Source organism: Urocitellus parryii, chromosome 6, assembly GCF_045843805.1.
Source record: "Urocitellus parryii isolate mUroPar1 chromosome 6, mUroPar1.hap1, whole genome shotgun sequence".
NCBI classification, from domain to species: Eukaryota; Metazoa; Chordata; class Mammalia; order Rodentia; family Sciuridae; genus Urocitellus; species Urocitellus parryii.
The window spans coordinates 186,169,445-186,304,516 of NC_135536.1; the positions used below are offsets into that span (position 1 = coordinate 186,169,445).

General features: G+C 46.4%; 2 protein-coding genes across 2 annotated transcripts; one reads left to right on the plus strand and one right to left on the minus strand.

Moving 5' to 3' along the window:
- Nucleotides 1-7,438: 7,438 nt before the first annotated feature.
- On the plus strand, nt 7,439-59,352 carry Apcdd1l (APC down-regulated 1 like). The gene is made up of 6 exons (XM_026412245.2): nt 7,439-7,553; nt 7,666-7,815; nt 40,309-40,776; nt 50,655-50,793; nt 53,204-53,756; nt 58,606-59,352. Exons 1-6 carry the CDS (start codon nt 7,439-7,441, stop codon nt 59,350-59,352), a joined length of 2,172 nt encoding a protein of 723 aa, XP_026268030.2.
- A 12,577-nt stretch (nt 59,353-71,929) lies between these two features.
- On the minus strand, nt 71,930-117,995 carry Vapb (VAMP associated protein B and C). Its single transcript, XM_026412235.2, has 6 exons — nt 117,784-117,995; nt 95,928-96,080; nt 82,452-82,555; nt 79,054-79,134; nt 77,105-77,281; nt 71,930-74,618 (listed from the first exon to the last, which is right to left on the minus strand). Exons 1-6 carry the CDS (start codon nt 117,839-117,841, stop codon nt 74,460-74,462), a joined length of 732 nt encoding a protein of 243 aa, XP_026268020.1. The 5' UTR covers nt 117,842-117,995; the 3' UTR covers nt 71,930-74,459.
- Nucleotides 117,996-135,072: the final 17,077 nt, after the last annotated feature.

A 135,072-nucleotide genomic window follows, 5' to 3' on the forward strand; every position in this document is an offset into this window, starting at 1 on the left:
AAATGAAAGTGAAAACAGAATGGATGCCTTGTACAGATAAATATGAGTGGCTTAAATAGAAGCCCCGAGTCCCCTGTGGCAACTGCACAGTTCCCAAGAGTTTTGGACACAGGCTCCTTTCAGCAGGCTTCCACAAGAGACCCGTGCCAGCCCCAGAGGCAGCAAGTCGCAGGCACATCAAGTTCATGTCTGTCACCTGGAAGCCCAGTGGGACAACTCCCAAGTGGGGCTGGGCGGAGGCAGGTGCCTTGTCAGCCCCTCTCTTCGAGGGCACTTTGCCCCTCACTACTGTGCCAGGTTGCACCTGCCTGGCCTTGAAGGATGGGGCCATTCTGCAGCGCAGGCTGAGCTGAATATCACAGGTTGCTGTGCTGACCTGCTTAAAGAAGGATAAACCCAGATAAGCACATAAATAACACCCTACTGCCGTTTATCATAGAAACATGTCCAGAGGGCGAGTGCATTAAGGAGCCTAAACACAGGTTCTCTTGTTATCTCATTAAGTCCATTAAATATGTAGGAAAGAAAATGCTTTCACGTCTTGGGCCCAGTTTAAACTGTCAGGGAAAAGATTAGAGTTAATTAATGCTGTGAACTCCGAAAGTAACTGCCCGCCAGACTCCCAGTGGAACCCAGTTCACACCTGTCACAGCTGTGAGTTCGGAAAACCTAAGTGGACACTGATATGCTCCCTTCCCACCCCGCGTCCCTGGCACTGTGACCCTGGGTGCCCAATCTGTAGCTCACAAATCTGGATCAAGAATAAACCCCCACCTTGGAGACAGAAGCCGGTGGACTCCACACAGAAACTGTGCGAAGGTCTCTTGCTGGTGTGCCGGAAATTGCTAGGGGTTCCAGGCCACAAAGCGAGACTGCTAAGTTGCTTCTGGCAAGTTGGAGAGAACTTATCAATTATTCATGCAACTGGATAAACAGGGATTTTATCTTGTAGCATGAATCAAGAGATAAAAATTCCATTTCAAGAGGAGGGGTGGAGACTAAGCCCCGCATGTTAATTGTAAACCGAAAAAGAAGAAGGAAGGGGGCTAAAAAATAAGCAAGTTCTGCTTGGGCTGTGCTGTGAGCACTTCAGAGATGTCCCTGTCCCCCAATCCTGCTTCTCCCCTTCCCTGAGGCCCCCAAACCAGGCAGCCAGCCCGCGGGGAAGCAGTCCTCTCCTCACCATGGATTCTGCCAAGCTTCCCCTCCACACGCACAACCCTGCATTGACTGGGAGCTCTGGGCATCACCACTCCCATGCTGGGGGCAAGGGATGTCCTGGAGAACCCCCAAACCCAGCACCTGTAGCTATGTCTATTTAAGATCCTTTTGCTGCCCCCAGACTGAAATTAAAAGCAGAAAAAATGTTTACAAATAGCTACCTAACAAGGCTCACAACAAAACAAGCCAAATCCCACCCACGAAATATTTTGAAAAAAAAATATATATGACTTTTTTTTTTTTATCTTTCTGGGACCCCGCCTCACTCATGGCCTTGCACCTAATAGTTCCTTAAAGGTGGAAACCAACCAAAAGGTGAAATTGGGGGACTGGTGTTTTTTTAGGTATTTTTTTTAGGTATTTCATCATAGATTGGGATATATATATATAAAAATTGTAGGATATATGTGTGTGTGTGTGTATATATATATATATATATATATATATATATATATATAATCATACACAAAAATGCAGAAGAGAATACACATCTAAGTGTAGGCAGGGTTGTCCCCAGGTGACAGGAGCATGTGTGACTCTGATTTCTCTTTTTACTTTGTTTTTCTCAAATAATATGTTAGGAGCTCTGTTCATGTTATAATGGAAAAGGAATGATAAACTTTGCACTATCAAGATTCTGTATCAGGAGCATGTACTGGTTTTTACATGGAAGACCAGTAATAAACTTCACAATCGATAGTCTAAGGCCATGCAGATGAACTGTTCTTTCTTCCCCCTCCTCTAGCAAAGCAGGGGATCCATCCCAACAGGCTTGTCCTTTCTTGGCACCAGCTAATGGACAGGTAGAGGTGGACCCCACCTGAAGCAGCTCTTTTACAAACATGAGCAGGTGTGAGAAGCTGGGTTGGGTCATATCCTCAGTGGTCTAGGCAGAGTGGTGTGAAGGAGAAGCCAAGAGGAATCATGACACCCAGCCCCATCTTGGCACTCTTCAACCCCTGCCTGTGCCTCAGTTTCCCAGCGTCAGAAGTGGGGATTAGACTCTCTTTTTGCTTCTCTTACTTTTGGACTTCAGACACAGAAAGCTGCACTAATTGATGACCTTGGTCTATGTTAGGACCCTCGTTGGTCTCATTTTCTTATAAATGTTTCTCTTCATCCTTCCTTTGCCTGTTTCTTTCTGCCCCCTCTGAAAAGACATCCACTCAAATATGTCTGATGCGTGGCCTCAGACACACACACAGGCATGCACACGCGTGGATGCATGCCTGTGTGCAGTTGTGATTGAGCTCTTCCTCTAGTTGCTCCTTCACGAGATGCTGCACTTTCTAGATCTCTCCACATTGTTGTGTGTCTCCTCTGTTGCTCTGATAGCTGGGGATCTCTCCTTGCAATCCTCACGTGACAGACACTTGACAGGCCTCCCATCCCACCCATCCAGAGAGCACTATGATGACACACATGGTGCTGGAGCTGCTGAGACCGGCCAGGGCAAGGGTTCAGGATGGGCCTCTCCTCCCACGATACACCCACAGAGCCATTTGGAGACAGGGACCTGATTACCTCTCAGGGCCTCCCAGCTCCTGCTGCCTGTAGTGCAGAGCCCCAGCAGGGAGTCTCAGCACATGGGAGATACACCATTCATCCACCCTCCCACCAACACATCCATCCACCCACCCACAGTCCACTGAAACCATAGGCGGTGTCCGCTCCCTTTCCAAGGACCTACAACCACCAGCACCACCCTAAGAGCTCTCCCTGCATCCCTTACCAGATTCTCCCCCAAACCCTCAGAGGATCCTCACTTTTAGGCTCAGAGAGGGTGTCCACAGTCACGCACCTCTGCAGTGATGCCTCTTGAACTCTGTGAAATGCCCTGTCCTGCTCCAGGCAGGCAGTGCTCCTCAACCTGGCACCAAGAGAAGCTTTTCTCAGCTGAATTTCCTTGCTTCTCGAGTAAAATGAACTGAGCCGCTGCATTCTTCCTTCAACTGTCTGCAAGTCCTGTTCTATCGGAAAAGCTCCAGACTCTCTGTCACCCATGAGCAGCGGGAACCAGCTGGGGGTCATGTGAACCAGACTACAGACACCCAGCCCCCACTGCGCATCAGGTGACCCCACAACTAACCAGCTCTGAGTAGACACAGGGACAACACAGGGCCAGGGCATTAGTTTGAGGGCTGGGCTGACAGCAAACCCAAAAGTTAAAGAGAAATAGCACCAGACCCCCAGGCAGACCATACTGGTGACATGAGAATAAGTGTTTGCTCTTTGCCCAGCAAACTTTAAGTACCAACCCACCGTGTTGTCCTGTGGCTACTTATATGAGGCCTCCTCTGTGGATAAGTGCCCTGAGTCCTCCACAACTTAGGGGTTGGCAATTCAAGGACAAACTAATGAATTTCTGAGTGGATGAATTATTACTAATAATTAATGAATGTGAGGACAAAATCACCAAACCATTCAACTTGGGAAACCCCCAGAGAAATAATTATGATAACTACAATGCTAGACAACATCCACCCAATCTCCAACCCTTCTATCCATTCATCCATCCATTCATCCATCCATCTACTCATCCACCCATCTATCCACCCATCCATCTACCCATTCATCCACCCACCCACCCATCCTCCTATCCATCCAACAATCCATCCATCCACCCATTCATCCACCCTCCCACCAACCCATCCATCCATCCACCCACCCATGCACCCATCCATCCATTCATCCACCCACCTACCCACCCATCCATCGACCCATCCACCCATCCATCTACCCATCCAACAATCCATCCATCCACCCATCCAACCATCTGTCCATCCACCCATCCACCCACCTACCCATCCATCCACCCATCCACTCATCCATCTACCTATTCACCCATCCACCTACCCATCCAACCATCCATTCATCCATCCATCTACCCCACCTATCCATCTATCCATCCACCCACACATACATGATCCATCCATTCATCCATTTACCCATTTACCTACCCATCTACCTATTCACCACCCATCCATCTATCATACTCATTCAGCCATCCACCCTAAAATTTACTGTACATTCAAAATGTGTTCTTAAGTCCTCCAATGCCATCTCCTCACAACACATAATAGCCAGATGAAGCAAGGCAGAGGCTGGTGAGAGGACTGATGGAAGAAGTTCCCAGGTAGCCCAAGAGGTTTCCACAGCCTACTCCAGGGGCAGCAGGACAAGAAACCACTCAGGACCCAGGCAGTTTATAGTCAGGCTGAGAAGCCAGACTTCCAAGCCCAGACAAGTTCTCATCCAGGCTCCATGGAGCACCAGCTCTGTGACTTCTGACTTCTCTCTAGAGTTTCAGGGTCTGAGAACACTGGATCCTGCTCCAGCCTGGTCCTCACTTTGTCCAGAGCCACCTGAGAGGCTGGCCTGGGTGTGTGTGGTTGTTGGATAACCAGGCTGGCACCCCTGTTTCTTTGATAAACAGCCCTGATAACAAGCAGAAGAAACAGCCTGTTTCTTAGCAGGATTCCCGGGGTGATCTTATCTTTCCACTGTACTTTTAAAGGGACAAGGAACAGAGGAGAAGGAGAAAGGGCCTGTCCTCCATGCTTTCCCATCCACCTACACTGGACTTTGGTTTAGGTGGTTTGTGGGGAGAGATAGGGGAACATGGAGCAGGAAGGCTGGCCTCCTCTCTCCCACTCCTGGACATCTGGCTCATGGTCACTCTCTCAAGCCCCTATATCTGACCCCAGTAAGAAAACCCTGTGTCCACCCCAAGCCCCAGGCAGCTCTGATCACCTGGGGAGGCTCCCTGCAGTTACCAGCCCAGAAAGGCCAGGTCTGGAGGTCAAATTGTGAAAATGCCCTTGGCTGTGACTTATGGCCAGCACTGTCAGGACTCCTCCCAGAAATGGCCTTAGAGTTGCTGCCACTTCAAATCCTCTTGAGTGATTATTCTGTATCTGAGAAAGAGGTCAGGAACTGAGTGCATGCCCCTGTAACAAAATGCAAAGTCTGGACAACATAGCTCTCCCTCCCTCCCTCCCTTCTTCCTTCCTTCTTTTTCCCACTTTCTTTCTTTGTTAAAAGATATGTTCGAAGCCAATAAATGAGTCTCAGCTTTAGTTCCTTCTTCCTCACTCATCTGATCTCCCATAACTCAAGGAGAGCCCGTTCAGACACTATTGGTCCACTTTCTCTGCTTTGTTTGTTTGGAGCTCAGCCTGCTACCTCGGTAGAGGTAGGTACCAGTGACCCACCTGCCCTGTGCTTCTGGGGCCTCACCTGTGAAGGGCAGAATGCCTTTGAAGCCCTCCTCACCATGGTGAGACAGAGTGCTCTGTGGAGAGACACAGCACAGGGATCACAAGCAGGAGCCCTCCTGCCCTTCAGCTGTGGGGCATCAGGACAGTGGTACAGGTTCTAGCAACTCATTTACCCATTTTGTAAAATGGGACTAATAATATCAATGCTTGCCTTTCTCATTGGGTGACTTGGATGAAAAAGACTCAGCCCCAGCCCACACCATAGTCTCAAGAGTCATTGGAAATTCCTTTCTTACAAATAACCAATACTCTGTTAACACACACACGCACACACACACACACACACACACACACCATATTTTATGGAGAAGTTCCTATTTGAAATCACAGTGCAGTAAGTTCTGCAAGTACGGACAGATGACACCCCCACCCCTACTACACCGCATCAAAGTGACTCTCCACTCCCTAGGACAGATCATTAATACTTGAATCCTCGACTGTGCCGGAAACTTGGAAATGCCACATTTGGAAGCCCAGAGAGGGCAGTTTTCAGCAGTCATGGCCAGAATTACATGTAGTGTTTATACTATCTGTAATTACAAATTTTGCAAATTTAAAGACACATAATTTTCACAGTCATAATTATGCAATTATAAATAATCACCCTATACAACTCTCCTCTGGCCCATAAAAGTTATCTCTTTCTTATTTGGATTTAATGTGAGGCATGTGGCCATTGTCTGACGGAAGGTTCTCACCAGTTCTAGTTTCAGCAGGCCACCTTGAGCCTCATGCCACTTTTGGTAATCCACAGAAATAGGGGGAATTGTCACTTTTGAGAAGGAAACCGGTCACTTTCCTCACATTTCCAACTATATAAAATCACACTGTGGTCCCACTCTGTGGTGTTTGCTGTTGCCTCTGGATAGCAGGAAAGCAAGGGTGGCCAGGAGGCCTGGACAGGGTCCTGGGGTGGATGGCGAAGGGCTCTATGACTCCCAGAGTATCGCTCAAGTTTCTGGTAAAAAGTCAAGGGGAGCTAATGTCCTAGCCTCTTCTGGGATGATCAGCCCACAAAAGTGGCACAGATTAATTCGTGCAACCCCAGGGCACAGATTCCCCCACCCTGCCCCAGGGGAACACTCTCTTCTGCGTCTCCCTATTCTCTTTTGCCCCCCCCTTCCTCATTCTTCCATCCTTGATCCATTTCACTCCCTCCTCCTTTTCTGACTCACTTCTTCCTTCCCCATTTCTCTCCTTTTCTTCCTTTCTCTCTCTCCCAGTTCACAGCTGCACCAGAAGCTGGTCCTTGGGATCCACAGGTCTCCCCGCCCCCCCCCCACCAAAATTCTACTTCAGCAGAAGACCTCCAGGCCTAGAGGAGCAATCCAGCTCCCCCCACCCCATTCATAAAACCAACAAAGGCCAAAGTCTTCTTCCCAGGTGCCCTCACACCTATCTTTCAGGCTTGCCTGCAGAATAGGATGCCACCAAGGATGTCCAATGCGAGGGTGCTGGTAGGAGGAGCCAGTTTGTCTGTCCTCACGTGCCTTACCTCTGCCTTCCACCCTAAACAGACTCACTCAGAGGAGGATTGTGAGGAAGCAAGAGGAGGATTGGTGGGAAGACGCCTGCCCTTGTCGTTTCCACACTGCCTAGATGCTCTGCGGAGCTGAGGACCGCTAATTACAGAGTGGCTGTTGGATTCTGGGCACCGGGCTTGGCCACTTTCACTGCGTTCCTCTGCTTGCTGGGTTCCAAGTTGACACAACTTTTCCGAGAGTGTCTGGAAACCTACACAAAAACTTCAGGAGTCCTAGGACCCAGCGGGACTTTAGAGGAGCTTTCCCGACCCCCCACGCCCTTCCCCTTCCAGGGAATTGCTGGCTAGGGGTGCACTTTGGCTCTAGGAGCGCACCACTCTTGCTTGGAGGAGTCAAGGGTTTGGGGAGGCCTCCTTGCCCACTGCAAAGACTTTGGCAGAGGCAAGGGCCAGCATGGGGAGCGGGGTCTGCCGGGGGTCTGAATGGCAGGAGGAGCTGCTCCAGAAGGCTGTGAGCGCTGCGCGGGTGAGCGCGCAACGCTGGGGGCTGTCTCCACCTCTTCTGGCAAGTTGGACCTATGAGTGCGCAGCTCCACTTAGAACTCTCCGCAGCCCGGGAGGGTGAGTGCATGTGAGAGCCGACAGGGGCAGGAGCGCAGGACCTTTGCAACTTTGTCTCAGGACTCAGCCTGGACGCCGGGGTCCGCTGCCGCCAGAGAACCCTGCGCCCTCGCCCCCTCTCAGTGCAAGCGCCTCCAGGACTTCCTGAGAGCCCCGACGGGATGCCTGCAGCCATGCTCCCCTACGCTTGTATGCTGGTGCTTTTGGGAGGTAGGTGCCACTCGGCCCCCCTCACTCTGTCTCACCGCCTGAGAAGGGAAGGGAGGGAGAGAGCTCACAGTCTGACATTCCCTGAGGTCGTAGGGACTGCTGTACCCCGCCTGGCCAGTGCTGCTGTGCTCTACGCGCCCCTCTGCAGCAGGAGGAATTGTCACTCTGTGTCTTTGGGGACTGGCCTCCATAGGTCAAGAGCAGTTCCTTGTGTAGGGCCCCAGGGGTGCAGTCCTCCAACAAGTTGCAGGAGTATCCCAGGTCCACGGAGACACCCCCCCACACCCAGCCGGGGACTCACCCCCAGGTCTCTCAGAGGAGTGCTGCTGGAATGGATCGCTGAACCGTGAACCTCGTGGTGCTCAGCTTGGGAGAAGTTTAGCGGAGGGTGGAGTGTAACTGGGCCCAAGTTGGTGCCCATCAGGCCTGGCAGAAAAGTCAAGGACCCCCTGAAAAACTTAGTAGAAAAGACAGTGGCCTCCTGATGGCTCTTCATGGGGTGGGGACTCTGTAAATGCCACCTGAGTGTGGCATGTCATTATGGGGGCCCAGTCACTTTTGGCAAAAATGATAACAATAGCAGTTGTTGAAGTGTGGCTCAGCCCAGGGCTCATTCCGAGCATCCTCACATGATGAAGAACTAAGAATTTTGGCCCTGGAGTCAAACCCCCTGGCTTGGAAACCCAGATCAGCTTTATTTCAACCTGTGTGCGTGGCCATCAGCTCTGTCTGTGTGGCCATCAGCGCTGGCCGCTGGCCGCCAGCCCTGTCCACCTCAACTGCCTCCTTTTCAGATCGGCTCAGCAGACTCGCTGCCTTTGGGGATCACTGCAAGGATTGCAAGAGGGTGTGCAAGAGAAGCCCTCAGCTTGCTGCCTGGCACCCCTGGGACCAATCAAGTGTCCCGTGAATGGCAGCCAGTTCCATGGCCATGAAGTGCTGCCCACACCCGTGGGCACTCAACTCCACCCACAGGTGGGGAACAAAGCCCACCTCTGGCACAGGTGCTCTTTGAGCCCAGACTTTTCTTATAGCCCTGGTTTCTTCACAAGATGTTTTGAGAAGATACAGAGGTTCCGTAAGGAAGGTCAAGGGAAGGGTGTGCTCAGTTTGAAGAGTTGCAGATGCACCCCTCAAAAGGCACATTGGTCAAGGGCTGCCTTCCCCACTCAGCTGGAAGTGAGAGGTCACACAGCTATCCTTGGCTACAAAGTGCCTATTTTTGGCAAAAATAGGCCTGAGACAACCCCGTTGACTTACTAGAAAGTCAGGACCAGAAGGGTATCCAGGGATAGCCAAGAAGAGTCCATGCTGGGTGTTGAGATGCGCGGACAAGGATACCTTGTGTCCGTATCCACTCCTGCAGCACCCAGCCCCCAGCTCTCCCATGCTGGGGAACAGGGCAGTCCTGATTGGTAGGACATATTACCTCGGGAGCTGACATTCTCAGTCACAGTGCAGGGTTGTTGTCTTTGGCAGGCCCGAGTCTCTCGACATGCCAATAAAGTCACTGGAAGTTTACATCAAGGCTCTTGGGGAGTCCTGCTGCTTCATTCCTTGGTGACTTTTTGCTATAACAGGTCAGACAGATTCCGGAGGAGAGCAGCCAAGAGGGCTCGGTCACCAGCAGGAGCCCTAGGAACCATTTTCCAAGGGATACTTTTGTCAGATGTCCTTTTTGCCACTGGCCGCATCACAAGATGGCAAGATCCTCTTGCTTTCCTAAAAGGAAACAGCCCAGCTAATCCCTCAGCCACTTGCATCATTTGGTACCTGAGCTGAGGCATGTGAACTTGGTGTCCAGGTTCTAGAAGCTTGGAGTAGAATGGCACCCAGAGTGCCCTGCCAAGGACATTCAGGTTGAGCACGCATGCACATGCACACACACACCCTCGCCAGGGCGTCTGGACCTCAGCATGACTGAGTGACATTTGGAACCAGAGTCTTTGTTGGGGGCGCGGAGCTGTCCAGCCCATGGTGGGCTGTTTAGCAGTATCTCTGACCTCTCCCTGCCAGCTGCCAGTGGCATCCCCTTTCAGTCGTGATATCCAAAAAAAGTCCCCAGACATTGCCAGGTATCTCCTGGGGGCAAAATTGTCCCCTGCCAAGAGCCACTGGTCTGGTGTGGTATGGAGAGATTGACCCCAGTTGGTAGCTTTTCACATAAATCTTTGTCCAAATCATCAGGTTGGGTGGACTTTGTTATTTTTGCTTTGAACAATCAGGAAATCAAGGGCACAGCGGGGCCCCAGGAAAAACAACACAGCCTAGGTGGTTTCTAATGGGGACGTTGATTTTTCCCATTTGTTCTCCCTCCATCTGTACTTGACAATGTCCTCGGGTTCGGGACAGGAGGGAGACTGCGGAACACCCAGTTACCCGCTGCAGCGAACCTGCCTCCAACCCAGGATGCCAGATGTATCAGGCCAGCTCTCCAGCTGCCAGCTTTGGTTCCCTCCTCAGTAATTTCTGGCTTTTAAAAAATCTCCTTATTCAACAATTTATGCTTGAGGGGGAAAAAGAGAAACCAAAGGTTTTTTTTTTTTTTTTTTTTCTCACTTGTATTTTTTTTTTCAGATTTTGGTCCTGTTTTCATCTCTAGCCATATATTTTTTGTGATTGCAAGTTATCATTTGGAGACAGATTAACTAGGACAAAATCACAGGCTGTACAGTAATAAATTAGTTGTTGATGCGGAGCTTCAAAACCAAGAATAAAAATGGGGAAGAAAATTAAGTAAAAACACACTTGTCTGAAAATTAAATATGAATAGAGATGGGTAATCATATTAATTATTTAAAACAAAATTATCAATGGAAACTTCATCTTGCCGCTTGGCAAGTCGCAAGCAAATCATCCCGGGCAGCTGTTTCACTTATCTTCTAACCAAGGCTGTAATCTCTAAATTCAAAATAACCAGCTCAAGGCAAATATAGCAGCTTCCTTGATTTCAAAACCATCTGGATGGCAAACCAGTTAGAAGCTACACATGAAGAAATATTTTTGCAACATATTGAGAGTCAACTGTGCTCATGAGAGCTGCAAGCCAGAAAGAATCCCTGTTACAATTTTTAAGATAGGGAGGTTCACTGTCAAGGTCAATATGGAGATCAGGAGCCTGTTGCAAAGGAAAGAGAGGCTGCAAAACTGAGTGAAGTTGGGGCATCTGAGCTGAGCAAGGAGGCTCTTGGGGAGGACGAAATCTGAAGGTGGTGCAGGGGCAGTTATGAGTTGTAGCTGGGGGTTTGGTGCTATTGTTCCTTAAGTGAGAATGACTTTTGTGCAAAGCCAAATCCTGTCGCCACATGGATTATCAGATTGTTTCCAAAAGACCTTGATGTGGAAAAACTGACACCTAGGAAGTTAGATCCGTGGCAGAAAGAAGAAAGGGACAGGCCATGTGGGAAGCCTTGTCCCAAAGGATGTCAGGCCCGCTGGAGTGGGGACCGGCAGGCCAGGGGCACTGAGGTGACTGGTAGGAGCAGACCGTCCTCAGTCTTCTGCCCGTGCACTTGGAAGTCAGCTGGCTGGGCTGAAACTAGCACACTTTGTGTGCTGCAGAGAGCTTGAGAACACTGTTTTTGGAAATACACTAGATCCCACCCTTGCTTCATGACGTTCCTACCTGTCACCTGTACCCACTGAGCCTCCCTGGGTCTGTGTCTCCATCAGTGAATTGGGAATGGTGACAGCTGTGGCCTTGGGGAGCTGAAAGGGTTAAGTAGGATTGATGCGTGGTTAGGTATTTAACACCAAGGACTTGCTAGTCCCGTGCTGTTACCATAGCACTGTCCCTGCTCAGAGCTCCCCAGACCCAGAGAAGGAGGAGGCAGGGCGCTGCTGCCTTGGCTGGAGCTAGAGATGTCACCTCATGTTCATTCCTGGTGGCAAGTGCCATGTTTTCTTCCCTCTCTGAGGTCCTATGTGCCCACAGGAGCCTCCTTGGTTACTCTGATAGTACTAACAACAGCCACAAAATTCCCTATTGTTCCCATGTAGGGCGCCCTGAAGCTCTGTGGGGCCAGGCCCAGGCCTTTCTCTGTCACCAATGTTCTTATGTGAAACGTGAATACAGACGGCGGGCAGGTGGGGGGAAGAGGAACGGTCTGGCAGAGCTGTGTTCAGAGTCTCAACTTGGGGGACATGTATCGGGCTCTTTCTGCATGTGCCATTGCTGGTGTGCAATGGTGAAGGTGGAGGGACAGTCAGATGGCTCCCTGCCCCCAGGGAAACCAAAGTCAAACAGGCATTTAATCCTCAAAGGTGGAAGTAATTACAAGAGTGAAGAGCTGCGTACAGAATAGGTCCAGGGGCATCAGGGAGGTGGAAGAAGGCCCCTAAAAAGGTGATAGACAGGTCAATTGGACCTTGTGAACAGAAGGAGCCGTTAACCAGGGCTGGAGGAACCTCCAGGTAGGAGCGCAGAGGCCTGATGCTCAGGACAGCAGGAATATGTTCAAGGAGAGAAGGCTGCTGGGCTGCGAGGGGCGGAGGCCAGGAGGTGGACCATGTCAGAGGTCAGCAGAGCCAGGTCCTGGAGGGTCGTGGGGTCCGGGTGGCCTACAAAGGCAGGAATTGCTTATATCCCACCAGCCCTCACCGTTAGCACTCTTTAAGAATCTCGCAGTGGCCACGTTTGGTAGTTGTGATTTGCACTCATGTCATTAGGAAACAGGAAAAGTCTGTGTTTTATGGCCCTTGGATTGCTTTGCCAGTGAACTGCCTGGTCATAGGTTTTGCCCAGCTTTATACTGGACTCTGAACAGAATCTTTGTTCTTATTGATCTGTAAGTGCTCTTTGTATACAGGAAAGCAGCTGTTGCCTGTACATGCGCAGCTCTCCCCAGCTCGTTGCTTGTTCACCCAAGTCCCCAGAATAGAACTGCTATTCCTCTTCTCATGCATGGTCACACCCTTGACATGTCTGCAGCCACATGTGGGCCATTAGCAGACGTGCACTTTCCCCAGAGGGGAGAGCAGGTGGCCAATACTCCTGCCATAATGCCTACTTTCAAGTATGTATATGAGTATGAGCTGTGTGTGTGTGTGTGTGTGTGTGTGTGTATGAGAGAGAGAGAGAGAGAGAGAGAGAGAGAGAGAGAGAGCGCGAGCACACTATACACCTCCCTGTGGTGGACGCTGTGGCAGGGAAGGGAAATGAGCCCATGCACCCAGGTCATCCAGCCACAAGCCCAGGGGCTAAGATTTGTGGGCCATTGAGTTTCATGCCTCAATTGCCCCCATCCAGGGAAAGTTCAACTCAAGTTCACACAAGGATCCCTCTCTGCATGAACATGATTTTTAAAGGGAAGTCCAGGCACCAGAAGCCGCATGCTCTCTGGCATCTGAATTCAGGGCTTCCCCAGCACACCTTACTGGAAAGACTGCAGTGGGGACACTGTAGACGTGCTGGCATGAACAGTTTTGTAAATCCCCAGTTAAATGCTAACCTGAGAGTGTTGAAGAGAGAAGGCCCTTATTTTCCACCTACAGAGGCTGCAGAAACACGGGGCCCTGGAATTCAGCTGCCCAGTTCCAGTTCCAGCTGCCCACTAACTTGCCTGCAACTTAGTCCTCTGTGCCTCAGTTTCCTCATTTGCAAAGCCACATCTCTCCATGCTTGCAGAGGCGAGCATTCACCTTGCCAGGCACAGAGCAAGTGCTCAGTAGATGCCACCCACGTCATTCTTTAGGGCAACAGAACACTGCCTTATGGGTGACAGTGTTGGGGCCAAGCTATGCCGCTGCTTCACCGTAGCTGCAAGGCACTCTGGGACATGAGGAGCTTGGCGGAGAAGCAAGGGTCAGAAATGGTGGCTGGACTGGCCACAGCATGATGGAGGTGCAGAATAAAAAAGGAGATCATGAGCCCAAGTTCCTGCTTCCAAAGGCACAGGGGACTCGGGTTGCCTTTGCCTGAGGTGCAGCCAAAGGGTCCTCTCTGGTGGATGGGGTGAACTAAGAGTTTCTGGGAAGTGGAGGTTGGAGAAGTCATGTGATCATTCAGTAGTTGATAGGTCAATGGAACAGAGTCAAGCAACACCCAGGTGCCCAGGAGGCAAGGAAGACCAGGAAACCAAAACCTGAACACCCAACAAGAGACCCCAGCTTCAACAAATTTTGAGGGAATTATGCACATGTAAATATATCTATGACATGTTAACTCAAGAAACAGAGTGTAGTATATTTTCATTTGGGGGTTGTCCTTATTTTTTAAGTACATAAAGAAAGCAAAAAAAAATGAGTGGTTCTCTCTGGGAGGTGGAATTGTGGGTGATTTCTCTCTGCATCTTAATGTTTTTCTCCTGTATTTCCCATAGGGTCAGTTCCATGTGGGATTGGGGATCCCAAGGAAAGAGGCTGGGTTTGCAGTCTCCCAGGTTTCAACCTTTAATTAGCTAAAACTCAGCTAGAGAGGCTGATTAAGATATGACAGGGGCTGGAGTTACAGAGGTAAAACCTAGCCTGGCTGCAATTCTTGGTATCAGAAGAGGGATCACCCATACTGCTAGGGGTCCTGGGCTGGAGGAATGCTCTTAGGCAGGCTGTATTCCTGAGGGTTGATCTGGGAACACTCAGACATCCGGATGTTTAGATAGGGTCCTATGTCCTCCCTACTATGTTGAGAATGGATTGCAAGTAACCTATCCTCAGTCTGGTGGACAGGACTTCACAACAGGGAAATGGAGTTCCTGTAGGGTGATTGAGGCCAAACTATAGCTATGGGTACTGCTGTGAGCATCCACTAGGTACTGTTCTGAATGATTCCTGAAGGAGCATTGCATTCTTTCTTTACACTGTCTTGTCACTTAGGTGCTGTTATTATCAACACTTGAACCTGAGGAATTGGATGCTACTGGACTAGGGTGCTTCAGGGGTAGAAATCCTGGGATTCTGAGGTCTGGTGGGATCTTGGTTGCTTAGGAATCATATGGGATTCTAGCTAAACCTGGAACTCGCTGCTTCCTGATTATCGGTCCTGAGATGCTAATAATCTCTCTGTATGGTCAGCCCATGGGCACCCATTGCCCACTACAGAGATGAACCAGTGAGAGTGGGGTCCTTCACCAAACCAGGAGACACACCATACTTGTTAGTTCCATGGACAATGGAGCCTTTGCCTGCCCCATCCCTCCCCCACCGCAAACCATGGACTGCTTCACACAAAATTGCAGTGAACAAGTTAGTGATGGTTGTGCCTACCCAGCCTGCAGGGCCCTTTATTTAGCTACAGAACCCATCCCTCAGGGATGCCAATCCTGGGGATCTTGCCAGTCAGGGGGCATCACCTCCACCAAGCAGGTAAATCTGTAGCTGTGCCCACAGGAGGATCACTCCAGGACCCTGACTTTTAAAAACAATGAGCAGACACTAAATGCATTTACACCTACAAGAGGCCCTGGAAAAAGCAGAGTAGGTGTCTCCAGCTGGATTCCCAGAGCATCCTTTGGTCCACTGGGTACCCATGCTCTTCTGAGGAATCCTTTTTAGCCTTCAGGGGTCACGGGTGACATTCTGTTGCTTACATCCAAAGCATCTAATCAGTATGCTTCCAATGCCCATTTGAGGCCCATGCTGTCTGAGTAATTAGCTTAACAGTGGACATGCCATACGCCTTCATCATCCACCACCCCCAGAGCTTGGGGTACAGTTAAAAAAAAAAAAGCTGAATTGCCCTCCCTGAGTTTCAGTATTAAATTATACAGGGTGGGGGAGGGGCAAGCACTTTCCCAAAAGTATGGGCAAATACAGAGAACAGGACATGGGTGTGTTTAGATTGGAATTAGCAATGACCACAGTGAAACAAAATTACTTGTTCTTTGAAATGTACAATTAGAGTTGTCTTAACATGTGTTTTTGGTGGTTGGGTGTGGTTTCTAGATAGTTTGAAATTGAAGTCTACTGTTTGGCCCATCAGCTTTAACCAAATTCTGATGGGCTCCTATTTCCTTTACAGCAACCCACAGTTACTGAAATTAAAACCGACTTGCTGGTGAATGAGAGGGTCTGGGCTTTTACACGAGTAGCATTCCAATTTATTATTTCTCCCACACTCTTATAATACCTTTGCGTTTTTATCTGCTTCTTGCAGAGAATTGACTCTGCAGCAGCAAAATCAATCTCAGAGAAGCTAAGAACCTGCCCGAGTGAGTGACGGATGGAACCTTCTAGTAAACCCCATCTCAGGCTTCCAAGGACTGAAGGAGTCCCATTCATAATGGAGCCTCCGGGGTGGTTGGGGGCAGCCTGATTTTCAGAAAAGTCAGAGTCCCTGGTTCCATGTAAAGCCAAGTCCATTCCCACCAGGACTTTCATTATTGCTGCTGACAGGGGCCCAGGGAAGAGAGGTCAGGTCTGTAATCTCCTGAGTCCAATAGGGGATTCAACCAGGACATGTATCACTTGGAGCAGTGCTAAGCATGTGCAAAAAAGACTTTCATTAGTAAGTGGCTGAAACGGATTCCTAGTAACATGGGTCATTTGCTTAGAAATTTCTTATCTTTTTTTAATATTTATTTTTTAGTTGTAGTTGCACACAATACCTTTATTTTATTTATTTATTTTTATCTGGTGCTGAGGATCAAACCCAGGGCCTTGCAGGTGCTAGGCAAGCACTCTACCGCTGAGCCTCAACCCCAGCCCAGAAATTTCTTATCTTTTATTTTATCTCCCAAGCACAAAGGCAAGCTTTTTTTTTTTTTTTTTTTTATCTTTGGGATGGCTTAAATGAATGAGCACATGTTTGCTCCATAGATTTCTATAGCTTCAGCCTGATGGTGTGAATGCTTTCTGCTCAGGTGCTCAGCTCTTCAGCAAGCATTTAGTGGGTGCTGCCCACCTGCCAGGTGCCGCTGTACACCCCAGGGACAAAAAGGACATGATGTGGCCCTGGGAGGCTCCTCCTCAGGAGCCACGATGAGGCCCAGCCCTAAGAGATGGAAAGGAGCCAACCCGAAGGTACCAACTGACAGCAAGTCAGGCAGGACTAAGGGCTCTGTGAGGCGAGCGGCAGGTTTTCAGTGCAAGGTCCTCCAGCTGCAAGGTGGAGAAGTGTCACTGGGAGGCAGTGACAGGGACTTGGTCGTGTTTAGAGGGATGGAGAGAAGGAGGCATTATCTCTAGGGGAACATGGATATGGAGTCAGGATGGTCAGGACTTGTGGGTGGTTTGGATGTGGAGGTTGATGCTTCCCGTAGCTGACATTACAAAGTGCCACCAACTGGTGGCCTTAGTACAACAGGAGTTCTGGAGGCCAGAGGCTAAGGCCTCTTTCCTTGGCTAGGCTTCTCACTGTCTCCTCGCGTGGCCAGTCCTCTGTGTGCATACATCATCCGTCTCTCTGTATGTCCAAATTTTGTCTTCTAACAAGGACATCAGTCCAACTGGAACACAAAGCCTCCCTGAGGCCTCATTTTAATTGCTTTCCCCACTTTTTTATGGGTGCTTTGTAGTTGTACGTGCTGATGGGATTTGTTGCTGCATACTCATACATACACACAATCAAACAATATAATTAGGCCAATATCACTCCCCAGCCATCATCGACCCCCCACCCTGTGGTTCTTTTCCTCTGCTGATCTCCCTTGAATTTTCATGAGATCCCCTACCTTTCTTTTCCTTTTTCTTTTCTGGCTTCCACATACGAGGGAAAACATAAAACCCTTTTCACCTTCTAAGTGTGACTTATCTCACTTAACATAACGGTCTCTAGTTCTATCCATTTTCTTGCAAATGACATAATTAATTTTTCCTTATGGCTGAATAAAATTCCATTGTGTATATATACCACATTTTCTCTATCCATTCATCCATTGATGATTTCGTAGTTGGGCTATTGTGAATTGTGCTGCTAACCATGGGCTTTCATGGATCACTGTAACAAGATGACTTTAATTCTTCAGCTTAAATACTGAGGAGTGGTACAGCTGGTCACATGGTGGTTCCATGCCTAGTCTTTTGAGGAGCCTCCATACTGATCTCCATAGTGCTCGTACTAACTTACAGTCCAACCTACAGTGTGAAAGTGTTCCTTCTTCTCCGCATCCTCCCCAGCATGTATTATTGTTTATATTCTCGATGGCTGCCATTCTGGCTGGAGTGAGATGAAATCTCAGGGTAGTTTTGATTTGCAGTCCCCTGATTGCTAATGATTTTTCATATATGTGTTGGTCACTTGTATGTCTTCTTTTGAGAAGTGTCTGTTTAATTCACTTGCCCATTTAGTAATTGGGCTATTTGGTTTTTTTGTTTTTGGTTTGTTTTTGTTTTTGTTTTTGGTACAAAGGTTTTGAGTTCTTTATACATTAGATATTAATCCTCTGTCAGAAGAGTAACTAGCAAAGATTTTCTCCCATTCTCTAGGTTCTCTCTTCACATTTCTGATTGCATCCTCGGCTGTGCAGAAGCTTTTTAATTTGATGCCACCCATTTGTTAATTCCTGGCGTGATTTCCTGAGCTTTAAGGGTCCTATTGAGAAAGCTGTTGCCTATTCCTGAAAGCGGGGTGTGTTGACCCTAAATTCTCTTCTAGGAGTTGCATGGTTTCTGGTCTAATGCCTGGGTCTTCGATTCATTTTGAGTTGGTTTTTGCACGGAGTGAGAGATACAACTCTAGTTTCATTCTTCTGCATGTGGATAATCAGTTTTCCCAGAACAATTTGTTAAAAAGTCTGTCTTTTCTCCAGTGTATGTTTTTGGCTCCTTTGTCAAAGATCAGATGACTGCAGACGTGTGGGTCTGTCTGTGTGTCCTATTCTGCACCGTTGGCCGATGTGTCTCTTTTTATGCTAGTTACTATGCAGTTTTTGTTACTGCAGCGCCATAGTCTACTTTGAAGTCAGGTATTGTGATGCCTCCAGCGTTGCTTTTTTGGCTTGAAATTGCATTGGTCATTCTGGGTCTTTTATCCTTCCAAATGCATTTTAGGACTCTTCTATGTCTGTGAAGAATGTCATTAATATTTTGATGTCAATGACATTGAATCTGTATAATGCTTTCGATAGCATGGTCATTTGGATAATATGAATCCTGCCTATTCATGAACATGGCAGGTCTTTCCATCCTCTGAGGTCTTCTTCAATTTCTTTCTCCAGTGTTCTATATCTTTTATTGTAGATGTCTTTTACCTCCTTGATTAAATTTACTCCTAGTTTTTGGTTTGTTTGTTGTTGTTTGTTTGTTTGTTTGAGGCTATGGTGAATGGAATTTTTTCCTGATTTGTTTCTCAGTAGTTTTGTTGTTGGTATATAGAAAAGCTATTGGCTTTTGTATGTTGATTTTGTAACTTCCTACTTTGCCAGATTTGTTTATTAGCTCTAGAAGTCTTTTGGGGGAGTTCCTTTCATTTCTAGGTACAGGATCATATCATCTGCAATCAGAGATCATTTGACTTCTTTCTTTCCTATTTTTCATCCCATTTATTTCCTTCTCTTATGTCATTGCTGTGGCTAGAATTTCTAGCAATATGTTAAACAGGAATGGTGAGAATGGACATCCTGTCTTGTCCCAGATTTCAATGGAAATGCTTTTAGCATTTCCCCATTTACTATGAAGTTTGTTTTGGGTTTTTTTCATATATAACCTTTATGATGTTGAGGTAGATTCCTTCTATCCCTAGTTTTAGGTTTGTTTTGTTTTGTTTTGTTGTTGTTTTTATCATGAATTCATGCTGAATTTTGTCCAAGGCCTTCTCTGCATCTATTGAGATGTCTAAGTGATTTTTGTCCTTATTTCTATGTATGTGATGAATTACATTTATTGATTTGTGCACATTAAAACATCCTTGCCTCTCTGGAATAAAACCAACTTGACTGTGGTATATAATCTTCTTAACATGTTGTTGTATATAATTTGCTGTTATTTTATTAAGTATATTTGCATCTAAGATCATTAGGAATATTGTTCTATTGCATTCTTTTCTCGATGTGTCCTTTTGGTATAAGTGTGATATTGGCATCATAGAATGAATTTGGAAGTATTCTGTCCCTTTCTATTTTATGAAATAATTTGAGGAGTATTGACATTAGTTCAGCATTAAAAGCTTAGTAAAATTCAGCTGAGAATCCATCTGATCCTATATCTTGGTTGGAAGGCTTTGTATTACTACTTCTATCTCATTGCTAGTTATTGATCTGTTTAGGTTTTCTATCTCATATATAACCAGTTTGGGTAGATTATATTTGTTTAGAAATGTATCCATTTCTTCTAGGTTTTCCAATTTGTTAGGAGATAAAATTTCAAAATAGTCCCCAATGATTCACTGGATTTCTGTGATGTCTGTAGTGATTTCTCCTTTTTCATCTCTAATTTTATTAATTTTTTGTCTCTTTTTCTTTTGGATAGTTTAGCTAAGGGCTTATCAACCTTGTCTATCTTTTCAAAGAAAATCAATTCTTTCATTGATCCTTTATATTTTTTTATTCTTAGTTTTATTAATCTTGGCTCAGATCTTAATTATTTTTCTCCTTCTACTAGTTTTGGAATTGGTTTTTCTTTTTAAGAGCCTTAAGATGCATCATTAGGATTTTTTATTTGGGATCTTTCTGATTTTCTTACATAGGCACTCGTAGCTATAAAGTTTCCTCTTAGAATTGCCTTCATAGTGTCCCAGAGGTTCTAATATGTTGTATCACTATTCTCATTTGAATCTAAGAGTTTTTTAATTTCTTCCTTGATTTCTTCTATCACCTTATTTATCACTTGAAAGTGTATTGTTCAATCTCCATGTATTTATATAGTTTCTGTAGGGTTTTTTCAGGTTGATTTCTAATTTCTTACCATTATGATCTGATAAGATTCAAGGAATCATATCAAATTGATTTGTAGTTGAAAGAGTTGCTTTGTGTCCTAAAATATTCTTTATTTTAGAGAAAGTTCCACAAGCCACTGAGAAGAAAGTGTATCCAACTATTGTTGAATGAAATATTCTACAGATGTCTATTAAGTCCATTTGATTTATAATATCATTCAGGTCCAAAGAGTCTTTACTGAGTTTATGTCTGGTTGATCTATCCAATAATGAGAGAGGTGTGTTGAAATCACCCAGTATTATTGTACTAAGGTCTATGTAAGGGTTCGATTTTGAGTAGTGTCTCTTTTATATAATTAGTTGTACCCATTTTTGAGGGCATAAATATTCATTATTGTCATGTCTTCTTGTTGGATTGTTCCCTTTACAGTATGAATTGACCTTCTTTGTCTCTTCTGATTAATTTTGGCTTGAAATCTGTTTTGTCAGATATGAGAGTAGGCACTTATAGGTTCCATTCATCTTGTATATTAATTTCCATCATTTACTTTCAGCCTGTGACCATCTTTGCCTGTGAGTCTCTTGCAAATATCATCTATTTGCATCAACATATAGTTGCAAGTAACATATAATTTTTTAATCCATTCTTCCAGCCTGTCTTTTAATTGGAGAGTTGAGACCATTTACATTCAATGTGATTACAGAGAGATGTTTATTCATTCATGCCATTTTGATTTATTTATAATATTTAATTTGGTCCTATTTCACATTGGCTTAGGAATTCTTCAAATGAACTCTTGGTTTGTTTTTTTGATTTCTTCCATGTGGAGTATTTTGTTAAATAATTTTGTAATGCTGATGTAGTTGTCATAAAATCTTTTAGTTTCTGCTTATCTTGGAAGGTTTTTATTTCTTCTTTGATTTTGGATGATAACTTTGCTGAATGTAGCAGTCTTGATTGACAGTTATTTTCTTTCAGGGCTTGGAACACATCATCCCAAGCCGTTTTGCCTTTTAGAGTTTGTGCTGAGAAATTGGAAGTGATTTTGATAGGCTTGCCTCTAAATGTGACCTGATGCTTTTCCCTTGAGGATTTTAGAATTCCATCCTTGTTCTGTATGTTAGGCATCTTAATTATAATGTGTCATGAAGAAGTTCTTTTTTGATCTTGTCTATTCGGGGCTCTGAATGTATCCTGTGTCTGGAGGTCCATCTCATTCTCAAGGTTTGGACATTTTTCTGTTATTATTTCCTTGAAGAGGTTATCAATTCCCTTAGCCTGCATCTCACAACCCTCCTCAATTCCAGTGATTCTTAAATTTAGTCTCTTAATGTTACCCCAGAGTTCTTGTATATTCTGATCTTGATTAGTTATTTTCTCTTCTTTAAGAGGCCTGAATGTTCAAGACTGGCCACTTTACCTTCCAGCTCTGAGATGCTGTCTTCAGCATGGTCTACTCTATTAGAGAGACTTTCAACTGAACATTTTATTTGACTTATTGTGTCTTGCATTTTCAAGATTTGCTTGTTTCCTTTTCAATGTTTCTATCTCCTTATTGAATTTCTCATTAATATTCTGTGCTGACTTCCCTAACTGAATGTCAGTTGTTTTTCTATGTTCTCTTGGAATTCATTGATTGTTCTTATAATGATTTTTTGAATTTTTTATCTGTCATTTCATTCAGTTCAGTATCTTTGGGGTCAGTTGCTGGTGAATTATGAACCTTGGGAGGTTTCATGCTAACTTTTCTTTTCACTTTTCTTGTATTTCTGTGTTGGGTTTTATCCATCTGTTTGGATAAACAGATTTCTCTTCTGCTCTTATGTGTGGGCCTTTGGAGGGCACAGTCTTCACTTGCCAAAGTGTCTAGAGTGATTTAAATTGAGACCCCACCATAGGTATGGTACCCACAAATTTTGTGTTAATTCTCTGTTTTTTGCTGTAGCAGTGGATGTCTGTTGCCTCAGCCCGGCTGGCTGGGCAAAATAACAGGGGGGGGTGGGGGGCGGTGATGAATAACTTGTGTACATTGATACAGCTGGAGTGGGAGCCATTTATTGTAGGACCCGAGCGGTATTTATACATTCCACACAGCTTATCTTAATTAACATAAACTGGATACAGCAGTCAACCAATCAGGAATCTCCACACTTAATGGCTCACTGGTGTTACTTCACAAACCACTCCCTCTGGCATTTTGCCAGGCGCCATCCAGACTTGTTTACAGACTCTAACAGTCTGTAGGTGGGATGTGGGGGCCCATCTCTGTTTCTACTTGAGGCCTGGTTGTTAGTTTGGGTTTTTGTCTCTTCTTTGTATTAAAGTATAACTGAAGATTGAGTGTCATTTATTTGTGGGTGAGGTGCACCGTCATTTGGTTGGGTTTGGTTCAACAATAGAGCCTCAACCCTGTGAATTAGTAGTGTCCCTGTAGGTATGCAGCACCTCACAGAATAGGGCAAAACAAACAGTAGTAACAACTGATGCAAACAAATACATAACATTAAAATAAATACTCAGTTCCTGCTATGACTTCTACAACATTAATTACCATGAAAAACAGGAATGGTGGAGCCAACAATTATCAACAATAGAAACAGTAATCATGAACTAGATCTGGCTTTAAAGCAAACAGCAGGTGTCAACTGTGTCATCCATAGCAGTGACGATTTCATCAGCATTAATGGTGAGGGCAGAAATTATATAAGCCAATTCTAAAAGATAGTAAAATACAGTTGATTAATGAAAAGAATGTGGTAGACAAGTAAAAAAGAGTTTACAGTTTCAAAATGTGAACAGAGAGAATGTAGAAGAGATTTAGCAGGTGATGGTTATAAAGAAGAAAGAGAAAAATAGGAGAAACAAAGTAAAGGGAGTGAAAAAGGGAGACTAATAGAATTTGGTTGTTAACAGGAGAAGAAAAGAGAGAAAGAAAAACAAATGAAAACAATACAAAACAAAACCAAAATATACCAACCCCAAAATCCTAACCCTCAAAAGACAAAGCAAGGAAAAATAACTACATGTAAAAAATGCTAGAAATGAGAAAAAATAAACAAATATGTTCATACATATATGTCCCCAAACCAATCATCACATCAAGAACACACACAAAAAAAAAAAAGAAAGAAAGAAAGAAAAAAGAAAATGTTTCTTAATGAAAAATGGCAGGCAGGGGCAGTGGCCCATGTCTGTAATCCCAGCATCTCAGGAAGCTGAGGCAGGAAGATTACACGTCTGAAGCCAGCCTCAGCAACTTAGCAAGACTCTGTCTCAAAATTTTTTAAATTTAAAAAAAGGGCTGGGGATGTGGCTCAGTGTAAATGCCCTGGTGTTCAATTCCTGGTGCAAAAGAGAAAGAAGAAGAAAACTGATGGATTTGTCTCCACTGAAGTGGTCAAAATAGTGTACAAGAATGGATGGTCACTGTCTATTCCCAAGTGTCTTTCTTTCTATTTCTTCTTGAGCTGTATACTGAGACAGAGAGCAAGAGCCAAGGGTTGTCGACCCCTTTCTGTTTTTGCATTACTTTCAGAGCTGCCAATTGGAGTGGGCTGGGCCTAAAGCTGGTGAAATAAGTCTCAGCTTCTCCTTCACCTGTATGAGATAGGATCGGGTAGAAGTACTGTCATTTGGTGTCTGGGCCACATAGACCAGAACAGGGCACTCCCAGGATGGGGCTGCTGTAGAGTTCTGCGAGTGGAGGACCAGTGGGTCAGGCTTAGGTCTAATCAGGCCTCAGGGGCTTAGTTGAGCGATTTCTGCTCTGGACAGATTAGATCAATGTATGTAGAGGGCCTGGCAGTTGCTAACTAATCTCTGCTGGGAGTTGGTATCTCAGGAGTCTCCCAAGGATTCTACTCACGGGGTAGGAGAGCCAATCCTTCACCCCTCTGCTGGCCGTGAACACAGGCTTCCCAGGCTTCTGGAGTTTAGTACCGGTGTGTTTACACCTGCCTCTGCAGATTCCCGACCCACTGCAGCTGGTCACGTGAGCTGCCACACTCAAAGGGAGAAGTGAGTTGGGCTCCCCTTTGCTTTTCCTGTAACACAGGCTCACTTGGTGCTTTGACTATATCTCTTGTGGCTTTGAAACTTACATTGTTGTTGTTGTTGTTGTTTTTCCCAATCTTTTCCTCCACTTTTCCTCCATGATCTTCTTTTCCCTGACCTTCTCCTTCCTGATCTCTCCTCCCTAATCTCCAATCACCTCATCTGTTCCTGTGGGTCTGCAGAATCACAGCCTTTGGGACAGAAATCTCCTGTGTTTCTTCTTTGCTAGCAAAGCAATCAACCATCTTTTACCTTTTTCTCAAAACTGTGTCCTTGTCATTGGATTGGCATCGGGGGACAAGGATGGAGCTTTCAGCAACATTCCCACTTGAATTCCCCTGGGTACAATCTTCTCTATGCCTGTTTCCCTCACATTCTGCGAGGCCACATACAGGTAATTGCCAGGACAGTGTGGAAGTGTTTGCGGTGATCTCCTGGCTCTGCGGCGGCAGCGACAGCATGGCCATCACAAGATGGCTCCAGCTCAGCTCTACAGCCAGTTGAAGAACAGAGAGCACTTTCCAAGCACCAGTGCACAGTGCACTATGTGGGTCAGCGAAGCTCGGGTCTCTTTCCTGGTCTAGTTTTTCTGTGCTTTCCCTCCCTCTGTGCTGAGCCAGCGCCACTGCCATGTAACCGGCTCAGCTCCAGCTACTCTTTCTTCTTTGTTTAATGCACCCAAATTTCTGAGTCTCTAAGACACTCTGACTGTCCAATATTGAATTTTAGTGACATCCCTCTTTTACTCACCTCACTGAAGAGCAGTCCTCCTGCTGCTTGAATCCCAAGCCACAGAGAAATAAGGAACACTGGCTGCTTCTACTCAGGCATCTTGAATGGCCTCATTTTAATTTTATCCCATTTTTAAAGAGTCCGTCTCCAAAATACAGTCACATTCTGAGGAACTAGAGGTTAGCGCATCAACATATTAATTTGGGGACACAGCTCAGCCACAAACAGAGGCCCTTAAAAACTAACAAATGTAGAATTACATTTTGAAGTCAACCACAATTATTCAAGGGAATAATTTGTCCAAAATTCAGGATTATGTTCTCCTCCACGGATGGGGCAGCAGAGTAGCACCCAGGAGGCTTCAAATAGGATTGGAAATGTTCAGATTCATCCCAGGGGCCATCTTTAAAGTAGACGTTATAAATAATACCATTGTATAAATAATACCATTGTATAATACCATTGGTGGCAACATCTAAAAGCTGAGTTTGAGCAAGAGCAGGGGGTTGGTGGGAAGCGGGCAGGTTTAAAAGTTCAGGAAAGGGCTGGCATTGTGGTTCAGTGGTGGGGCACTTGTATAGCTATACATGTGAGGCCTGGGTTCATTCCTTAGCACCACATAAAAATAAATAAATAAACATCCAAGAAAGGTAGAATTTTCTGGATATTGTGACAGCCGACAGGTAGCTGTCAGTGGGGTTTGCCTGGTAGCTGGTGGCTTCCTTGTTCCAGATGTTTGTGACTGAATGGGCACTGGGAAGGTGACTAATTCCACTGTGAATTCATTGACTTTCAATGGCCTGAGGTCCTGCCAAGAATACATGTCCACTGTGATGAAGATGTGGATCTGGAAAAAGGACCAATGCTCAACAATCTAGAAATAGTTTTTGTTTTGGGAGAGATAGACTAGGCTGGAAGGAGACAGAAACTTTATTTTAGGCCTTCCACATAATACTTTTTAATTTTTTTTTCCCATAGGTACCAGCTCTATTTAAAAAACTAAAGTATTGGGGCTGGGGATGTGGCTCAAGCGGTAGCATGCTCGCCTGGCATGCGTGCGGCCCGGGTTCGATCCTCAGCACCACATACCAACAAAGATGTTGTGTCCGCCGAAAACTAAAAAATAAATATTAAAAAATTCAAAAAAAAACCCTTCAAGTATTAAGTCTTAAAAAAAAAAAAAATCTTGAGCTGCACTCAGGGTAGACCAGTTGCCAGGCATTTGTGAGACCCTGAGTTTGATGGTATGAGGTGGAAACAGCCCGTCCCGAGCAGGCCACACATACCGAATATCTGTTGGAAGATTAAATGAACAGACTGAGGCCAAGGGAGTGAGAGAGGAAGTTGAGCAGGTTTGATGCTCAAAAGAATGATCAGCAGATCCGAGAAGGCTGAGAGCTGGAGGAAGAGGGGGAGGTGGGGACAGGGAGGGACTCCTGCCCAGGGGTATCCCAAGCTCCAAAGTCTCCCACAGCCCCGATGTGGAGGGGAGTCACCCACAGGGCAGGAGCAGACAGGGCCCCACAGTTTTGAAGGGACACTGGGATGTGAAGAGAACAGGAGCTGGCTAAGGAGGAGCCATGGTTTGTCCCAGGGCTGTTCTGGTCCCATGACACCTGAAGGTTTTTCTCCAGTGGCCCTTGGGAAGGGGATGAGGAAGGAGGGTCAAGTGACTGATCTTTAAACCAAACCACAGAGGTGAGGCCATGAGGAGGCAGGCCAGAAGAGAGAAAAAGGGTTATTGCAGGAGAATATTCCTCCTAAGACAGGCCCTGCCATGGACATAGTCAGAGGCCATGTGGGGACACGGAGGGCTGTCTCTCAGGCTCCCTTAGCTTCCCTGCACATTGTCCTGGAAGCCCTGTCTTTACCTGGCTCCGTGGCAGTCCGGAGGTGGTAGAGCCCTTCCCAGCCTTCTTTGCAACTTCTTTGCGGCCGGTGGGTTGGCCAACTGGAAGGACGTGCCTGCCCCTGCTTCCCTTTCTGCAGACTAACGCAGACTCGCTCCCTGCCCAGCTGGACCACCACGTAGATGCAAGTCATGCCCAGGGTCGGGGCACAGCCACACAACAGAAGGAGCCTGGTCAGAGCTGTGAAACCAACCTGTCTTTCCTGCAGAGGCCCCTCCACCTGGCCATGGTGACCATACTGTGGTCTCTGTTGTATTCTAAAGAACGAAATGAAATGAGGAGCCAGAGTGCTTGGAGCCCAGGTGGCAACTGGTCACCCTGATAGGCACTGATGGAGCACAGGCTCCCAGAGAGGACATGGCCATGGGAGAGAGGGCTTCCCAGCCTCAGCAGCCAAGAGCAGCACACTGGCTGCCGACCATGTCACTGCAGAGGACCCAGCGTGAGGTGGGCCCCAGGAGCGAGGGGCTGTCACACAGAGCGGGAGGGATCGTTCTGAAAGCTCTGTAGCTTGGGACCCGCCATCAGGGGTCGACCTGCAGATAGAGAGAAAGGGTGCTGGGGAGGGAGATGTGGATCCAGCCGGGCTTAGGGTTCAGCAGGACTCCAGTGGCCACTTCAGACAGATCTTCTCCCCTCCTGGGGCCCCGCTGTCCCTGCAGGCTCCCATCAGCAACCCCGAGACCAGCAGCAGGTGGTATTTCTTTTGCGAAGGACCAATTCAGGGAAAACCAAGAATATTAACAAGATCCTTTCTTTCCTCCTTCAAGAAATCATATCCTTGTTAATCAGGAAATGCCACGGCTGGCACAGCAGTTAAGCATCCTTCAATACGGTCCACTTGCCGAAGGGTGGGCTTGGGGGTTATCATGTCAGGGCACTGATTGCAGCGCCACTCCGAGCCAGGCTGTCGAGCAAGCGGCTTCAAGGCTAGTTTGCATAGTCTCTGCTTGGCTGACCTTGTGCGCTATTGAACTGGAAAATGTGGTTTGTATTGTAAAGCCTCTTAATAATGTAATTTTTTTTTTGAAAGAAAGGATTTTTCCATTGCAAATGAGACACAGAACATGTATTTAGCACGAAGAACGCCTCAGTCTATTTTGAAACACAATTTTCATTAGACGGATTTTTTCACTGTAGCAAGGATTTAAATTTATATTAAAAACAGCCTGACACACCCCCAACACATATTTATGTCTATTTCTTCCTAGAAGAAGATCTGGAAGGGGACCCAAACCACTCACAGTGGTTACTGCCCACCCGTGGCTGGAGGGACAAAGGGCCACTTTGAGTCTCTGTATGGATTATCGTTTGATATGTGGATTGTGGCCTAATGGGACATGTTCTGAGGTGATCTCGTCACCGTGTGAACGTCATTGTAATGTGCCTACACAGCGGAAGACCGCCCAGTAAACCTGGCCACATTGTTGTCAGGGCCTGCCACCAAAGATGTTCGGTAGCGGTGACTATGCGTTCAGAGACTGCAGGCGGGTCCCGCCGCCCAACTAAGTGTTATGGGGTGAATTGTGTCCCCAACCCACCCAAATTCACGTGTTGAAGTCCCAACCCCCAGGACCTCAGAATGGGACCTTGTTTGGAGATAGGGTCTTAACAGAGGTGATCAAATTAAAATGAGGCCATTGGGGTGGACCCTAATCCAATGGGACTAGTGTCCTGGTAGCTTCGGCTCCTCAGCCAGGCCACCTCAGCTGCTTCTCTACCTCAGCTCCCTGAGCTCCAGACCCTAGGGAGCTCCCAGTCTTACTTAAAGGAACCGGGTCCCTCAAAGGATGAGTGGGGCAACACTGTCTGCCCAGAGGCCTGAGGGCCCATGCTGACCGCCCTTGCTCAGCAAACCCTCACACCCAGCATGGCACATGCCCGAGGCTGGCAGAGGTGCACGTGTCCCCATAGCACCCTGAATAGCGGCCATGCACCTGGGCTGGGCCCCTAGTCCCCCTGGAGCCACGCTCCACGTCTGGTGTCCCTCCCACACCCGGCCCCTGCCCAGGACTTGCACCCTCTGATATTCCCTCGTGGGATTCAGAAAACCCACTGGCACTCTTGAACCCTGGGGAGCGGAACTGGGTAGGAAAGCCCTGATGTCTGTGCTCAGGAGGATTGAGCACCGTCAGCATTGCCTGGCCCTGGCTCTGCGGACCACTCTGAGCAGTCTGCGCTTGGTGCTGGGAAGAGGGAAATGGGAGCACCAGGCCCGGACCAGGCTCAGGGACCAAAAGCTTGGAGAAGTGGGCTCAAGGCCACAATCGTGCAGCTGTGAGCTCAGGGCTGGGGGCTGGCATGGGCTCAGCGTGACCAAAAAACTGATGGCAGTTTAGAGAGCACTGAGCAAGGAGAACACGGCAGGAGAGGAATCCTGGGCCCAGAGTGGGCTTTTAGGACTTTGGAAGGGGAAGGGTCTCAGCAGGAGGCTTGATGGAGCCTTGACTAGGGAGAATGCACACTTTGAAATACCCTCACCCCAAACTCCGCTGCCTGTGCCACTGAGCACCCGGGCTTCGTGAATTTCCTGCCTCTTCCTCCCTGGCTGTCTTTTCCAGCAAGGTGCTCTTGCACACCATATTTTTAGCCCTGTGTGTTCTTGGCTTTCTACAGGGGGTGGCTGATAGCACCTCTGCTTCAGCACTTGCTCCTGTCCCCCGATAGCTTGGCTAAGAGCCTCTATCAGGTGTGGCTGCATCACCCACTTTTCACCACTGGATAATATTCCGGGGTGTGAAGAAGCCGCGGGCTGCTTCCTGAGCCTCTGTCTCCAGGTGCTTGTCTGGGTGCAGCCTTGGTTGTCGTGAGCCGGCTGTGAAGGACCTTCCTGTCCTCATTGCCTGGTACACACGTTGCCAGCATCTGAGTCACCATCTCCTAATGAGTCGTGAAACCACATTAGCAGGACCCAAGTGGTACTTTTTCACACATGGAAGAAAAGAGGGTACTTGCAAGTGGTGGCTCCTAGGGAGAGCCAGCATTATTTCCTGGAAATTCTGTGCCCATCATATGCGAGTGTACTTGTGTACACCGCGTGAGTGTGCATATCAGGTGGTGACATCAAATGTACTTCTGACTGAGAATCACGGGAAATGTTCGTTAACCACCGTGCTGGTGCTGGGGACGTCTACAGAGTTGATTCACCAAAGTCGTTTTACAAAGTCACTAGCCCAGCTTATGCTCCCAGTGGCAGGGTTCCCCTAGATCCTCACCTACACTTGACTTTTGGGAATTCATAACTTCTGCCTCTCCAAGGAGCACAAAGTATCACCTTGTTGGTCTTCATTTGCATGCCCTGATGCTCACAAGGGGAAGTTTCTCTGCATCTTCCTTTGCTTTCCACTTTCGTCGGTGAGGTCCCATCTCCTGTCCCGTGCCAGTGTCCCTATGCGCCAGTTTGTCTTAAGGTCGGAGGTGCCTTTGCACGCCTGTCGGTTACCTTTCCTTGGCAGTGCGTGTGTGGCAGGCACCTTCCCGTTTGTGACATTTTCTTTTCATTCTCTTTGTGGGGTCCTTCAAGTAACAGAAGTTCCTAATTTTAATGTGGTCATATTTACCAAGTTGCCTTTCAATCCCTTTTGTAGTTTTTGCATTTTGTGTAAGAAATCCTTTACTCTCCGGAGATCATAAAAACACTCCATATCTTCTAAAAGCTTTAGCACTTTACCTTTTATGTTAAGTCTTTGATCTTTGGAAATTGGTTGGGGGGTGTAGCTGAGGATGAAATTGACTTCTTGTTCTTCTCCAGGTGGACGGCCAATCCTCCCAGCCCTACTTATCAGGGGTCTTCCCTCTCTTTCCGCTCCCTGTAGCTGGCAGAAACTCCCCGAGTCAAGATCTGAGCTCAGTATTCCATTCTTTTGGTCAATTTGTTTATCTCTTTGCAAAATAAACAGCATTACAATTATTCAAATTTCCAATAGGTCTCGGTCTCTGATACAAGACACCCCTATATCTTATGTTCCTTCAGCTCCTGTTACCTTGGCTCTGTCCTGTGTTTTATAGCCATCTTGTCAAGAACCCAAAAACATAAAATAAGGGGACCTGTTGGGATTCCAAATGGAATCCATCGTATCTGAATCAGTGGGTAGACAACAGATGTCTCTCAGTATGCTCTATGCAGGAATGTGCCTCTCTTGGTTTATCTACATCTTCTTTAATGTCTTTCAAAATTTTTCATGATCCCTGCTAAGCACACCCTGCTTATGTTGAGGAAGTATGTTCCTAGGGACCTCGAAGTCCTTATTGCTGCTGCAAGTGGTCTCTCCCCAGCTGCTGGTTGCTGCCAGGGAACATCATTAGTTTGTGCACATCTTGCTAAATACAAATTATTACTAATAATTTTGTCTGTAGATGCTGAGTTTTTACACAGACAATCACATCATCTACAAATAGTGATGATTTTGTTTCTTTTCTAATCTTTAAGCCTCTTATTTCTTTTTTGTGTTTCATCGCCAGGACCTTTGGTAAAATGCCGGAAGTAATTGGCATTCATTGTGATGACGATGTCCTTGTCTCATCCCTGGTCTTGAGTTTGGTTTTTCACCATTAAAAAAAATATCATTTACTGTAGGGATTTTTGATAATGCCTTTAATCAGCACAAGAACATATCAAACTATCTCTCTTTTGATGAGAGCTTTTGATTATGAATGGGTGCGGAATTTTATCAGATGTTCTTTCTGCATCTATGAATGGGTCTTTTAATCTGTGGACCGTGGTGTCTGACATTCACAGATCCTTCTGACGGAAGCCATTCTTGCCTCCCTGAGATAGACACCCCCCCCCCAGAGACATATGCATTATCTTTTTGTTACGTTTTGTCATAGTCTTCCCTATGCCATCTACTAAGTTTTTACTCAGGACTTATAGCAAGCAGGCCCTAAATAAGATTGCTCTCATCTCTCTCTGTTTCTTCTTCCTCTCACTATCCTCAAGGACTTCAGGGTTCCTCTCCTGCGGAGTCCTTTCCAAAGCCCAGAGGTGGCAGGGTGAGGAACCTGGGGCGGGCAGTGCCTTCACAGGGATGGAAGTTTTGCAAACATTGAAAACAAAAGATATTCTAACATTTTTTAATAGTTAACTTTATTTTTTTTAAAGAGAGAGAGAGATAATACTAATATTTATTTTTTAGTTTTCAGCAGACACAACATCTTTGTTGGTATGTGGTGCTGAGGATCGAACCTGGGATGCACGCATGCCAGGCGAGCGCGCTACCGCTTGAGCCACATCCCCAGCCCAGATATTCTAACATTAATCAGAGACATCTCTTCCCACCACTCTGCTTTCCTGCTTCTGTCCCACTCCAACCTCTTTCTGCATAACAAAGCCTTTGCTGCAAATTGGTGGCATGACCACAGGCATTTGGGGGATCCAGTGTCAGAGGCTGTTGCGTGACAATTCTGTCAGTCACTGGGACCAGCGTGTGTGTTCTGCAGCCACTCCCTGTGGCTAACTTCTAAGGCTGCACCAAGTCCCCTCCATGGTGGCATGACGATGACTGTGGAGGAGTCAGTCCAGCTCCAGGAGGTGGAGGAGACACAGATGGAGCAGAGGGACCAGAGCTCCACTGCAGCAAGCTGCCGCCCGTCTCACAACTCAGGGGGAAGAAACCTAACCGGTTTCCAAAACCTGGTAACAACCTCGAAACTCAAACTCGTGACATTATAAAAATGAGTTTGCCGGAACTAAAAAAAACACTCAATATCAATAACAAAAAAAATAAATTGCAATCAACACAGGAAGAAGAGGACTGAATGGGCTTTCTCCTCTGGCCATTGAAAATGAAAAGTGAGGCTTTTGTCATATGAAAAGACAATCAGAGCGCAATCCAGAAAACGCAGGGAAAACCATCAGAGTGAACTCAGGAGTGGCTGATTGTGAAAAATACTGTGGTATTTTTCCAGATTTTGCTATCTGTGATATTTGCCGGCTTATAAGACATATAATTATGCTTTTCTTATTTTAAATAAATATTTGGGAGCTGAGGATGTCGCTCAGTGATACAGCACTTGCCCAGCATGCAGGATTCAATCCCTAGCACCACAAAAAAAACAAGTAAGCCCAAAAGTACATAAATATTTACATTTATGCCAAACATGAGTTTTAATATAATTTGCATTCTTGTCCTTGAGAGGGCTGGTCCTGCCCTTGGCAATGAGAACTCAGACTGAGTTGGGCATTGCTCCCTTTTTCTGCTCTCTGGAATCGTTCATGCAAACTTGAAGGGGTCTGTTTCTTTGAAGTTCAAAAGATCACTGCTCCTTTTGCTGTTGGCTTTGGTTTGGTTTCGGGTTTTGTTTATGTTTCTTGGGGGCATATTTTAAATCCCTACTCAATTTCTTCAGCAGTTACAGGACTCTCCAGGAAGACACAGGTAGATACAGATGTACATGTTAACAATAAAAAACAAGCAAACAAAAAAACCCTTTCTGCTGGACCTGTGGCTCCCTTCCCGACATTATTCATTTCTTCCCCAGACACCCACGCACACTCTTCTTCCCTCTGTCTTCTCATTGTCAATCAGTCTCACCAGAGGGTTCTAGTTTATTAAGGTGTCAGAGCTTTGTTTTCTGTTTTATTAATATCTTCTTTTTTCTTATTTCTTTTCTCTTCTTACTTTGAATTGATTTATTTTTTTCTTTCTCTGACTCCTTAAGTTAGAGTGACTGTCAGACTTTCTTCTTTTAAGCCCGTCTATAGGTTTACCTCAAGGAATTGTTTTCTCGGCGTTGGACAAGTTTGGAGGCACCTTATTTCAATTTCAGCTTAGTTCTAACATCTGAGTCATTTTGGATTTTGATTTCTTCCTTGATGCCTGAGTGTTTTATTTCAGTTTCCAATTGCTGGCTTTTCATGTATTAAAAATTCTTTATTACTGGCTTTTCATTTCATTGCACTGGGATCAGACACGCAGCTTACATGATACCAATTCTTAGAATTTTTTTGAGATTTATTTTATGACCCTTCACAGGATCAGTTTTTGTAAATGCTGCATATTTTAAAATGTTCAAAGGGAGTGTGCATTCTAAGGCACACTTGTGTATGCACACACGTAGTGAGTCAAACTCTTTGGTTGTGTTTTTAAATCCTCTGCCTTATTACTCATCTTTCATCTCCCTTGATCTTCCATCTACAGGGAGGAGGTGGGCACAGTGGCACAGCCCTTGCCTAGCATGCACGAGGACCTGGGTTCCAAGGGGGGAAAAAACATTCTTTTTTTTTTTTAAAGAATTGCGCTAAATCCCTTCAATGATGGTGTATTTGTCCAAGTCTCTTTTGATCTACAGCAATCTTTGCTTCATGTAATTTTTAAAAATAATGTAACCTTTATTTTAGTTGTTGTTGTCGTTGTTGTTTATGTGGTGCTAAGGATCAAACCCAGGGCCTCCCCAGTGCTAGGCAAGCACTCTACCACTGAGCTACAACCCCAGCCCTGCTTCATATATTTTGATGCTATTTTACAGTTCAGGCTTCCTGGTAGATTGGGCCTTTTATGCAGTGACAACCTACATCCCTAATCTTGTTTGGGGTTGTGTGTCCTGCTTCATCTGGCTTTGTATGGTCATCCAGTTCCCTTTGATTATTTGGTAAGTTCCACCCATCTGTTTTCTGCCTTTCTAGTCCTCATGCTTCAAGTGTGTCCACTGTAAAGATGACAGAGTTGGGGGTTTCAAACCAACTTGATGGTTTCTGTCGGCAAGTAAATGGTTTGATGTATTCCGTTTGTTTTCGTCATCTTTTCTACAGATTGTACTTCATGTGCTCTTTGTCTGCTTCTGGTTTTTTTAATACTTGAGGGATTCATTTTCTGAACTCGTTCTTGTAACTGCCCTTTCTTTCTTTTTCTTCCGGTCTGGAAATTATACAATACTTCCATTGTTTTAGCGTCTATTCCTATAATTAATTAATTTAATTAATCTAAACCCTTTCCCTGATTAACACAAGGAATTTAGAACAACCACCTAATCATCCCTCTCTCAAATTACATGCTTCTCTTTTCCAACTTTTTAGTTCTGTTCTTTCTTTCTTCTTTTTCTTTTTTCTGATGCCACAAAATTCGAGATTGTTTATTTTTTTCCTTAAACATAATATATTCAAATTCTTTATTCATTATTTTGTCTTAAAAATTAGACCTTCCTTCCAGTAAATTTTTCTTCTCAAATCCCTTTATTCAGAAGGGACAATTAATAGAACAGTAAACACCCTCAGTATTGTTCGTCTGAAAGGTGTCTTTGTTTACCCTTGTACTTGAAGGATATTTCAGTAGATATACAAATTGGAGTTGATGATCCTTTTCTCTTTTTCTTGTCTTTGGTGTTCTGTAGACTCCAGTGTTAGTTTCTCTTCATTAAACCCTGTGGTGTGCTCACTAGGATTCCTGATGCCAGAGGTTTGCTGTCTTTTATAATTTCCAAAAATGTTACCAGATGTTTTTTCCTTTACCTCTTCATTCTCTTCTACCTTTTCTTTTCTTTCCTTTCCTTCTGGAAGACATTAGTTAGTCCTTCTCAATATACCTCTTCTGTCTCCTAGCCCCTTTTTTCTTAGTGTTCAGGCCCTTCTCTTCCTTTTCTGAATGTAGTATAATTCCTATACATCTAACTTCCAGTTGACTAATCTCCTTTTCAACTGTGTCTAATCTGCTCCGTAATCCAGTCACTATATTTTTATTTCAACAACTTTTTATATTTCTTAAAGTTCTACTTGATTCTTTTTAAAATCTGATTGGTCATTTTTATAGGCTAAGGTTGCTTGCTTATTTTTTTTTTAATTTCACATTTCATTTTGTTAAACATTTCATACATATTATTATGTGTTTTGTAATAAATAATTCCATTATCTGATGGTCTTGGGATATAAACTTCTTGTTTCTGCTCATTCTTACTCTGCAGTGGGTTGCTTACTTGTATACTTGGTGATCTCTAATTGAGAACTCATATTTGTTTGATCTGACTCTGTGAAAACATTGGAATCTAAAATGATAATGCTTTCCTCAAGAGTGTTCATATTTGCTTATCTCAGGAGCCAAGAAGCACCAGCAACCTAAGACCACCCCATCCCCTTTTCACCCAACCTGATGCCACAGGCAAGGCTGACACTGACTTTGCCCTTAGGAAGGTTTCCACAGGTCCCACTTCCGTGCACTTTTGGGGTCCAGGGAACTCGAGGCTTCCCTGCTTTATGAAAAGGTGTCATTAAGTCAAGTCTGGTTTGCACAAAGGAGAAGTTCCTCTGAGGATTCAGATGGCTGTATTGCAGAGGCAGAGGGCTGATTTATGGCCCTTAAAGACCATGCCTGCAGCTCCGTGGAGAATGATTGCAGGCACAGAGTTGTTGCCTGGCAGGCAGCAAGAGGCCATGATCAGAATGACAGGTGCCCAAGGCAGAGTGGTGGTGTTGAGAATAAACCATGGCAGTGGAGTAACCAGTCATTAATACGTGTCCCTGGTTCATTTGTAGGCACACATACACACACAAAAAAAGTGTGATGAACCACAAATCTTTATTAATTTTGAATTTCTCTTATAATTTTTCATCTGTTAGACTTGCAAAAATGAACATATCCTATTTTATTTCTGATAATATCTAGTGTGACCAAAAAGGTAAATACACAGATACTCTCGCACATCATTGATAAGCTGAAACATTTTTTTTGAGGATGGTTTTGGTCAAATGTACTGACATGCTAAATGCACATTCAGCCTCTCTGTTAGAAACATCTTCATTAAACACACAAAATTTACACAAAGATATAATAGCAAAAAATCAGAGAAGGAGAAGGAGGAGATGGAGGAAAAGGGGAAGGATCACAACCTCAATAGCCATCGACAGAGCAAAGGCTAACTAGATCCTAAATCAAGCTTCCTTGATATAATGGAGTATTGTTTTGTCTTTTCCAAAAAGAAATAAGTCTCAGGTGGAAAAAAAAAATCTCTGATAATTTAAGTGTAAAAAGCAAAATGCAGAACGATGTGTATAGAAAGATTGCATTCATAAAAATATTTTAATAGCCAAATAAAAAACATACACATTTATATGCAGACATCGGCATGAAACCATTTTCTGGGAGGATGCACAAGAAACTGTGAAAATGATTCACTTTGGAGGAAGCAACCAGGGCTTCGGGGTAGGATGCGCCTCGCACTTTTCATTTTACACCTTTTTATACATTTTGAAAATTCCACTGCGAGCCACGTCCTGCTTTTGTCTGAGTAGTGGAGCCTGTTTTTATTGGACTCTCGCTGATTAGGGCACCTGCTTCCCCGGGTTATTACAGCCACTGCTTCTGCCTCTTCATCCTGGCCGGTTCCTTCTCGAATACCATGAATATGCATCAGACCCTCTGGTCTTAAAAAAAAATCAACCTTCCGCAAAGATCTCTAAAATCTATTATGAAGTTAAAACAATAGATTTCAAATAATGCATACAGGTTAATCCCATTTTTCTAAAAAAAAATACAGAATAAATACACATTATATGTGTATGAAAAGAAGAAGAGCCTAGAGAGATTTATTCATTCATTCAACAAAAACATATTGCCTGCCTCTCGAGGATGGGGCGTTGTTGCAGAGACAGAGTCTAGAGGAGACCCGAGTCCCTATTCTGTGCCCCTTGGAGTCCTGGGGCCCAGAATCTAGAAGGGATGAACACCAGCAGGTGGTACAATCCACTCTGAAGGCGGTGACCTTGAAATCAAATCATCTTAGTGCTTTTCTGTATTTTCTGATTTAATTTTTTCACCCTGCGTATGGTCTTAAAGAATCTATACAAAAACAGTAATTGAACCGTTAAACACAATCTCTCTCTCACACCATCCCTCTACTTTGACCTCTCTTCTCTGTCCACGGACACATTTCTACCCTCACCTATGCAAAATCTGGGATGCAGTGGTAGTAAAATATACTTGATTGTGTATCTGGCTGTCAGACTGAGCCAGGCATCCTGCATTTTACCTGCAGTCCTACTTACAGTCTTACTTACAGTCCTACTTGCAGTCCCACTTCCTTGCTCTCCAGTTCCTGCCCCTCTGAGAGCCCTCCTCAGTCCCCTGGCCTTCCCTGCAGAGCTGTTGTCCTGGGGATGCTGTCACCATCTGTGTGTGTGCGTGATGGGCAAGGGTCTGGCCCCAGCCAGCACCTTCCCTGGGTGCTCAAAGAGCAAGCCCCTAGAACAGCACTCCCCAGACCTCCACCGCAGGGATGGCCCCCCATCTTCCCCACCCCAGGCCTGGGGCTCGTACCCACACCACGAGCTCCCCCCACAGGCGCTTTCCTATACACCCCGCGGCCTCAACCTGGCCTCCTCAGGACTTGAAGTGTCCCCACAGGACCTCCTTCCCCCCCCTGGCCACCCGCATCCAGGTACCACGTCATCCTCTACACAACAGGGGCCTGAGAGCCTTGGCCCCCGACCGCCTACGGCTGTGGGCCACCGCCAATTTGGTCACCTCTGATAGCTGCTGTCCTATAATTGAGTCAGCATTTCTCTTGAAATCAACTAACTCATTTTCACTTATTTTTAAAAAATAATCTATCCCTCTATGTCTTAGTGTCATCCTAACACCATCCCAGACTTGATGTGTCAGTTATTGAATTGAGTCAAAATAGACATGAAACTAATCAAACATAAGACGTCCATCAGGGCCCCCTGGAATAGCAGGCTCCCCCCAGGAGGCACAATGCTCTTTGCAGTGCACCGGTTTTGAGAACACAGTGATCTCACCCGTCACACACAGTACTGACCCCTGGAGTGGTGGCCGTGCCTTCCGGCAGCTTGGATGGCCCCCTGCCTCTGCCTCTCTCCCCACAGCCTCCCCCAGGCAGCCCGGCCCAGGTCTAATTACATCCTCTCCATCTCTGCGCTTCACACCTCTCGGCCACCTTCGCAGCTCTGCCCCAGTGCCCATTACGCACAGCTACATCTGTCAGGCGGCTCATGTTCTTGCAAGACCCTCAAGGAACATGTAGACAGTGAGAGCCCTCCAAGGCCCCTCCTTCTCCAGTTCCCTCAGGCAAACTGGGCCAGCACCAGGCAGAACACATGACTGTTCCAGGTCTAGCTTGGAAGGTCAGACCCAGAGCACTGGAAGAAGAATCTTTACAGTCCTGTCCTCGGACACATAGTAGGTGCTCAATAAACGTCACACAAAGATCAGGGGCTGTGAGTCCTGGAGGAAAGAGGCTGGGGTTTATGGCTACCCAAGGTGGCTTCGAGTTTGGGCTCTTCTACACAGAGTTGCATGGGAGAAGCAAGTAACTGGCGGGCTCTCTCCTGAGCCTCTGTTTTCTGGGGCCGTAACAATGCCCACCCTAAATGTTTGTCATGAAGATAATCAACCCTAAATGTTTATTATGAAGAACACCTAACCATAGGCTGTGCAAACGCTAGAACTTTCCAGAAATGCATGCCTTTTTACCATAGTGGTAACCATGATGCCCTTGGTGACTAATCCACTGTGGTCACCCAGTTGGCGCCAAGCTTCCCTTTTGTGAGTGGTGACCCTCTTCTCCAGGAAGACAGCAGAGCTGGCTCAGGGTCACAAGGGAAGGCAAGAGAGACAAGCCTGTTTATTTGACATTCAGGAAGCCAACTCATTCTCCTGTGCCTCCTCTGCAACACTTAAGCCAATATTTGCGTCTTTGGGATCCTATTTGTATGGTAATTCACAAAAATAGGGTTCGGACTTCACAGCCCACCTTCCTCCCGAAATTCGGAAAGCACATTAATTTCCTAGATGGTAAAATAATGCCGTAATTAAGTATCACCGTTTCTCTTCAAATCTGGGACCTTCTCACAAAATGGGTTTTTCGAAACACGGTGTAGGATTTCCCAGAAAACGGCCCTCGGGGGAAATGCCTTATTTCCCAGGTATGAAGGAGACCACGGACTTCATCTCCACACGATGGAGGAAAAATTGATTTGTTAAATGACAATCTTCCTCGTGCCTCTCTCTCTCCCGGCTCCCGTCGGCGCCCGAGGCCGCGGAGAGGTCCTTTGTCCTCCGCTGACCACGCCTCCCAGGTCCCCTCCGTCGTGCTCCCTGCAGGAGACAACTGGGCGCTGCCCTTCGGCCTCAAAACCCTGCTCTACGCGAGTGGACACGAAGATCCCGCACGTGGACGAGAGCTGGGCCCAGCGCGGGCCTTCGAGGGCTCGCTCTTCCCGAAGACCGTGCGGAGGGGAGGCCGGGAGGCCGGTGGCCGGGGCCGGGGGGCCGAGGCCGGTGGAGGCGCCGGGATTCGCCCGGCTCCCAGGCGCCCCAACCGAAGCTCAAGAGGGCCCCCGTGTGGAGAGTCCCGGGAACAGCCCGGCAAGTGTGTGCTTCCCCCAGCGCTGGGGTGCCGCCCTGCACCTCCAGGATCCCCGACCCACGCACCCACGGGGACCTCCAGCTTGCGGCCATCGCTCCGCCAAACCCGACTGTTTCTGGTGGACGAGACGGTGGTGGGCCCGTCCTGCGAAGACCTCGTGGACGACCATTTCGCAAGGCTCCGTGAAGAGTTAAGCTCTTGTGGTGCCTCTAAGAGGCCTCCTTTCCAGGGTTTCCAGGGTTCCGTGGGGACCGTCCGTCACGATTCACACAGACGTCTTCTTTCTTATTGAGTACGTCCAAACCTTCTGATTATCTTGCCAAATTCCTGTTCTGGAGAACAATGGAAGCTTCAGCCTTCTGCCAAAAGAGCTAATAAGGATTCCATCCAAGGAGAGACTTCTCGACCAGGTTCGGTTTAGCAAACCTTGACCTGTGACTACACCCCTCAGGGCCGTCCCCATTGTCCAACCAGACCTAAAGGTGTCGGGTACCACCACAAGAGCTTGCTTGAGCCCCCGGGGGCCTGGGCCTCCTCACAGCCCAGGGCGGAAGTGTGGTGTCCTTGGAGAGCCCTGGCCAAATTTGGTACAGATTATAAATGTCTCCAGACCGTGTGCAGATCTGGGAACACAGGTGCTGAAGCTGGGCTAACGAGGCCTTGTCTCCAAGACACCAGAACATCTGGGTGAAGGGGGAAATGCGCCCATCAATCACTCTGATGTCTTGGCTGTTGGGAAACAGCTGGGCTTTGGCTGGAATTTTCCAGTTTTTCATCTGGGTGGAAGCCCCAGCCAGAGCGAGAGTAATTAGCATTACCATGGGGCTGAGGAAGGATTCTGATGTGAATGGTTTTTGTACTGGAACCTTCCTAAACAAACAAACAGAAAAACCTGGCTGATGAGCTGGCGTGCTAAGCCAAATCTGGTCTCCCCAAGCCCCCCATTCCTTTCCCACTCAGGCAGCCATATGCTTCCTTCCCTAAGCAGAGATGCTAAACACAGGCCACAGGGAGGTGTCCTCAGCGGCCAGCTGCTCCCCTTTACAAGACACTTTCAGCGGATATTAGGCACAGGAGTGCACAAAGGCCCACCTTTGCCACCAAAGCCTGGGTCCAGCTCACCCTGGGATGGGTCTTAAGAATTGGAGGACAGTGAGGAACATACCACGTCCCCTCGACCACCTGTCCATGCACAACTTCTCAATCTGAAGCCCACCCTCCTGCTTCTTTTCAGCTGCCTGGTCCTTCCCAAGTTCCTCAGGGCAACGGCCAACCCTCTGAGGTCACCCTGCAGAGGAAGGCACATTCCAAAGACCTGGGAGGCTGCCGGGAGCGGGAGCGGGGAGTGGAACATGCTTTTTCTAGAACACACCATTTCTGAGTTTCCCACGGTTGCAGAGTCCACCATGGGACCTGTGAGGTGTCTGCAGGCCAGCCACCCACAATAGGGGGCCTGGCTCCTTAGAATTCCAAGGTTGTCGTCATAATCGCAGTGATTTGCTAGGACTGTCTTAGCGTGCCAATCTGTAACTTCTCAGGGGACTTTCAGTGGAAACTTTGTGCTTTCATGCAGTGACTTGATTGCAAAGCACATCTTTTGCTGTAGCAACCCAGTGACGGCTGCCATTTCAACAGACGCTTTCTGAAGCCTGCTGGCCAAGCGGCCAGCACATCTCAGTGTGTGGAAGGCAGGCCCCTCTAATCAAGAGAGCTCATTGTTTGGGTGGATCTATTGCTGACATTTTTATTTAAAATGTGGACAAGCTTCCAAATCCAAACATTTTAGGTGAATTACCTCAAGCTGAGGGATTTGAAATAAACCAGAATGTTCCAGATTTTTTTTTTTAAGCAAACACGTTTTTTAAAGCAAATGTTGATCAGAATCCTAGTGTATTCATCTGAGCAAAGAGTAGGGCTTCTTAGGCCAAAGCTAAGCCTGGGAAATTAGGCCTCACTCACAGGGTCTCCCCTCTGTCCCAAAGACAACCTCAGGGGTCATCAGAAACCAACCTGAAAACTTCCAATGCTGCACCCCACGGCCCACACACTCCCTTTTCCAAGCTGTAGCTCTGACCCTCATGTAGGCCACCTGAGCAGCTGAAAATGTGTTCAGTCTAGATTGAGCAGAGCTGTGAGTGTAAATTTTACAATGACTTTTGAAGACTTGGTGTGAAAGAACAGCAAATAAAACATCTCATTCATAGTTTCTGTATGTGTTGCATGTTATAATAGAATATTTAGGGCTGAGTAAAATATCTGTTCAACGTGACAAGCATGTTCAGTATTAGGTATTAGGTATTAGGCACAGGAGTTCACAAAGGCCCACCTTGGCCACCGAAGCCTGGGTCCAGAAAACATCATGCAGTAAAACCACACCCATGGCTTACATTTATGGCTTGAGTTCAGCTTCTCTCGGGCCATGCTGCAGGGCTGGGGAAACCTTACCTGGAAGGGCTAGGATCATGTCCGGCTGTTTTAGCTGGCAGGTTCCCAGGATAAGTAGTTGCCTTCCACAAAGCACCCACTTTAGATTCTTAGGCTGCCCCCAGTCCATCTAAGCTCTTGACAGGGCTTGCTCTTGAATCTCCCTTCTTGTCCCTCTCTACTTGCTCAGATCAGTCCAGACCACCAGCCTTCTGGGTATTCTTTGACTGGTGACCTTTTGACATGCAGCCAGATTCTTATCAATCCCAGCAACTGCACCCTCCTGCCTGGCCCTAAAGCCATGTCATGAAGGAGCCTCACCTGCACTCCTGCACTGCGTGTCCTTCCTCCATTTATCTCAAAATGGGCACTGTGACTAGCACTCCCATATGAAGGCGTGGCTCTAAGAACTTTCTGTGACTTAACAAATACTTATCAAGTGTCAGTCAGGCACTGGGCTTGGTGAGGCATAATCAGTGAGCAAGAAAGGCCCATCTTAAACAGAGCAGACACACTGGTGCGGAAACATGGAGGGAAGAAGGGAGGAAAGAGAGAAAGGAGGTAGGAGGGAGGGAAAGAAGAAAGGAGAGAAGGCAGGAATGAGACAAGAAAGAAGAGAGAGAGAACACTGAATGGCTGGAGTGGCACCCCACCATTAGTGAGCACCCTGCACCCAGATTGTGGTCTCTAAACACCACTTTCCAATAAATGAGCCAGAGCTTCCTGGAGAAATGGCTGATTCCAGGACCAGGGCTGAAAAAACACAAAATGAGCCTGGGAAATCACCTTGCACCTGGAAATAAGGAACTGTTCAAAACAAGAATATGTAGAAAGGATACAGGAGATGAGTGGGAAGTGCTCTCAGTGGCCAACTCAGGGACAATTTGAGCAACAAAATGTCCATAGTAAGGGATTATCACCTATAAGCAAAATAGATATCTAACAGTTTGTACTACTAGAAGTAACACTGGAATGATGGATGGGTGGTGGGGAAAAGATAGCAAATTGTGGTAGGCAAGAATCATCAATGGTCATCAATAGATGATCAAATGTTAGAGGCATAAATAATGCAAAAGGACATGTTCTCATCATCTCTAGTTAGAACCTCAGAAGATAATTATTAATTGCAACAGGAAAGATGATGATTTAACAGTGAATGAACTTGGTAGGCACTTCCATGAGATAGTGATCACAGTGAACAACACCAGAAAAAGGTGGATCGACAAGAGGGACCTCCTGAAATAACCTAGAAGGGTAAACATCACTTAGACTTCTTGATTACCAAAAATGCATTTGATGTATTTAACCATGAGGACACATCAGACTGTCCCAGACTAAGGAACATATTATGAAATAACTGGCCAGTACTCTTTAATTAAAAAGTTTCAAATTCATGAAAGACAAAGACATGTCACTGATTGAAGGAGACATGACAACTAAATGCCCTGTTGGACCCTGGATGGCCTCCTGGGCCAGCAAGGGGGTTGAGCCTTGAATCAGTTGTGGATTTGCTCATAACATTGCACCTGTGCTAACTTCCTGGGTTTTGACCTTTGTTTGATGTCTGTGTCAGATGTCGACCTTCAGAGCTGCTGGGCAAAGGGTATAACACTCTCTACTCCTTTTGCAACATTTTTGTAAGTCTGAAATTATTTCAAAACGAAAAGTCAAAAAAATAAATGTAAACAAAAAAAACTGAAAGCAGATCAATAATTGCCAGATGTGGTGCACACTGCACAGGAGAGGGGGGTGGAGCAGAGCAGGAGAGAAATGCAGAGGGCCATTTGCCAGGAAATGCTTGGGAGGCAGAAGGAGCACCCAGTGCTTGGCAGAGGGAGTCCCCAGGTCAGCTCTGGGAAGCCATAGGGAAGGCTCTCAGCAGTGCCCCATGGATGACAAGAAAGACAGGAGGTAACTGATTCCCAAGGGCCTACTAGGCTCTTGGGAAAGCTTGAATGGGACTCCAAGTGCGCTGGGAACCACAGAAGTTTGGGGTTGTTGCATGAATCTCCTTCAAGACCCTCAGATGGTGTGAGACAGTATCCCACAATGGGCCTATTTAATGTCCGCTTCCCTAACGGAATAAGAGTTCTGGCCATTGTGGGCAGCCTTATAAATCCAGAGCCTGTCAGGTACCAGGAAAACCAGAGGTAGGTGTGCAGTGTGTGAGCAGAGGGGTGAGGGAAAGCAGGCGAGGTGACGGGAGGGTCCCTGTCTTTAGATGGCCCTCCCTAGCTGTGGGGGGTTGAGCTTGAACCAAAAAAAAGACGTGTTTAAGACCTGACCCCCCACCTCCCGAGAGTGTGGCCTTATGTGGACACCGGGTCTTTGCAGAGGCGGTCAAGGTAGATCGAGGTCGTGCGGAACCCTTGGGTCTGATCAGTGAGTGGTGATCTCCTTTTCATGAGAAAGGAGAGGGAGACTGGATATGGAGGTGTGGACAGGCGGAGACCAGACGGAGGTGCCACCCAGAGCTGGGAGAGGCGGGAAGCACCCTCCCCAGGCAGCCGTGGAGGGAGGGCGGCCCTGCCCGCGCGGGTTTCAGAACTTAGACTTCCACACACCAGGCCAGAGAAGAGAAATTCCTATTGTTTACCCCAGTTTGGGGTCATTTGTCACAGTAGCTCCAGGAACTCACATGCTGTCCTGTGCTCTCCTGGGAAGTAAGGGCTACTCCCTCGGCTCCCTCTTCCTCTGCGCTGCCCTCAGGCTGCTTCCCACATCCCCCACTCACACATTGATTTATGAAATGTTTTTTTTTTACTTTAATTTTTTTTTATTGGTTGTTCAAAAGATTACAAAGCTCTTGGCATATCATATTTCATACATTCGATTCAAGTGGATTATGAACTCCCATTTTTACCCCAAATACAGATTGCAGAATCACTTCGATTACACATCCACATTTTTACATAATGCCATATTAGTGACTGTTGTATTCTGCTACCTTTCCTATCCTCTACTATCCCCCTCTCCTCCCCTCCCATCTTCTCTCTCTACCCTATCTGTTGTAATTTAATTCTTTCCCTTGTTTTTTTTTCCCATTCCTCTCACAACCTCTTATATGTAATTTTGTATAACAATGAGGGTCTCCTTCCATTTCCATGCAATTTCCCCTTTCTCTCCTTTTCCCTCCACCTCATGTCTCTGTTTAAAGTTGATCTTTTCCTCCTGCTCTTCCTCCCTGCTCTGTTCTTAGTTGCTCTCATTATATCAAAGAAGACATTTGGCATTTGTTTTTTAGGGATTGGCTAGCTTCACTTAGCATAATCTGCTCTAATGCCATCCATTTCCCTGCAAATTCCATGATTTTGTCATTTTTTAGTGCTGCATAATACTCCATTGTGTATAGATGGAGTAGATGCCACATTTTTTTTTTTTATCCATTCATCTATTGAAGGGCATCTGGGTTGGTTCCACAGTCTAGCTATTGTGAATTGTGCTGCTATGAACATCGATGTGGCAGTATCCCTGTAGTACGCTCTTTTAAGGTCTTCAGGGAATAGTCCGAGAAGGGAAATAGCTGGGTCCAATGGTGGTTCCATTCCCAGCTTTCCCAGGAATCTCCAAACTGCTTTCCAAATTGGCCGCACCAATTTGCAGTCCCACCAGCAATGTACAAGAGTACCCTTTTCCCCACATCCTCTCCAGCACTTGTTGTTGTTTGCCTTCATAATGGCTGCCAATCTTACTGGAGTGAGATGATATCTTAGGGTGGTTTTGATTTGCATATGAAATGTTTTTTTTTAATATTACTTAACATTTGAAAGTCCCCTTCAGATGGACCCCCTTTCCAAGCTCAGTAACATGGGCTCTGCACAGCAGCTTTTCTAACAGCCTGGGAGTGGGTGCGTAGCCACGGGGGTGTGAAGGAATCAAGGTGGCACCTAAACCCCTTCACCCACCCCCTCCCACGAGCTGCACTTCTCCAGCCTCAGCCCCAACCTGTTAGGACAGGGGGCAATGGTTCTTTTATGCCATTTTGTCCCCAAAAGGAAGGCAACCGAAGAGCTGACCTTTCTGTGTCTGCTCAGGGAGGGACCCCACTCCACCCTTCGCCCTTCACCCTGCCTGAGCCACGCCTCCTGCTCTCAGGTCTTGGGAGGAAACCCAACAGAGGACCTGGACAGGGCGTGGCTTTCCAAGCCTTCTGGGTGCCTCTATAGCAGGGGGATGACTACATTGACCTGCCGGCATCCCTGTGAACGGCAAGTAAGAGGAGGGCCTGTACAAACAGGCCAGTCCGTGGCAACCATGCTGTTGCCATGGTCCATGGGGAGAGGGACATGGGAGTGCTTGCTGTGTGGGCCTGCTTTCAGGGGATAGGAAGATTCTGGGTTAGACTGAGACGGTGGTGGCAGAGTGTGGGGAATGTACTAAATGCTACTGAAGTATACTCCTGCAGATGGTCAAAGTGGTGAATTTTATGTTAGATGTGATTTGCTGCATTCTTTAATTGTCCAAGAAGCAGCTGCCCGAGGAGTGACCACAGCCGAGTCCTCTCACCCTTTTGAACCTCTGTTTCCTCGTCTGTACCAGGGGGCATCAACAGACCCACGTGGTGGGTGGCTGTGCAAATCCGTTGTTCCATACAGCATCGCATTCGTATGTCGACACGCCACCTGCCTTGGGACTGCTGGAGGGGTCATGGCCATGACGCAGAAACAGCCTCTGACCAAGGCAACTCCCATGGTACATGCTTGGTAGACGCGGTCACCATGGTGATGATGCCCTGGTGATAAGCTTAGCCAAGCACCCATACCCAGTAGGAGCTCAGCAAGTGTCCGCTCCCCTGAATCCCTAGGCAGATTCCATATGCTCCTGTGTCCAAGTGGCCTGTCCCTGGTGCTATGACTCACGACCACACAGTGGACCATGGCAGATCATATTTTCAGCTCTGGGAGTCTGGTCTGAGCAATTGGGCACTCTAGATTTAATTCTGCAGGTAATTTGAACGATGCTATCTAATTTCAAATGTCCCTGCTCTTATGAGTGCAAGAGCAGCATAATTTTTAATTAGTGAGTAAACAGTAAATAATGAATGGCAGTAAGTGGACACCACTGTTAATTAAAAATCCATGGTTGATAAAAATCAATTTGGTCCTTGTATTTAACTCCGTCTATCAGGTCCTTGCAAGAAGTTGCGCAGCCCAGCCCCAGCTCATCTGCCTCCAGTTGTTTATCTAGTTAGGACTTTTCTGTGGGAGAGAAAAAGAGAGGCGGGAGAGAAAGAAAAGAAAATCAAAGTCCACCCCAAAAGCTGCAACTGAGCTAATGTCACGGAGTCATTGCTAATTGGTTAAGCTTATCTCTGCAACCTTGAAGTCCAGGCTTCGCCCGCGGCCAAGAGGCGGCTTTGTGCTCGGGGCCGGGTGTTTTCACAAAGAAGGTCCACGGTCATGTCCTGTGCTGTGCGTGCGTGTTCTGAAGACAGCGAGGCTTGACCCGTATCTCACAATCTGCTAACATAATTAAATCCTAATTTCTCCCAGAAAAACAAGAGGAACCAAAACGCGCCTAGCGGGAACACAGTATCTGAGGATTCGTGACAAAAAAACGGCGTTGGTACCTTCAGGAGGGGTGCGGGGACGGGGGAGGCTTGTTTTCTTTGGAACAGAAAGCATTTTTCTCAAAACACCGATTTTCATGAAACAATGAAAATATAATTTGCAGGGCCACCCGCTCTTTCGCTCCGAGATGCAAGCTCGGTTTTCCTACCAGGCGAGTCGGGCTGACCCCTCCTGATCCTTTTCTTCGCCTTGCTTCCATCTGTTCTTCAAATCAACACTTGCAGACAGGTTTCATTGACACCGGTGATGTTCAAATTAACCTGCAGAATTGAATCCGGGGGACCCGGCGTCTTCCAATGAAGACGCACCCAAACCTGCCAGGTGCCGACCCTGAGGCAGCCTGTCCCAGTGCAGGCTGGGGGGGGGGTGGGGGTGACACTAGGACAGGGCCAATGTGGATGCCTCACTGGCCCCCACATCCTGGCTCGGGCTCCCCTCAGCATGTCAGCCTTGTGCCAGGGCCACGCAAAGCAACCAGCTTCTCTCTTCCAAGGCCTTTGCTCCGCTGCCTTGAGCAGCTTCAGGTACCTTCACGACAACATGTCCGTGGGAGGACACCTTGGCCTGGATTGGCTCTTTTCTTCCATTTCTCCAGTTTGGCTGATTGAAACCGAGGGGCCAGTGGACCAGAAGAACATTGTGTGTGGGTCCTGGCTTTGTCACACGTGAGTGTCACAATCCCCCTCCTGCTGGGCCCATCTGGATGAGCCCGTTGGCCTGCTCGAGGAGAAGGACCACACTCTGGCTCTTGTGGGGACCGTGAAGCCTCAGACCGGATGATGTGCGCGCACGTGCATGAAGTCCAGCCTTGTTGTCATCGTCCTTGTCATCAGCAGCCTGACTTGGGCTTTCTCAGCTGGGCATGGGGACCCCACGGACCCTGACTGGGACTCCCAACCTCCCGGGGGGAAGAGGAATTTGCTCCACTTCATTTTTCTGAGAGGTCACCGGGGCCCGGCAAGCTTGGGGCCCCCGTTTCCAATCACACAGCTCCAAGAGGGCAGTGTGGGGCCTCGTGGCCCCCCAAAACCCCAGATGGGAAAGTACAAACACTCACAGGGAAGAGGGCAGAACGTGCTGACCAGGCACCTCTCAGCTCATGACCCTTCCCAGGGCCCTGCCTGGCAAAGTCTCACCCCCTGGGCTGAAGCCCTGGAGACTCAGCTGCTCCTGACCCACTTTAGCCACTGCTCAGAGGAGGACAAGACAGGACAGCAGCTGCAGCAGCCGGTTGGCCAGGGTCGGGCCCCATGAGCACAGCCCGATGCTGCAATGCTCGGATGTGGCTCCTGCCAAGCTTCCCACAGCATCCCGCCATCTGGGTTGCCTCAGCCTCTGAGTGAGGATGACAGTTTCTGAGGGACTTGTTGCTCTTTAGCAGCTGAAGGTCCTGGGTGCACCTCATAACAACTCCTGGAAATCATAGTGGCCATCCCACGCCCTGGCTCAATGATTGCAGGGTCAGGGCCGAGCACACGGGGGATTCCCCAAGAGGACCTGGAGCCCAGTGCAATGACTCTGCTGCTCACAACCACCCTCTGACCACCTCCTTCCGAGACATTTTAATTCCTGCCTAGGATTAGGGATGAGGCTGCAAGGTGGCCTTCTACAGGGGCACTGGGCCTGGCTCCTCAGATCTGAGTCCTCCTTGTCCGGTACTGCCCGGGGGGGGGGGGGGCTGCAGAAGGGTAGGGCTTCTAGGAGTCTGGATCCCAGAGCCAAATTTTCAGAGGCTTCCCAGCTTAAGAATCTGGGCCAGCCTCCCTCCAGGAGGCCTGCATTCCAGGGTGGTCACAACTGGGAATCCAAGGGATGAGTCAGAAAGCTGATTCTAGGAATTCCAACATGCAGAGTACCTCCAGAACTGGGGGCAGTCTAAGGGGTGCTGGACCACCTGGTGGACAAGGTGGAGGTACAGGCAGGGAAAGGGGAAGGGTCACCCTGGGGAATGAGGTGGAGGTGCAGGCAGGCTATGGGGCTTCCTCTGGCCTCCCAAGCTACAGCCCTGGGTGGAGGTGGGGAGGAGGGAAGGCAGGTGGTGTATCTGGGGTGTACACATCTCTGATCCAGATCTGTCTGGTTTGCAGCTGGCACCAGAGAAGTGACCGGGGAAGTGAGAAGTGGCCACCTCCGCTGGGAGCCCCCTTGCCAGCCACCCACGCCTGAAGGCGTGCCCATTACTGCAGTTCTGCCCCCCCGCCTTGATGGCCCCTGGATCTCCACTGGGTAAGACCCGCAAGTCCTCACAGACCCCTAGGCTGAGGGACTTCTTCTCCGAGCCTCAGTGTCCATATGTGTGCACACAGTGTACCCAGTTCCCAAGAGGTCTGGTAGGGGCTAAGCACATGGCTTACCTCCCCTCTGCAGACGGCACCTGGGGGCAGGGACTGTTGGAACATCACACCCCTGCCAATGACAGCAGACCAGGAGATGCGTTCATTCAACACATGGAGCCCCGTTATCTAGATACTTAGAGAGTTCCTGTTGTGAGCTGGGCACCAGGGCTCAGCAGTGGGGCATGTGCTGAGTACCCAAACAGAAACAATTGATAGCAACTTGAGATGGTGCCGAGATCTGCAGCGAAAGAAATAAAACCAAGGCTGTAAAGCAAATGACCTAGAAGCCTTCTCTAGGGGGTGATATTCTGCTAAGAGCTGAAAGAAAAGGAGTCTGCCCTCCAGAGAGCCAGAGAGAGGCCCAGCAGAGGGCACAGCTGGGGCAAAGGCCCTGAGGCTGGAAGTGGCAGGCCAGAGAGCCTGGTGTTCCCATGCTGGTCTCCTCACTGACAGGCTCCACTGACGTTTCAGAGGCTGGTGGCCACTCTGAAGCCCTGGACTCTGTGCTGGGCCCTCATCTGGGGCCCACAAACCTGCTGCAGCCAGCTGAGCTCCCCCATCCCAGGGCTGGGGTAGAAAGTAGGACAGCTGTGGCCTCCTCCTCCTGCATCCCTCCTGATGTGCCCCCTGGTCAGTCCCATTCTGGGGTCAAGGACTGGACTCTCTGTGTCCTCCATATGCCTCCTGAGCTCATGGAGAAACCCCACTGCCAAACATCTGGTAGTGCTTTGCGGGGAGGGAGCCTCGGGAGTTCCACAAAGCCACTCAGACTCTTCCCAGGCTTTTCCGGGGCTGGCTCCTCCGCCCTCCCCAGTCCAGGTGGGGTCCAGGCAACACCGTCAAGGCCACTCTAAAGCCGAACCAGGGCATGGGGAGGGGACACAGGTGTTAGGCTTCTCCTTCCTCCAGGTAACAGCACTCTGGAGAACCCAAGGGATGGGTCAGAAAACAGATTCTAGAATTCTAGAACTTTCTTCCTAGAAAGTTCCCTGATATGTTCTCAAGGCAAGCCCTGATGCTTTCTGGGAGGAATGTGGAAAAGATTCTGGAGTCTGGGACCACCAAGACATCCAGTGTGACCTGCTGCATCCCTTGGCCTTTGGGGTGTGGGCTCCCCTCCCCATCTTTAACCACCACCTGTTCTGGTACTCATTTGCTATTTTTCTTTAAACCAACTCCCTTTATTTACTTAAACATAATCACTCATTTTTACAGCTTTATTGAGGTATAATTGGCATACAGTAAACTGCACACATTTACAGTGTAATATAATTATTTTTAAAGGAAGCACAATATCACCCCTATACGAAGAGCAGAGCCACCTGCCATAAATAAGAAGTAACTGTAAAAAGAAACTCAATGAAACAAAACAGCATAATTAGATTTGCTCTAGATTCATGGCCTACCTAAGGCTCCAAGTCTGTTCTTCACTGGGAAAAAAAAAAAAAAAAAGGTTGGTGTTAAAGTCACGCCAGCTCCTTTATCCTTGATACTAGCAGAAAGATTGAAAGAAAAGAAAGGGAAACCGTTTTCTTGCTGGTTGACAACATATTTCTTCTGCTCCAACAGCCCCATTATAAAATACCAAGAAAACAGGGGCATGGGTTGGAGTCCAATTGAGCAGTGTACATCCACCCATTGCCCAGTGGGGAAGTCCCAGAGGCCTACCCTGCCCAGCCGGGGGCATGGCGGTGGGTCTGGGAGCCAGGTGGCTTTCCTTTCCTACCCTTCCACTCTGAACTTGTTTGCATCTCCAGTAGAATTGAGCCTGGGGGCCGAGGCCTACCCACCAACTGCTTCTGTAAAGAAAGTTCTGTTGGTACACAACCAGGCCAATGCACTTCCATGTCTATATCTGCTTTAGCTCTACAACTGCAGTCATAAGTGGCTGCCACAGAACCATCTGGCCCACCAAATCGAAGCTATGTATCGTCTGATCACTTGTTCCTGCACCCCTCATTCGCTGGCCAGGACATAGGGTGGGGGTGCCGGAGCTCACTGGGAAGAGACAGGACACAGCCTCCCAGAACTCACAGAGCAGCAGGTCCCGAGATGGTTGCAAAAGCCCCCTGTTGTTAGGCCCGAGGTTAGGATGAAAGAGGAACTAGAAAGATCCGACAGTGGGTGGAAGGTCCTAACTCACCCCAGCAGTGAGGCTGACCCAAACAAGCCAAGGAAACTGAAGTGTGGGGGCCAGGCCAGAAGTGGAGGTTGGGGAGGCCAAGCCCAGCCCAGAGGACAGAGAGCCCCAGGACGCGTTCTCACCTCTCCACCCAGCACCCATCTCCTCCCCACGGCAGCTGTGAGGTGCGACCAGGCCCAGAGTTCCTCACCCGCTCCTACACCTTCTATCCCAACCGCCTCTTCCGGGCCTACCAGTTCTACTATGGAGATGCCTCCTGCCAGCAGCCAACCCACTCTCTGCTCATCAAGGGCAAAGTCCGCCTGCGCAGGGCCTCCTGGGTCACTCGGGGTGCCACCGAGGCCGACTACCACCTGCACAAGGTGGGCATCGCCTTCCACAGCCACCGTGCCCTGCTCGATGTCATCAGACACCTCAATCAAACCCAAGCCATCCAGGATTGCATGGGAAGGCTGCCCCCAGCCCAGGCCTGGCTGCCAGGAGCACTGTATGAGCTGATGAGCACCCAGACCCAGGGGGACTGCATGGTAGCACTGGGCTTCAGCATGCATGAGCTCAGCCTGGTCCGTGTGCAACGCAGCCTGCAACCACAGCCCCGGGCTGCACCCCAGCTTGTGGAGGAACTGTACCTGGGGGACGTCCACACCACCTGGGCGGAGAGGCATTACTACAGACCCACCGGCTACCAGCGCCCACTGCAGAGTGCCCTGGTGAGTCTGGGGCCCTGGGTGGGGAGTTTTGGGCCCACCCAGAAGGCCCTACATGACCTGGTCTCTACCAAAGGTCCTTTCTGCCCTGTCTCGTCAGTGCCTGTTATTGACCCTGGCTTCAGGAATTTGGATATGCCATGGCCCCTGCTTGAGATTTCTCTTTCCAGGCCTTCACAGAAGGACACGTGTTCAGTCTTCCCCATCTGGTCTTCCACAGTCCCTGCACTCCAGACTTGGTCCTCATGGGCCCTGCTGATCTCATTTCTATTCTTACGGGGCGGGTTTTCTCAGCTCAAATGTCCCTTCCAATCCCCGCTCCACATATTTTCCAGCACAGAGCACAACCCGGAGCTCTGCTGGCCCTTTTCCCCTTCTCCTTTGCCTCCTCACTGTGGTACAAAACCCTTCACAAGGGTGGGGCCAAAGCACAGAGTCTGGCCAACAGATGCTCAGGAATAAACCAAAGGGGCATCTTTCCCCCTTTCCTCCTGGGGCTGCTGCATACCCTCTGGATGCCACCCTCAGAATCTCATTGTGGACCTCTCCCCGGACCTGGAAGCAGAGCCACAGACACACCCCCTCACGCTAACTTCAGGTGGAGTTGCATCAATATTGCCCCCCGGATCTGAGCATCTGAGAGAGTGAAGGTCGGGCAGGGTCTGGGGTCCTGTGTTTCTAGCATGTATCCTCATGGTCTGCATTCTGGGTGGGGAGGCCCAGTCTAAAATGAACTGATTTCTGTGAGATGCAGCCCCAACTCCAGAGTGAACTTCCCTGAAGCCCATCAACCTAGATTATAAAGGAAGCCATTTCAAAGGTGCCGCCCTAATTTGGAGAAGTTTTAGTAGCTTTTTTTTTTTTTTTTGGCTGATAATCAAACAGAAAGAAAGTTAATCTTAATTGCATTATGTATTCCTGGCACATAGCCAGTACAAGGGTGGTCCTTGTGACCTTTTCTGTCTCCAAGTCCTACCTCTGTGGTGCAGGTGAATCCTAAGGTTCTCTCCCCACCAAAAAAAAAAAAAAAAAAAAACTGTCTTTAAAAACACAAGATGAAATGCACCTGATTTAAATAGAAACCCACCCCATTAAAATAGTTCCTCAATCTTAAAACCCGAATGTGCTACACGGGAGCACGAAGAACAGGAATTCTTTCTTCACCCTCATGCCTGAGCAGTGATGGGTGTCAATGATACTTTCTGTATCTGTGACACTGATCGAGGGACATTGGTGACAGAGGTTCAGCAGATGTTACTGGGGTTTGCTGCCTACATTCACAACAAGAAGAAAGGTTAAAAGTTAGTGGATGTGAAATTAGTATAGGACACTGGGTCAGGAACTTCGGTCCAAGGCACTCAGCATTTTCTGAAAGTGCAGATGAAGAGGGAGGGGAGGATGGAGGAGCTCAGCATCCCTGCCAAGTACCCTTTGAACTCTTAGGCCACCCTCACATCATTTAGCATATACTGAGTGCTTACTGTGTATTTGACACTCAAGGAATTAAACTAGATGGGGAAACCTCTCACCCCTGGGAACAGCAGTTTATCAGAGTCCCCAGGGGTGGCACTGGGGATGCGACAGACCCCAAATCCAGCCACTCTCCCATCTCTCTTTCACCCCCTCCCCCAAACCCAGGATCTGGGTAGCAGAGAAGGAACCCAACAAAATTCTTGTAATCAGAAAATCAGCCTCAGAGTTCCTTGAGTGACCTCAAAATCATTCCCTTTTTGGCAACCAATGTTCCAGACGGCTCTGGCTCAATCCCACTTAGCAAACCAGGGCAAGGCGGTGAGTGGCTTGCGGGCCCCCCCCCCCACCATCAAGAGGGAAAAGGCAGACCCCTGAGGGCTACAGGGGCTAACCAGTTCACCTGTCCCCAGGCAGACTTCTGGGGCCATCGCCGTCCCTGCCCTCCCTGCTGCCTGGCCAGTCCTGGTGGCCTATGCAGCCTGAAATGTGATTGAGAAGCAAGACACAGAAATGTGGGCACTGCCGAACAGTGCCAGATGTACAGGCATAAAATTAAATGTCCGCTCACCAAGCCCCCTTCTGAGGGGGGAGACAATTTCAAATAAGGAAATGCTGCAGATAAATCCCCAAATAACGAATTAGTCATTACCTTATGCTCTCTGGGGCCTGAGCCTTGCCCACAACCCAAACCAGATGGTAAACATGAACATTTTTAGAAGTTAATTTAAAACCAATTTGATCCCCAAATTCATTGCCTGTATATAGAATCCTAATCAATCAGCCAACACTCAACCAAAATCATCTGAGCCTGGTGTCACCTCTGGGGGTTAATTAGAAACTGTTATGTGCTGTTTGAGAAATAACTTTATGTAACAGGCACAGGCCAGTAAGAGTTTGGCTTCCGCACAAGTGTGGATTCTGCTGGCTGGGGGCCTTGTATATTAACACCTGAGACTCCAGAGCACTGCAGAAGGATGTCTGGGAAATGGTCTATGGGGGACAGGACCCTTCAACATCTCCCACGGAAGAAATGCCTTATCGTTCAGCTCTCTCACCTTGAAAGCTTGCTGACTCTCAATTTGTCTCTGCCAATTAGCACCCCCACCTACCCCCCGTGGGGGGGTCAGCTCTGGGATTATTTTGATGTAAAGCATTATGTCCTGTCAATGTACATTAGTGTGACAAAAGTTGGAATTCAGGTTAAAATGGCTCAATTAGAGTAGAGACTTAGCAGTCAGCATCCCAATAACCAACACTCAGGCTAACTCTTGTATTTGCTTTTTCCTGTTGCAAACATTTTTGCAGTCATGTCCTAGCTTTTCAAAGTGTCTTCAAACTCTGGGTCAAAATCCCCCAAGCTGGGCTGGAGTTGTGGCTTAGTGGTAGAGCACTTGCCTAGCATGTGTGAGGCCCTGGGTTCAATTCAAATAAATGAATAAAATAAAGGTTCATCAACATCTGGAAAAAAAAATATATATATATATATATTCCCCCAAGCCAAGGCAGGCACAGTGATGCACACCTGTAATCCCAGCAGCTGGGGGGGGGGTGCTGGGAGGCTGAAGCAGGAGGATCACAAGTTCAAAGTCAGCCTCAGCAATGGCAAGGTGCTAAGCAACTCAATGAGACCCTGTCTCTAAATAAAATACAAAATGGGGCTGGGGATATGGCTCAGTGGTTGAGTGCCCCTGAGTTCAATCCCCAGTGCCCCCCCAAAAAATCCCCCAAGCCAAAAATGGTATAGTCTCCTATATTACGGAAACCAGGGGAAGTTTGAGTTCAATAAGGATTAAGTAATAGCTTTTAAAGTATGGCAATCCAAAACAAGAAGAGCCCTGGTTCTCAGTCATCTGGTATTTTCTTTCTAAACCAGAACTTCCCTATGCCACTTGGTTGGCATGAAACTCACCCAACTGTAATGTGTGGGAATCTTGCAGGGTTTTTGCATGAAAATATATACTAAAGCTAACTTCACAGCCAGGTCCTCAAAATGCCCCCTTTCCCTTGGACCCAGACCCCAAGTTTCCCTTAGGAATGGCAAAATGGGTGTTTGCTAGTTCCCTGGTCAGCTTTGACAAGTGGCTGTTGCAAAGCCATGGACCTTTCAGAATGATGCTCTTGGCTAAATTCAGGCAGCTCCCTTTAAGAAAAAAGAAGATATGTGTATCTGGTTCCTTTTTGGCCTCTACTGAGCTTTTTCGCTCCAAAATTCAGACTGACTACTCCCACACAATTTGATTTAGCGTCTGTTTCCTGTTGACGTGTTTTACTGTAAACCAACCTCTGGAGAATCTGTAAGGCCGGACAACTGTAAATAAGACCTTAGAGAGGAAATCAGTTCATGGCCTGGGGCAACAGAGGGCTTAAAACTTGGTGTGACTGGTTTTCCCACTGAAAATTGCACGGGAATGAACATCTCTGAGCAGCTCTTGATGACTTCCCAGTTACCCCCTTGGCACCACCTCCAGCATGAGGGTTCCTAAGCACAGCTGTTTCAATGGCTTCTGATCTTGGTTGCCACATTCGCTGTCCAAGGGGTGATGGAAGGGTGCTCACCTTCCAAGGCGAGATCTCTAAAGACAAAAAGTACTCTTTCCTCATGAGGAGATACAAACTACACTGAGGTAGACCCAGACAAGCAAGTTGTGCAGACAAGCAAGTTGTGCGGGGCTGTGTTTCAGCTCAGCTCTACCCCTTCCTGCCAGGGCAGCTGGAGCAGACCCCTCCCCACCCACCCTCTAGGTCTCAGCTGCCTCTGGTTTCCTGTGCAGTGGTTGCAGGAGCCATTTAGCATAGCTCTAGCCTCGAAGAGCCAGGAGTGAGAAACAAGATGGGCTTCAGTGGTCCCATTTCAGGGCCCAGCCGGCTGGGTGTGAGGGAGACAGCTTCTTCTAAACCCCAAGACACAAGGCCCACGAGGACTTTCATGCGTTTCTCGCTCATTCATGCACCAAGCACGTTTGCTGTGAGCCAAGCACTGTGCTAGGTCCTGCGGACAAGGAGACAGACCCAGCTTTTGGGTGCTTACTCATGGAGGAAGAGGGTCAGAGGAGGCAGGAGAAAGTAGCAGGGAGAGAACAAAAGGGGACAGGGGACAGCCTCATAGGGGCTCGCTGGGTCTGGAGAAGCCCCTCAGGGACCTCTTCTGAGCTGAAACCCGCAGAAGAGCTGCAAACTTTTCCCCTGGGAGCTCCAGGTAGGAAAGTCAGCAGGCTAAGATCCTGGGCAGGGGCCCTACTGCTCACTGGGGCCAAAGGTCAGCAGTGAGACCCTCTGGCCGGAGGTAAGCAGGTTAGGAGGGGGCTGAGCACCGAGGGGCCAGGCCTCACCCACCTTGTCACCAAGTCCTCAAAAGAGGTCTCTGTTCCTCCCCTGCCAGCACCACGCGCGGCCCTGCCCGGCCTGCCAGCTCATCGCGCGCGCTGACGAGCGCCACCCGCCCGTGCTGCCCGCCCCGGTGGCCCTGCCACTGCGCCTGGGCGGCCGCTGGGCCAGTGCGGGCTGCGAGGCGCGCCCGGCCGTGCTCTTCCTCACGCGGCTCTTCACCTTCCACGGCGCCGGCCGCTCCTGGGAAGGGTACTACCGCCACTTCTCGGACCCCGCCTGCCGCCGGCCCACCTTCACGGTCTTCGCCGCCGGCCGCTACTCCAGGGGCACACCGTCTGCCAGGGTCCACGGCGCCACCGAGCTGGTGTTCGAGGTCACGCGAGCCCATGTGACTCCCATGGACCAGGTCACCGCGGCCATGCTCAACCTCTCCGAGCCGAGCAGCTGCGGGGGCCCCGGGGCCTGGTCTGTGGGTGCCGAGCGGGACGTCACGGTCACCAATGGCTGCCTGCCGCTGGGCATCAAGCTCCCGCACGTGGAGTACGAGCTTTTCAAGATGGAGCAAGACCCCCGCGGGCAGAGCCTGCTCTTCATCGGACAGAGGCCCACCGACGGGTCAAGTCCAGACACCCCCGAGAAGCGCCCCACTTCCTACCAGGCACCCCTGGTGCTCTGCACGGGGCAGGCTGGAGCCGCCCCCAGGTCCCTGCAGCCCCGCGGAGGGGGGCCGTGTCCTCCTGACACCCCTCTCGCCCTGCTGCTCCTACTCCCAGAGCTGGCCTTCCTCCAGTGGCCATGACATCCTCTTAACTTCCAGACCTTCTCTGGACTGGGCCACCTCCGGAAGGACCAGTACTTCTCTGTTGTGGTGGCCACGTGGCCCCAGGGCTTCAGCAGGCAGCCTGTGTCCCAGAGGCCCAAGATATGAGCTCAAGGGCACCTGCAAAGTTGGGGCCAATGACCACACTCTGGGATATGGTGGTCATGTTCGTGGCTACACGACTTTGACTTTTCAAACAAACCCATGCTCCTGTTTGGATGGTCTCCCAGCAGGCTGGAGCCAGAGGACCACCCTGAGGCTCACTGTCCAAGAGCTCCCTGCCCCTCCCTTCCTGGCCCTTGAGATTTTGAGATGGGAGCGAGAGCCTGAGATGGTGCCTAGGGACAATGCCGCTCACTGCTCTGCTGAGCCTTCAGGCTGTTGTTGAAAGTTTATTAATTCAAATTTAGCAATACAAACTCAAAGCGGGGCCATGAATTAAAGATGCCACTTCGGGCTTCCAGAGCTTCTCAGCTTCCTGGCAAAGGGCCTGTCTCTTAGGGGGCCACTTGTCTTTCTTGAGTTCTGACTGCTGGCATTTGTCTGCATCTGCCTGTGCTTCTTCGAGTCAGACCTCAAGCTGTCAACACTTCGTGTGGATAAATCCACTTCTCCAGAGCCACGTGCAAGCAAAGAGGGCTCCATTTGAGCTGAGAAATGTGGCCTCCCCTGGTATGCTTTAGCCTCTGAGCCTCCCTCACCCATGCAGAACACCAGTGAACACTGGGCTGGATGCCGGGGGCACGTCTGTGGAGGAGAGCAGTGTTCCAGTCTTTGGAGAGTAATTAATACTAATGCTAGCAGCAGCGCTAACATGCTCTGTAATTAGCCCTGCACCGCTGTCCTTGGCCTTCCAGATTCCCTGTGCCAGACTGATGGGGGGCAACCTCCCGAGTACACAGCTCTGGGACCACCCCAGGGGGAGCTCAGCATCACCAGGCTACATGGCAACACATGGAGGCCAGGACCCAGGAAAGTCAGCCCCTCCCAGCCCCCTCGCTGTGGTGCTAATATACTGGTGTCCTTCTCAGCTCAGAGAGGGCTATCATCACGGTGGGGACAGGCTGTGCCTCTTCAGGAACCCTGCCCTATGTTCCCAGGGCCTCATCTGTACACTGTGAAATTAACTGGTATCCTGATGGGCTCAAGGGTTTGGGGGACTGTGTGCGGTTGATTCACCCTCTCCTTCCTCTTCCCTGTTCCTGTCTCTGGCTCTTATTGCAAATTTTGATCAACAGTCACTCTGAGGCTAACGATGCTTTTAGAGGGAAGCCCTTGTCCTCCCTGAGATTGTGTGGGTCTCAATCAGCCTGCTCAAATTGCTCTAACTTATTATCCATTCTTCTTTTCAAAAAAAAAAAAAAAGAAAAAAGAAAAACCACCAAGTTAATATTCTGTGTGGGTCTCAGAGAGCTACGGTGTTCTTGGCATATTTACCAAAGTACAAGAAATAATTAGATTATTTACAGTCTTCGACTACATCTTGGTGGGGGGAGTTCCCGGTGGGGATGACAGTGGGTGTCGATAATATGTCCATGGCTGAGCAAGTCTTGTATCTGAGGCCTGAAGCAACCATGCCACTATTTATCATCAAATTTGAATCTTTTAATAAAATTAAACAGCCTGAAAAATGTTCTTGCTGGTTATTAAAGTCAACCAAGGGGATTATGGTTCTAAAGAAAGGAAGTGGAGTGCCTTCCAGAAAACATGTGAAGAAGCAGCCAGTGGAGGTGAACTCCTGCTTGGCCAGCTGTGCCCTCCTGCTATCCCTGCCCTGCCTGGAGCTCCCCGGAAAGGGGAGGAAGCTCCAGCTCCAACTCAGGGGGTACTGCAGGGTTCAGCATGGCTCCCACACCCTGGCCATGCTGGCCCGCTTCCTTATCCATGTACACCGCCAACACTTCTCCCAGCCCTCAGGTGCTTGGCTCTTTCCTTTCATTCAAGTCTCTTGGATGAAATGTCACTCCCCCACCCACCACTGGCATCCCAAAAGAGCAGCCCCCTTGTCCCTTGTCCTTCCACCTATTGTCCCACCATTCTGTTTTATGTTCTCTGTAATGCACTCTGACCACTGTCTGAAATGTCTTATTTATTCATGCTTATTCTCTGCCTCCTCCGCCTAGAACGTGAGCTCACAGGGGAAGGCAGAGTCCACGTATGGCCATCTTTCCAGTGGGTCAGGAGCCTGCTGGAAGGAGCCTCAGTAAACATGGCTAACAAGATTGGTGATCCAGGGGCTGGGATGGTAGCTCAGTGGTAGAGCGCTTGCCTTGCACGCGGGAGGCCCTGGGTTCGATCCTCAGCACCACATAAAAATAAAGAAACAAAAATAATATTAAAAAAAAAAAGGTTGGTGATCCTGGCTCAGCCTCACACTGAGACCTGTGAACAGGCCACCACCACAGGGCAGGTGCTACATCACTCAGGAGGCCCACCTGAGTCAGGCAAAGGGATCGATCCTCAGCATCTTGCACAGGACACGAAGGCTCAGAGAGGAAAGGCACTGGCCTAAGATCACACTGTAAAGAAAGACCAGGGATCTAAACCTGAGCAGCTAGACCCCAGAGCCAGAGATCTGGGCCTCCATTTCTCGGTTTCCAGGTTCCCAGAGGGAGTGGGATTTCCTGCTGTATTTGGGGAAAGCAATTGGGTGGTATTTCATGGAATCTGGCAGGAGCCATAGCCCCAAGAGGTGGGCTGAGCGAGACACGCTTCCTGGCTATCCTCAACTGGACCACAGGATGAGGGCTCATCTCAGAGGCAAGGGGTGGACACCCAGCCTCCAGACCCTTTGCCCCCATCCCTGAGTCTCAGCCTCCATGTAAACCTGGAGGGAGCTTTGCATCCACAGAAAGGAAGAAGGCCCAGAGTCCTAATTCAAAACAAAATTAATGTTCTCCATTGTATGTGCAGTCACGTTTGGGGTGGGGGCAGCCCATGCAGTTGATAATTTCATAGCCCAACTCCCAGGAGAGTAAATGAGCTTTTTTTTTTTTTAATAAAAAGTTTAAATTGCATACAGCTCTCAGAGGCCCATTAACTAACAGATGCTGGTTATCAGAAGAAGTTATTTCCCTGCCTTTCTCTAAGCGAATGTGTTTAATCTCCCAGCGGTGCTACTGGGTGAGAAGCCGAGTGTGGCTGGGGACTGCAGCCCCCGCGTGGGCCCTGCTCTGTGCGTCCTCTCCTGGGAGCCTGGTGACTCAGGCAGGCTGGAGCCTTCTGACGCAGAATGTGGAATTGCATTAAGGCCATGGCAGGGGCCGCTTCACAGCCATTAGTGTCACAGACAGGGGCCGGGAGGGAGGGGCTGTTCCTTCCTACAGGGGGTGAGCTCGGGCAGCAGGCTGGGAGCTCCAGTGTGCTCTGGATGTCCCTTAAGTGACAGGAGGCCAGTTCTTCTGCATACATGAAACCCACCCCCCACTAAATGGATTGTGAAGATGAGTAAATTACCTGTCGGCATTCCTGAGAGCTAATGTTCCGGGCTTCCAGCAACCCCTCCTCCTTCCTCGCCTGCTTGCTATTCTGTAGCCAAACCTGCCCTGCCCAGCGCTCTGCACCCACCTCCCCTGCCTCCAGCCAGTCCACACCTCAAGTTCTCTCCATCTTCATCAAGCATTTATTGGTATCTGAATCTAAAATGTCCATCCATTCCTTTTCTCTCCTTTAGACTGAGCTCCTTGACAGAGGTCCTCCTCTGTCCTGTTCCCCACAGGGTCCTGCAGTCCCAGAAAATGGTGCCTGGCACATAGTAGGAACTTAGCAAATAGGAACTAAATGAATTAATGCTTGGAACTCAACCGTCAGGGTGGGACTCACACATTCTAGATGCTGGCTTGGAATTCTGATGTTGCTTCCCCACCCCCACCCCCGCCCCCAGTCAGAATGTCAGAGCAGAACCCAGGCATGTGAACTTGAGGGTGTCTGTTTTCTACTGGTCAGGCGGTACTGAGAACTGCTGTCCCTGAGTAGGGGTACACAGGGCCTGGCCTCAGGTCCCTAGGGAGTCTATCTCAAGCCCCACATCATACTGGGAGATCGTCCACCCTTGTGGGAACTCAAGACAAAAATCTCTATCCTTAGCTTTGAAGTGCCCCTTGTCATCAGTTTCTCATGAGCTGAAACCTGATGGTTTCCAGGGCTGTGGTCTTTATTTCCTCAGGGTTACTGACAACCTGCTTCTATCCAGCACTTGATTTTTTTTTTTTTTAAATCCCTCTGAAGAAGAAAAAAGTAAGAAGACATAGATAGTCACTCCTTCTTTTAAAGTCAGTTGTGGGGGCTGGGGATGTGGCTCAAGTGGTAGTGCACTCACCTAGCCTGCATGAGGCACTGGGTTCCATTCTCAGCACCACATAAAAAAATAAAATAAAGATATTGTGTCCACCTAAAAAACTAAAAAATAAATAAAGTCAGTTGTATCCATTTAGTGAAACCCCCACACACTGAGCACAGCCCGGCTCCAGGGGCAATGCTGGTGCAGCAGAAGGCAGGCCCTCCAGCCCCCAGCCAATGTGGGCAAGGACACACACTGCCACCTCCACTTCCTATGGAAGTCACGACAAATTATGGGGAAAGAATTAAAAGGCACAAAATCAATGGATAATCAAAATAGGAGGTGTGAATGCAGTCAGCAAGATTCTGGAAGCTGGAGAACTGGTGGAAACATCATTGAGAGCAGAGAGTGGAGAACCAAGCATTGGTAGGCCAGACAGGGTGGGGCAGGAGTACATCCACTAACACCACAGGTCCCCCCAAAGGCTTCATCAGTGGCCCAGACACCACAGAAGGCAGGGAAGCAGTGGGGTTTATTTCATAAGTCAGTAAAAGGAGTCATATCCCCAGCTCATCTCCTTACCCCTGCAAAGACTCAAAAGTCTAATCCAGGGATCTGGACTTAAGCAGCAGCCTAGATTAAGGTATCATGCTAAAAATACAGGTAATAAAACTCAATGGTGACATTGCAGTCTCCTTCTCCGCTTGACTCCTAGAGATGGTGGCCAAGTGCATGCTGCCAGGCAAGAGACTGCAACATTTCAACTCTTTAAATACTGTCACTGAGTGGGGGATAGTTCTGTGGTAGAGTGCTTGCCTAGCACACATGAGGCCCATGGTCAAACCCCAGCACTACCAAACAAACAAAATTATAAGTAAAATTATAAAATAGAGGGGAAAAAAGGCAAAAGAAAATTGGAAATTAAATTTTTCCCAGAATCAAGAGAGAAAAACAATCAGGAATTCAAATTGTGTTAGATTTCCTAAGGGCAAACCCAGACGTTGGAAATCAGTTGAACAACATTAAGAAAAAGTTTTATTTGTAGATGGGCACAATACCTTTATTTATTTACCTTTTTTGTGGTGCTGAAGATTGAACCCAGTGCCTCACCCATGCTAGGTGAGTGCTCTACCACTGAGTCACAACCCCAGCCCCAATGGACCAACATTTTGGAAATCTTCATGATGATTCTCAAATTTGTCTTTTATATCCAGCACAACTATCAATCAAGCAGGATGGCAGAATGGGACATTTTCAGATAAGAAAATTTCTCAGAAAAAAAATGTCCTCCAGACTCCTTTCTTAGAGGATGTCTCCCTCAAAATGAGATAGTAAAACACAAAAGTGAAAAACCAGAGACCTGAAATGAGAGGACCCAACCCCAAAAAAGAGCAAAGGAAGTACTGGCAATTGTTGTGAGTGAAGTGTGCTGCAGGCCCAGATGGCAGTCAGTTCAGAGAAGAAGAGAATGGAGAGCTGCAGGAATGCATTCTCGAAGAAATCCCCAGAAATCGCCGATGGTGGGCTGGGGGTGTACAGCACTTGCCTAGCGTGAGCAAGGCTCTTGGTTCAATCCCCAAACAACAAAAAATTATTGATTGCCTGATGTGAGTCAATGTGCAGAGATTTATACCTCTGTCAGGATTTGGTGCTGAATTCATGATAGATACATCGGAAAGTAAATGAATAAAACACTAAGACTTAGTAAATCCAGGGGAAACAAAGAGTTATATATAAAAGGTAAATACAGTCATAGAACATCCAAAACACAGCTGTGGAAATATATATTTTAGTAAACTTAATCATTTGAAGTATACAGACACAGCCAAATTTATGTCACTACTCTAAAAGAGGAAAGAAGGAGATCTATGCTTCGGATAGGGCTGGAAGGAAGATTCAGAGTCAATTCCTTATCTTCCTTAGGAGGAAATCAATTGATGACACCGAGAAGTGAAAAATCAAGAATATAATCACATTATTTGGAAATATAAAGGTTAATACTAAAGGAAATAACATGGCTGACCCTGGGAGGTGGAAGACTAGGGTGATAGGGACTGCTGGTTTCCATTATGAGCCTGTAACAACTATTTGGCTTTTTATATTATGCACACAAAATAGTAAATAAATTAAAAAAAAAAACACTGCAAAACCAAATCCAACAACAAAACCTAAAACTTCCCTTCAAATTGCTTTCAATCTAGTAAAGGGCAGACTCTGGTAAGATGGGGTTCAACTGCTCAGAGAGGTGGAGTGGCAGCCCAGTGGCTCCCACCACAGGCCTTCACTGCTAATGTGTGGAAAAGGCACTCTGGAGTCTGCAGATAGAGATCAACCTCCATGTCTGAGCTTGTGGGAAACAGGAGGAAGCAAACCAGGCAACACACACTAGCAAGCTGAATATTAGTGGAAGGTTTTGTCATTACTCATGGGAAATATTTCCTGTAATTTAGAGCCACTTTTAGGGCTAGCAGTGTGACTGGGAGGAGGGGTTGAAACCTAATGGGGGTCCTGGCATGGCTTTTAAAGTCTCCTACCTTCCTGCACATTTTCTTAACATGTTTGAAGTAGCAGAGGCATGTTTTCCAAAGTCCATAACACTAATTTTGTGTTTCTCCCAATTTTTACTCTTTCTTTTCTCCTTTGAAGTGATTTGAACATGGCTAAGAAAACAAAATCGCAAGTTCTACTTGAAGAAACAAGAGCCTGGACTCTGAGTGCAGTTTTGGAGGAGTTTTTTTGGCTTCTGATGGAGCATGTCACTCCCATTACAGGACCCTGGGCAAACTCTCAGGGACTCATCTTCTAATGCAACGACAAAGATAATGGCAAATCTGTGAGGCAATTGCCTGGAACAGCTCCTTTTGTTGCTGTTTAGAAAATGCTTCTACTCTACAGCTTAGCTCTGGAGACCACCGTCATCCTTGCTTCGCATGGCACAGAAATGTGCCTCTCTGTCCGCATCCTCTGTGAATGCCATGATCACAAAGACCCTAGAGATGCAAGTCACACCGACAGGCCTGGACTAGTGCAGCAGGGGTGTTGCTAGCACAGGTCAGGAGTCAGAGCACAGGTAGTTGGCCATAAAGGTGGATCCTGCTCCCCAGCCCCAACCACCTCTGTATCCTGTGCCCCAAGTAGCTTTCCTCTGAGTAAAATAATGTGGATTCCTACCCAGCCCCCATCCACACCCTTAGACTTCGTGCTGCCCTAGACGGCCCTCTGTGTGATAGACTATATCCCTCTGGCCTGACTTCACTGCAGGTCTTGTGGGCTTTCAACTGTCCTCTACTCATATGAACAGCTGCTCTACCTTACGCAAAGAAATGCGAACTAAAACCAAGATATCAAATGTACTTTCCAGATGAGCTAAGATCAAAAGCTAGACCAGGCAAGGTACTGGCAACAGAGGAAGGAAATAGGTCCCAAAGGGACCAGGAATTGGTGTGTGCTCTTTGCAGACAGTGGGGGAGTTGTCTAAGGAAATTTAAAATGAAGGTGTCCTTGACCCAACTTCTCTTCCAGGAATGCAGCCAGGACAGCTGGCTCACTTGGGGCGTGTGCGGCAGCTCCGCCTGCGCCAAGACAACGCTGCAGCAAGGCACCTTGGCGGCTGAGTGAACCAGGAAGCACATCACACAGAGGACAAGTGCAGGGCCACCTGAAGAAAGACAGCTGCACCGTGTGTGCTGACGTGAAGTGACCTTCAAGATATACAACATTCATGACAGGCAGGTGGAGTACGCTGCCGCTGGTGGCTGGAAAAACACAAGGGCTGTGCACAGTGTGCACACAGGGTCTCTGGAAAAAGGTCATGGGTTTAGAGTGGAGGAGGACTGGCTTGGCACTTGTACGCTTGGGTCTTGTGTGAGGTCCTACCACTTGCCTGTGCTACTTTTCTGAAAAAAGTAAAAATTGTTTTCATTAACGTTTTGACAACACCGTAAGGTGAGGGACTGTCAGGCACTACTTAAAGACAGAAGCCATGCATCTTTCAGAGCTGGAAGCAATTTACACCAGTGGGTACCTTCAATCAAGAATAGGTGCTTCCCCAACAGGAAAAAAATGGAATGCAAGTGGTCTGAGTGCTAAGCTGTCAGGCATGCGTTCCTCCTCAGGGAGATGCGAAAGCTGGCCTGGGTTGTCTCCCTAATCTGTTTTCTAGTGCAAAATATCCACCATTTTCATTTAATCCAACTTCCTGATCCTAAGAAGCACTGAGAGCGCAGAGCAATCCAAAGCACACCTAAATGCTCTTAAGCCATCTATTCAGAATAATTTTACACTGAAACATCCTTTAAATATATTCAGAGCACAGAATTTATTGAACATAATACGGCAGACAGCTCATACAAAAGTGTATGCCTCGGCAAGAACAGGTTTCATCGGACAGACCCAGAACATGTGAGAACATGCTGTGAACAGCTCTTTCAATCTGGACACTGCACAAATACATCTCCTTCCCTCTGGGAAACGTAAAGTCAGCCATAAAACTGCAAATTTATTACATATCAGATAACCAAAATGTATTATGCTAAAGAACCCTTTCCTGCACTGACTTTTTAAATGAGTTCCATGTCAAAACAGGAAATACAAAAAGGAAAAATTATGAAAACTACAGCATTCTGAGACTTCTCTTAAAATACTCAATTCCTAAAATGTTAACAGCGTACACGGAAGTCACGATCACACATCACAAACTGCAGAGATCTTTTTTCAAGATAGGGAAAAAGATGTAAAGCAGGTCAGGGACAATATGCATTACCGAAGCTACTTCTTTTATTTGAAAGGCGAGAAGAGATGAAGGGAACATTTAAATAGATCATTTTGAGTTTCTTATAGGAAGTTCCGAATGACAGCAGCTTATAAATGAATAGAAGGCAGGAAGGCAGGCAGGCGCTCCTAACAGGAATGAGGACCAAATGTACTTTGCATTTCTCTATGTATGAACTTGAATCTCCATACTTAGGCTGCTTACGAATGAAAAATATAAAATTGAAAGCATATTAACTAATTTCTCAGCACCTCTGCAGTATCTAACATACAGAAGGTACACACAGTCTCAGTATCAGACAATAAATTCTGACCTTTGAATCTAAGTTAAAAGATTCAATGGGGAAAAAAATTAAATGAATGCCACCCTAAAGGGTTCACAGCTGAATTTAGTTTACTTCTAAAAAAACAACATAAAGAGGGGCACGCAGGATGCCTGTTCACGAAAGGAACCAGGCCCTTCTGTGCTGCAAGACAAGGGGCAAGATGACGCTCGTTTTCAGAACAGCTCTGCATTCTTGTCAGCACTCAGGCTTAATGAGACTGTGTTAAGAGATCTGATCAGTCTCCCTGAGCTGGTGTCTCCTGAAGGGAAATAGAAAACAGGTAAGCAGATGTGGCTTTGCACGCCCGCTGCTGCTTCACCTGCAGAAGCTGGGCCACGCTCCTGAGGCTCATCAGAATGCAAGAGGGAGTGAGCGTCCATCCTGCACCCACCTCCATTAGCAAAATGATGGAACCCACATCAGCCCGCTGCTGCAATAAAGCAACTGTAACGGGCATTGTTACAGGATCAATGTTTCCTGGTTTGAAAATAAACATCAGCATTTATCTAGCAGCAGCGGGCGATGCTCCCACAGCACTGTTTTATTCAACTGACATCTTTTAATCAGAGCAACCATATTGTGGCAACATTCCAAGGTATCATAATTGCAAATATTTATGGCAAGTTGGATAATAGCTATAATTTTTTTTGCTAGCTTTTTCCTTTTCTACGGATTTGATGCAGACATTTTCTAATGAGTTAATTCCATTAAGAAAAAAAAATCTAAAGTAATTATATTCGAGACAACCTCTCATCCGCTTCCCCTGGCTTCGCTTTTAATGATAACACATAGCTGTTTATGTGTGCTTGTGTCTTTTTTAATTTTTCAAAATACCTCCATAATACAAATAAACTAAAACAAAACCTCTGTTTTTAAGTGCGTAGATATGGCAACAAGCACCCCCACCACCATCAGGGAGGTCTAGGTCCCCTCGGCAAAGGATGGGCGACCTCATGAGCCCCAACTCACAGTGTTCCTGGCAGCTGAGCCTCGAGCACCAAGCACGCAGCTAATGGGATTCGAAGGCCAGAGGAAGGGCACCGCACCTCACCATGGACCCGCTCCAGGGCCCCCAGCCTGCCCCTCTCCACTCATCTCCTTATCACTGTCTTCTACCTCTGCTCCCTTTGCTGATTTCCTGGAAACCACAGTGCTAATTCAGGCAGGGGCTGGAAATACGAGTAGCCCACATGCCTATGTTCACACCCAGCACTTCCAGAGTGCCTATTTTAATGAACCGCTCTTGCTCACATGTAATTTGTGAGTTGTGTAAAGCCTCTACATAGAGCATCCCCATCACTGCTCGCAGAAACAGACTAGCAGTTTCCTTTCGAAAGCCCCCAAATTCATCCCCTGGGTGAGCTGGGCAGAGATCTCTAAGCAGTAAGAAAATGGAAAAGGCACACCCCTTCACTGCCCAGAGCATGTTCAGGTTCCAAAAGAGGAGGAAGGGGGTCTGAACTAGAGTGGCTTCTCCTTGCCTCTGCTGGGACAACTAGACTAGACCCAAACACGTGGGTGTGCAGAGCTCCTTCCCCAGTTCCCACCAGCAGGTACATGCAGGGTTGAAGCTATCCATGGGCAGGCCTGAGCAGGGGCTGGTTCAGTTCTAAACCAGAAGTTCTGAAAGATGCCCAGCTTAACCTTCCGAAGCCTTCACCTCCTCATGTACAAGACAGAGCCTTCCTCCCTGGGATCAGCTGTGGGTGAGGACTGTCCATGGGTGAACTGGTGTGGTGCTGGACACAGCAACTGTCTCTGAAAGGATCCCACCAAAGCAGCTGAGGGAAAAAGCCTTCTCTAAGTCCATTCAGGCCAGGGACCCTGAGGGAGCCAAACTCCATGGGGACATATGATCCCAGAGCTGCCCTTCGGTTCCCAGAGCAAAGGCTGGCCTCATCAGACTTGGCACCCATTCACCTACACTACACAAATGCAATTCCCAGTCTGTTCATCTCTGAAGGCACTCATTCTCAACAGAGCAGACTGGGCCCAGGTCCACACTTAAGTCTCCTCTAACAGGGTACATTGCTAAGTTCCACTTGATTCCCCTCTTTCAGCAAGCGAGATGGGCTCTGCAGGAGAGGTGGGGGCACCACCACCAGTAAGGGAACACCAGAGAAGGTCTGGTGGGTGATGTTACCCAGGTATACAGGTGACTGAAAAACCCAACACTCATGGCTCTTGGTTTTTTATTTTAAACCAAGGATTTCACAAACCATAACCAGAAATTTGTACATGGGCCAGTTCTTTTGAGAAGGAGCTGAAAATGACAAATGGCACTTTATTTTGGCATGGATTCCGAGTTTGCAAATACAAAGATCTGTGTGCAAAAAAATATAGGCACCATTTGAAAACTATCAAGCTACTTACATATGGCACACACGCCACACACACACATGCACTCACACACACGCACATGCACATACAGAGCTTGTTTTCAAATTAATTTGAAGGGCTATTTAGCTCTGAGCTTTCACCGCATTCAGTTATATCTGACTCAATACAGCTGCAAGCTGGGCACTGATATCTTTCGATAGCAATTCTGTTCCTAGGATTTGTTTGAAAGCGTTTAGGTTTTCATGGATCACTGGAGGTTCTTCATTTTCCCCCTTCTGTGTTATGTAGGTCTAAGCCATCTCTCTAGGCATAAACTGTCCACTGGTAAAAATCAATTTTGATTTTATCACTATTTATTACTGCTAGTGCCAGCAGTTTAAAAGACTAGAGAGGGAAAACATGCAAACTAGGAGGAGAAAAAAAATTATAGCCAGGTTCTCACACCTACCAGTACACAGCCTGCTCTCTTTAAGAGGTATTTCGTATCACGCTGAGAGCTTAAAATTATCAATTTGAAAATTCAATCCGTAAACATTTACAGGGCTCTGCTGTTGCTTCCATCTCCTCTGTGCGCACGTGGCTGGCGTTCCTAAAGCCAGGGCACCCAACAGAGGAGTTGTGAGTACAGCACCCAAGGGAGGCTGGCATCCCTATTGGGTCTCAGCCTTGCCCTTGCCCAGTTATCAGTCTTTTCCTCTCTGGGCAGAACAGAGGGCTGTCAGAATTCCACATTCACCTCTTCTTGGCTTTACTGTTTTCTTTCTTCACTTCTCCAGAATGATACCCCGAATGTGCACATGTCACCACACTCTCCGGAGGGCTTGTGGTTCTTAGGCAGTCCTTGAAGAAGCAGGCCACACTCCACCAGTTCACCTCCTGGCACATTTCTTACTGCCAGGATGACTCTGCGTGACCTGCCTTCCCACAGCTCCCCTGCTTCTCTCCTGGTGGAGATTCCTTCTCCACTAAGTCAAGAAGCCCACAAGTTAATGTGTGTTCCGCAAGTCCCACTCTCAACGGGGGAAGGAGAATGCAGAGGAGGATCTGCTGAAAGAGACAACTCTGCATTTTAAGGTATTTGTTTGTTCGTTTTGCTGCAAACCAATCTGCATCCTCTGAGAAACTGAGGAACTTCTCTTAGACACACCCCAAATACAAACTCACTTTCTAAAATCCAAACCTCACCAGCCTCTCAGGCACTCTTCAAACCCCACCACTGGTTGTTCTCATGAGCTGTTTTATCAGGAGACACAGCCCTAGCCTTTAGGACCTCGGGAGACCCCGCTGCAGCATCATGGGGCTGCATTGCTCCCCTGGTACTTCTGGAGCCTTCAATCACTCTCCTCTCAAGACTACACAGAGACACTAGTCTGCTGTAACATCTCCAATTAGCAAATTTTAGCCCACTTTCAGAAAATTAAGTGGCAGAAGGCACGTGCCTCAAAGTTCAGTCTTCTCACTTCCTTTAAGCACTGAGGCTACACGGAAAAAATCATGATCTAACCTACAGTGGTGCAGCCTTCCCCACAGGCACGCTCCCTGCAACCCTAGCTCGGCAGAACAAAACCTGCTTAATGTCTTCTGAGAGCACCACGGTTTTGTAGTAAATTTCTTTTCAAAAATACAGAAAGCTACTTACTCAGATGGATCACAGATTCCCACTTTGCTGGCCTTGAGGTTCCAGTTGACCAGAGCTAGTGTTGGGAGCAATGTGGCTCAAGATGCATGAACTTCCCAAACTGTCATCTTTTTGATGAACTAGTCGGCTCAAACTCACACACACACACACAGGGCCATGCCCAGCACTTGCATGAGCCTGTGGCACAGCTTCCTGGCCAGAGCAGGGCTGCTTCTCACTGAAGGGCAAGGGCAACAGGCACCAAATGTCAACAGTTCAATTTTCATACTGTCAGTTGAAGCCAGCCAAACACGCACGCACGCGTGTGCGTGCGCGCGCGCGCACACACACACACACACACACACACACACACACACAGCTAAACCTCCGAACCCAGATTTCTCATGTATAGGGCTCATTTTAAAACCTTCTAATGGCAAAATAATGATGATGATAAAATAATAATTCCCCTCACACAGCGAATGTGACAAAATGACAAAAGAACTCTTAATTTGGGGGCTTTATTTTAGTTTTTTTTTTTTCCTTTAAGATGCTACATAGTCAAACAGAATTGGATTGGTCTTTTACGGCACAAAATTAATTCACAGTCAAACCTGCATTTCCACTCAGATTGGCGGAGGAACCCGCCTAGACCACCTCCCAGAGCTCTCTCCCTCTGCAGGCGCAGTCCACCTCTTCATCCTGACTCCCTGGGGGGGCCCACAGGAGGTCAGGCCCATATGTGGGCCTGTGTGCTGGAAGTCTGAGGGTAACTGAGGGGGCAGAAGAGCACTTTTCTCCATTGATACCACTCTTCTCCATTGATACAGGTGACCCGGGGTTGACTGTCCCTATAAATTTCCTCCTATGACATTTTTTACTGACTGACACAGAAAAGACCTCCTGGCAGCTGTTCTCCAACATTCCATCACCCCTCCCCACACCCAGAACCTCCAGAGACAGAGGAGCCATGGCCCCAGCAGCAGTGCCAGCCCCACCCACTGGCATTATATAAGCACAGGTGATTTTTAGGCCACAGCATTAACTGCTCTCTTGTGACAATAACACATGAGATGAAATACATTAAATAAGTTAAATATGCATTAAACATCTCTGAATAACAGTCCAGTTTCACTACGTGAACCAACAGTAACTTAGCTTGGTCCCACTAAGAGAACAAAGCCATGACATCCCCAAGGGACGGGCGGCCATGCGTGCCTACCGCCCGTGGTGGGCACACCTCAGGCTGCCACGGCACCGTGCTTCCAGCTTTTGCCATGTTGGACAGTCCCAAGGAACCGGTGGCTTGGACAGAACTGAGGACATGGAAAAACAGCCTGGGGCAGGAATGGGCAGCGTGGGGGCTGCCCTGCAGGGGACTGTACAGCCCACCGCACTGGGCTCCAGCTCCTGCTAGCCAGCACCAACAGGTGAGGAAGAGTGTCAAGGCCAACCAGGGTTCAAAAGGACAGTCACACCCCGCCATGGAGGTGCCAACTGCGGCTTCCCTCATCACCAACAGAGATCATTCTCCCCCAATCATTTGCTTTATGTTTTAACTCTCTAAAAGATTGTTATATTATGTTATATCATGTGCATCTGTGTGTGTATGTGCGCGCGGGGAGGGGTAATTGAAAGGCAAGACCTGTGAGATGTCATCAGACGTTAATTCTTTTTACACATAGTTATGATAAATTTAAATTCCATGGTATGGTGGATGCCTCGATCTGACTCCCATCCTTCACATGCTGCCCTACAAGGCAATCTTGCCTACAATGACACCGACGATGAAGAACAAGACCACCAGAGCCAGCAGCCGGGTGCTGAGGCCCTCCTCCTTCCCGGTGGCAGCCAGCGCTGCGATGGGGCTGTTGCTCGGCACCGTCTTCCTCATCCGGAGCCCATCTTCTTCCTGTGGAAGCAAATGCACATTTCAAAGATAGTCCAAGCCCTGATGACTCTGTCCCACCACAGCCTGTACACACAGCAGCTGACGCTTGCAGAGAGGGAAGGACTAGCTTGAGGCCATTGAGGAGACACTGCCAGAAGCCCTCTATGTCATCCACCCTGTTGGTGCCACTAGCTATCTTTTTACAACACAAATCTGAGCTGCACACTCTCGGTTCCCCATGATTTATGGAAAAAGCTCTTCAGAAGGCCATCCAGGCCCTTCTCATCCTCAGTCGCATCCATCTCAGTGACGACTCTGCACATTCCTCCTCCCGTGTCCAGTCCCAAATCCTCTATCCTTCTTGCCTCACAGGTACAGGCATCCTTAATCAAGTCACTACTGGCTTTTGAAATCACAGGCACTTCTTAGGGCACAAACGTACAATACAAGAAACTACAAAGTGGGGGACCCGGAAGCTTTCACGTGAAGAGCTGTACAGAGTTGGCTCCTGATGAGTTACATGCAGATTGCTGAAATCAAATGGCATCTGGAATAGTAACTGTGACTCACTTTCATACACTCATCTCAAGTATTTTCTACTCAATGTGTGGATTTCTCACTAAAGAAGCCACAACTCCTTCCATCCATATACGAAGATACCTGCCACACTTTCCCTGTAACATCAGACAGGTGAGGAGCAGGACGTCTTCCTCTCCTCTGCATCCAGGGCCACTGCCTCTGTTGCCACGCACTGCCTGAAGGTTGCAGGCACTCTGCGATCTCTGGGTCACTTGTTATATGCCCTCCAGGTCACACCCACCTTCCTGAGCAGGGCCCAGCACCAAGGCCTTTCTGTTCTGCCCAGGCTTATCTCTGCAGCTAGACCTCATGCTGACTGCTCCTTCTACTCTGCCTAAACCCACCCAGCAGCACACTTTCTTTTCTCTCTTTTTTTTTTTTTTTCCACTTCTTTCACATTCACCAGGTGCCTAAGTGTCCCTGTGGTCAACAGCCCATGGGGCAGGCTCCCTCCAGGAACATAATCACTGGTTGGAATCCAGTGCCAGCACATAGCAGACTCTCATTGAATTTGTTGGCCAAATGAAAGAATGAACCGACACAAAACAAGAAATCAGAGTTTGGCAGGATAAAGAATCTCCCAATGTCAAGATCAGTCTGATAATATTTTAAAGATATTCTGCTCATGGGGCATGGCCAACATCACTGCACAGTGATAAATGACTCAATTGTTTGATTAACTTTTAAAAAATCAGCACAGCAAAATACAGTATATATTTTATTGGGTTTATATGGAAGCTATTTCTACCTATTTATCATTTTAAACAACACAGAACTCTAGTTCTGAAGAGAAAGATGCTCAAAGAGAAGCTGTAGGCCTATCTCAGAGTGTTAGCCAAGAAGGGAGGTGCCAGTTTCACAACCAACTTTGAAGGAAGGTGCAGAGGAGGCAGGTCCAGGTCACTGCCCAGTGGGATGGGCTGCTGCTTCCAGACACCAGGCATCCTCCCTCCTCCATAAATGGAGAGTGTGTCCCTGAAGCCACTACAGTGAGAGTGGACACCACAGCATGCCTCGAGACAGGAGTGAGGTTAGCAGAAGAGGCAGCCTCGGTGCTCAAGTTGCAGAAAAGGTCCCCATGATCTCATGGCCAGAGATACTCCCTTTGGTACCATGTTTGAAATAGACTCATACTTTCATGGCTGGGAGGGCTAGAGATGCGTGCAGTGGATGCAGGCAGGGAAATGCTGTGCTATACACACTGGCTTACTTCCCAAACCCGACACCTGCCTCACCACCCAGTGCAGCCCAACCGGCCCACACCCAAGCTGGACACCCAAGTGCCCCCTCTGTACTCCACTCTCCCTCCACTAGGACAGCACCATATCCCCAATCTCCCTACCACATCAGCAGTTTGATGAGCCAGTACTGCCTAGACCTATTTAGAGTCTTTAAAAATATGGGTCAGTTATTTTGCCCCTTAAAGAGACTTAGACCCAAATGAATGGCAGGAAGTAGGGTTTGAAAACACATGTTCAAAATAACCACTGCTGATTTCTAATTCACACAGTGAACACAGGTTGTCTTGTTTTTTTCTTTTCTTTTTGTGAGGATAAGAGTTTAAATACCTGAGGATTTTCTGCCCAAGGAACAGTGGTCCTTACTTGGGGGCTTTTGGGATCCTTTTGAGAACGAGATGAAAACTATGAAAATTTCTCCCCCAGTGGGCTGGGGCTGAGGCTGGGGCTCAGTGGTAAAGTGCCCGCCCAGCATGTGTGAGGCACTGGGTCTGATTCTCAGAACCACATAAAAGTAAATAAATAAAGGTATTGTGTCCATCTGCAACTAAAAATATATTTTAAAATATTTTCTCCCCAAGTAAGAAAAATTGAGCAAAAACAACAGAACTCAACCAAGGCAGAGACCTGTCAGCTTTCCCGTCCAGGGAGGCTGGCCCTGCTCTCTGCAGAGGAGGTAGCCGCTGTTACCTTGAACTGCTTGTTCTCCTCCCGCAGCCTCTGGACCTCCCCTTGCAGCCTCTTGCACTCTTCCAGCACCTTCTTAACTTCAGAGTCGTCCAAAGAAGTAGTCAGAGATTTAGACACCGACGGTGCTTCTGTCTTGGATGCAGTTGTGGATATAATCTTATTTATTTCTACATCATGCTGTTCAGAAATAAACGAAAGTCCAAGCATCACCAACAATGTAAAAAAGGATGTTTTTAAGCAAAATGAGGTAGTTCTCATTTCTCACACACCATAAATGTACTGTTTTGTCCACACTGTAATAAGTCACATTTATTTTTTAAATGGATCAATTTATCTAGTATCTTAATAACCTAAAGCAACTGGGCCCTAGAAATTATGGATAAGGGCAAAGAATGCAGTTGGGCTGAGACTAATACTTCAAAGAAAGAGAAAAAGGGCTGTGCAAATGGCACTATCAAATTCCTGCCATGCAAAAAATTAGCATACTGTAATTGTGCAAGCTCAGGAATTATCAGCCACAAATTACTCTCACCGTGAAGATCTGAGCATCCCCAAGACTGGATGGGCGAGGATGGGAGGATGGGGAGAAGACTGCACAGGGCAGTCTGTCCCACCAACCTGGAACTGGATGCTGGATGAAGGTGAAAACAAACACCCAGAGCCTCCCTCTGGGCAGGTCGCACACATTCTGGTCCCAGTCTGTTCTGCTGTGACAGCCTCTCCAGGTGCGTTGCAGAGTGGGGGCAGGGCACATAAGCAGGCTGGGGAGGTGACTGGGGATTGCGGCCTGGGGCTCTGGGCAACATCTGGATACTAGATCTCTAGCTCTGCCCTCCCCTTCCCACCAGGGAGGGAATCCTGGGAAGCAAGGCCCAAAGTTACTAGCCCAGAGCCCAGAGCTAGGACCAGAATCCAGGTCTCCCAGTCCCTAAACCAACTTCTACATTGTACAGAATATACAATGAGAAAAGGGGAAAATGTGACAATTATTCATTCAAAGAAATAGGATGATGATAGTGGCCAGTTACTGAACAGATAAAAACTGTACAGTGTGACACAAATCAACAGCATTCCCCAAGATCATTCTAGATGATGTTTACAGAATGCTTCAGAGTATTTCCATTTCCCAGCCCTGGCTACTAATGGCCAGGGTAGTTTCATATTCTGCATGAGTTTTAAATTCTTTGCTTTTAATATAAGTTAATTTTTTTTTACTAGCTTTGAAGGAAGTCCAAATTAGCATTTTAGATACAGTCTCCTCTCTTCAACTGGTCACAGTGAGGGCCAGGACAAGTTTGCCCCTGGTTTCACACCAAGGAAAAATGAGCTGATGGGTCAGTGGAAGGTGCTCCTCCCCCCAGCCAACACCAGAGTTACATGGAGTCAGGCGATTTTCAGTGAGGGGTGGTTTTGCTCCCGCTGCAAACAATCATCCAGCCCAAATGTCACTAGCGTTGAGGTTGAGAAAGCCCCATCTAAAAGCAGACTTTGATTGAAGAGGTAGGTGGGGGAAGGGAGAGGGGGAGGTGGTGTTGAGGGAAAGGGCTGACAGGGACACTTTGTAAAACAGAGCCTAACAGCTTACCACCTGTCCATCAAGCACCATGATAAAGGGCAAATTATTCCCTGCTTTGGTCTTGCTCACTGTTTAATAGCAGCCCATCACTTTGCCAAGCCTAAGAAGTTCTTCAGGATTTATGACACCTCAACAGCCACCAAGCTGCATTTTCAAGGGAACAAACTGTTTCAATTAGTTGTCTTTCTGCAAGACTTTTGAAGGCTGATTTTATAAAGGCCCACTTATTTGTTGACTTCAGCTTATTTTTTTTCTTCATACATTATGGGTAGGAAAATAATTTGCCAACTTAGATCTTGGTTTTGCAGGAGATGGTATGCAAATAAGTATCAGCTTGCAACATTCAATTACTGTTAACTATAAACATACTTACTGGTTTATCATTTTCTGCTGGCAATTCAAACACACATCTAAGTTTTGAATCCATAAGGTCTTCTGGTTTTGCCTCCTTCCACTAAAACAATTTAAATTTAATAATCAGGATATTATAAAGCTGCTGGAAGAATAATTTTCCTCCTATAACTGACAATTTCAGAAAAATACTCCTAATGAGAAAGTCCTGATATACATCAGATAAGGAACTTGTGAGTCTCCTGAGATTTTGGTACTTTTAGCATGACAAGATTAAATGCCCCACTGTCTTCCTGCCTGACTCCTTCAAGTCCACCCATTCCTCCCATGACTGGTCTGTGGGGATGCACAGGAACCCAGAGAACCAGGGGACAGAGAGGGGTTTCTGCATTACATCTGAACAACAAAAGGGAACTTTGTCTCCTTAAGAAAATAAAATCCACAGGGTATCCTCCCTGAACAACCTGGGCACATGCCATCTGGGAGTAGCTTCAAACCCACCCTGCCAATTACCAATGGAACACAGCACTTGTAAGTCACTCTTTACTACTGTGGTTGTATCCACCAAGCCCTGCCTGAGGGCCACACCCACTCCTCCCTCCACTCTGCTGACAAGAGCACCTTCTTGATCAGCCCCAGGTTCTGGGATAATACACTTCTGATTTACTCCCCTCTCAGCAGTGGAGGATGGGCATCCAGGGTGCTCTGAGAATTACAGACCAGCACAGCAGCAAAGTTACAATCCAGAAAAGGAAGGCATCCCCTCCTCCCCTCTCCCAGACCATGCAGATAGCAGCCAGAGCAACAAGGCCAAGAACCCAAATCAGGAGACAATCTGTGTGTCTGACATAAGGGGACTGCCATGGAAATTATGGCAGATCCATCTAATGGAATAGCATGCTGTCACTCAAATAATACTGAAGAGTGTTAAATTACATGGGGGAAAGCCTCAGGATATTAAGTGAAGAAACTACAAAGGATATTGAAGTCCATTCCTCTGTGCACATGCCCCAGTGGATGTGTGCCTATGCGGGTGTGTGGGTACATCTTAAAAGAGTACCAGGCAAGTCTGGTTATGACTGGATGCCAAAGCTACCCAGTGACAAGTGCCAGTGGGAAGGATATTTATGTGGTCTCAAAGTATCAGACGACTTAGGACACAGCAATCATCTATTAACCAAGGGGCAGATATGCTTTGAACTCAGAGGTCCAGCAATTGCATCTGAGCCATGTCACCAAACAGTATCACCAAGAGAGCAACAACCCACCATAAAATGTCTCCATGTGACACCACCTATGGAATGTTCTTGCCAAAACGATACATAAACTGCCTTTAATCATGAGGAAATAATCAAACAGGATATTACGCTTTCTACAAGTCATTCAGCCTGGACTCTAAAAAATTGTTTTAAAAAGTTATTTTAAAAAAATCCAAAAAGGGTAGGAGAGTCCTCTACTATAATAACGAAAGGCCATTTTTAGAATAATTGGAAATGCTAAACCTAGATTTATCTATTGGATTTAATTCCGGATTAAGGTTCATTTTGTTGGCTGTGCTCACGTCCTGTGGGCCTGTGAGAGACTGCCCTTGTTTTGAAGCACTTGGGGATGAAAGTCACAACACCCGCACTTGCATGCAAATGGCTCAGCAGAAAGGAAAGTAAGGACAGGAGGGAAGCAGATGGGCAAGAGGCTAATAAAGGGCAAGCCCAGGTAACAGTCAGTGGCCAATGCACTGTCTTTACTTTCTATGTATCAAAATAAAGAGAAAAATGTCTTAAAATAAAGAAAAAGGCGCGGCTCTCGTGAACAGGTTGGGTTAGTATGAAGGAACCCGACTCCATTCTACTTCTGGCTTTTGCTTCTTTGTGTATTTCCAAATTTTCCTACAAAGAATTTTTGTAAGAGAACTTTTAAATGTTATAAAATAATCACACTAGGAAACTAATTGACCCTTTATCGTGTATGCAGAGCCTGGCCTATTATACGCCAAGGTAGTCAGGGCCAGATGCTTCTAGGCCCTCAGACGGGGCTTGCCAGCCCACACAATGCTGTGAGCTGACTGCTTCCCCATGATGCAGGTGACCAAAACTTCAAGAGGGACTGAACTGCAGAAGGCAGAACTCAGCTTCAAACCCGAGTGACCATGCACCTACTCTTTTCACTACATTGTTCAGCAAAAGCCAGACAGAATACACGTGGATACTGTGTATTTGTATCTGCCATAGGAGGTGACACAACACGTTCCAGGGAATAAAAGAGGAAGAGCAAATGCTTTCATGATGGTTCTTATGAAAAGACAGTCTGCTGCTGCTGCTCTCTCTCAAACTCAAAAGTACCTGACTTACCCTTCATTTTCTGCCCTCATGTTAAAAATCAATGAAGATGATCAGTTACGCTTTTTCAAGGCTAAAAGAAAGGCTGAGTGGTGACACTGGGTCATGAATCCAGCTTCTGCGTGAATCCTCCAGCAGGAGAAAACTTGGAGAGGGGAGAAGGACAGCAGGGAGCCCAACACACTCCCTCTGGGGCTGGCGGGCTACAGGCAGTGATGGGCGGGTGCTCCTGCCCTCCTTTAAACACTGGGCACCAGGGAGTCAGTGCTGGTGCTCAGAGGGCACAAGGTCTGACACAGCACCAGCATGCGCATGGACTCATTCACATGTGTAAAAAGCTTGCTTTGAGGAGAATTTCTATCATAACTTCTCCTTTTCCAGAAATAACCGATAATATAATATTGTTTATTTAATTTATAAAAATGAAGTCATCCTAATTTTACCAAAATTCAACACATAGTGAAACATATTTATTTAGGGAAAAAAATGAAGGGACCTGTTGTTAAAAAAGAAACACTCAAGCTGGGGACGCAGCTCGTGGTAGCACCCTTGCCTAGCATGCATGAGGCTCGAGTCTGAGGCCCAGCACCACAAGGAAACAGACAGACAGACAAACCAAAAGAACTGAAAGAAGAATCATGCTTATGAGAACCAAGACAAAAAAAAAGGAAAGAAAGTGTAAGTGGGAAAGGACATTAGTATCCACCACTCGTGTCCTTCTGGATTGGGAAGGAGGGCAAGGGAAAGCATGTTCCCCACAGCGACATTACCCTTTCCCGGGGAGAAGAAAGGGGGCAGTCCCAAACTATTTACTACATGAGCCATCAGAGTAAGGAACTGCCAAAACAAACTTGAGTTTTTAAAAATCAGAAAAAGAATAGTATTCTAGAGAGCTTCATAAAACGTTAAAATTATTCATTGGTTTTAGAAAAACCAGAAAGGTAGTCAAAATACAAACCTCCTTGAAAATATAACTCCCATGTAAATAATTTTGACACATTTTGAAATGCATGCACCCACAGTTCTGTACCTAATTGGTTTTTGTTATTATTACTGAAAAAAGTAAGAAGCATTCAGTACTTACTACTGCTTCCATATCAGAAGTGTCAGTTGGAGCAAACATAGACTGAACCATAAACTTGTGTTTACTTTTCTCATTGGGATCATAATCGAAAGGCTGTAACATCACTGAGAAAGAAAATATTTCATTAGGAGGGTCAGAACTCAGTTACCAGTGCCATTTGTCATGCTAATACTTGTGCTGTGGTGTAAAGCAGTTTCCCAGGCATTTTCCAAGGAAGCAAAAAGAGATGACCCACACCTCCATTTTGCAGGTCCCCCTAAGGCTCAGAAAGGTTAGGGGACTTGCCAAGGTCAGAGAGCTGGGAACAGGGCTTAGGACTCAGGTCTTGGTCCACTGGTCTTTCATTCCTGCAAACCCACACAGACATCTGTAACGAGCCTTAGAGAATAGGAAAGCAGGGCAGTAACACCGTGTGCCTTTGTGCTCAAGAAAACATATCCAAATGATCTTTTCAGGAACTAAAAGAGAATAATCCAAGATGTTTAAGGCCATTTAAAGAACTGTTATAGCTTCTCTCCACCCCATTCCCTGCACAGTTAATCAAGGTAATGCTTGAAACATGATTTGGCAACAGAATGCTAGAGAATTCTCATAAGCAAGATGTTCAAATAGGAGGGAAAAAACAATACCAGCTCAGCACCCCACTTGGTCCCTAAGAAGCTAGGGTACCCTCCCTTAGGAACCTGTGAATGAGCTCCTGCTACTTGGAGAGAGGCACCTGCCCACTCTGACTGGCTTCCTCCAGCCCATTTCCCAGGGTAGACTGGGCCTTACCCCTGTGAAACCACCACTGCTTTCAACTCTGTGACCTGCTGCAAGGCTTTGGCTAAATCTCGAACCTACTTAAGTTCGCCAAAACAAAACTTCACAGGCAGCAGAGGCCTTCTGTAGCCCACAGGAGCTACCATGAAATGAGGGTTTCCACGTGCCAGAAACTGGGCTTTGTCTCCAAGGTCTATTATCATCTCATTTAATCCTTAAATGGTGGGTACTATTGTGAGGATGAGAAATGTTATCTTGATGCCTATTTTTCAGATGAAAAAAAAAATGAAACACAGAAAGTTAACCAGCTTGCCCAAGGTCACACAACGAAAGAGCACAAATTCAAGCCCAGGCAGGTGTTCTGAGGGCTTATGCTCTACCACCACCAGGACCAATGCCTTGTCCTGACAGGGCCAGTCCTGTCCTCCCTGGCAGGGCTTCTGCCACCTTTTCTGCTAGACACCCTCAGGGGTCTCTCCATGGCCTCGCCACCCCTGCTGCAGATAAAGACAGGTGTCTCTAACCTCAGTATACACATAAAGAATCTGGGGCTCCACAGAGAGAAGCGGCCTGCCCAAGGTCTCACACTAGCATAGAGCCAAGGCCTCTGTCTCCAAGTGCAGCCTGGCACCCCTTCCACCCACCAGGCACTCCGACAGGATCTGGGTGTAGGCTGCACCTCCAGCCCCATGGCAGTGCTCATGGGACCATGGCTGGCAGGAAAGAGAAATGGCAATTTCCCCCACCCATCTTAGGGATGCAGGAGCATGTTCCATCTTTGTAATAGAGAAAGACCATGAAAACTTGATCACACGAAGGCCTGAAATATACAGGTGTACCTAGTCACCTGGGCGGCTCTGTTGTCACAACACCCATCTGAGCACTTTGAGTTACAAGGGCACTTGCTGGGAGACTTCTTCTGGACAAAGTTCAACAAATGTGAGACAGCAAACCTTTATTAACATAAGACTGTGTACATGTGACACCCAGTCTACCTACCTTACAGATTACCAAGATTAGAATGCTTCGTCTGGGTACCCGATCCAAACAGTGTAATACCAGCAGAGGGAAAAAAGATCACTAAAAAAAACACAAGGCCACTTTTCTTGGGATCTTGCTCTTGCAGATTCAGTGGACGCCAGGTCTGCCCTGCTATCGGCTCTGGACCTGGACTGCGACGAGGTCCAGCACTGCAGAGCTGGTATGAGCTTCCAGCAGATGGACCCGAACACTGCTGGACACCAGAGCCTGACTTAACCGCAGGGATGAACGCCAGAGTGGAGGTCGAAGCCCTAGACTCTTCTGAGAGCTAAACGCCCTGCTTCCGCCACCAAAATGGCCACATGGAAGGTGAACCCTGCCCACTCAGCAGCTCTACCCACTGCACATGTGCCAGGAGCTTTCTTGGGTAGCAACCATCAACATTGTCCAGAGATGGAACAGAACTTCGAACTACTGCAAAGATATGCTCTCACTTTTAGTACTCAGGTAAATTGAGATTTAAGACTATCCAGGCTCACTGGGCAGTGACAGAACCATTTGCTGGTATTTTTCAGTGTGAAAAAGAAGAGAATGTTGACCCAAACTACCACACCTGGGTTTTCAGAAAAACAGAAGCACTGTGGCCCCTGTCCACTCTCCCCCTTCCCTAAGGCACTGGAGTGAGGGCAGCGAGTGTTCACCCAAGACTCACCACAGCCAAGGGCCACTCCCTTTCACCTCTCCACCACCTCTGTGGTCTTCAGCCCAATGCCTTCACCTCACCCCAGGAGGGAAGGGAATGAAGATGACCTTGACCAGCACCTGCCAGTGTCAAGCCACCAAAGAAGGCACATGCTCCTTAGTCCTCCCACTCAACCCTCACAGCAACCACCAAAGAGGCCCATGTCTGCATTTTCTAGATGAAAAGACACAGGCTTAGAAAGCCTGAGTGAACAGCCTCACCTGGGCTCCATGAGCAGAGCACTGGACAGCAGGACCGGCTCCAACTGGCCCCATTCCAGAGTCCAACTCCTCCAGCAGTTCTCAAAGTACAGCCCACAGACCCCAAGGGTTCTCCACACCCCCAGTCAAATGACCCATGAAGTCCAAACGATGGTCACACTAATACCAGGACATCCATACCTTCTCCCGTGTCGCCACTTAGACCCATGGTGCACAAGCATGGTGGCGATGCAGGCAAGTGGGCGGTTGCCATGGGCTCTGGTTGTGCACTCTAGTTGTAAAGGAAGCCAGTTCACTTAACAATATTTTTGATGAAGTAAGGAAAGTACTAACTTTAATAAATTTCAACCTTGAAAACAAATCTTTTTAGCCCTTTCCCCATTTTTCTGTGATGCTGGGAATCAAACCTAGGGCCTCAAACATGCTAGATCAGTGCTTTACCACTGAGGTACATCCCTAACCCTCTCGTTTAAATTTTATTTTGAGACAGGCTCTTGCTAAGTTGCCCAAGCTGGCCTTGAATTTTGTGATACTCCTGCCTTAGCCTCCCAAGTAGCTGGGATTATAATTGTGTACCACTGTGCCTGACCTTTTTAGCCACTTTATGATGAAATGATATTTCTGCTGTCCCCTAAGTCCAAAGGCTGCTGTGAGCAATGTACCCAGGCAGCTCTTGGGGCTGGAACTGGACCTGGCGTTTCCCCATGGAACATTCTTACATAAAGGAGCAACCAATAGACAAACTGGTCATTCCAACCCTGGTGTATGGCATGTACACTCTTGAAAATGAACTAAGTAAGCCTGCCACTTCAAGAAAGACTTACAGTTGTTGTTCCCAATAACAAAACTCAGGCTTTCAAGCAAAAATTATAATCATGGAAAATTTAAATCTGCCACCAAGAGCACCCAGTTCACCCAACACTTAAAAGACTCTTATTGGCCAGCTCAGTATCACAGCACTTGACCAGCAAGTGCCCTGGGTTCCATCCAGAGTTGCGGAAAATAATAAGACTCTTCTGATGAGATTGGTGGTAATAATGATGAATGTGATTTTTTTTTTGATACAGCATAACAAATGATGTCAACATTTGGAAGATCTGTATAACCTCACATTCAATATTTTTCAAACAATCCACAAGTGATATTACAAAATCCAAAGTGTAAGACAGACCAACACATTTCAGTGAAGCAAAATTCAAAAAGCCCACAAACATGGCTTCAGAGTCCACATCATAATATTTTCTTACATGTAAGAAAATGCCACTTTCCCAGCAGCTCGTCGTGAGGATGAAGCAGGAGGATTCCAAGTTCAAAGCCATCATCAGCAACTTAGCAAGATCTTGTCTCAACACAAAACACAAATAAAAACAAAGGGTTGGGTTGGGGACATGGCTCAGAGGTTAAGTGCCTCTAGGTTCAATTCCTAATACCAAAATAAAAAATAAAGAAAGTGCTACTTGGCTCTTCCAAGTCCCTGTTTCCAAGATAAAAAAAAAAAAAAAAAAAAAGGGCTGGGGTGGCGGGCAGGGTGGCGGGGTGGAGAGAAAAGGACTAGTCACACAATCTGTTTGCTGTGAACTGCCCAGTCAAGACAGTTGACAAGGTCAAGGACTAGGCCATATATACTTTTTTAAATATTTACTTTTTAGTTGTAGTTGGACACAACTCCTTCCTTCCTTCCTTCCTTCCTTCCTTCCTTCCTTCCTTCCTTCCTTCCTTCCTTCCTTCCTTCCTTCCTTCCTTCCTTCCTTCCTTCCTTCCTTCCTTCCTTCCTTCCTTCCTTCCTTCCTTCCTTCCTTCCTTCCTTCCTTCCTTCCTTCCTTCCTTCCTTCCTTCCTTCCTTCCTTCCTTCCTTCCTTCCTTCCTTCCTTCCTTCCTTCCTTCCTTCCTTCCTTCCTTCCTTCCTTCCTTTCTTTCTTTATGTATTTATTTATTTGTGGTGCTGATGATCGAACCCAGGGCCCCGCACATGCTAGGCAAGCGCTCTACTGCTGAGCCACAACCCTAGCCCCTAGGCCATATTTTAAAAAATATTTTTATTTCATTAAAAATGTTATTGTCAGCCAGGTGCAGTGGAGCACACCTGAAACAATCTCAGTGACTCAGGAGGCTGACTCAAGAGGATGGCAAGTTGGAGGCCAGCCTCAGCAACTTAGAAAGCCTGTCTCAAAATAAAAAATAAAAAGGGCTGGGATGTGGCCCTGGGTTTAATTCCCAGCACCAAAAAAAAAAAAGAAAAAAAAGTTACTGTTGTCAAAATTAATTATTGTTAAATTTCTGAATTTAATTTCTAAAGACAGATATTGACACAAACCCAAACAAAAAAACTCTGGGTCTTCAATATTCACGAGTGGAAGGGGATTCTGAGACCAGAACATTTGAGCACCATTACTCTACACCAAGCTACCTCACGGGCCCCCTTTAGGAAGAAAGCAATGCTGAGCAACTCGCATGAAGTCACTGATGGCTCTGTGGCCCCCTCCTGGGAGAATTTGTGACTTAGAAGAGATAGCAGCTTGAACCAAACCAAATCTGAACACAGCCTCTCACGCAGGGCCTGGGGACCCCTGTGCTCCTTCAGCCAAGCATGCACTACCTTTAGACATAGCACACTCCAGGCTTCCTGACCCCCTGCCAGGTCACCACAGCATAGAGATGGAAGAAACTCTCGATGGGTCAAAGAGGAGTGCCAAGGCACAGAGCAGGGGACTGGAGATGGCCACCACCCCAGAGAGCACTGCAGGGGCCTCAGGAAGCATGTCCAACTGCCCTTCTCAAGCACAGGCAGACACTTTGAGAACAAACCTAACGCCTGAATGCCCTGGAAAAACGGGTGAGTGGATATGTTTCAGCAGGGAACAAGAGCCTAGGAGGGCCTCAGCATGAACTTCCTGGAAGATCTTGGTAAAGGTGGGCACTCAGCCCCTGCTCCACAGCGCTGCAAGTGGAGGAGCTGTCTGCCACCAACTGGTTCTCCTTCGCTTGAGGGCTCTCAAGCTGACAAGCCAGAGTGGTTACCCAGACAGTGGACAGTCTGCAGATCCTTGGCACCTCATCCTCCACACACTGCTTAAACACAGTCCTAACTCATCAGAAAGTGTCTTTCTCACCACTATCATGTCGTGTCAAGTTCAATTTGCTCTACCCTGTTAGCTGAAACTCCATGAGACCATGACAGATAAATGTTGTTAATCGTTTGTTCTTTCAGCTCCATACATGCAAATTGTGACAGAAATTATATACTTTTTTCTATGACAGGCTATAAAAGAGCTTCCCATTAACTTAATTTATTTCACTTGAATACCAGAGACACTGATGATAAAACCCTCTTAAATGAACCATCTATCCTACTTTTAAAATGTATCTGCTGATACTACTTGCCTACATTAACGCTCTGGGATACCACATCTGTGACATTATAGACTGCGAAGTGAGCTCCTGCTAAGAAAGGAACTCTGGGGTCATGAAACATTAGATCAGCAAGATCAGACTTTCTACAAAAGAGAAGAAATGAGAATATATGCTACTTAAACACATACTCCCTCAGAGGAATGATGACTTGATTAAATGCAGCACAAAAGCAGCTTCCAGAACCCAAGAAAGTCAGGGCATCTCCACCTGCTTCATAAGGTAACAGAACAAGTGAACAAAGCCCAACAAGTAAGATGGCATACATTTCATCGCAGAATCCTGCCACGGACATGTCTTCTCCATGTCCTACCTACATGCCCAGTCAGCCCAGGCCCCAGTGACCCACCTCCAGATTCCCCCCGCCCCAGTGTCTCCTCCAACCATCCATTTCTTTCCCATCCAAGCACTCTGTGCGACCCTATTAGTCCCACAAATGTAACTCCCCCAGCACCCTGCTCATATCAGTAATTCCTCAGATTGAACCCTCCTCTAACAAAACCTATCTCCCGAATGGAAGACAATCAGTTCAGTTCTTCATATCCTGTTCCTCAGATCTCTGGTATTTCCAAACAACAGGCCATCCTTCAGGTCCAAATAGTGCACACCAACTCCCTTATTCCTAAACCTGGTGAAATTCTCCTGACATCCCCAAAGTCATCTTCATCATGTGACCCTACCTGGCACATCCCTGTTCATGCTACTTAACCCTACTTAATCCTAATACATCACATCTTTTGGGACTTATTCTGCTAACACAGCCCTGTGAGGAGAGATTCCCCAATTTTGGCATGTATCAGAACCACCTGCAGACCTTGCTGAAACACAAACTGCCACCCCATCTGCAGAGTTTCTGGGTCGGCAGGGCTGGCCTAGGACCAGGAGTGTGCACTTCTCGGGAGCTGCCCAAGGCCAGTCCCTGGAAAACCCAACTTGCTCTGTTTCCTAAAGCTGCAGCCCCTGCTGAAAGCCCCACATGTGGGTCCTTGCTGTGAGCTCTGAAGTCACTAGGAGAGTCCTGGCTCACTCTGACATGTTTGCTTTTTCTCCCCAGTGGGTATGGATGTTCCGAGAACTCACATTCAGGTCCATCTGCCCGTTTTCTCAGGGGCCATGAGATGAACCTTCTCCCTTTCCCACATTCAAAGCACTCCTGAATCATACTCCCTCCAGAAATCTTCTGGGGCAGCTCAGAGAGGAACCCTGCCTCAGCTGTCTGATCTATCCAGAGCCACTCTCCTCCGTGTGGCCACACGTGGCTGTGGTCTTCTTGTCCCTGTGTCCTCTCACTGGCTCCCTCACTCACACGCACATTAAAAGCCCACCTGTACCAAGCTGCCTTTGTGGTGTCATAATGCAGTCACCACTCCTTTTTTTTAAACTAATGAAAGACAAACACCCAAGCAGAGCTCCCAACCAGCTGAAGACCAGGTTTGCACAGTGAGGTGACACCACTCCTGCCCAAGCAAAGAAGCTTGACATTTTTGTTAGACCACGAACCCTTACATAAGCCAGTTCATTATTCTTCTCGGGTTCTCCAAACAGTGAAATCCTAGCCCCATTCCAATTCCCTGCCTAATCAGGGACCCATGCATGGAACTATAGGTCTTTCAACCAATAATTAATTTTACCTCCTTAGAAATAAGTTAACATTGAATTGTCTTGTGATTTTTATAGGATTTTCCAATTTATGAAGACTGTCTTAATAAGCTCCTCAAAGTCTGATTAATTTTTTTTGCAGAAATCAGAACAGATGCCCTCATCTTTTGCCCAGGATCAACAGAAGATGAGGCAAATTCGATATAGACGCCAACAACATGGCTCACTTGCTTATTTTTATAACTACCATAAATCTTTTCCAACACACTTTCCCATCTCCCAAGGCTTAACAATGGAATATTAGTCTCTTCCTGGTCACTCTTCTGTTGTTACTATGAACCCTCACTGCACACTAGTAGACACATTAGTAGACTTAGAAGCCATGTCTCTTGGGACTGACCGCTAAGCTGGGAGGAAGTGTGCTGTGGAGGCTTAGGCACCTCCGGACACTTTCTGAGCTCACCCTCCCCAGGCTCTCTGGCAGTCCTTCCTCCTCTGCTCTGAACTATCACAGCTGTCTGTCAATGCAGCCCTTTCCCTTCCTTCTGTAATGAACTGGGAGCTGCACAGGAGAAGCAGTGGGTCCAAGTAAGAGCCCACAGGACAATGCTTGAGGCTGGGGCTCAAAGGTGCCAGCCTGGGAGACCTGATAGAAGTGTCACTCCTGACTGCTCAGCGAATCCACAGATTCCGTGCTTCTCAGCCACCTTGGGAGATGAAGGTCCCTTCAGCTAAAGGAGAGCCCTCATGCCCTTGCAGTCTTCCTGATCATCATCTTTCAAAGTATAAAAAATAAACTGTGCCATACCCATTAAAGAAGCCTAAATATTACAGTAAACTTTGAAAATCTCAATCTCTCTCTCTCTTTCTCTCTCTCTCTCTCTCTCCCCCTCTTTGGTAACAGGGGTTGAATCTAGGGGCGCTTTACCAATGAGCTACACCCCCAGCCCTTTTTATTTTATTTTTTAATTTTGAGACAGGGTCTCATTAAATTGCTTAGGGCCTCGCTAAGTTGTTGAGGCTAGCTTTGAGCTTGCAATCCTCCTGCTGTAGCCTCCCAAGTTGCTGGGATTACAGGCGTGCACCACTGCACCCAGCTAAACGGAGAATCTTTAAAAGTATCAATTAAACTGAATTTTTGTTGGCAATTTTCTTTGTTTCTTTCTTTCTTTTTTTAAAGCCAGAATCTAATCTGGAGAAAAAGATTAAAGACATCTTTTAAGTATGAATGTGAGTCGTTCCTATCTGAGAATAATAAGCCTGGTTCATGAAAACCATTTATAAAAAGGTTGTGCTTATAAGACGTCCAGAGCATTCGAAGAGGAACGCTGCCTTGAGGAAGCCGCAGCCCAGCAGCTCTGCGGTCCACACCAGGTAGCTGAGTGTGCCTGGCTCTTTGTCTGCAGACTCGCACACTTTTACTCTGGTACTGATCACTTGAAAGCTTCGACCCTGAGCTGGCTGGTCCAGGGCCACCAAACAGCTCCATTAAACTGAGTCAGCAGAATCTTGACAGGACTAATTATTAATTGTTGTAGTACCCAATTACATTAATTGACCAATGTTTCCACCCAAGAAGAGTTGCTGATATACATTCTCTTTGCAGGATTTTATTGGAAGAATTTTATGCTTTAAATGTGATTGAGAAGAGTACTGAAAAGGCTGTATGGCTGTATGTCAAGAATGAACACTGCTCTTAATTCTCTGGATTCTCACTGAAAATACAGATCCTGACACTGGGAGATTCGTGTTTGTCTGTCTTTAATACACTTTCAATTCCCAGGGTACACTTAGTAAAGTGTATCTGCACCTAAATATTGGTATCTCTAATGACTCTTTTCAGTGCCCCCCCCCACATACAGATATTTTGCATTTCTAATTTGCTTGGTACACAGGCAAGCAATGTGCATAATTGAACTGCAAATGGAAGCGTGCTTGCTACTTTAGTGAAATTAGAATTCAGTGAAGGTTATAAAAATATTAAACTTACTATCATATTACAGGAAGCATAAGCATTTGTGATGGGCCCATGATTTTACCACTTCACCTGCTGTACCCGCTGGCAAACATGGTTTGGAATATTAATGGAAACCCCCCTCATTATTAAACTGCAGTATTAAAAAAGAAAATCCACTAACAGCTTACCACAAAGTCATCTTCAGAAATTATCTACCTTAAAAACATTTTCCCACCATACAGTTCAGAAACAGACTTAATTTTGAAAAGCTAGAACAAACAGGGAGGCCCCCCACTGCCTCACACAATTCATTAATTCAAAAAGTTCTATTTTCCTTGCAGCTGAAGTCTAGGGGAGCGGGGATACAATCTCCTCTCCTGCAATCTCCATTTCAGTGTGCCTATTTTGCTGAAGTCCAGATTTGAATAATTCAAAGCCAGCTCCAGTGGATGATGCAAGTCCAGGAGCAAGGGCCCAAACCAGGGCGTTTTGGACCAGTAGTGCAATAGAGAGGGCCTGCATCATACCATGCCTCATACCACAGGCACAAATCCCAGAAGGGGATACAGGAGAAATGAGACACGAGCAAAGAAAAGAATGCAATCCAGAGAGGCGGCTTTTACCCAAGTCCACAAAAGAAGGGCAGGTCCCACTCTGTCCAACTGTCACTCTACCACCTGTGTTTATTAAAAGGAGATTTTTTTCAAGGACCCAGTAAGTAAGTGACTTGCCATGAACTGAAGAAAACAATAGGTCAGAGCCTGAACTTTTAAAACATAGTGGAAGGTCCCTTGGGTATCTGAAAGGTAAGAAGAGCTTCCAAGAGCACAGCTAAAGGATACCTGGCTCCACCTGTCACAGCACATCTGTGTGCCTTCCAGAAGCTGCAGCCTCTCTAGCCAGGTCCCTCCCTGGGCAGGTATCATCGCCACCATCCTCCCCCACTCTTCACCTTCCTTCTTTCCTTTCTTCCCTTCCTTCTTCTTTCTTTAAAAGAATGATTTACAGCCCTTTCTAAGAGCTAGCACATCCCCTGGGCTTTCAGAAATGGGAGCAATGCACTAGTGGCGTCCTCTTCGGGCATGCGGTGACATTCTGTGTGGTAAGCCAGGCAATGCTGCTAGTATTTTAAGTTGATTTGATGAGCACCTTTTATAAATTATATTTGAAAATTTACTAGTGGCTTTTCATTACAAAACAAATGCATATTACAGAAAGAAGAAAACATATTAATTTATTCTGAACATTAAGAAAGGCACATAAATTGAGAAATTAATAAAATGGGATTCAAAAAGGTAATTCAAATATTATCCAATCCATCTTTAACAAAATAGCCAGTTTCTGTTGAAGCCGGTAGAAAAACTATGCAATTACACTCGGGCACCATGCTTCCAGTGAGTGCAGTGTCTGCAATTCTCTGGGAAGTGGACTCTACTCTCCATGTGATGATAAGAAAACCAGAGCCCATAGGGTCTAACAAGCTGGGCACAGGTCAACTGACTGCTGAGGAGCAAAGCAGAGCCTCCTGCTCAGTACCAAGAGCTCTGAGCACAACATGTTAAGCCACACATGGCCATGTGTGCCCAGGGAAGGAGGGAAGGCTGACCTTTGTGTAATTATACTGCCTGTCCACTGATGCTTCCTTCTCCTGCGTATATTCCCTCTCCCAAAGGAACCTGGTAACTCTGACACACCAATGTCCTGAGGTAGCTGCACTTCAAGCAGACCCCTGGACAAGGACAGGGCTTTTTATCCCAAGATATGCATGTACAATAAGTGACTGGTGGCCCTCAGCACCTGAAGCTGAAGCCTATGGGGCCAACCTTCCCAAGTGGCAAGGCAGCCCTGGAAATGCAATAACTCTGGCTCAACTCAGGTTCCCTTCAACACTGAAGTAAATATTGAATAAAAACAAAGGAGCCTTTTCTCACCTGCAAATATACCTTGGTCTCAGCTGGGGAAGGCTTGCACGTACACAGGCACTTCATCATACAACTGTTTTTTTTCCCCAGAAATACAATCCACTTTAGACTCATTTGTAAGCATGGCCACCTGAACTCCAGTGAGGCAGCACAGTACCACCAGGAGCCAAGACCCTCATTTCAAACAACAGCTCTACGCCTTACCAGCTGAGGACCCCAGATGACCTATACCCAACTTTCTCATCCACAAAGAAAAGGCCACAACCACAGATCTTGGCCATCCTGAAGTAGTGAATGATAAATTAAAATAAATGCTCAGAGGGAGTTATTACTTTTTTAAAAAATTCCTCTTATGGTGAAAGATGAATATTTCTGATACACACACATTTATATTGATACCAAAAAGCACATCTACACTGTACATTATCCACTGAGATAAGTTTATTCAGAAAACTATACTGCTTCCCCCATATTTACTTTGGAAATTTACAATTTTTGTCTACAGACAACCTTGCTCAAATTCATTATACACAAGAAAATTGGGGGGGGGAGGCTAAAAGAAGAAAAAGATTTCTATCATCATTGATTTCAACAGAAAAAAAATGAGCCACACAGAGCCAGGGGACCCAGAGATGCCAGCCCCCAAGCTGCTCCCCTTCTCTAGCACGCTGCAGTGCAGAGTGGGCCACACCTTGGTTCTATCACTTTCCAGCATCATGAACCCCCAACCAAGAGTCCTCTTCTTGGTAAAACAGTGGTAACAGAGCCCCCCTCTCAGGGCAGGTAAGAGACAATATGAGATAGAATACAAGCAGGTCCAGCACAGAGGGCCTCAACCAACACTGCCTTCCACCATCCTGACCACCCCTGCACAAGACTCTGCTTCCAGAGTGCAGAGCAGGTCCGCAGGCTCCAAGAGAAGTCCACAGGGAAGCTGGTGTTGGACGTCATCATGGCAGATGCAGGGAATAAGAGTTTGCAGAAACGATCAGATAATGAAACACCTTATATCTTTCCAAAGAGGTGAATCATTTTCTTTTAGGTGTCAAATGAATAGCCAAATGTATCACAATCAAATCTATCATGGAAAAAGCCAGACAGGTACTTGCGTCAAATAAATGGTAGCTTCTAATGATGCAGAAATCTCTGTGACACTGAGTCACCTGGTATTTAGAAGATAAACACACACTCCCCCTCTTGGCTCCAGAAGTTCTAATGAGCTAAAAGTTTATTCCATTTCTAAAAGAGATCTGAACCATCACTTATACCTCCTTAATTCTGAAATTCAATTCTCAATTTGGGAACTTTACCAGCATCTTTTCAAAAGCTGGACTTTGCAAAATATATGTACCCTCAGATAGAAGCAAGGATCAGACATGCTCAAAACTTACACCCTTGAACATATTCCATTTTCTTCAGCCCTCATCTCCCTTAGCTTTTCACAATCAGTAAAGTGCAGTTACCAATCATTGGAAATGACATGGGCTTAATGTCAGAAATCATTTAGCTTAAATAAGAAAATAACTCCATTTAGCTTTCTCCCACGAAGTAAAATTAAGTTTGTTTAGCCCTTTTTTATTTATTGCCAAAGGGCAGATTTAATTTCAAGGCAGTGAAAGCCAAACTCATTCTGAAGTCAAGTCTAAAGTTACCACTTTAATTTTGCTCTAACTATTGAGGCGCAAAGGCTGCAAGCATTAAAACAAAGAGGAATTAATTATGGAAAAACAAAAGGTGATAGGGATCACCAAGCTCTTTAATCAGGGCAGAGGGCTGGGGAAGGTGGAGAGCAGCCTATCCTCCTACAGTGCTCCCCTGCGAACCCACACTTTCGGAAAGCCCACTGGCTCCAGGGTCTTCCAGGCCTTCAGTCTTGGGACTTACCAGATACATTGACTGAGGCCCCTGCATCAATGATCCCGCTGTTGGGCCTCACGCAGTACCTACGAGGTGCAGTGGTCTTCACTTTAAAACACACATTTCGGTCTGTTGGGTTGCCAAGCTTTAAGTTGGTGGTGACGACATCGGTGAAGGGACCTGTTGGAGTAAGACAGACACTGATTGGGAAGCTTGTGAGCAAAGTTTATCAAACAGACTAGTTTACGGTAGGGTGAGTATGGAATATGTTAAAAGAGGACCCAAGGTGCAAAACTCTCGCTAACACATCAGTGGCTGGACAGCTGAGCAAGGGTCAGGTGGAGCCCGATAGCTGGTCCACCGCATTCTCATGACTTCACCAGGATTCTGATGTCCAGCATCTCACTGAAACTCACAACATCATGACTACTGCTGCTTGAGATGAAAAAATAGGCTCAGGAAGGCAAGTTGCTGTCCAAATTTCCACATTAGTTAGGGGTACTTAGGATGGGAAATTTGATGGCCGAATACAAGGCCCGTTCTTAACTGAGCTAAATACTCATTTCCTCAATAACAAGGGAGCATGTCAAGACTACCCGTGGCTCTCAGATGTCCTCAAGAGCAGACTTCCAAGAGCAGCAGACACAAGACAGATTTGTGGGTTAATGTGGGTGAACACAGAAGCCCTTATCAATCTAGTGTTGCTGCTAGAAAAGTTCCAGCCTCACAGGGCTCACTGAGAAGTTAGAGCCCTTCAGGGCAGCCCACACCTGAAACAGCACACTTGATGTTGACTGCCCTGGCGAATGGAAGAATGAAACAGAGCTCCATGCCCTGAGGATATTTTTTATTACTATTATTTATTCATTTCCTACTTTATTAGCTTTTTTAATTAAAAAACTAAAATATGCTTCTTAAAACAAACCAAACAATAAGATGTATAAAGAGAAATTAATAAGCACTCTTTTGTCCCCTGAGGTAATGGATACAACCATCTGGGAGACCTCGCCACATCATCTGTGCTCAGACAGCACATATACCACATGTGTATGCGGTGGGGAGGAGCAAGTATGAGATCAAACGATTCATATTACTCTGAAGCCTGCTGGTTTTCACCCCCCAATCCACAGCAGACATCTGATCACAGGGCTTACTTAGGAGTCAGGTGGCAGAGCTGAATGCCAGGTGCCCATCAAGTTCACAACCTTTGAACACAGTCCTACCTTTCCCTAGGCAGGCCCTGCACCCTGCCTTTACAGTGACAAAAACACAAGGCACGGGGAAGAGGGGCATGTACTCCTGTGATTACACAGAAATACACAAAGGCTCATCTGTCCCTACCTGAGGAGATCTGACAAAGACACTCACATTTGTACTGGGTAAATTTTTCTAAGCTCTTGAGGGACAAAGGTTATAACTTGATCTATTTCTGTGTCTCCAACACTGTGCCCACCATCAAGGAGAAGTCTTGAGAAAAGAAGGATGAACATATAGAGAGATGGACAGATGGAGAGAGGGGAGGGATGGATGGATGCATGAAGAGATGGATGGACAGATGGCAAGATGGATACATGACAGAGAGAGGGATGAGAAAGGGATGGAGAGAGAGAGATTGATTTTTTTTCCACTAAGAAGGAAACTACCCATGGATTAACTCTAGCAAAATTAAAATCTCGGCCTGGTTTCCTCTACAGGTGTCCATAGTATAAAAAAATCTATATTATATGGACTTAACTTAAAAACAAATTAAGAAATCAGTAATGGTGGACAGGAAGAAAGGAAAAGGAACTCAAATCCAACACCAAATAAACTACAGCCAGTTCTGCAACAAGAAAACACAAATTTGTCCAAATGTGATTGATGAGCATATTAGGAAGACAATCTGAGCATAAAATGATTTTCACATTTGCTTATGCATAATTTTTTCTTCAAGAAACCCTAAGTGAACACAGAAAACTGCACCCTGAACCTGGCTGCACAGAAATCTGCTAAGCACACATCCACACACACCTCAGCCACCTTTATTCAAACGACCTCTATCCACCCCATGGGGCACTCGCTCCTCAGGTCTGCATGGATGATACAACTTTCCCTCTTGGCTTCAGGTGACCATCCTTCTTCCACGTCACAGTAACAGCCAGGCTGCAACTCTCTGACACACGTGTACTGGTGAACTCCAGGTGTCTCCTAGGGAAGGAGCCATATCTGATATAGCACGTGTACCGTTCCCATCAGTCCCTCTGTGCGTGCACCATCAACACAGTCCTGGGGTCGTGTGTCTGGCCTACTTCCCTTGTTTTTTGCAAAGTGTGGTGATTGTACAAATGTGTATGGAGAATCACAATGGATTGGCCATACTATTGGCTCATCTATTGTTGGTGATTACTTACACTAAAAGTTATTCTCATTCTGTGGGCAACATCGCCTTCAAGGACTAAATACCCCAGAAGAATTTCTCACCTTATTTACCTCTTCATCTGCTTAATTTGTCTCTGGCCCTCCGGACTCAGCTGGAAGTCATGGGAAAAGGCTTCCTAAAGGGTCAGGAGGCCTAGCTGTATCCAGATGTGGGGAAAAGCAGTCTTCAATATTTCATCTTAGCTACCAATTCCATCACAAATAACCCTCCCTCTACACTCAGAATACAGGAGGCAGGTACCCTGTGGCCTAAGGGCTTTTCAGCTACAGTGAGAGACAGCCAGATGCTGACGATGCTACACCCTAGTAGCAAGCTCTTGGCAACCATGGAGAAACAAGACACCTGGTGCTGAGACAGTGTCCAGGGGATTATGGAGGCAGCAGCTCTCCTGGGCCTCTACCCTATTCTACCCTCCAGTGCTGAGGTCTGACCTACAAGGAAGATGGAGAAAGTCTGATCCCCCACCAAGTCTCTGTTTGCTTAAGGTGGTGATCACTTCAGCAAGCATAGGCTAAAAAAAGAATAGTTAAACACAGCTCTGACTCTCCAGGGTCAAAGAAAGCTATAAGGTCTGCAAACCTACACGAGGTCAAACAAACCACCTTGCAAACATATTCACTGCCCCACACATGAAAAAAAAAAAAAAAAAAAAACAACTCTAGTCACAACTCTACACAACACAGCTCTAGCTGAAACAGACCCACAGTGCTGGAGAGAAAACAGTGTATCTACATCAAGTGACACCCGCAAAGGACGGACATTCAGATGTGATGCTGGGGGAAGGAATTCATGGCAGTCTGTGACCCAAACACCTATGAGGCCTCAAAGCTTAGATAAGTCTTCCTCCAGGACATGGAGGCACCTTCAGCTTGGAAGGCCAAGAACCCAAGCAGATGTGCACTGTAGTGAGTGTGTGGAGGTGTACGGGCTTCCAGCTGTTTCCAGCGTCTCTCCCACTCCTGCATGAGGCCAGGCGGGAAGCCTGGGTTTAGGTGTTTGATCACCCCACACACCAGCCTCCTCCTGGTCCTCTACAGCAAAAAAAACAAATTAAACTGCAAACTCTAAGCTGTTTGCAGGAATTTCCCCAGATTACTCTATTACATAGCAATCTAAATGGTGTTTCACCTTATATAAATCACATAAAAGGTAGTGTAAATTATTAAAAGAGAAACAATATTTGTAATAATAAGCAGGATGAAATAAACACCCCATTCCCCCCTTAATACTCAATCCTGGGAGTTCTTGGGCTTTCACAAACATTTATTTGTAAAAATCCAAAGGGAGCTATGTTGAAAATATGCACAACAAAACAACATCACTGGTAAAACAGCAAAGTCCCACGGGTAAAAATTAAGAAATGTTTACCCATCCAGTCCTCCACTACCCACTCTGGGCAATTTACTCTAAGAATTTTATTGAAAATAAATTCTGTTCAATTTGAGTAATTACAGGAGATAAACCATGTTAGTGTGCTCCTCTTCCCCTGTATTAATGAATTAGAACACAAAAAAACCTCAATAAAAATGATGTAAAGGGTTATGAACATCATTCAGATTTTTACTAGTCACTTTCATTTCATAAAACTGCCATTTCCATTAAGGCATTATGTAAAAAATGGGATTTTACTATACAAACATGCATATTTATCACCAATGAATTTAAACATTGCTTATAAAGTACAAAGTCAATTTTACAAATGAAATCTCCTTCAAAAGTTAGAATTTGTTCTTTTAAGAGATGAAAAAAATGATTTGTCTCCAGTACCTCAGTACACTTTTAATCATTCTTCCTTCTAATATTCTATTCCTTATTTCAGATGTCTATACAAAGCTAGAACCTAAGTATCTAAAATATGAAACTGAAGGAAAATAAATATAGCAACATAAATTGGGAGACATTAGGAACACTCTCTCTTTTTTTGAGACACAGGATCTCATTGAGTTAGTATCTCACTAAGTAGCTGAGGCTGGCTTTGAACTTGCAACACTCCTGCCTCAGCCTCCAAAGCTGCTGGGATTAAACGCGTGTGCCACCAAGTCCAGCAGGAACACTCTTTAACACTTTATTTTTCTAACAACTTTAAGTGGGTTTTGTTTTGTTTTGTTTGCGGGGTGGGGGGGAGGTTATATACTGGAGATTGAATTTGGGCACTCCAACACTGAGCCACATTTTGCATCTATTTAGAGACAGGGTCTCACTGAGTTGGTTGGCACCTCACAGTTGCTGAGGCTGGCTTTGAATTTGCGATCCTCCTGCCTCGGCCTCCCGAGCCACTGGGATTACAGTTGTGTGCAGCAGGTTTATGTCCCATATTTTTTGTTTGCCTATAAAAATTTACATAAGGTTGCAAAAGATGCTCCTGAAACAGCATTAACTGGTGGAATCTGAGCTCCTGGACATGCTCTTGTGTCAGATAAACCAAAGCACAGCATGAACTGCTCCCTCGTCTGGTCCCCCAGGCCCTTCTGAAAGGAAGAAATGAGAAGCTGGTCTTCCCTAAGAATTTTTTTTTCCCTAAGAATTTTAATAAACATGCCAGTCTGCTGTGGGATGCTAACAGTGTAGCAGGCTGCTGATGTGTGGGGCGGGGGGCTTATGGAACTTGCATTTGCTATGAACTGAGAACCACTCTAGAAAATAGCAATATTTTTCAAAAAGAAGAGGGGGGAAAAGTATTTAGACTTTTATATCAAATTCACTTTTGGTAATGCCCTCCAACATTTCTGATATTTAATATCATTGAGATTTTGAAATATACATATGTATACAAGTGTGTGGGTGTGTGTGGATGCATAGACCAACAAGACAGAAAAAAAAAAAAAACTCTGTCTGCACAGAGATGGCTTCTCTTCCTTTTCTGAAATTCTGGTGTTACCAATACATACCCTTCCTTTGCAAGTGATCTCCTGATATAGCTAAAATATTTGAAACTTGCACTGTGTGTTACCAAATAAGTGATATGTCAAATTGACATATAATCTATCAGCTCTCAGCTTTTCAGATATAAAACTTAAAGTTATTAGCTTCAAAGCAGATTTTTTCCATTCTGCATAAAAAGAGCTGGATTACTTTACATTCATGCAAACACAAAATCTCTCTCCTTTTCACAACCCCTCCAAAAAATAAGCTACCATATTTCACTCTAAATAAATAAAGGTATTGTGTCCAACTACAACTAAAAAAAAGATATTTAAAAAAACAAAAAGACCACCTTCTGGAAAGATCATAATCTGTCTCCGAAGCCTGTGATTTTTGGTGGATTTTGCTATGACAGGAGAAAGGCACTGTTGGCTTCAGAGTGATGGCCTCACCCAGTGCTTGGGTGTCTAATATAGGAGACGAGGACCCCCTCAAGTGAATCTTGCTTAACTTTTAGAGATCTTTACACTTCACCCTTTGAGAGTCTATTTTCTTTATAAGTATCCTGATATTTTCTGCTTTCCTCATTCACCTGCAGCGCCCCAATGCCCACCTTCCTCCTTCTCTTCCTCTTTCTGGAATAGCAACTTTGAATACAAACCTTTCCATCTCTCTTGTTCACGAGGATCATCAGCACCTGGAACATTTCAGGACACATAACTATGGAAGGAAGGGACGACCAGGATGTGTTTGTCTACCACCCCAGGCTATATTCTTCTCGCAGGCCCCCTGCACATGCAACCAGGCTCCAGATGAACACACACTGGCCTCCTGACGCTCATGCTCCAGTATCACTGCCCATGTCCTTCTGCAGAGGACAGACTCTGTGTGCTCCTTTCCTGACAGCAAGCCCAGGGCAGGCAACACATGCAGCAGGGACTCCATGGTACAGGCTGCATTAATGCCAGGCTTCCTTGCGGGTTCCCCTCTCCTGATGCTGCCGCTTGCCCTGTAAGTATGCCTGCCTCCCTACACTCGAGTCTCAAGTCATGTTAAGACTGGGCTGCTCATACACAGGCTAAAAGTATTAAAAATATTCTCTTGTATCTATGATGCTTTCATCATAAGTATTCAGTGATATCTTTTAAACTTGATCTCTTTCTAAAAAATTAAATAAAGGTATCATACAAACAGATAATCAAAGAGAGTAAACTCTTAAATAACCATGAGTTTAAGAGTAAGGCTACCAGCTGGGCATGGTAGCACATGCCTGTAATCCCAGACTCTTGGGAAGCTGAGGCAGAAATTCAAGTTCAAAGCCAGTCTGGCCAGCTCAGTGAGACTCCATTTCCAAAAAAAGAGAATAAGTACACTGGAGAAATTGAAGTTTTAAGAAAATCTATTTTCCTGATTAAATGGTTAGCTCACACAATGCTTTGGAGATAAAAATAATGCTTTGCAACCAATGTATTCCCAATGACACACACTGTATTCCAGTACTTCAGCAGAAAGTCAAATTGCACAGCTCTTATTTTGAAACAACCCCACATAAAGAACCCTAAGAGAGGGCTGGAGTTGTGGCTCAGTAGTAGTGCGCTCGCCTAGTGCGTACAAAGCCCTGGGTTTGATCCTCAAGTCCACATAAAAATAAATAGGTAAAACAAAGGTATGAAGCACCCTCCTTATGTCCTCATGAGACATCCAGATGCTGGGAAACCCAGCATCCCAGCAAGAGAAACCAGCACCAACAACTCCCAGTGATGATGCTGTCGCCATCTAAGGTCCTGAAAGAGACCAGCCCTGTCTGTTCTGTTCGCTAGTGTCCTAGTTCCTTCTGAGCAGAAATAAAATTCAGCCTGCCACCCACCTCCCACACAGGGGGGAACCAGACTGCAAGGCACTAGTGTGATGAGAGAATTCAGCAGAGAAAAGAACCCGCAAAAGGCCAAAGAGCAAACTCAGGAAAGTTCCCTGAAAGAGAGGGGGCTAGCCAGGAGGAACAGCCTGAGGAACACAGGCATCTGCAGTTCATATGACAGATCAGTAATCAGGATTCCATATAAACAAAGAACTCTTACCTAAAACACGTGTGCTAAATTCTTCTGAAGGAACACTACATGACAGGGCAGAAGAATGCACAAGATCCATATTTCAACAACCAATGGGTCTCGAAGGCATGTTAAGTGATACACACACCACGACACTTCATTAGGGAAATGGTTCCCACCACACTCCTCTGGGAGTAAGGACAAGCGGGAGTGTGAATGGGCAAATATGAGGCACAGGCTGTCTTTAAATTATTCATAAAGCTTTACTTGTTTCATTAAAGAGAGATTTTAAATAAGGCGAGCACCTTATTAACTTTCAGTTACTCTGTATGTGGGCATTTATCACACTATCTGCACACTTCTGTAGTAAAATTGTCCCTCATAAAGAAAGCTACCTGTAGTTCATGGGAGGCCCAGACAACACTCTTCTGAAGAGTCATTTTCTCACCCAGACTACCCTGTATATACAGAAACACTGACATTCTGACCTCGGACTGCTAAAAAACCAATGAGCCTACAATGATGGTCATTTTCACGTGATTGCAAAAATGAATTACGATTTAAAACATGTTTAGCAAAGCAGTGGTCTCATTTATTCAAGACAAACCACACCCACAATTTTGGCAAAGCTAGTTTATGAACTTAGAAGTCTAGAAGCCTTCACTCATCTAAAGTTGAACATGCTGTTCTTTAATGTACTAAGATTTTCCTAAACAGAAAGATGGCTGAGAGCATTATGTGAGAGCAGGCGCTAAGGACACCCTGTGTCTGGCACCTCGAGGACAGTGCACAGCTGAAGACTACTCACAGGTGAGTTTCAGAGAGCAGCTCCAAATGGATCTTAATTTAATAAATAGAATTTTTTCAATGCACAATCTTTATTCCATTAACTACCTATAATTTTCTCTAGTTAAAAGATAAAGATTTGTGATTATGGGGATCACAAAAATAAACAAAAAACAAACTATATTCTCCTTCAAATAAAATTCTACCAAAATACAAAAGTAGCAAATATGGTTCATTTCTGACACAAAGAAGGAAGCCTGGAGACAGACCAACAAAGGACCCCATTAGCTGTGACTGAGTTACAAATTAACAGTGCAGGGCAAGGGCAGCTGTCAGCCTCAGCAGTACAAGCTTCTCCAAAGCATGCCCTCTTCAGTGGAAGTGGGAGCAGGAGACGAGACCCCCCACACCCAAATCAGTACAGCCCAGGACACAGGCGTGGAGAGCACATTAGCATTCTGCACCTCTCAGGTCCAGCTGGAATTTTCAATCTGTGAACAATGAGAAACAGCAGCATGTGGTTTATCGTTACTGTGTAATCTGGTCTGGTTTCCTTTTCAACAGAGAATTTAAGTGGCTATACCAGCAAAAAGAGATTATCAACCAGGTCAGCAGCTTCATAAACAAATTCAACAAGAGGCCAGGGGGTAAAGCTACAAACCTGGATGAGAAATATTTCCCTTTCTCTGCCTTTGGAAATGATGCTCATTCTTCAAAGTTTTGCTCAAATGTCTTCCATTTTGGAAAGGGTTACCTAATCTCTCCAGTTGGAAGAAATTATTTCTTCCTCTTCTATGTTCCAACAATAAGATGATTTCCACCCTGGCCTCTCTGAGTTCCACACCCAACTGCCCACGGCCGACCTCTCCCTGCACTCGTCCTCTGCACCTCACTGTCTAGTGCCACACAGCAGGTTGAGTCCCACACTCACGGTCTCTCAGCTCAGCACAGGACGCTGCCATTCACCAGCAATGTGGCCCAAAGCAGTTACCCAGCTTTCCACTCTCCCTCCCTTAACCATCGGCAGTTCTGTGGGTGCCACCTTCAAGACACGAAGAACGGGAGCAAGCTTGACATGGTCCTGCCCACAACATGGTCTCTCCTGCACTCTCAGCCTACATCCCTGCCATGGCCACAAGGCCTCCACACACCCACCAGCACAGAGCTCTTGGAGCCTGTCCTCCTCACCTGCCATGGCTTTTTAAAGACTCCTGCTCAGAACCCTCCACATCTCCCCATGAAGAAACATATTTTGAAGCCCCTCTGGTGGTCTGCTACTAGCAAGGTGCCTACCCTCTTGTGAAGCCCATCTCCTAGTGTGCCCATCCCTGGCTCCAGGGCAGGCACAATGACCACGCTGCTCCCTGAGCACACTAGCCTGATCGCTACTCAAGGCCCTGGACTTGCACTGCCCTTCCCAAGTCTGCAAAGCTCTCTCCCAAACATCTGCATGGCTTGATGTTTTATTTTTTATACCTTTATTTTATTTGTTTTTATGTGGTGCTGTTAGAACCCAATGTCTCACATGTGCTAGGCAAGAACTCTACCACTGGCCACAACTCCAGTCCCTTGTGTAAGTGTTTTATACAGGTCTTTGTCTCAGTTCCAACTGCACCTTCTCAGGGAAGTGGCATCCTCAGTTACCAATTTAAAACACAGCCCAAAAATTAGGGATGTAGCTCTAATAGAGTACTTGCCAGGCATGCACAAGGCCCTGCATTCCATCCCTGTGCTGCAAAAGATAAAAACAAAAAATAAACAGAACTTACTCCCAAATCCCTTTATCCTGCTCTTTTCGTTTAGCACCTACCACACTACCTAATACAACATTATATATTATTTCTATTTTCATATGGCATATCTTCTCTGCTAGAAGATGAGCTTCATTAACACAAAGGTTTTTCTCAGTTTTTTTTCACCCCAACCCCTCAAGTATCCGTAACAACGGCTCTCAGCAAGTTATGAGGATGCTCCTCCAGGAGCTGTGCAAGGCTTTCAGGTGAGAGATGACAGGGCAGGACACTCCTGCTACACACTGGGAAGCTAGTAATACACTCCCAGGGTCTCCAAGCTGATCAAAGCAGAGGCTATGGAACTGCATGCTGAATGATGCATCTTCACAAATCACAGTGACATTAGCTAACATTGAATGGTGCCAGGCCCTCTCCAAGTGCTTTACACGTGCTAATTTATTTTATACTCCTCACACACCTCAAAGTAAAGGCACAGAGAGGTTAGACACCTTATCAAAGGTCACATGACTTTCAACAGGCAGATCTAGGATCACACCCAAGCATTCTGGCCCCAGAGGTAACTCTGAGCCGTTAACTGCCGGGCTCAATACCATCCCTCACTGAACTGAACACCATCAGAAAGGAAATTAAGTCCCAAACACAGACAAGGTACCCAGGACTGAGCACTGAGGAAGGCCCTGGGGTTTGAAGAGCTGCCACAGACAGGAAGCACACTCAAGCTGCAAGGCAGTAGGGAAAGGCACAGCATGACGCACCTGTGAGAGGTCATCAGGGGACCATGAGCCCAAAGTAGTGGGGGCCCAAAAAGAGGAACAGGACTGAGTTCAAAGATGCAGAGTAGCCCCATTTTGAAAGGCTCTAACACTGGTCTAAGAATTTTGAACATGAACTTGTAAGTTCTAGGGAGTCAATAAATGGAGAGCTTTGGAAAAGGGGGAGTGAAAAATGAGCTTAGGATTTCTGGCTTGCCCAAGTGGACACAGGGACACTTCCAAGGTGCAGGAGAAGACTTGGTGAGTGGAGATGAGTAAACCGTCAATGCAACATGGACCATGCTGACTTCAAGGAGTTTCTGTGACTGGTAGAGAGGCCAGGTGTCTAACTGGCAAACAGCCGCAAGATGCAAAGATCTGCCTGGAGATGAAAACTGGAAGTCTGCTGGGCTGAAGGGGGAGCTGAAGGTATTATTAATGAGATACCATACAGGGAACAGGAAAGCAAACCCCAGTGGTCAACTCTAATACACAGTGACAAGTATGGAAATCCAGGGGGACAGGCATAATGTGGACTGTGTTAGAGGTAAAGCACATATTTAATTTCAGAAGTAAGCAGGAAGGAGCAGTGAACAGGAAGAAGAAGAAACTAACATTTAGTGATGGAAATAGCATATGTAAGAGTCCTGTGGTCAGGGAGAACTAAAAGGCTGGCATAAAATATAAGGAAAGATGAAACTGGACAACGGCAGGGTGACAGTACAAGGGATCATGTTAAAGAATTCAGACTTTTATTCTGTTGGCAATGGAAGACATTCAATGACTTTAAGCAATCAAGAGATACGTTCACATCTGCATCTTTGAAAGCTTCAGGCTTTCTGAACAGCGAGGACAGATAGGCTATTTGTCTTCCGGTGGGAATTAGGGAACAGAGTAGAAGGGGCCGATTTCATAGGCTCTCCAGGTTGGTAAACTGCATTAACGTGGATGCCATTCAATGAGTTGGCAGCAGGAATGGAAGATGGAAGAAAAGGAAAATAGAGTGGAATGGAATTCAGATTGGGGCACGCTGCATTTTAAGAACCTGTGACTCTGATATACAGGCTTGGGTCAGGCGTGGGCTGACATATAAGAGATGTCAGAAGTCAAAGGCACTGGTAGAAGAGTGCCCCAAGGGGAGAAGGGAGACAGAAAGGGAGGAAATGAGAGAAGAAGAGGGAAGAGGAGAGTGGGAGAAGGAGAGTCTGAACCCTTGAGCATCACCCATAGGACCCATGAGTAAGGGCAGAAGTGACCATACAAGCCCAAGAAAACCAGAGAGTGACTAGGATGGGAAAGGTAGCAGTGTCAACAGGCAGGATGGCAAACACTGAGTACACCCAGGCTGACAAATGAAAACACAGCCAACCCGGGCACAGTAGGCCGCGCCTATAACCCCAGCAGCTTGGGAGGTTGAGGCAGGAGGATTGAGAGTTCAAATCCAGCCTCAGCAACTTCGCAAGGCCCTAAGCTCAGCACAAACCTGTCTCTAAATAAAATAAAAAAGGGCTGGGGGTGTGGCTCAGGAGTTAAGTGCCACTGGGTTCAATCCCCGGTACCAAAAAAAAAAAAATCATAGCAGGATGGAGTGGAAGCAATCACCAAACTCTTCGGGAGTGACTCTGGGAGCACATGAATGAGACACAGACAAGGACTTCTCACCCAGAGTCTGGTGCACAAGAAGGCACAAAGGGACAAGTTAGGGCAAAGGCACCTCAGGAAGCATCTCGCCTTTTCAAAAGTAGAGTAAAAGCATCTGACTACACCTCAGATGTCCACCGATGTGCTGACTGCCAAGCACTGTGCTCAGCGCCAGGTCTGTAAAGAAACAAAAGACAATCTCGTTTTGAAGGAGAAAGGCAACAAAAGCAACATTTAGAAATAATAATAAAATGGAAGAAAAAAGACCCAAATTAGCCCACCATGTTCCTGCAGACTTTCCCAGAGACCTCAGTCTCTTCCAGATCTGCCTCAGCATGTGGCTGGAGGGAGAGCAGGAGGACCGCAAAGCAGATTGAGCCCACAGACCCTCTCAAGAGTGGGCCGTGGCTTTCCTTCACCTATTAGTGCAGCAGTGCCAGACTTTACAGAGGTCAAAGGCACACACTGAGATTTTCAATGTAACCCATCAGGACACACCGACATACCAACAATCGATGTCTGCCTTCAAAGCACTTTCCATCATTCTTCTTCAGGTAAAACAAACCTGGATCTCAAGTTCTCAAGCCTGGAACTGGATGGACTCTATATGATTAGGAGTGTAAGCCTCCTTATGCCACAGAGAAGGAAATCACAGCTGAGGTGCTTAGATGAGAGCCTCCAGTGACAGCAAGACAGGAACCAAGGCTGGAGACCAAGAGGCCTGGATGCCAGTTCACACCTGGCCAAGAGCTGGGCCTCCATATTCTCACCACCAACATGGAGGGGACAGTGACACTGATGTTCCCAGGTAGGCCACATTCCATTCCTTTTCTTTCTCTACTAAGCTAAAAATGTTAAATGGTGTAAGCAAAGGGCAAAAATAGTCCCCATTTAACCCAGAAACACACGTTTTGTAAAGGAGTAAAAGACCTGGGCTGGGAGTAGAAAGGCAAAGGGAAGGGACAGTTGCGGTAACAAATAGCACACTACCTTTAGCAATGACAGAGAAGATTCACAATGAGAAGTAGTGAAGCTTGACATCAGTTCCTAGGGAAAACAGAATTGGGTTAGGGCAGTCTCCCCAGCACAGAGAGCACCACGCACCTAAGAGGCATCCACAAGACACTCCGGCTCAGCACCCTGACTTGCTTTTCTATGCCATTTCTCTTTCATTCACTCCTTTCTCTGTTCCCACTGTCCTATTTCCAGTCCTTCTATCATCTTCCTGACAACATAATAGATAAGAAAGCTAAGGGCAATGACACTCTTTGAAAGGAGGAAACCCAGTGGGCACAAGAATGAAGAAGACCACTGCTTTGCAGTCAGGCAGATCATGCATCTCAACTCCACTTTGTGACTTGGGTCAATAACCTAGGGACCACAGTTACTGTGATCCTAGCCTTACTGCAAGAATTAAATAAACAGGCACTTAGAAAAATGTCCAGCAAAGAACAAGCTCACCACGTCACACATTTCAAATGTGTGATCTAAAGCCCAACGCAGAATTAACACAACTGTTCTAAGCTCCCAATGGAGGGCATACCATGAGTCCAGTCCCCATTTTTCCTCATCATTCCCCAACACCGAGATGATAGAAACTCATATAAGGGCCAGGTCTTCCTCCCCAGAACCAAACCAAACCAAAGCCTAGCCCATAGGAAACTTTCAGTGCATGGTGATTGAATCAAAGCCTAACCCAGCATCCTCTCATATCCCCAAGGGAGTCAGTTCTGTGTGAATAAAACCACAAAGGATAGGTTGTGCAAAAGAAGAGCAGTAGCTGGTCTCTATAGACAACCATGTGCCACGCAGACGATCGCTGCAGCTGGTCTTTAGGCACATTCTGACTCTGCTTGTATCCTGATGAAGCCATCATTTGGGTGAATGACGACATCCCAAAGTACATCTCATACAGATGAAAACAGCACTTTTTTTTTTTACATCGTCTTAAGCTGACCTCTTGCCACATTCAAAGGAATCTCTAGTTGTAGATTAACTCACCTTATTTGCTTCTCTGCCCAAAGCAGTGGCCCATCAGAAGCACACAGAAATAAAGGTGTAGTAGTTCCGCTTGTAAAGTTTAAAGTGGCACCTATAAATGCCATTTATTTTAGACAATCCTACCTTAACAAGCACCCTTTACATCTTCTCTAATTCCCACTTTACAAGTCTGCAAACTTATGAAATTCCTACCAAACACAAGCTTTACCACACCTTCCAAGAAATGGGGAGCAGGATCACAAATTATTCACAAAGTCAAGGCTTCTAAACATACAGAATTGTGAAATATCATTGAAATCTGATATAAAAGCAAACTAATATCCACAATATAAATCAAAGCATGCTTTGGAATAACCAGGCTAAACGTTCTTTTTATAATAAGGTAAAAAGTTCTTCTTAAAAATTTCCAAGAATAATTCTTAATGAATTGATATTCTTCAGAAATCATTCTGACAGCCATTAATTCCTTAATGGTTACAAATTCTCTGCCTCCCTCTCAAGAATAAATCCTTTATAAGTTAATCTAGCAAGCTGACAGCAGTATAAATTATGGTGCCTAAACCACACCTGGCTCAGAGTCCTGTTAGGGCTCTGGCATTAAACAACCTGGGTCAGAACCCAGCATCACCATTATTACTGTGGCCTCCTTCAGGGCGAGTTACCCAGTCGCTGAATGAGTCATCTGAGATTGCTATATAGACTAAATATAAGGCAGAAAATAAAAGCACCTCCTACCTGTGGTCCCTACACTTTGTAGATAGCTATTGACAATGAAGCATTCGTTCTCCCTCACCTTTTCTTTACCCTGGTTTTGCAAAATTCACATCTACCACTGCTTTCAGCTGCAGACCCTGACTGGGACGAGGAAGCCTCCACCTGACCCTTACACAGCCATTGCACTCAGCTGTCTGCTCTCCCTGCATTCTCAGAGCACTCATAAGCCTTCAGAGACAACTCAAAGACCTGGAGTCTTCAGGGTTCTAAGGCATAGCCTCAGCAATTCCAATGGGGTACATGGTCCTGGGAGATTGTCTTCAAGCACAATCTAAAACTCGGGAAACCACAGCAGTCTCAACGCACTCCTCTCCCAAAATATTTATTTCCCTAACTTCTTTCCCTGATAGGCAAAGACTATAGGAGCCTTCTGAAAGGCCAAGAGTGCACAAACTCACAAACCCTTAAGTTATCAGCAGAATGTGCCCCACCAGCAATGTCACAGGTGCCCATTGGGGAGGGGAGACAGACAGACAGACAGACAGACACACACACACACACACACACACACACTCTTCAAGGAAGACATTACTTGACATGGGGGAGAAAAATACTAAACTACTTATCAAAAATAATAATAATAACCCTCCAAAAGGATGGAGGAAAACTCTACCAAACTACTTGAATAGATTTACAATTAATATAAAATATTAACAGTAAGCTTTTCAATGTTTTCCCAGAGGACTATTTCACAATAGCCATTTCTCAACAGTTCCTACCCCAGCCTCATCCCTCGAAAGGGGGAAAACTCTGAGGCCCCCCAGGGTATTATCTAGGCATCAACAGCTTCTTTTAAAACAATGCCTTTAACCTTCTGAAAAAAATGGATATTCTAGAGATACTATTCTGCCACAGTTATTTTTTATAATAACTTAAAATGACTGTCAAATTCAGTAACTCTGTTCCCATAACAAAGTTCTTAAAACAAGAACTCGTTTTTGTAGACCCAGCTGTCCAGGTCTGCCAGGTAAAAACTTCAAAGAACACACCTACCCACTGAGCAAGGGCCAGAGCCATTCTGAGTATGAGAGGCGGACGCTTGAAAGGGGCCTATGAGGACAGAAAACATGGAAGTCAGCCTGAAAACTATAATGCAACTTTGTTTTCAATGCAATCCCCAGTGCAAAATAACTGTAGAAGGCTTTTATTTTATGTAAAAGACACTCTGAGGCCCTTTGTCTTGACTGATGGAAAGCAGCGCTTTGTCCATCCTGCCCATCATCTTGCTGAGAGCTACACTCACTGCTTCCAAAGCATGGCCGTCCTTTAGATGGTAAGTTTTTCACCAAATGGAGGCTGTAAGAGGCAATCTTTGAGATAATCCTTTCTGTAAATTTGAAATTTCAGTTTCTCAAATTCCAGCCTGGGGGAGTATGTGAGTGAGAACCAACATAATTTCTCCTTGGACTCCTCCCCTGATTTCAACTACTTAGTGGCAATATTGCAAGGTCAAAGTGCTCCATATTTTGCCTTCAGCATTTGAAAAAAGATGCTATATACTTCTAATAAATAAAAGATAGTGTTAATAATGTTCAAGAGTCCAGCTCTTTAATAAGTATCAATTCAAACTAATTATTTTAATAAATCCACACTTGGATGAAAAGCTGCTAGGTAATTATGAAAACAGCAGTGAGGCCTGTTACACCACACACACACTAAGGAGACATCACCACCACCTTCCAAATCCAAGCGCATGGCCAGCAACTACACATTCCCCCGAGGAACTTAACTGTGAAGAAAAGAAAGCAAATAAGTGGAATGAAAAAAAATAAATAAAAAAGTTAACTTCTAGTTCAACAGTATTACTCAAGCTTAGTAGATTTAATGCCACTTGGTTTTGATGAGCAAGCTGGTTAATAATTAAATAAATGAAGATAATCTATTCAGGATGGATTTAAACCATACCATAAAGAATCTTAAGCACACTGCTGACATTTTGTTGTGCTGTAAAACACAGTCTGCCTATGTGATCATGAAATGTGAAGGGAATCAGTGCTACACTAAAGCTAAAGAATTAATGTTGTACTTAGCATCTGAAAGATAATTATTGCAATGAATGGACTATATCCACAGGGTTTCAGCTTTTTTTTTTTTTAACTTTCTAAACAATCCTAAATTACACATCAACTTGAGGGGCTCAATTAATGATTCTAAGCTTGCTTTCCTTATGCAAAAAAAGAGAGTGTCCCTAAGTTATCACTTACAGTTCCCAAGTTCCTATTTCCCCCCAAAGTAGTGATCAACTACACCAACCCACTGGCCCTATCCCTAGAGACCAATGGCACGACTCAGACTTCTTAAAGGCTACTGGCTGAGTCTCAGAACAAAGCAAAAGTAAATGGCCCACAATGGATTTAAGCTTCAACCTTGTGAGGATGGTTATTTTTTTTTTTAATATTTTTAGTTGTAGATGGACAAGAAATCTTTACTTATTTATTTATTTGGGGTACCCGGGATTGAATTCAGGGGCACTTGAACAGTGAGCCACATCCCTAGTCCTATTTTGTATTTTATTTAGAGAGAGGGTCTCACTGAGTTGCTTAGCGCCCCACCGTTGCTGAGGCCGGCTTTGAACTCATGATCCTCCTGTCTCAGCCTCCAGAGCCACTGGGATTACAGGCGTGCCCCACCGCGCCCGGCTATTTATCTATTTTTATGTGGTGCTGAGGAGCAAACCCAGTGCCTCACAGTACTGGGCAAGTGCTCTATCATTGAGCCACAGCCCCAGCTCGAAGATGGTTACTGATCATTCCTAGGTGACACTACCATTGGCAAGAGGGTGTGTCAGGATGTGACAAAGGATTAAGTCTTGGACAATGACCAAAGAAATAGAAAACACACTACTTACCACAGATAAAATCTGATGGAAGGGGAAGGAGTGGAAAAAGAAGAGATAAAATGCCTTAGAAGTGACTCATTCTGAAAGTGTTCTCTGAGCTGGACACAGTGGGATCAAAGGGAGGAGACAGAGAGGAAAGGATTAGGCCTTGGGAGGACCAGACATCAATAGGAAGAGTGACAAGGAAAACCTGAACACAATCTCACTCCACAGGTTTCAAAACCTTTCCTCTCTCCAAAAGTTCCTGGTTTGAAGGAGCTTCTACCTTTGTTGCTTCTTAAAATGATCTGATGAAGTCCAACTTTAAATCTAGGCAAATCCACTGGGGCATGCTTTTCTATCAGGAACCCAGTCTCTCTCCCTTGTCACTCAACACATGCAACATGATATGTTCTATAAAATTGAACAAGGTCATATAAATTTGTGTTCTTCTTCCACTGTAACATCTTTAAATTTAACATACTACACAAAAATCCCAAGGTTATGAAGACTCTGATAACATACAATCCCACACCATCATCTTAGGCTGTACTTAAAAGATGGCTAATTTTCTTCTGAATGATGGGTATTTTAATTATTAACTTCTTAAGCAAACTTAGCTTAGAGATTTGATTCATTTAGATGAACCACTAGAAATCAGAGTTGTTATCCTGAATAACCTAGAAGAAACCAATTATATGTGTCAATTCTCATCCTGAAATGAATTATCGCCATACAACAAGCCAGACCACTGAGTCTCTATTCTAATTTGATTATCTTCACATTCAGCTTCAAACAAATGAGCAAAACACCTCAAAAATGGTTTACACATGCCTACAGATGCCTCTTCCAAAGTTAGGAGCAATGCCCTTCAACAATTTGACACCACAAATTCTCCTGGACCACTTCCCTAGCAAAAATACCCAATGACTTTGGCCATCCTTACTTTAGCCAACCCAGGGTCAGAGAGATCACTTTGCCATACCCTTTAAGTAAACAAGCTGAAGAGATGAAACCAGCTTCATGTATTCAACCAGCAATCTCTGTACAGACCTCTGCTTCTACACAGTACCTTCCTAAACAGCAGCAAAACTTTCTATGCGACTGAGACACAAGGTAGGAGTGTCACCCCAATAACTCCAGATCCAGGAACCAGGGAATGAAGTGGCAGCACAAGGTCACACATCCTTTAAGTCAAAGAACTGGAACAAAAACATGAATTCTCTCTGTAAAACACACTAGAGGAGAGTGCTTGTACTGGGGCTTGGGTTTCAGGGAGTCAATCTAAGGAAGAACTATTTAGAAAGCAACACAATTTGAAGCTGGGGATGTGGCTCAGTGGAAAAGCCCTTGCCTAGCATGCACAAGAACCTGGGTTTGAGCTCCAGTATGGGGGGGGGGGTGCGGGACAGCCACACAATTTTAACTTGACACTAGGCACCAAGGGACTGAGAAGATCTGACCCTGTCTATAGGAAGCCTTGGCTCCTACTTTGCCCTGAACTTCTTTGCTGCTATAGTGGCATCCCAAAGGAACAGTCACCTCAGCTTTTCTGCCTCTATACAGGCAACTTGCTTTGCCTGAAATGCTCCCCACCCATTCTCCTTCTAGCTGGCTTTGTGGACCTCTACAACCAGCTCAGATGATACCTGTCTCAGGAGTAGACCTCTGCAATGCTCCCAGAACATGCTCCATTGCCTTGCATGGCTGTGTACTGTCCTGGCTGATGATCTCACCTGCCAGTCCCCACACATAAAGTACTAGGGAAGACGCTGAGGGAGGATGAGGGGACAACTGATAGGACCTGGCTTCTTCCAGTGTCTGACAACGGAGCAGGTAAGTATTTGTGGACTAACTGAATCTATGTGTCAATTCACAGAAGAACCAAGTCAGGTTTCCGGATAGAGAATTTCAGACAACTCAAGGGAAAACCATCACTCACCACCTTCACATGACTACTTGGACTCCTTTCCCAGTCTAGCTCCTCCAGAAGTCCCTGAGACCACACAAGTTCAGGTACAGATGTTCCTCGATTTACAATGGAATTACATTCTAAAAACCCATTATGAATTGAAAATACTTTAAGTCAAAAATGCATTTAATAACCTAAACTACCAAACATTGTCCCTTAGCCTAGCCTGGCCTACCCTAAACATGCTCAGAATGCTTAAATTAGCCTACAGTTATGCAAAATCATCCAACACAAAACCTATTTAATAATAATGTTATTTAAATATATGCTGAATACCTCATGTTTTGTACAATGAAATACAAAAGCAAAAAACAATATCCAAAAAAATGCCAGCAACACAGTACACTGTGGAATATCAGTTGTCTCCTCCTGTGACTGTGACTGCTGGGAGCTGCAGCTCTCTGTCACTATTCAGCATCAGATAGAGAAGAATAAACCACATATAGTTAACCTGGGCAAAGATCAAATTTCCCAATTCAAAACAGATTCTACTGAATGCATATCAATTTCACACCACTGTAGGGTAGAAAAATCATAAACCAAACTACTATGAGTAGAGATCCTCTGTACTGTCATGGAATGAGGATCTCATGCTAGGTTTCTATGGGGTTGTTTTGTTTTGTTTCCATTTCAACTGAACCTTGGGTTTCTTACACATTCAGAGTCATTCCACATTATTAACCTCAATGGTAAAGTGAGAGCCACAATTCTGGGGTCTGACACATAATAGTCAAGTGTGAGCTCTGAAGTCTGGGTTCAAAAGTATCATCTGCCAACTGGGTAACTTTCATCAAGTTACCCTACACTACTTCCTTACAACACACAAAAACCAAGGTGCCTCTGGCCGGCATTCATTTCACAAAAATTAAGTGAGCACCTACGGCGGGCCACATGCAGGCCATACAGTGGTGACTGGCCATTGGATCTAAACTACACCTTCATCAAGTCAGTCTGTTCAGAACTTACCACTACCTGCAAAGACCTTGTTCATGGTAATCTCCTCTGATTAGAATATGGTGAGCTCTACCTCTCCCCAGTGTTCGCTACAATTACTCAATGAATGCAAAAAGAATGAATGAGCAACCTGGACAAGATCTCTGATGTCTTTTCCCTCATGACCCTTACATTTTGGTAAAGAAGGAAAGAAAAAGATAAAAAAAATACTTATACATATGATAAAAAATAGTTATATGTGTTATATGTATTATATATATATGAAATTATATATGTGTGTACATATATATATAGATATATAGAGATATATGTAGATATAGATATAAAACGTGGTTAAGTGCAGAGGAGAAACCAGAGCCCTGACTTCCCAGAGAGGCATTTGTTGCTCCAGCCTCCTGCTGGCTACAACTCCAAGCATCTCTGAGAATAAAAAGGATCCCAGCACCCTGGCGGCCTCCCTCAGCACGAGGAAGACCCTCGAGAGAATGGTGGTCCACTCCCATCAGAACTCTGGAGGAGGTTCCCTTTATGTATTGCTTCAACAGACATTTATTAGGCACCTAGTATGTACTGAACACAGAGCAGCGAACAGACAAGGTACTGTCCTCATTGGGTTTCCCATCTAGTGTCGAAACTCAGTGACTGGGTGGTGAAACGTGCTGTGCTGATCACAAGTCAGAGATGTGACAGGCATGACAATGGTGTCCACGGTGGTCTGGTGGTCAGTGCAGGCCACTCAGCAGGTGACACTAAGCTGAGACCTTGTGAAGCGCAGGGGAAGGGCCTTCCAGTCAGAGGGGCCACCAGTGCTTGCACTCCTCGAAGTTGTCAGAAGTTATGGTGGCCTTCTTGACAAGTGTGCCTCGAAGGCGAGGCCAAGGGAGGCTGGGGGAGGAGGAGCAGGCCCCGGCCCCGCACCCGGCCCTGTGGCCCTCGGGGTCCAGAAGGCGCTCCGCAGCGCCCGGGCGGCGCCGAGGCAGCAGGCCCCACTGCCCCGCGGCCGCGCCGTCGGCGGGGACCGGCGCGACGTCACCGGCGCCGGGCTCCGTCCTCCGGCGCGGGCGGGGGCCGCGGCGGGCAGCCGCGGGCCTCCGGGGCTTACCTCGGAACTTGAGCTCGTGCTGCGGCTCGAGACTCAGGACCTGCTCCACCTTCGCCATGTTCCTTGGCGGCGGGGCACCTCTGGCAGGGAGACCCCCGAGAGGTCACCTGGGCCGGGCGGGAATGCTGCGCCCCCTTTAAATTCTACCCGAGGGGCCAGCGGCGCGGGCGGGGGTCGGCAGCGGGGGCGCGCGCGGGGGGCGGGGGGGGTGGCCTACGCGGTGCAGGCGCAGGGGCGGAGGGCGAGGCCGCGGTGCCGGACGAGCTCACGGCACGCACGCACGCACGCAGCGACGCATGCACGCACGCACGCAGCAGCTGGCCGGCTTGAGCAGCGGGAAGCGGTGCCCAGGCAGTGCGCAGACGCAGCCCAGGCCACGGGGCGGGGCTGCGGGCAGCAGGGGGCGGGGCCTCGCTTTGCTTGGGAGGAGGGGCGGCCTGGGTGTCAGTTCCTGCTAGCCTGTTTATTAGAGGCCTGGCGGGCCAGCGGTTGAGTTAAGTGCTTTGCTTAATAATAATAATTAACAAGTATCGGCTTCCACATCTCTGTTGCTCATGTGGTGCCGGGCACTGTTAGAGACTTGAATAATAATGAAAGCACTTATTATTATAAACGTGTTGTTTATGGGTGAGTGATATGTGCTATATGCACTGTGATGGATCATAAATAATAATTATAAACATAATAAACTACCAATTATTGTTTGCTTATTTTGTGCCACTCTGCTGAATGCTTTCAACAACAACAAGCAGCTATCATAAATAAAAGCTGCTCTACATTTAATGTTTATTGTGCAACAAACACTATGCTGGAGCCTTTACTAATAGACGCCATTTTTTTATGCAACAAACCTTTTTAGAAATATAATGACTAGAAAAGTTGCTTGATTCCCACCCTCTTGCTAGCACCTAAGGGCATTCTTTAAATAAATAATGAACAAATTAATTACATGATTAAAAAATCTCTGGGAACCCAGATATGTTTGACCTCAAAAATAGATGCTCTACATCATTATTACCATTTAAAATAGTGTTTCACTGTGTAATATTAGCTGAATAAAATAGGTGTCCTTAATATCTCCTATACATACATACATACATATATAGATGAAACAAGCATGGCAAATTGTTGACAATAGTTGGCTTTCTGGTCAGAATACAGATGTTCTTCATTCTATTCTTCCCACTTCTCTGTATACTTGAAGGTTTTCAAGTATAATCTTTGTCTTTTAACTGGGGCATTTAGTCCATTTATACTTATTATATCTACTAATATAACTGGATTCATTTCTACCATCTTATATTGTTATTTGTTTTTTGAAGGAGATACTGAGAATTGAACCCAAGGATGATTTACCACTGAGCCACATCCCCAACCCTTTTCTTGAGACAGGGTCTCACTAAGTTGCTGAGACTGGCCTTAAACTTTCTATTCTCCTGCCTCAGCCTCCTGAGTTGCTGGGATGACAGGCGTGTGCCACCATACCCAGCTTATACTGTTGTTTCTATTGTTCTCCTTGCTTTTTACTTTTTCCACTTTCTTGCTTCCTTGGAGTTGATTTTTTTTTCAATCTGTTTTTCTTCTCTTATGTGCTCTATTTCTTTTTTTATATATTTTTTTTTTAGCTGTCGATGGACACACTATATTTTATTTATTTATTTTTATGTGGTGCTGAGGCTGGAACTCAGTGCCTCACACTGAGCTACAGCCCAGCCCATGTACTCTATTTCTATTGTTTTAGCGGTTATCTTAAAATTTTTGACAAGTTATTTATGAAAGTCTAATTTTTAAAATATCTGTACCCTGATCCCTTGAACTGTAAGGACTTTGGAATACTTTAATCACCCATCAGCTAAATTGCATGTGTTAATTGTAGTGTAGGTTTAGTCTTTTCTACCTCAACCCTGTGAAACGTTATTAACTTGTTTTATATAGTCAATTCAACCACATGGTTACAACTTGTTTGCTTATCTTTTCTTCTTGCATCTCAACTTACACAACTAGGATCATTCTACTTGTGTCTGAAGTACATTCTTTAATTTTTACTTTTTTAAGGGTTGGTTGGTGCAAGCTCTCTTGGTTTTTGTCTGCCAATGAATTTATTTTCCCTGGTTCTTAAAACATCCGGCCACTTGCTTGCTGGAGTAGCAGTCTCTCTCTGTCTCAAGACAGTACAGGCACCATCCTCTACCCCCTGCTCCCATGTTTTTCAGGAGGAGTCAGATGACAATCTTATCATTATCCCTTCAAAGGAAATCTACATTTTCCCCTCTGTTCTTGTGTTCTGCAGTTTCACCAAGATGTATCTTTTAAAATTTATGTTCCTTGAATTCTTTGGGCTTCCTGAATTTGTTGATTAGTGTCTTTCATCATTCTGAAAAATTCCCAGATAATAGTAGTAGTAATAATACGTTTCTCAATTTCATTTTACTTTATTATCATGCTAAAATACACATAACAGAATTGACCAGGTGCCATTTTTAAGTGCACAGCTCAGTGGCATTTAAGTATATTCATGTTGCTGTACAACCATCACCATCGCCTGTCTTCAAATTCCTTTCATCTTGCAAAACTGGAAATGGACCCCTTAAACAGTCATTCCTCATTTCCACTTCCTCCCAGGTCCTGTATGAACGTGACTACGTACCTGCAGTCAATATTTTCCTTTTGTGACTGGCTTATCTCCTTGAACATGATGTCTTAGGGTTCAGCTGTGTTGTAGCATGGGAGATGCTATCTCTTTTAAATTTTACATCAACCCTATTCTCTCATTCTTTACATCTGGGATTGTGATTTGTGTTTTATTCAACTAGTGTTTTTCAAACTGTAGTTTCGTTTCCCAAAAGTGGACCAATTGAGTTGGTTGTTATCAGCATTGAGGAAAAAAAAATGGGGGGGGGGTTAGATAATTTGCAGTGAAATTGTATTGTTTCATGAAACTTTCGTTTCAGTTATATTCATTAACATCCACTCGAATCTAATAGAGTGGAAGAGGAAGATTGGAAAGCAGGAGAGAAAGAATAAAATGCATTATTTACTGTGGATCAAGAAAGAAAGAAAGAGAAGGCAGGAAGGGATGGAGGGAGGGGAAAGAATTAAATGAATCTTTAAAAGTTTTTCATGCCACTCCTCCTATTTCTTAAGCTGTCTGTCGCACCTTAACCTTACATCTTCATGTCCTACATTCTGGATATTTCTTCAGATCTCTCTTTCGGTCACTAATTCAGTCCCAAGAGCTTTTGATTTCATTTTCTTTTCTTTCTTTATTGGCGCTGTGGATAGAGCTCAAGGCCTCTTGCCTCCACCACGGAGCTGCCTCTCCAGAGTCATTGCTGGAGTGTGTGCCCTGGAGTGGGGGGACATTTACCAATGTCTTCTCACAACTCACCCAGTTACATTTGGGGTATGATACTTAGCAAGTTTGAAAATCTATCACTACAAGACATAAAGGGTTTTTGTTGTTGTTGTTGTTTTGTTTTGTTTTGTTTTGTTTTTGTTTTAAGGAATCCATACAATCTCTTTGGTTCTCTGTAATTTAAGCAGAGAGTTCAGAGATGGGTGCTGGCTGTTTGCTTTCTGTTCTAGCCCCATGGAATCAGAGGCAGCAGTCCCACCCCAGAGTTCTGTAGTCAGGGCAGCTGCTGCTTGGTGGGTAATGGGCACTTTTTGCACTTCTTGTTGCAATGAGCACTTCACAAGCAGGTCACGATGTAACCCACAGTGAGGTCAGTGCACGTGCGGTCAGTGGTGTGCGGTGAACGGGCTTTCTAGTGGCCCGGGTTGGGGGGTAACTGAATGGGAGTTTCTGCCAGTTTCCATGGTATTCCACAGAAGTGGAGCGCAAACTGGCCATGGCTGGTGCTGTGAAAGGGATACCATGGGGCCACTTCTAGGGTTGCCAGAAACATCTGGACACTGGCACAGCTGCCACTGCTGAGTGAAGGGGTACACTAAAGGGACGCTGAGGGGACATGAAGCAGGCAGGAAGGAGCAGGCCCCCTGCCCTGTTCTGCTTTCCAGTCTTCCTATGTTCCTCTGCCAGCATCTGAGGAGATGGCACGGCTCAGCCTCAGCAGCTTCTCAAACCAGGGTTAGGGTGTGTCCATGGCTGAGAGAGATCGGCTTCCTGACCACCCTCCTTTTTCTATAAATGTGAGAGACACACTTTCCATTAGAGTCCTGCTCTGCCATTCTGCGGGCTCACACTCAGAGCCTCTATTTTCTTGTGGCTTTATAACCTTAGCTGAGCATTCTCAGAGGCCTGGCATTTCAGTTACTAATCACCCCCAAACCCAGTGCCTTCAGATAGCAACAGCCCCATCATTGTGACTTACACTTCAAGGGATGACCAGGCTCAGCCAGGCGGCTCTCAGGCCTCGGAGACACAGGGAACCAGTGGCTGAGGTGTGCAGGGAATTCAGGGACAGCCACCCTGTTCAAGGACAATCCCTAAGGTCTCTGTGTCTCTGACAGCACCTGCAGCTTCAGTAGCTTCCTAAAGCCACCCTTCTGCTTGATAATTCTCCAGAAGGACGCACAGAATGTGGGGAATGCTGTAATACTCGCAGATACCGTCTCTGACGAAAGGATGCAGATTAAAATCAGAGGATTCCAGATGTGGAGTGTGCACAGTCCTTCCCTGCAGAGCCAGGATGTGTTGATCTTTGGTGTCAGCGTGTGACCACATGCCCAGAATGTCAACCTCCTACAGAAGCTTTCCAGTTTCAGTGTCCAGGGTTTTTTACTGGGGCTCTATTATATTACATGGTTGATTGATTGATTGATTGATTGCCCACACAACTGATTTCATTCTCCAGGTCGACAGATATCACACAACCCAAAGCCTCTACCCTATGTCACACTGTCGGTCTTGGTAGCCAGCCCCCATCCTCAATGGCAAAGTTAGTGCTACCCAGTATGACGCCAGGCCCTCAGGCAAAGAAAGATACTGGGAGCATTTTGAGAGAAGCCAGGATAAAGACAAGAGGCTGGAATGCACACAGGTCGGCATGGATGAGCCCAGCCAGGTGGCTGGCGGCCACTCCCCTGAGACATTTCATGATTGATCCATGTACCAGGCTTCAGACAGACAGCAAGACTTCCTTCAGAGAGATAAGAGACAAAGCGAGCACCTGAGAGACACTATGTCACCTTTTCTAACCTAGCCTCAGAAGCCACAGAGGGTCCCTTCTTTGTGGCCTCTAGATAGAACCAAAGGGTGGGGACAGAGATTCTACCTCCCAATGGGGTGCAGCCAGATTCTAGGAGAGAACATGGGGTAGCAAACATCATCGTAGCTGTTAGTGGAGTATTCAATCTGCCAGGCCTGGAAGGGTGGTGGCTCCTTCAGAAATGATTTGCCTTGGCTTCTGCCAGGGATGGGTGGTGGGTGAGCACCAGCCAGTGCAAATTTCACTGCTCAGCTGAGGCTTTTCAGACCACCTGGGTCCTGTGCATTTAGGCTGCAAACCATTTGGGAAGCTACCCTGCATTCATGGTTCCTAGAAGACATGACCTTCTCTCTCTCTGCAAGTTCCTCCATCTGCTGTTCCTCCTTTGGGCTGTGCACGGTATTTTTGGTTCACTGGGTCCTGGATGAACCTACTAGACTCTCCAACTTGGGCAGGGACATAACCTGATCTTTGTGCTCTGTCCTGTGAAACCCAAAAGACTGAGAAAATCAAAGTATTTGCCCACTGACTTCCACAGTTCCCCAGGACAAAACCCAGCTTCAGGACACAACTCATCTCTGAGAGTTTCATCTTTCCTTCACTGTTTGGCTTCAGAGTACTCCTTGTGCCAGCTTATTGATGCATTTAAAACACTTTATCCAAGGTGTGAGCTGTTTTGATTGGGAAGGTCACTCAGCATATCTAATCCTCCATAGTGCCAGAAACAGAAGTCTCCTAAGAAGCTGTCATGTTAGAAATACTTTATTGCATTCGGGCCTCATCTTTCAGTTCTTATTCCATTCCCCCATAAATGGAATCAGACTCCTTGGGGAAAAAAAAAAAAAGGATGAATCTTGGCCTGGAGCAGAGAATATACAAGATGAACCTATAACCACTTACAGTGCCAGAAAATAAAGAAGTGCTCAAAAGGTGAAGCAAGGGGAGAACATCACAGGGCAGAGGTGCCAAATGAAAGGGCTCCCAGAGTCCAAGCTGAGATGACAACCTTGCACGACACGGTGTTGAAGTGCATCCCAGAGTAGAAAACGAATACCCTGGAGTCCACGATGACATAAATAATCGAACAGTTGACAAGACAAATCCCCCATACAGAAGAATTTCAAATAGTTTACATGAGGCACTCCTCCCTCAAGGAGCGGGATCAGGCCTCCCTGTAAGCAAGGGCTGCACTTAGTGACTTTGCTTCAGAGTATGGCATGGAAAGTGGGGAAACTGAGGAAGCACCCAGTAGCTAGGTGATCAAGATCGACCTCATCGCTGACAAGCCTTGGTGGTGGGAGGCAACCTTGATGTAAGCATCTTGCACTCTTGGGTCTCCACACCAGTGCAACCATAAGATGAGGTGCACACCTGTAATTCCAGCTACTCGGGAATGGGAAGATCACTCGAACGAAAGAGCTTGAGGCTGGGCAACACGAGGGGACCCCGTCACAGGAAAAATAAAATTAAAAAAAAATATATATATATATATATATAAACAAAAAACCTAAGCTGAAGGACATCCAGTAAAACACCTGCCTAGAACATCTTAAACTTCCAAGGTCATCAAAATTGGGTGAGTCACAGGAAGAGGTCACAGCCCAGAGGAGCCTAAGGAGACGTGACAATGTTGTGTGGCATTCTGGATGGGGCCCTGGAACAGAAAAAGCTCATTGGGGGCAGCTGAGGAAGTATGTCTAGGACACAGAATTTAGTTAACAGTAACATACTACTCATCTCAGTAATGGGTCCTTGGATCTGACAGTGTACCACACAGATGTAGGATGCTCAACAATGGGAGAATTAGGTGTTGGACACACAGACACTGTTCAGCATCTCTGCCATTTTTTGTGACTCCATGGCTACTCCATGGCTATTCTAAAATAAGAAAGGTTTAGACTTCTCCATTGAATCTTTGACCTCTTGTGTTCTTTGTGGGGTCGGTCACCCTGCCACGCTCTCTGATCAGCTGGGATGCGCAGGAAGGGTGACTGCTAAATCCCATCATGGTTTCTGCCCCCTGGATCTCATGTCAGCTCTGCCCTCTCTGGTCTCAATCCCTTCCTCACCACTCATTCACTCACCTGTTTTTAATCTGATTTTAATAGAGTGTGATTGACTTTCTTATGCGTTTTGCCTATTTGATATTTGTTGGGAGTCGCCCCAGCTTCAAAAACTAACCTCCCCATGCCCGGAGAAGAGCTGTCCAATGATGAGTCCTGCTGATGCACATGATCCTTACCCACCAATCAGAACTTCCCATCCTCCCCCAGAAAAGCCGTCCAATGGTGAGTCCTGCTGACTCATATGATCCTTACCCACCAATCAGAAAGCACCCCATGCCAGCTGCCCAAACCGTTAAACTGTTAAACTGTTTCAACCATCAGACCATGCCTGGCTCTATAAATATGCACAGCTGCCTCAATAAATGGGCATTTTCTCCGACCGCAAGCCTTGATCGTTCTTTCAATATTTAGCTTGTTCTCTATTTGTCTGCCTCTCCTCAGGATCCATCATGTGAGCAAATAGAGTAGCAGGCCCATTTAGGGTTGGCTACCAGGACCTCAATATCTCCGCGGGGTACCTTGAAGACTTCTACAAAGAGAAAATGAACTTCACCCTGGGGCCTGGGGTGGAGGATACTTGAAAGCTCATGGTATTAGCAAGCCATCTTAAATATATATGTATGTCTGTGTATTTTATATATTTTTTAAAAAAAATTTTTTGGGGGACTGGGAATTGAACCCAGGGGCACTTAACCATTGAGCCACATCCCCAGCCCTTTAAAAAAATATTTATTTTTTAGTTGTAGTTGGACCAATATCTTTATTTTTATGTGGTGTTGAAGCTTGAACCCAGGGCCTCGCAAGTGCTAAGAGAGCGCTGTACCACTGAGCCACAATCACAGCCACCCCCAGCCCTTTTTTAAAATTTTATTTAGAGACGGGGTCTCACTGAGTTGCTTAGGGCCTCCCTAAGTTGCTGAGGCTGGCTTTGAACTTGCAATCCTCCTGCCTTAGCCTCCAGAGACACTGGGATTACAGGTGTGCACCACCACACCCAGCTGTGTTTTATTATATATGTTTATATATATGAATGTAGTATCTACTTGTATAATATTCTATGTATCTGAAAGATCTTGACAGAAAAGAGAAGGAAGAGGAGAACAGCAAAAGTCCTGAGCCCCAGGCTACGAAGGACCTGCTTGGGGACCCCAAGGAGCGAGGACTCCTGCTCTCTGCAGGTACTGGATTGGCCCATGTGCTGGTTCCCTGTGGCTGCTGTAATAAATCACCCCAGTGTCTTACATCTCTGGAATTCAGATATCCAAAACTGAAGTCGTGGACCGGCTATGGCAGTGCAGAGGCTATAGGGTCACCTGTCCTTGTGTGGCCCAGCTTCCAGAGGTCTCCCCCCTTACATGGCACTTGGCCCCTTCCTCCACGTTCAAAGGCAGCCTTGTAGCGTTGTCCTCTCTCACTCCCTGACAGAGCTCTGCCTCCTCATCTTCCTGCTTCTGCCTGTGAGGCCCGCCACCTCCTGGAAGGACATACCTGGGTGATCCAGAACCACCTTCCCACCAGGAGTCCTGGGCTCGGCCAGCAGCGAGGTGACTTCTGCCAGCAAGGGCCACACGCAAAGCCTCCAAGTGTCCAGGGATGTGTTTGTCCCCACTTGACAGATGAGGAGGCCAAGGACCGAAAAGGGTGGCCAGTCAGGGAGGAGGGACAAGGGAACTTCTGTGTCACACTACAGAGGCTAGGTCTTATCCATTGAGATCTGTCCAAGTTTGTTTTTTGGTTTTGTTTGTTGGGATTGAATGAGGGCCTCACACATGCTAAGCAGGGACTCTGTCATCGGGCTGCATCCCCAGCCCTGCCCTGCCCAATATTTTTATACAGAGGAGTTATATAATTACTCATCTGTCCTAGATCCCTATAAATAATTTTATAAGCAACCAGCATTCCTAAGCAGTCTCCCATTTAAGTACTAACCAAGTCTGACTCTGCTTAGCTTCCAAGATCTGATGAGGCCAGGCATTCTCACAATGGTATTGTCATAGACCTATTTTTTTTTTAAGGAAACTTATTTTGGAATAGTTTTAAATATGCAGAAAAGTTAAAAATACAGAACAGGGCGTTCTTGTACATCCCTAAGAGTTTCCCCTAATGTTATTTTACACAAATCCTAGTACACTAGTCCACATTAAGGAACTAGCATTGGTACATTATTATTAATGGAACTCCAGGCTCCGGATGTCATCAGTTTTCACACTAACGCCCCTTTTCTATTCCAGGATCTGATCCAGGATACCATGCTGCATTTACAAATGTCTTCCTTACACTGGTACTCTGGAAGCTGACTGGGAGAGGAGCTAGAATCAGCTTCAGCCACCACTGAGCAAAGGTGTGCGGCAGCCCCTGTCAAGAGCTGCATGTGCATTGTTCACACGTTCTCACCACAACGAGCCAGTAACACTCTTCTTTTTTTGGGTGTCCGGATGAAGAAACTGAGGCACAGGGAAAGTTAGTACCTGGCCGGAGAGAAATGAGAACCTGGAGGCAGAGGGTGGTGATCGGATGCAGCACAGTGCAGGGCAGGGGCAAATTTCACAGATGTGGGATATGGACTTATTTATCTATGGTCTCTGGCCCCACTAGGAAGCAGGCTCCAGGAGGGCCCATCTTGGCTTGGTGTGACACCCGCCTCCGGCACAAAGCAGGGCTTGAGGCACAACAGGCGGAGGAGAGAGTGGAGGAGCAAAGGGATGAACAGGTGGGTGAGGACTTGGGGCCACAGGGGCTGGCATTTCAGGAAAATTCTGTGCACAGGTTTGTTAAAATCCTTGAAGATCCAGCGTCTCAGAACCAGCCTGGCCGGGGTGGGGTAGTCACAGAGACAGACGCATGCCCATGCCTTTGCAAAAAGGAGCACGATGATATGAATGACCTGTTCTCTGGGAAGGTCTTTCTTCCTCAGCCCTGAGTCTCTGTGACCTAGGTAACTGGGGACGCTGGGGGACTAGGGAAAATATAGAAAGCTTTTCCCATGGCCACAAACTCCCTGGGCTCTTTATTGCTGACTGAGTCACCAGGGAATGATTCCTGGTCCCCATCTCTGTGCCTCGCACGTAAAAGGTGCTCAATAAATGTTTGATGAATGAAGGAAATAATGTAATTAAGAATTGAAGAGGGTGGGGTGAGGGAAAGAGTCTTTTCAATCCTTAGGACTTGTCCCCAAGCACCCAGAAGGCCACATTTGCATACAAATAATTGATATTCTAATTACAAATCATTCGTATTGATTTATTAAGCAGATCCCCAAAGGATCTCTAGAAGATAATTAGATTCTACGCTCCTTAGGGGTAAGGATGGCATATTTACCTCCTTGTTCCCCCACGGCAGTGTGAGGCAGAACTACATGATAAATGTTTGATGAGGCACTGGGTGAGCGTGGTTTAATTGTGGGGAGAGTTTATAGGGTCCCTGCAGATCATTTCCAGTGTGTTGGGGAGCGGGGGCGGGGGACCTTCATCTGTGCATTTGTATGAATGCGACATTGGCAGACCTCTCTCCTTCATCCACGGAGGAGGGACACTAGACTGAAAGACAAAAGACACAAGACCCCTGTCTCCCTGTTCCAGCTGGGAGACAAAGTAGAGCAGGATGACCTCGGGTGGCCCTGCTAGGGAATAGTTGGGAGGGGGACCTGAGACCTCTTTCCATTGTCTCTGTGTGCCTGTCCCCAAGCCACTCCAAAGAAATGACAATAATACATACAATTAAAAAAAAAGATTATGCAACCAGTGAGTGAAAAGCATGATTAGAAAACATTGCTGTTTTTCCTGATCTGATTAAAAACTGCCTGCTCTACAAGTGCAGCTTTGAGTCCCTGCTACCCTGGGCTGACCGTGGCCAGGCCAAGCCCTCCAAGAGCCGCAGCCTGTAGCGGCCTCTGGGCCTCGGCACATGCAAGGATGTCCGAATCCCCTGAATGCCAGGCAGATGGACAGACAGGCACGTGGGCAGAGGCACAGAGGGAGGGAGAGACAGAGACTGGGCAGAGGTCTCCTGAGGTGGGGCAATGGCATTGTCAAGATCATATTCTTCATTCCCATCTTCTGCTCCTGCTCCCTGGAACTTTTAGAGCTACAGACTATCAAGTGACTGTCAAGACTTTGCTTTTCCATCTGGTGGGAAAACAAAACAAGCAATGACGATAGGTAAAGTTAATGCAGGGTTCTTATGAAACCAAAATGACTGTAGCAGTCTCTGTCCCTGACACTGGGAAAGAGTTTGTGTCTTTGCTGTGCTCCTAACCTGGGGTGGCAGGAGTGGGGCACTGGCTGCCTGGGTCACTACCTGCCCTCAGTGGCTGTGTGAGTGATACAATTGCTCACTAGTTGAGTGACCTGTGTTGCTGGCGATGCCTTCCAGATAGTGACCCCAGGATGCACGACAGGTGACCTGGCTGGCTTGGGGACCTGGGCCCTACCGTGGCAGGTGTTGGAACTGACCTGGAGGTGGAGTGGGACTGTGGTAGGTGATTTGGAAGAGCTTCGCTCTGGCTTAAGTGTCTAGAGGACATGGGGCAGAGCCATTTTGGATCCACAGAGAGGGTATTCAGGAGGAGCCTGCAGCCGTCACTGGTGAAGTGGCTGCCATCAGGCTGATCAGTGGTCTAGTCAATATGAGGCTTTACACATTTTGCCTGGACTTGGGGGTAATTACTAAGGGGCCTTGCTTTCGTTTTGACCATCCTGGTCAGGTGGCCTGTGAGATGAGTGCCTGAGGTGCCTAGCATGCTCCACACCAAGCCAGCAGGGCTGCTGCGAAGTGCTGGCTGCAGGAGCTGCTTTTCTCTCTTGCTGTCTGAGCCTTAGTTTCCTCGTCTTTGCAGAGGGGGAGGACAAAGCTTCCTAGCTCTGGGGTCTGGGGAGGGATTCAGTGGATGATGGTACATCAGCTGCATCACGAAGGCTGCACACAGGTGGAGTCCCCAAACCCCTCACGCCAGCATCTGGGAGACTGGCATGTGTGTGAGAGGGAGCTGCTGCAGCGTGGGTATGTTGTGTGGTGCTTTATGAAGCAGAGGGTCCCCACATGTAGCTCGACTTGGTACATCTTCCAAGTCCCAGACAGATCAACAACACCCAGGAACCGAGGCTCTGAGAACAGGCTCTCCAGCCTCGTTGTGTGACTCTGTGAAGACAACCCTCGCCCCCGATCTTCAAATGTTATTAAATAAAAGCAGATGATTCTTAATTTGTAGCAACTGGGAACAGGAACACATAGTAAATACCTTCTGTTATCTCCTCTCGTGGGAAAAGGGGTCACAAAAGAACTGTCTCCCCTTTGTTTATTTTTCAGTAGTTAAATCCCCTCCGGAAGCCCTGATCTCTCTGTGCTATGATGATGCACAGTGTGTTTGCAGGCACAAAACCCTGTCCTGCTTTTCCCTTTATTTATCCCTCTGAGTCTTGGACTTTGCAGTGGCAGGAATGCTTTAATGTTTGACAATACAGATAATAACTGATGATCAGCTCAGGAAAGCTGGTACTGGGAGAGGTGGCAGCTAGCTATGGTGCATCTGCAGGGTCCTTCACTGGTACTCCGCCTCTCCAGCTGTCCTTGTCCTTTTTCCAGCTTCTCTGCTCCGAGCCTGGAGTCCAAGGTCTCCTGACAAAACTCCTCTCTTTAATCCTGTTGTTCTGCAGTGGGCATTAAATGGAATCTTTTTGTCTTTTTCACATTTTAGTTTGCAATTTAAATCATTGGTCTTTCCTTCATTTGTGTTTGAATGTGTACACACATGCATATGTGCATGTGTTTGCTTTTAAACTACAGCATTGTGAAAACTTGAAGAGAAGCTTCTATATTGTTTAGGCTTTTATATGAAAGTAATAAAGAAGTTCCTAATGGGCCCATGGTGAAAAAAGTAGGTTTTGAATGCACCTAGTTTTGTTATATGTGGTTCTATGCCAGGGCTAGTAATGGGATTTAGTATTATTGGTGCAATGAATGATATTTGCATAGTTAGACTGCTTGCCATTATTCACAGTAGCCCAATAAAGTCTCTTTTATCATTAATCAAAGAAAACCACAGATTGACTCAGGAGGAGGAAGACAAAGGTCAGGTACATTTACTGACCCAAGGACATTCAGGAATGTCTTCTAGCTGGCTTGGGAACCCTTCTAAAAAATGACCTTGAGTCATCATTTCAGAGGCCACCCTGAGCACACATGGGTTTATTCTACTTCTTGAAATGTTCTCTTCAAGATTTGGGGATCACTAAACTTGCATATTAATAGCTAATGCTGAAAGAGTCCTTCTTGTTGGTATAATTGGTTGTTCTTCTTCTCAAGGTGGCTGTTTCAGGGGAGAATTTGATATATTCAATAATGGCTTCAGATATGTACCATAAATGGCTTCAAAATTTGCCATCCTTTCAGCCAGCCCCAAGGTCATTGCCACCTAAAAAAAATTGCCTCTTGGCCACCAACTCTTCTATCTCCTATTCCATTCAGAAGGAATGTTAGAGCAGGAAAGAAAATCCACACACAGGGATCCTAATTTTCTAACAGGGTTATCATACTGGATATAGGACATATAGAAATAATTATAAGCAGAACATTCTGGGTGGGTTATTTTATGATTTGATAGTCTGGATGCTGAAGGCTGATGCAGGCAGCAGCCCACCCTATTGGCAAAGCACAGCCACAGCATCCACATCACTCTGCTGTGGTGTCTGCTGCTTTTATTTCTACACTATGATGTGTCCTCATTTATATGCAAACAAGACATGACCTGACCCCATCATTTGCGCAGCTGATGCAATTTTAATGTTGATGATAGTATACCACTGGTGCAGACTCGGTGCCCTAACATTGTGCATTAACCTCAAATTACCATTCACAACTCCACAATTTTCTTCTTAAAAATGCCCTTTTCTAATGGAATGGAACCCTGGTAGTTTTCCCACCTTATTTTACATATATTTTATTAACAGAGGCCTGAATCTCCATTCTACACTGAATACTAATAAAGGGAAATGTGAACCCCCTTGTTATTTTCCACCCCACTAACAGTGGTGCCTGAGCCCATAGCAGCTTCCCACACAGCTCTTGAAAGATGATGTCTGGTGCTTTTGCTGTTTTCTGGGAGAAGCTGAAAAGTTGTAATGAAAATAAAAAACCTGAGTGACTAGAGGTCTGATTAAAATTGTGATTGATAAAGTGATTCATTTTGATCAGGTGCTACCTATAAAGCTTTTTTATTTTTCCCTTCTTCCTGTTTTATAGGCTTCCCCAGTGCTACAAGGAAAAGTGACAACTTGACATGCTGGTGACTAAATTCCAGATGCTGATGACACTTGCCTTCCCAACCAACACCACTGTTTTCAGTGGAGAATCATGTTTTGGCTGGTATTACTAGAAGACAAATAAATGAAAAACTTAAAAGGCTCTGCAATGCTCAAGTTACTGTCTCAATGGAAATCTGTTTCTTAAACTCTAGTGAAAAAAGACCCGCAATAAACCTTGAGGTTCTTTAGGAATCTGGGTCCATTATTTATAGTCCCCCCTTAACATATACTTCCCCCACTTTCTTCCAAGAGGATTTAGGACAGCTTGAAAAGATCTCAAGAACCAGAAGGAAATAAATGTGTGCTGTAAAGTTTTATACACTGACTCCAAGTCTGGCTGTAAGCTTTTTATTGATCAAGATGAAGTGTGCGTGCGTGTGTGTGTTTAAAAAGGACAAACATAAGACAAATACCATTTCAAAGTATCCACTGAGGTAATTTTCACTAAAGCTCTGAAGATAGGATTAGGGTTCAGGAGTTTCTGATTTCCTTTGAAATAAGAAGAAACACACACATATACTCATAGTAAGAAGAAATTTAAAGTATTTATGTATAAATAAAAGCAAAAGGTGAAACAAAGGGGACAGTTCAGTCACCCAAGTCTCTTCCCTTAGAGGTAACTTCTGTTAGCAGGAAGTGTAGATGTCCAGCCTTTTGAGCAGGGAACACATCAAGTGCTGCCTAGGATTCTTAGCCATGGGAATCTTGTACCCTTCTGTTGGGAGGAATGTTGATAAACCCCTTCAGAAAACTCTCTACTAAGGCAAAAAAGAGCAGGTGACAATATATGTGTTGTCAGGTACGCGTGCAAGAGATGTGTACACATGCACCAGAGGCATGTGCGGTGCTCACTGCAGTAGGTCCCTGTCAGCAGAGATCTGGAGTCAAGCCAGTGCCTGTGCACACAGAGGGATGTGTAAATGGTGGCTTGTTCAAGCCACAGGACACCCATCTGAGAGAGTGAAGGCAACCACTATCCAGCACGTGGGATGAAAGAAGCCAAACCAGGAGCACATTCCACGTGTACATATGGCCCGAAGCACGACAGCAAGCCAGTGGGTGACGTTAAGAGCAGGACGGCAACCAAAGTGGGCCTGGGCCAGGGCTTCATCATATGGATGATGTCTTGCTCCTTTTGAGTGTCCTTCGTGACACCAAACTGTATATAAGATTTATGGCACTTTTGTACCTATCTTAAAATGTGAAAAACAAACCTGCAAATTACCTCACCAACATCAAAGTTATTTGATCAGAAGGGATTATCAGGGAGATGGCTTGTAAAAATGTATGCGAGTGCTTACTCTTTGGTAGTGCTGGGTTAAATGCCAGTCAGAGGGGTATCCCACCCAAATAGCCTGTGTGGTAAGTTCTGATTATCCTCCCTTCGTGAAGATGAAAGAAACACCACTCAGGTTCAGGGCCTTGTTCAGAGCCACATAGCCTGGAGAGGGGTCAAGCTGAGCCTCAAACCCTCTCTGCTCTCTGTGGTTCCCTCTGAGCACAACTGCAGCACAGAGGGACAGCAGAGAGAAAATGGGAATGGAATGTGTGAAGCTGTGCTTCCATGGGAGCACTGAGTGAGTCCAGAGTTAATGCTGACTCTGGAAATGCTGGCATCTCTAAATGAAATCCACCAAACAATGGAGATGCCCGAAGGCCTTTCCTTCAGGAATCCAGAGCCCTCCTGTGGGCCTTCCTGTGGGCACAGGTGTTCCTGTGAAATGCCCAGGGGGCTCTGTAGGCCGGCAGAGATGCTCTCCACCTTAGCTACTGATGAACTGGGGAGGTGGGGACGCAGGAGGCCGGGGAGCCTAGGCCCCCGATCTAGATGCACCACTGCTCACCAGATGCCATCGAGGCTTCATTGTTCTGAGGCAGCAGTTCCCAAGTCCTCTGAAACAACGTCACAACACTTAGTTAAGAATGGGGATGTGGCTCAAGCGGTAGCGCGCTCACCTGGCATGCGTGCGGCCCGGGTTCCATCCTCAGCACCACATACAAACAAAGATGTTGTGTCCGCCGAAAACTAAAAATATAAATAAAAATTCTCTCTCTCTCAAAAAAAAAAAAAAAGAATGCATGTTATATGTAGGACTGTGAAGAGAAACCATCGGAAGGCAGATATGTACATCTGTAAACACAGCATTTTATTAACAAAATGTTCACACCCTTCTTACAACAGACTCCGTAGTGATTAGCATGTCATACTCTATACAAGCGCATTATAGAGTACTCAGGCCAAAACAGCACAGTTAAAAGTAGGCCAAATTGACCTGCATTTTCAAACTGTCCACTACCAGCATAAGTATAAAAAGAAAGACCTTACAACAAAAGGCAAAAATTCTAGTTTTCTTTCATCAGCTTCTACAAACAGTACAGACATCATATGGTCACAGAGACTCAGGTCCAGCCCAAGGTTAAGATTGTAAAAATAACATCTTCAAACATCCGCATGAGCTTGGCAAATTATCCTCCTTACATTCCAGTACAGGTACCCAGGCAGTGCAAGATGCAGTGTGAAGCCACGGCTCCCAACCTGACTTCTACAGTGCTACAAAAAGGCCCAGACTATAGGCATTTGATTTTTTCCCCATAGCAGATGCTATTGTAAAAGGCACAAATATTTTATTCCTTGCATCAGGTCTTAAGAAAGTATGACATTTTTAGGAGAAATGAGTTGCTGGTATAATGGCTTAGTTTTTTTTTTTTTTTTTTTTAACGTCTAGGCTCATCTCTCTAGCTGTTTCTCTTCTA

What these genes read in the sequence shown, in the direction of transcription:
- Apcdd1l (XM_026412245.2), top strand. Translation starts at nt 7,439, where the DNA reads ATGGGGAGCGGGGTCTGCCGGGGGTCTGAATGGCAGGAGGAGCTGCTC. An exon ending in TGAAGAGTTAAGCTCTTGTG is followed by an intron (nt 40,777 to 50,654) that starts GTGCCTCTAAGA and finishes TCTGGTTTGCAG; the next exon opens with CTGGCACCAGAGAAGTGACC. An exon ending in GGCCCCTGGATCTCCACTGG is followed by an intron (nt 50,794 to 53,203) that starts GTAAGACCCGCA and finishes TCCCCACGGCAG; the next exon opens with CTGTGAGGTGCGACCAGGCC.
- Vapb (XM_026412235.2), bottom strand. Translation starts at nt 117,841, where the DNA reads ATGGCGAAGGTGGAGCAGGTCCTGAGTCTCGAGCCGCAGCACGAGCTC. An exon ending in GGCCTCAGTCAATGTATCTG is followed by an intron (nt 82,556 to 95,927) that starts GTAAGTCCCAAG and finishes TTTCTTTCTCAG; the next exon opens with TGATGTTACAGCCTTTCGAT. An exon ending in CTTCTGATATGGAAGCAGTA is followed by an intron (nt 79,135 to 82,451) that starts GTAAGTACTGAA and finishes AAATTGTTTTAG; the next exon opens with TGGAAGGAGGCAAAACCAGA.